The sequence below is a fragment of the Canis aureus genome, chromosome 1, assembly GCF_053574225.1.
Source record: "Canis aureus isolate CA01 chromosome 1, VMU_Caureus_v.1.0, whole genome shotgun sequence".
Taxonomy (NCBI): domain Eukaryota; kingdom Metazoa; phylum Chordata; class Mammalia; order Carnivora; family Canidae; genus Canis; species Canis aureus.
In genome coordinates, this window is record NC_135611.1 from 70,007,019 (window position 1) to 70,151,197 (window position 144,179).

Here is a 144,179-nt window from a genome sequence, read left to right on the forward strand (position 1 = left end):
TGACTGATGTTATCTTCAAGCTGACTAGGGTAAGGGACAGCCTAGAGAAATGCATTCTTTGGCCTAGGCGCACAGCACAAGTAGGGTGGCAGGTGCAGTCATCTCCAGTGTTTTGGAGGGTACTTAAAGAGCATTCCTTTATTTGGAATTTGAGTTTTCCTTTTTTAATGTTTTTATGTTTGGGGGATTTTTTTTTTTTTTTTTTTTTTGAGAGAGAGAGAGCAAGCATGAGTATGAGTTGAAGGGTGGGCAGAGGGGGAGAGAGAGAGAATCTTAAGCAGACTCCCTGCTGAGCATGGAGGAGCCCCATGCGGGTCTTGATCTCACCACCCAGAGATCATGACCTGAGCTGAAATCAAGAGTCAGATGCTCAACCAACTAAGCCACCCAGGCACAACCTCCCTTTTAAATTTGAAGGGCCATTATACAGATAGTTCCAGATGGGTAACATATTTGGAGGTATTAGCTACACAGTATAAACATCTTATAAGGTGTAATCCTTTAAGTATTACGCAATATATTCATTCATTCTTACTAATAAAAATAGTCCTAAATTGCCTTCACACGTGGTATTAGTAATGAATTTCTTTATCTTTCTTTTAATAATATCCTAACATATTTATGTTTAACGACTTCCACGTAGATATTATGGAGTTGAAGCTTACTGAATTCTGAGCATATTTTGCACCACAAATGTTCTTTCTAGAGCATCTGATCATGGGTTTGGGGTGCCATGTTGCCACTTTTGAGGAGAAAGCCATTGCTAAGGCCAAGGCCTCCCTCTTGTAGCAAGTCTAGATGGGTCTTCAACGTATCTCTCATTGGCTTGGATGTTGCTAGGATTGATGGTTATAAACAGAGCTGCTCCTGGATGTGGGTTGAGTAGACGTGGTGGGCTCCGAAGGAGGGTTGGAGACCTTTAGCATATGTGCTTTTGAATTTCAATCCCTGTTATATGTAAGGATAGAAAATAAGTGTCCATCTTCCTGCTCAACACCCTTAGTAACTACCTGCCCCAGACCTAAGAATGCAAGCTCAACACTGGGTTTTTACCTTCTGGAGGCCACGGATGACATTCCAAAACTGAGCTGACCTTCACGTGCAAGCACTCTAGTTACCTCTTGTTCTTCCCCAGCTTTTTGGAGATGTAATTGACATATAACATTGTGTAAGTTTCATGTATAGAATGTGATGGTTTGGTACATATGTAGATTACAGAAATGTTTGCCACAAAAATATTAAATAACACATCTTTACCTCATAGAATTATATTTTGTTGTTGTTATAGTGAGAACATTAAGGCTCTACTCTCATAGCAACAGTGCAGGTACACGACGCAGTGTTGTTAGCTCTAGTTACCTGGGGCCCCTTAGATCTTGGAGTATTCATCTTATAACTGAAAGTTTGTGTCCTTTAACCATCATGCCCTCAAGTTCCATCCATGTTGTCACAAATGTCAGGATTTCCTCCTTCTTATGGCTGAATATTTCATTTTATATAAATACCTCATTTTCTTTATCCATTCATCACTACGCTGATATCTTAGCTGTTGTGAAATATATTGCGATAAACATGGGAGCCCAGATGTCTTGTTGGGATTGTGATTTTGTCTTCTAAAGATATATACTTGGAAGTGGGATTGCTGCATCCCATGGTAATTCTATTTTTAATTTTTTGAGGAACCTCCATACTGTTTTCCATAATAGCTGCACCAATTTACATTTTCATCAACAGTGCACAAGGGCTCCCTTTTTTCCACATTCTTGTCAGTATTTGCTATCTCTTGCTTTTTGATAACTTTAATGGGTGTGGGGAGATATCTCACTGTGGTTGTGATTTGCATTTCCCTGATGATTGGTAATATTGAAGCACCTTTTACCTTTTCATGTACTTGTTAACTATTTGCATGTCATGGAAAAAATGTTTATTCAAGTCCTCGGCCCATTTTTAAACTGGATTGTTTATGTCTTTGCTATTGAGTTGTAGGAGTTCCTCATATATTTTGAATATCAAAATATATGATATTTTATCAGATATATGATTTACAAATATATCCTCCTATTCTGTAGATTGCCCTTTCATTTTGTTGATTATTTCTTTTGCTCTGAAGAAGATTTTTAGTTTGATACAGTCTGACTCGCTGATTTTTACTTTCATTGCTTGCTCTTTAGGGTCATCCAAAAAAATCATTGCAAGACCGATGTAAAGCAGCTTTTTTCCCTTTGTTTTCTTCTAGATGTTTTCTGGTTTTAGGTCTTAGGTTTAAGCCTTTAATCCACTTTGAGTTAATTTTTGTGTATGTGCATAAGCTAGAGGTCCAGTTTCATTCTTTTGCATGTGGATGTCCAGTTTTCCCAGCATCATTTATCAAAGAGACTGTCTTTTCACCATTTTCTTCATTTCATTTGTTTTCTTGGCTCCGTTGTCAAATATTATGCATGAGTTTATCTCTGGGCTCTAGATTCTGCTCCCTTGGTCTATGTGTCTGTTTTTATGCTAATACCATACTATTTTGACTACCATTAGACGTTCTGTATATGTCTGTTAGGTCCATTTAGTTTAAAGTATCGTTCAGGGGATCCCTGGGTATCGTTCAAGTCCAGTTGGTTTTCTGGCCAGATGATCCTCTCATTGTTGAAAGTAGAATATTGAAATCCCCAACTATTATTTTACTGCTCTCTGTCACTTACTTGGGATCTGTTGATATTTGTTTATCATATTTGGGTGCTTGAATGTCTTTGCCTCCAGTCATCTGCCTTTCTGGGTTAGCAGCTTGGTGGAAGGAGATGAGGGACTGAATGGGCATGAGCCATGAGTCCCGTGTGTTTTTTCCCCAGTTAATGGAGACAAGGAAGAGAGTGAGTGGGAAATGTCTAGCATAGGAATAGATGAGAACCAGACCTTTTACAGTAAAATGAAAGATGGAATAGTCAAACCTTGATCATCACTAGCTGGGAAATAAAATGGCTATGAAGTATTAACATCTGGTAATTTACTGTCATCATCCTAACTCTTGAAGAGTTTTTTATTTCTTCAATTGCAGTGATAGCACTGAGATTTAAAAAAAAGAATATTAGTTTTACAAGGTTAAACCAGTTCGTAGCAGTAGTAATCGTCTTCACGGAAGTTCTGCAAGTTTATTAGCAACTAACCTGTGGGCCAGCAGGTTGATTGGGAAAAACAAGTTGATTGGGAAATCCTAATCACCTGACATTTGGCAGTGGCGAAGGAAAAGCAGATGCAGATGTAGTAGGTGCAGTCCACGTGCCAGAGGCTCCCGGTGTGGGCACATGGACTTTCATAGTAGCAAACAGCCATGGATGAAAGAAGAACAAAAATTCTAGAAATGGGAAGCTTCTAGCATGAGGAGGTGGAGTATTCTTAGACTGGGGTTACTGAACTACTTTTCAATCTGAAATCTCCAGGAATAGGCAATTTCCTGTTTCTGCAAATACCGAATGAAAAGCCAAACCTGTGTTCTCGGATGTAAAGGTCCAATTTGCCAGATTGAAGGACACTTGCACTTTTTAGCTAAGTGAGCTAGCCGGCCGTGCGTGCGAGTCCCGGTGGCAGTATGACCTCTGTGACCTCTCTTCTCTGTCGCGGAATGTAGGTGCTAAGAACGGAGGGGAGCCCGACGATGCTGAGCTGCTAAGGCTCAGCAAGAGGCTGGTGGAGAACGCAGTGCTCAAGGCCGTGCAGCAGTACCTGGAGGAGACGCAGAGCAGAGGCAAGCCCGCGGATGGGAGCTCCGGGAAGGCCCGAGCGGCTGACCGGGGTGGTGCTGACGGCGACCAGAGCGGGAGGTGAGGCCCGGGCAGGCCCCCGCCCCGGGAGGCACCTGCTCCCCTCTGCCGGGCCCACGGGCCCGCGGGCCCACCGACCGCCCGCACCGCCTGCACCGCCGGCTCTCGTCCAGTCTGTGGAGACGGCCTCCTACGTCCGTGGCCAATGTGCTTGCGTTTCTGAAGCACCACGGGGGACAAACGGCGCCACGGGCAGCGGGTGCACTGTGGGAGAAGAGGGGCCCAGGTCCCACCTGCCCTCCGCACAGCCCAGGCGGGCGGCTCTGGGCTGTGCCTCCTGGACACAGACGGAAGGCCACCGAGGGCCTGGGCTGGAGGGAGCCCTGCCATCCCTGCTGCCTGGCTGGCAGCTGCAAGTGCTAAACCGAAGACCCTGCCCGTCGGGATCGTCCTCCACCCTGTTGGTCCACAGTGTCTCACGTCTGTCCTCCGTCTGCTGTTGCCACGCGGGGACTTTTATTTACAGCAAATTCGTTTCGTGCAAATGATATATTTTTTGGCAAAATGCAACCACCTTTTCTATAAAACGTGGGCAACAACATAAAGGTTTCTTTTAACCTCCTTTGGTAAGTCGGTGTGCCCTATGTAATGCTTTTCACTGGCATTTGAATGTAAAATGTGTCATATAATTTTTTCTCCCCGCAGGCAAGAGGCCCATTGGACTCCAGGACTTAATTCGTGAAGCTCTACGGCGAGAAAGGATGGGTCTGAAGTCCAAGGTGAAGCAGATAAAGGAACTCTTGTTAAAACCGGAGACTCAGGCCAGGATAAGGAGGGAGCTTCTGGAAGGAAGACCTGCTAGCAGCCGGCCCGACAGCGACCCGGGTGACCGGGTGCTCCAGGCGCCCCCCCGCACCCCAGGCCCTGAGCGCGGCCACGCAACAGGCCACGACTGCTCCGCCAGGAGCTGACGATTTCTTGCCAAAGAAAACTGGTTCTGCCCTGTTGTGTTTAGAGCTGACCCTGTGCTTTCGCATGTTTGTTTCTGTAATATCAAGAATCATTTTACAGAAAGGACTTCATTAGCTGTCGCGACATGGTCCTTGGGTTCCCGCAGGTGATGTGCACAGACTGTGAAAAATCATTTACAGACAAAAAAAAAAATACAGTATTTTAACGGTCACTTGCCTTCTGTTGAAGTGATTTTTTTTGTTGCTATTAAATCAGAAGTAGTATTGTCCACACAAGTCTCTATCTAGTGTTACTTTTAATGGGAATCTGAATGTTTATTGAACACTAGTACTTGAATGAGCATTTCTAAGTGTAATTATTATAATTACTGGTTAAGAATGTTTTATAACATCTATATGTATTATTTTTTAATGATCAAAATGTAGTTTGCTTTTTCATTTCTTAATAAATGAATGTTTGGGATTTTTATTTTCTACTTTTCTGAAGATAAGCCCTAGGTCTTACTGTATTCCTTATAACCTGAATTTGTTTGCACTGGTTCATTTTTAAAGAAAATCCTTGAAAAACTCCCCCCACCCCCCCTTGATACTCATTGGTAACGGCTTTTTCTATAAGTCATTGCAAAATTGCTGCTACTAAGAGATCATGATGGAGGGGAAATTATTGGAGATCAAATATGTAATCATTTCAAATGTAAAATCCAGTTTACTCATGGATTTTAGCTATTTTTTCACTGGGCAAATCCTACATTTATTTATAAATGAGTTTATGCATTTTCATGCGTTTTAATAAATGTATCGTTTTCCCTTGTTGCCTCTCCTCACTTTTTTCCTCATTCATGGAAGTGGGTGCTGTGTTGGTGTAAGGAAGTCCTAAGCAGGAGCTCTGGTAGTTTCAGTGTGTTTTCACCATTACTTACACGTCCTTATTCTTCATGCTCGGACAACACCATTGCCAGAGCACCGTCAACTTCAGAATTTTAAATCACCTCAAATCACTTAGCTTCACAGAGAATTAACAAAACAACGCCAAACACAAAGAAAACCCAAATAGCACCCCACAAACTGCTAATTATGTGCCAGGGAAGTGACAGCGGGAGCAAAGATGAAAGGAGTGAGGCCTTCCAGCTGGAAGGCAGGGAGCTGCCTACCATGAAGTCCCTTGATGGTGGAGGGCTTTCCTGCTCTGAGACAGCTTCCTTACATAAACCTTTAAGATAGGAAGCAAAGATATTTTGGGGCTTGCCTTGATTTTCAAATGAAGAAATGGCCTTTAGGAGACTGAGTGCCTAATGCAAGGCCTCTGCTGTTAGGGAGCTGGCCATGAGCTGCAACCCCGGGGCCCCATCTCAACTTTCTGGGGCAATTTTCACTGTCTCATAATCCAGGTTAACAGGATTTCAGGAGAAAGAGCTCTTCTCAGCCTGTATCCATAAATAACCTTTATTCCCAAGGAACTCCTCCAGTCTTCCCAAACTAAGTGAAAGGCTGAGGGAGTGTCCTGTTTGCAATCTGGGGTTACAGGTCTCTTAGGTAAGAATCATTGCTTCCATTGGTTAGATGCCTGCGTGCCAGGTGATTTAGGCAGGTCCTTACTTTTCTTCCCTTCATTGACCCTGCTAGGAAGCTACTAGGATTGTTTTACAGATTAGGAAGCTAGGAAACAGGGTGGGGGGCTGGGGTGTAAATGGTTAAGTGGCTGTAAAGCTAAATGGCTATTTATAGAGCTAATAAAAGGTGGGGCTAAATTTAGACTTGGATCTTCAAAGCCACCAACTTTCCACAATGCAACACTTCCTCTCTACCACATTAAGGACTAACGGGCAACCAAGGGGGTCACTTTCTTATGACTCAGCCAGCTCCCTGAAGCCCTGAAGTTCTATAACATCAGAGTTGTCAGCTGATAGGATGGAACTGGAGAGGACGGATCCCCAGATATTTAATTTAGGGTTTAAAAATTCTAATTCTTACCAATAAAATCTTCCTTTAAAGAAGGTTTCTGAAAATAATGGAAAATATACGGCAAAACATGTTGTTTTCTTCATGGATCCATTCTAAAAACCAAAGAAGAAATTGTAAAAATCTAAGTTTGGGATCTGAAATATTCAAAATGACCTTCCCCACTAATCAGAGTCATAGAGTAATTGCTTGTAGGGTTACATCACCAGAATATGTTGTCCTAAGATGGTATTAATTGGTCTTGGTTTGGTCCAGGACATGCATTGTGGCTTCTGGATCGTCCACCACTGAGAAGTGATTTTCTTTATTAATACAGACTCTGTGCCCAGCACGGATCCCAATGAAGGATCCCAATATGGGTTGAACCCACAACCCCGAGATCAAGACCTGAGCTGAAAATCAAGAGTTGGATGCTTCGCATTCTGTTCCATGCGTGTTAGTTCCCATCTTGAGGCAGGGAAACTGCGATGGTACCTATGTTTATAACAAAAGTCCAACATCTTTCAGTCACTGGAAAAATGGTAGGTCCTAGATAACTACTTTAAGGGGTGTTAAAAAGTTATATTTTCTTTTTTTTTTTTTTTTTTAAAGTTATATTTTCAACAGCAGGACAAGAGTCCGTCAGCTTTGCACTTGGCCTGTTTGCAGAACGTTCTCTCACCGTATCAATCCACTTCTCGGTCTAGGCTAACTACCGCCCTGTGAGACCTGCCAACTCGGGAGCGCGAGCATGCTTAGGATTCACACTGTTCTCTCCAAACCCCAGTGTGCCCCCACCCAGCTATTCCAAACACCAGGTGTTCTCCCAAGGAGGTAAATCAATCAGTGTTAACTGCATATTCTACACCTCATTTCAGATCTGTGACCAATAAGATACGTTTGCACTTCCGCACACACTCACAGATGCATAAACCGGCTACCATGTTATGTGACAAATTCAGATTTATTTCACTAAGTAATTAAAGACAATAAACCTATAGTATGTCCAAACGTAACTCGGATGATCGATTGTTATCCATTGTATTCATCATGTTCAAAAATTCTATTATAATAATTTGTTCTTTGGACAAATTGTAGATGCATTTCTGAATTCCAATCTTTCTCAGGTAAAGAGAACCCATATAAAAAATAAATAGATCCAGTGTACTTTAAAAAAAAATAGTTTCCAAGTCCCTACATGAATTTGATAGCAGCACGCAGGCTAACAACACAAAACCTTGTATTATTTCACTCATAGTAAACATGAATATTAAAGAAATTCACTTTGAGTCAGCGAATTTAAAATTCTGATACAGCTACAGAACTTTCCCCCTGGATTATGGTTCTGGGAATAAAAAGGAAGTTGAGTGCTGAAGGAGGGCGCTGGCATCACCAATGTGATACACCGGAAGCTGCTTATTTGCACCCGGTAAGGGCAGCTGATACCCTGAAGCGACTTGGGATGATTTTAAGATGCAAACTGCAGTAGTTGCTCCTCTGCAGAGTCTGCCTTGGTCGCTTATGGGAAGGTCATTAAGTCCTTAAGGTCAAAGCATCAAAGTTAGGAACAACACAACTGAGGAGTCACTTCATACTTTCCAGTAAACTTCCGTTCTTTCCCTTTAGTGGTTCAAACCATTTCTGAAAAGCCACTATCCCAGGGCGCTGCCCTATACCTGTGTGTGTTCGGCACAACTCCGACCCACCGGCCTGCAGGCCTGCCAGCCTGAGCAGCTGTACGGCGTTCGGGGCTCTCGTTCTTAACCTTAGAGCGAACTGGCACGACCCTTCAGATTGCTTCCCACGCTTCCCGCCAGAACCCGGGTGGGCACAAGGTCAGTGTCCTCTCCTGGCTTATTTTTAAAAACATATATGGTATCCATAATTTTTAAAAATCTTTTTTTTTTTTTTTTGGTAAATGCTTGTGTGGGATCTATAAAGCTGCAGGCGGAGAGAGGACAAAGAGTAAGTTTATACCTGGACAGGAATTATAGTTCTGACAAAGGAAACATTAGTGATATGTATGCACCAATCCAAAAAATACCTGATATGGTAATTGAGGCAGAAAAAATAGAATGAATATGGAACAGTGGGGAGAAGCTAAGTATACCCTTGTAAGACTCTAGAAAGCACATTTGGAAGCTATTTTTCTCCGGTTCCTGCTTGAGAAATGTCTGTATGAAGGAGCTGTGATAGGGGCTTCGGAGGATTTCATGGATATTTGCCAACTCTGACTTCCCAGCATCTTTGAACACCTTCCTCTTGGGAGAGAACTTGCTACCGCAAGTGCAGGGTAGAGGGCCTGAGGTAGGGGCTGGAGCTCACTCTGTCAGCCTTCTTTGTCACTGGGGTTCAGGCACATGACCTGGGGTACCCCAGGCGAGGACTGACTGCATGGACTCAACCCGTTCCAGTGAGGGTGGTGGAGGGGTGGCCGGCCCTTGGGAATGGTAGTGGCCGGGGGGGGGGGGTCCCCTGGAGCAGCTGGCCATGTAGTGGGGCCTTCCTGCTGCTGTTGGGTCTCCAGCCTGATGCTCTGCACCTCCTGGGGATTCTAGGAGCTCCTGGTACCTTACCCTAAAGTTCCTCATGCACTTACAGCCGACACGCTGCCTGCGACTAAAACTCCCGATCGACACCAGCTACACTCCCCTGAGTCGGTGTTTGCACACCAAGCACAACTGGCATTTTGAACGGGACACGTCTCCGCAGAGCAGGATGCTCCTGGCTGAAGTGACCATTCCTGGCTTCCGGCCGTAATGTCAGCAGCCCACTTCGGCCCTTGTGACAACTGAACACACACCTTACACCCCAAATCCCCTCCGATTGGGGGCAACGTAAGCCCCAGTGGGGTGCGTACTACTGAGCTGTGTGCCCCTGGCAGCACAGAAGAGCCCGGGCTCCTTCTCATGCCCTCTCTTAACAAGTAATTTAGGCCTCAAAGAGGATGTGCTCACGGGGGCTCTGTCCACGCTTTACCGGATACCCAGGTCGACACAGAAGAACAAAACCCACCTGCACATTGTATGTGACATGGATCAGAAGACCTGGTTGCTGTCCCTGGAAAATGATTGACAGGATCAATTGTGATGGTAGTGGTATCACCATTGAAAGGATTTTAAAGGTTTATATAATTTGAGGGGCAGACTTAGAATCCTAAAGCAATATCATATGATGGGTAATATAATAATAGGGCTATTTCCTACTTATTTCATAAAAACAAATATTTTACATTATGTGCTTAAGAGCGAAAGTCTGTAAGAAGCAGATGTAGGGATATTTTAAGATGATAATTTGGAGAGAAGTTAGAAGTACAGAAATGCCTTAATATATGAACAATCCTGGTTTTCCCTGAGAGGCATGCTAGAAAGATTTCAGACATAAAAATGGGAAAGAGCTATTACTATGGGCTCCACTGAAACCCGAAGGTTGGATTCCTGAGACAAATGACATGCATGGAAATACAGAGAAGAGCTCAGTGGCACATTTACACCAATGGGATGTACTAAAGAGCCAGAAGGAAATGAGTCCATCACATTAAGTATAGATCGTGGAAGATTCAGACTTTCCGTGATAAATGACCAGTGTTCAGTGCATTCACAATGCCTGCCTTTTATGCTTATGATAAATAAACCTCATAGTTTGTTGCTTTCCATAATGAATTATTAAAAAAAGAAATCTGACTATTCTAGATCTAGCTAGAAGAAAATGAGATAAATTAGTATGGTTAGGCCAGAGTAGGTTGGATTATTGGCACCAATTCTTCACCCCTCCCTATACCCTTTTCCATGTGATTGCCTGTTTCCTGTGATTTAACAGTTAATCCCATTAAAGGCAGATTGTATTTTTCTGCCCTCTTGATGGTGGGCATGGCCACGTGCCTTGCTTTGACCAATGGGATGTATCTGGATGTGAAGCAAGCAAGGCTTGAAATTTTGAGATCTGGGGAGCAAACCTGAAACATCCCTGCAGCCTGGAGCCAAGCCCAGCCCCGAGCAGGTGTGCCCGTGCAGATATGGGAGCCAGAAATAGATGCTTACTGTTCTCTGTCACCTGGTTTTTTGTTATGCAGCATTCTTGCAGCAAGAGCTGACTAGGTCGGACCTACAAGCCAAACTGAAACACAATAGAAAACTTGAGCAAAATTGTGCCAAAAAAAAAAAAAAAAAGGATGCAGCACTTGGAGGCTATATGAATTCTGTACCATATAACCTAGCTTACTCTTTTATCATTTAGTAGTTTTGCTTTTAAATAATTTATACAATATGTTGATATATGACTATAAAATATTAACAGTGATGAATTCTGAGTGATGGGATTACAAGTGAGCTTAATTCCTATTTTGTGCATTTGAGCATTTTAAAAATGTCATGTAATTAACATTTATTCCTATAAAAATCTTAAAGCCTACATTAAAATAAAAATAATCTGTTCAGCTATCAGTTGATTTCTTCAGAGCCATAAGTGCTGCATAAACATTGCACTACTCAGAAATCATTCATTCATTCATTCATTCAGTGTTCCCGTGGGCCAGATACTGGGCTGGGTGCTTAGTACATGAAAGACCCATTTGTTGGAACGATGTGTTTATTCCTTTCTTTATAATCCCTGTTTCTCCTCATCGCCCACCTCATTTCAAATAAGACCTTATCTTTGGGGGGAGGGCTAACCAAAATAAGAAGAGAAAGAAAGAAGGCTGATTTTCGTAGTGGCCCAATTCTTTTTTTTTTTTTTTTTTTTTAAGATTTATTTATTAGAGGGGAGAGGGGAGAGGGAGAGAGTCTCATGCAGACTCCCTGCCAAGCACGGAGACCGAGGTGGGGCTCCATCCTAAACCCCTGAGATGATGACCTGAGCCAAAATCTGGAGTCAACAGGTAACCAAGTGAACCTCCTGGTGCCCCTGCAGTGGAGGAGGAGGAGGAGGGGGAGGAGGACGAGGGCCGGGGTGTAGGCCTGCCCTCCGGCAGAGGGGAGCTCCCCAGAAGAGTCCAGGGGAACCCGTGCCCCAGACCCGCCCAGCTTGGGGCCCTGACCCTGATGGCCCTTCCTGGAGCTCCCCGGGCGGGGGGGTGGGGACCTGAGGGCGCCCTGGGTTCCAGCCGACCCTCGACCTCCCTTGGTCTGAGTGCGAATCCCTCCCTCATCCCTTTGGGAACTAAATGCATCTCCTTCCGCCCAGAGGACCCGAGGGCCACTCCTGGGGGACGGAAGCCTCCGGAGGAACCGGGCGCCTGCGGCCTCCTCCCGCAGGGCCGGGAGCCTAAGTGGCCCCAAGGCCAGGGGCAGCCGCGCCCGCCGCCCGCAGTCCTTCCCTGTGACTCCCCTCCGCCCGCTTTCTCCACGCACCGCCTCGCTCCACGCCCGGGCGCGGGGTCCCTCCTTCAAACCTGGTGCCTCGACGGCCGGCCCCGCGGGGGCTCCGACCTCGGGCTGCGGGGAGGCCTCCTCCTCCCGCCTCTCCCCCCGCGGGGCTCCGACCTCGGGCTGCGGGGAGGCCTCCTCCTCCCGCCTCTCCCCCCCGCGGGCTCCTCGTCCCAGGGGCTGAGCCTGGGCAGAGGCACCGCGGGGGGCAAGGGGGGCGGGGGCAGGGGCTCCCCTGGGGGGGGTGGGGGCCCCCTGTCCGCCGCCCTCTCTGGTGGAAGTGCCAGGGAGGCTGCCGGCTTAGGATAGAAGGACCCCTTGGCTGCTGTCCCGAGTCACCCTAAGAGCCGAAGGGGTGCGGGGCTCGTCTGGCCAGTGGAGGCGTGAGAGCAGCTGCCTTCACCGCCTGATGGGTTTGCAGAGGCCTCAGGGCTGGGGAGATCGGCTTCTACCCCACAATGGGCAAAACCTGCAGTAAATGGAAAGATATAAATTGGCAAAAGCATGTTATCATATGCAAAGATACAGACCTCCCTAATAATTAAATAAAACAAGTTAAGACAGTAATGAGGTACCTTTTTAAAACCGTTCAGAACATAAAGAGTCAAGCAAAGATTTAGAAGTTTGATAATATATGAGGCTGGTGAAATTGTGTGAATCGGGAATTTTTTTATCATTTTGGTAAGAATATGTATAGATATAACATTTTGGAAGGACAATTTAGTGAAATTTATGAAGACGCATAAACTGAAAATGTTAACCTAGAATTTAGTTCCACTGCAAAAATTTTTCTATAATTATATTTGCATGTGCTTGCAAAAATGCAAGTGCAGGGATGTTCATTGCACCACAGCTTATGCTGGCAACCACAGCAAAAAAAAAAAAAAAGATAACTAAAATTCAATCAAAATAGGTCTGATTAATACATTGTGGTGTATGCCACTGTTACAAAGAAAAAAATGGATAGAGATGTTTTGAAATGTAAAGGTCAGTAAGTACATTAAGCAAAGTGGAAAGCACAAGACAATACCAATAATATGCTTCTATTTGGGAAAGTTCTGGAAGGATACCCAAGAAGTTTCTGAAGATGCTTCCTTTGGAGACTGTGACTGAGGGTCTGGAAGGTGCTGGGATCCCCTCTCCGTCGGTGCCCTGGGAGTCTTAAGCAACCCTCAGCCCAGGGACTCCGTGGGGGTCCGGGCTGGGGAACTGGAGGATGGAGTTCAGAGCAGCAGAGGCTTCAGGAGAAGCTCAGTCTCACGTGGGGAATGAGTGGAGTGACCCGGTGGACAAGGACAGGGGACCAGGAAATGGGGGGCAAGTGGGGAGGGAGGGGGGGTGCAGGTTCGCAAGGCTGGTGAGGCAGGAAGCCCCGAGGAGTGAGTGTCCAGGACCCCTAGTGACAGGCCCTGCAACATACCCAGAGGAGAGGGTCGCCCCCAAAGGTCACCTCGGGGATTTGCTGCTAGTGCAGGACTTGAAGGGCCGGGCGGTTGGTGGAACGCATGGTGTGGACACGCATGTCCCCAGGAGCACAGCAAGACAGAAAATGCCCCCCGGGGAGGGGGTGGGGAGGCGCCAGAGGGAGGGTGGCCGTGGGCCCGTCCTCTCCTATGAGCGGGTCCTCGCTCTGCTTCTGCTGCTGGGGTTGGAGACAACACCCTGCAGCAACTGTGTGGTTCGAGCCTGAGGTTAGAGACCAGGTTTCGTGAGCAACTTGGACGACAGGGGAGGGGACAAAGGGGGGTACGGAGCCACACACGAGGGCTTCTCTGAAAGCTGGGTTCCCAGCATCAGGGTTTTTTTGAACTTGGAAGGCTGAGTTCATTTTCCCCAACTTTTTTGAGGAGTAATGGACAAATATGATTGTTCATACTTAAAGTGACCAATCTGGTGACTTGCTGCCCGTACACACTGTGGAGCGATTACCAAGGTCGGGAATTAGGGCGTCCACCCAGCACCCCACTAACTACTCGGTGAGTTTCAGGCACAGGCCTCTGTGTGGTTCTGCGTAGTCACGGCCCGGCCCGCACGTGGGACCCTGGAGGGTCTCCCTGCGGTCGCTGCAGGTGTCACCTCTGGCCCCTTCACCCCACCCCCCAAACTTGGCTCCTAAAACCCGTGGATCCGCGTGTACGTGATAACACACAGTGTTTGCCTTTCTCATTTCCCCGGGATGAGCCTCCAGGTGCACCTCCCACGGCACCGTGGCTCCCCAGTTACAGAGCAAACTGCTTTTCAAAAACGTGCAACTGACAAAAATTTCTTGCAATTTCTGTTTTTTCTTTTAAAGAAAGAAGGGAGTGAGGGAAACATTAAGAGAATTTGCGGCGAGCCCCACCTTGGTGGGATATCAAAATCCTGTTCTTATTGATCTCGTCAGGCACGTATCTTGCTGCTTGTGCATCTAAACGTAGTGCCCAGAGCTGGGGGCACGAAGGGAAAGTGAGGGGAATGGGAGAAGTGGGTGCTTCACATCCGCTATTAATTACTTCAGTCTCAGGTGACTTAGGCGACCGCTTCGAATGCTTAGGCGACAGGGAATAGCCACTTTGTCACGATGCTGGAGGCAGCATTTTAACGATGCTCTAAGAAGGCTCTATGGGTGCCAAGTAAGACTGTAGGTGAGAAGCTGAAAAATCCAACAGTATTATAACAGGGAGAGTCTCGTTGCTGCGTGGCACAAAATAGGCACTCAAGTAATTTCTAAGCCGTTTCAAACATTTCTATGCAGCAAAATTCCTTTTTCTGGCCTACAGTCTTATGAGTTTTTATGCATGCGTGAGTTCTTGTAAGCACCACCACAGACAAGACCCAGAAAAAATTTCATATCCTGCAGAGTAATGAAAGCTGCCCCTTTGTCTTGAGACCCTCCCTCCGCCCTGAGCCCCTGCTAACCACTTACCTGTTCCCTGTGCCTACATTTTCGCCTTTTCCGCCAGGGCAATCATCAGGAATCTATCTGAGGCTACGTTCTTTCACTTAACATAATACATACACATTTTTTTTTAAAAGAATGTTTATTTTTGCTGAATACAAGATCAAGGAGTACAGGAAAGCCTCAGTTACTGTAGGCCTTACATGGGTTGTGCCCTGATACCCTAAAAGAGGCGGAGAAGTCCCGCAGACACTGCTGAGACACCGTTTCCCTTCATCTGTAACGAGTGCCTAGTCTTTAAAGCGTGTGCATCCGGATTTGCCTCTTCTGTTCCGGGCTGTCCATGTCCTCCCGAGGCTTGATGGAAGGAAGCAAACTGGCCGCCCTGCAGACCTCCTCGGTCTCTGCATGCGGACACCTAATTACTCAGTTTTTAATTAAATCTGTTAGTTAGATGGGCACTTGAACCTATTCCGTGGCTGGCGAGATAATCCTCAGCAGCAGATTTCCTTGTTCCCTGGAAAACTGCTGACCTCCCCAGCTGTCAGGGTTCACTCGGCTTGGGCTGTGCTGAGGAGCACAACTCTGCGCGGACAGCATTAGTTGGATCCGTGAGAGGCGGGAAGCGCCAAGGCTTGCACTTTATGGCCTGAGGGGCACTTGCAGCTTCCATCAATAGGCTCCCACTTCCACCATAAGCAGCACATTCCTCCCGCGCTGGAGCTGCTCTCTGTAGACCGAGCCCTTACTTGGGAGGGAAGGAATACTGTGCTCGGAACTCCCCTCGGACGAGCATGGTGAGCGGATGCAGAGTTCCGTGCCTGCTGAGTAAACAGAACCAGCAACCTGCACTTCCAGCTCTCCTCACACACGCACAGGTGCACACAGGCACACACATTCACTCTCGTGTGCTGTGGGGGATGCGGAACTGTGGCCCTCAGGGAGCAGTCTACGTTGCAAACTGGTTTGCTCTGGCGTTCCTAATGATACAGAGCCCTAAGGAAGCAGATGTGCTGTGGGTTGTTTAGGGTGGAGAAGACCCTAGAGAATGGCTGCATGCAAACTCACTCCATTTCTTCCAATGGTTAATATCAGGCAATTTGAGTTGATCTTTTCCAATGAGCTCAGCTCTGTACTTCCTAGGGCTTCCTTTTAAACATGTTATAATTTACAAATGGATTTTTCCCCCATTTTAATTTTTTAATGCATTTCTGTTGAGGTTCTCTGTTTATTTAAAATTTTGTGTTTTAAATTATGGAAAGTCTGTGATCAAGAAATGGAGTAGTTCGATCACCAAGCACAGCATTTAGATATTTCTACTTAGATCACCACCATCGTGCTGATCAGACCGGGGGACTCTTCACTGGTATGTCTTCCCCGCTGGAGAAGGGTAAAGAACTGTGCTAAAGACTAAAAAATGAGTAGGCCATTGTTTATACGTACCTCACTGGGAAAATGCAATTAACTCCACTTCTTCTGGCTGGGTTGCTCTCTTTTGAATTCAGGAATGTTATAATGGAAGGTCTGTCTGGAACTGTCTGTCTGGCTGTCACCCAAACGGCAGTAAATACTTCTTCTTTGTGTGCTCGTTACACCGTGAACACGCTCACACTCTTAGAACTCTTGGCCTTAATGCAGTTGTCCTTCCTTCAGGTGTCTTGGACGCCTCCCGTGACAGGAACTTTTTCTTTGTACATGTAAGGTCTCAATAAATATTTTTGACTAAATATAATTTTTGAGAATTATAATTTTTTTCCCATTTTTTCTAGACCTAAAAAAACAGTATACTATGGCTTTGGAAATGCAGGTTTAGACAATTTTCTGTAAAAAATGTCATTTTCCAGGTCATTCTTCCCTATATTTCAAGAACACCTAAGAGGACTCAAGTACTTTGTGCCCTAGGTGCTGTTCACCGCCATTCTCTTGCCCGGAGTGGCCAGTCTCAGCTGCCGGAGCTTCGCCATGCACTCCCCATGCTCGCTATGTACGCCTCTGGTGCCTCTCAGAACGGTCTCCAGGGCAGAGCCGTGTTCTCTGCTGCATCTCAAAGGCCAAAACACAGACGACAAAGTGCTGCTGCCTTCCCATCAGTACTTACGGGGTAAAGGCATGATTATTTCTCACAGAAATGGAGAGTTCTCCCCCTCACTTCAATATTGTGGCACAATATCATCTGGGCTTTTAAACACATTGCCTAGTCTTACAATGTCACTCATGAAAAATGACTTCAAAAGTCCATTCTTGGCTATAATGAAATATCAATGACCAGAGATAATTTTTCCCCACAAACAACTTGAAAACTGGACAAAATATATAACACAATTGTGTTTAGACATTAGAAAACAAGCAAGATAAGGGATGCCTGGGTGGCTCAGGAGTTGAGCACCTGCCTTCAGCCCAGGGCGTGATCCTGGAGTCCCGGGATCTAGTCCCGCATCCGGCTCCCTGCATGGAGCCTGCTTTTCCCCCCTCCCTGTGTCTCTGCCTCTCTCTCTCTCTCTCTGTCTCTCATGATTAAATAAATAAAATCTTAAAAAAAAAAAAAACAAGCAGAATAATGTTGTGATCATTGAGAGGAAAGAAACAAGCCCTACATGCCTCAGCTTTCACCCAAAGGCAAATTTCCAGACTGGAAAGGGAGCCTTCCCAAAACATGGGTAACCTTAGAGAGTTGAGAGTGGAGATCAATGTTCAGAGAAGCTGTGATGGCTGGAAGTTGTGGGTCAGAGTTCTGGAAAAGGGGAGCTACACAGAAGACCAGCACCCTTCTCACATAGCTTAAAACAAAGCTTGTTTTAAAGCAGGCTAAAGATAGCCTACTATCTTGAAGACAAAAGCCACTGATCTTCCATGGAAGGCAGCAAACTCCAGATACTCAACACTTCATAATGACAAAGTCCAGCATCTAATAAAAAAAATTACTAGATATTCAAAGAAGCAGGAAATGTGATCCATGAAAAGAAAAACTGTCAAGAGAAATAGACCTCAAAATGATGAAATTAGCAGAGAATATTGGTAGAACGAGAATGAAAAGTATATAAAGTACATAGAGGAAAACATAACAATGAGAAGAGAAGGGAAAGACCAAAAGTGGAACTTCCAGAGATCAAAAATAAAATATCTGAAATGAAAATTTCACTGGATAGGATTAAGAGCAGATTAGATCCTAAAAAAGAAAAAATTAGTGGGATTGAACACCTAGTAATAAAATTGGCCAAAATGAAATAGAGAAAAACAGTTGGAAAAAAATAGAGCCTTTAGTGGTCTGTGAGATGGTATCAAAGAGAGTCTGGCATTACTTATAACTGGGGTTTAAGAAGATATTACAGTTGAGTGTGGGATAGAAAAAATGGTTGAAGACATAATGCCGGAAAAAATCCAAATTTGATAAAAACTATAAATCCCCAAATTCAAGAAGCTCAATAAATTTAATTAAGGATAAACACCCACATATCCATGCTTTCATATACCCAAGCCCACACCAAGGCAAATCAGACATTTCTAAAAACCAGTTACAAGGTAAGAATGGCATGGGATGCCTGGGTGGCTGAGTGGTTAAGCATCTGCCTTTGGCCCAGGGTGTAATCCTGAGACCCAGGATCGAGTCCCACATCAGGCTCCCTGCATGGAGCCTGCTTCTCCCTCTGCCTGTGTCTCTGCCTCTCTCTCTCTCTATGTCTCTCATGAGTAAATAAATAAAATCTTAAAAAAAAAAAGAAATCTGGCGTGGATATGTTAATATTAGTCAAAGTTGACTTCAGAAGGAAGATTATCAGGGGTAAAGTGTGTCATTTCATAACAATAAAGGAAAATTCATCCAGAAGGCAAAGCAGTAATAGATATGTATAAACTAGTAACACAGTTCCAAAATACATAAATCAAAAGCAAAGAGGACTAAAGTAACACTGTCAACCAACTTGACCTAATTGATGTTTATAGAATATTCCACTCAAACATTCTTTTCACAGAGGAATTAAGAAAGAAGAGAAAGGTTTCTGGAAAATGCTTAACATTTGGAAACTAAACAACAAATGTGCAAATAGACCAAAGAAAGAATTACAAGGGCAATTATAAATTCTTTCAAACTGGATGAAAATAAAAACAAAGAATATGAAAAGTTATGAATACAGTTCAAGTAGTGGTTAGAAGAAAATTTATAGTTTTAAGTGTAGTAGAAAAATGAAAGTTCTCAAGTCAATGATCTAAGCTTCCACCTTAGGAAGCCAGAAGAAGTTAAATCCAAAGTAAGTGAAGAAAATAATAAAACAAGAGCAGATCAATGGAATAGAAAATAGAGAAATAATTGAGAACATTTAGCAAACCCCAACAAATCCTTATTCTATGAAAAAGAAATTAAATAAACAAGGCTCTTGCCAGACCAATGAAGATAATAGAATGAAGATGCAAAATTGCCAACACCAGGAGTGAAAAAGGTGACATTGACAGATTTTATTGATATTAAAAGGATAGTAAAGGAATATGGAAAACTGTATGCCAATAAAGTAAAAAACTTAGATGAAATGGACAAATTCCTTGAAAGATATACATAACCATCATTGACCCAAGAAAAAAATAGAAAATTGAATAGTTGGTATACCTAGAAAACTTCAGGCTCAGACTGCTTCAGTATCAAATTCCAACAAATATTTATGGAACAAGTCATGTAAATTTTACACAAATTCTTCCAAATAATGGGAAAGGGAACATTTTAAAACTCATTTTATGAAGCCAGAATAAGTTTGATTCCAAAACCAAAGAAAATACAAGGAAAAATATACTACAGATCAATAATACTCATAAACAGAGTAGTAAGTAAAAACAAAACAAAATAAAAAAACTTAACAAACAAAATCTAACTCTGAGAGTGTGTACCAAGTATGGTCAAGTATGGTTCACCTTATGATTGAAAGGTTAATTTAATATTTGAAAATCAATGTAATTTACCACATTAATAAAATAAAGGAGGAAGCGATATAATTATTTCAAGAGATGCAGAAAAAGTACTTGACAAAACGTGACATCATCTCATTATATGGAAAAAAGACTCTCAGTAAACGAGGGAAAGAAAATACTTTCTGATAAAGGGCATTTATTCAAAACTATCAGTGATGAGCAGCAGATGTTGTATGTGAGTCACTAAGTTCTACACCTGAAACTAATATTACACTGTATGGTAACTAACTGGAATTTATTAAATAAAAACTTAAAAAAAAAAGCTAGGGCAGCCAGGGTGGCCCAGGGGTTTGGTGCCGCCTTCAGCCCAGGGCGTGATCCTGGAGCCCCAGGATTGAGTCCCACGTCGGGCTCCCTGCATGGAGCCTGCTTCTCCCTCTGCCTGTGTCTCTGCCTCTCTCTCTGTCTGTGTCTCTCATGATTAAATAATTAAAATCTTAAAAAAAAAAAAAAAAAGATCCCAAACTTACTTTAAAAAAAAAAAGCTATCACTAACATCATACTTAGTGGTGAAAGACTGAATGCTTTCCCGATAAGATCAGAAATAAGGAAAGGATGCCTCCTCTCACGATAATTTCTATTCATTGTTGTATTAGGGGTTCTAGCCTATGCAATAAAGCAAAGAAAAAAAATGAAAGGAATAATTAAAACAGTTTTAATTCACATATGAAATACTTATATACATAGAAATTTCCATGGACTGTATTAAAAAGCTAGAAGAATTCGTAAATGAGCTTAGCAAGGTCATAGGATACAAGGCCAATACAAAACTTAGCTGTATTTGACAGATTAGCTATGACAATTAAATACTAAAATTTTTTTTATTATATTTTTTGGTTTTTTGTTTGTTTTTTGATACTAAAATTTTAAAAAGTCATTTACCATCGCTTCCCCAGACATGAAATACTCAGCAATAACTTTCATAAAATACATGTAAGATCAGTATAGTGCAAACTACAAAACTGCAAGAAACCAAGGTGACCTTGAAAAATGGAGAGATATACCGTGTTGATGAATCAGAAGACTCGCTCAGATGTCAGTACCCCGCACACTGACCGATGAGTTCAATACACTCTTTGTTAGTAGGGTCTGCGTCGCGTTAGGCAGGGGGAGCTTTGCCTTCTGGATGGTTCACCCGTGTGTTCTGAGCTGGATGGCCAGTGTCGGGCTCAGCCTCTGGAGTTTGTGCTGCACGTAGAACATGATACATTTTTTTACTTGTTCTTCCTTTAAATTTGATATCTTGGAAATACATATGAGTGGATGGAATGTTTTCTCTGGCAGCAAAGGTGATAATATCTCAGAATTAAATTTTGTAAGATTTTCTGGTTTTAAATTAGTTCTCCATAGAAACCATTCAAGAAATAAAAAGGGTGAGTGAACTGATAATAAGTATTCTCCTTCTCATAAAACAAGTTCAATAACTGGGGTCTGAATAGGCAGTGGTTAAGTTCATAGTGATTTAAGACTTGAGATATTGTCACTGGAAATGAAGTTGACAGCAATTACCTTTTCTTATTCTTCATTGCCTTACTTTTCAAAGGGCAGGCCATGGACCAAGAAAATGGACAACCCCAGGATACATTTCAGAAATGCAGAAATTTAGACCCTACCAGGATAGATTTAATCAGAATCTGTATTTTAACATGATTCATAGGGGATTCTGTATAAATTAAAATTTTAGAAGTGCTGCACATTCATTCTCCATTACCAAACCCTCAGCTCATCTGAGCCGGCGTAGCTCATCCTGGAGAGGAATGAAGGAGCAGCGATCTTACCAGTGCACAGCATCATCCCACTGATTCTCAAACTTCACACATGAGATCTCTAGCAACTTTGATTCACTATATTCTCTGACAAGACTTTGAATAAAAAAAGCTAAACATGAATATTGAGACGGGTTCATGGAACAGAACCTCAGAATTACAAAATGCTTTAATCTGTCAAGTACTGTAGGAATTAACATGAGAAACACTTCAGTAGATTCCTCAAGATTGTCAGTGGGGGTGGGGTTTGCAAAAACACACGAGGAAATATAGTGAAAGGATAATGTCAGTGGCTTCAGAAATCACTTGCAAATTTTTCCAAAAAAAAAAATTGTGCTTAGTAACTGGACAAATGCAAGGACTATTAGAGAAGACTTCTTTTTTTTTTTTTTTTTTATTTTTTTTTTTAATTTATTTATGATAGTCACAGAGAGAGAGAGAGGCAGAGACACAGGCAGAGGGAGAAGCAGGCTCCATGCACCGGGAGCCCGACGTGGGATTCGATCCCGGGTCCCCAGGATCGCGCCCTGGGCCAAAGGCAGGTGCCAAACCGCTGCGCCACCCAGGGATCCCATTAGAGAAGACTTCTAATTAGCAATCAGTCTGCCTTATCTCAGTGTTTTAGTCCATTTCAGTTGCTACTTAATCAACTGAAGGGGGCTGCTGCTTTATACAAATAACACAGGTTCCAAGCACCTCTAAAAGTGTTTACCTTCACTCATCAATCAAATATTTATTGAGTATCTACAGTGTGCCAGGTGTGCTAGGCTCGGATACAAGGCTAGTTACAATACCCTTCCTCTCTTTGCTGAGTTAGGAAGGTAATACGTGTTAATATAACCCTTAAATATATTAATATATTTATTTAATATATTAAATTATTTAAATATATTATTAAATATAAGCTTTAAGTACAGAGAGGAAGGAGAGATTCATCCTGCCTTGGGATTTAGGGAATACTTTGCAGAGGAGGTGACATTTGAGACAGACTTTCAAGGGTTGACTAAATCATGTTGGCTTCATAATTTCTCCTGATTCACCTGTGCACTTTAGATTTCTTTTTAATTTTAAGCTTCTTTATGGATAAAAGTATACAAGGAGGTAAACAAAGGAAAATGGGATTAAAAAAGAAAATTTGCCTACTGTAGTTTAGCAGATTACTGAACACCAAAGGAAGTGATATAAGACTTTGAGTAAATGGAATAACCTAATTATATATTAGGTAGTGACAGCTCCTATTTTTATGTTTTATTGTAGTAAGAACACTTAACGTGAGATCTATCCTCTTAACACATTTTTAAGTGTACAATACAGCATTGTTAATTGGAGGCACAATATCTCTAGAATTAATTCATTTTGCAAAACTAAAACCTTATACTCTTTCTGCAGCAACTCTCCATCTTTCTTTCCCTCCAGACCCTGGCAACCATTATTCCACTGTTTGTTTCTATAAGTTTAACTACATTAGAGACCTCATATAAATGGAATCATGTGGGGCACCTGAGTGTCAGTGGCAGAGCGGCTGCCTTTGGCTCAGGATGTGACCCCGGGGTCCTGGGATCGAGTCCTGCATTGGGGTCCCCGCAGGGAGCCTGCTTCTCCCTCTGCCTGTGTCTCTGCCTCTCTCTCTCTCTGTCTCTCATGAATAAATAAATAAAATCTTTAAAAAATAAAAATAAGTGGAATCATGCAAAAAGCACAAAGATTTTGAATTATAAAAATTATTCTCAAGGTATCATTGAACTTTTATGAGCATTATATTTTGGATATGACTATATATGTAATTTAAAATTATATATGCCTTAATGAGGTGTGCACATATAATTGGGACACACATAATGAAAACGATTTTATGATTTGCCTCCTAATTTAGAAAGAGGCTGTTTAAAATTGTTTTGTTCATGCATCTTAGGTAGCAGTTCACTCATTCATTCATTCATCTATTTGTTCTTTCATTCATTCCTTGATTATCTCTTCAGTGCCTATAGTGTACCAGGTACTGTACTAGATGCCAGTGATATGAAGTGAGGTTAAAACACAGTCTTTGCTTTTATAGAGGTAACAATAGCTGAGAGAGAAAGAAATGCCATAAAGCACTGGGTATTGTAACTGAGGCATTTATGGGGTTCAGGGGTTTAGGAGAAATTGCACCTTGTGGAGGCAGTATTTAAGGAGGGGTTCAAAAAAGGAGATGTAGCTCGAGTTGACTATTCCCAAATGCTTTCGCAAGGGGTCAAAGATGAAGGAATGCGACTGTGTTTTTTAAATACCAAATACTGTTAAAAAACAAATACAAACAAATCATATGTTGTGAAATTCTATTCAAGTGAAATACTACGTATGTGTGAGGAAGGGGTGTGTGAGGAGCTTTACGGGCATAAAGAGATTCAAGAAAGGATAGCCACCAAAATGTTAATAGTGCTATTTCATGGGGTTGGCTTTCCAAGGGAAAATGAGTAGACCGAGGAGTAAAACATTTCTCCTTTTAAGGGCAAATGAATTTCTTTTTTGTTCCTTAATACTTAACAGTTATAGCCCCTTTTAAAGCATTCCAAACATTACTTTTCTTGATTTTCATGTCAACCCTATGAGTCTGTTAGCATAAGCGTGATTATTACTTTCATTTTGCAGATGGGAGGACAGAGGCGCACAGACTCATAGATAATAAATGAAAAACGAATGCATAGGTTCCTGAAACTCAACCTAGATTATCCCATAAGCATGGTCCCTGACTTGTAGTTGCAGAGCCTCCGGAGGCTGGGTCTAAGAGCACCCTGCGGGAAAGCGGGACATAGCGCGACATCACACACGCAGGTACTGTTAGACTGCACGGACACATGGCAGTCCTGTAAACTTGTTCATTATTACTCCTGTTTTACAGAAGAGGTTATAGCCTGAACGATGCAAGCGTGGGGCTCGGTCTCCTGCTCTGGTAGGCCATAAAGATTTCATGGATCGCATTCAGGTACAGCCCCACCACGATGAATAGTTAAGGATGAATACATCTTGGGGTGCAGTTTGTCCTCCTTTCTCAGGGTTGCCTCTCCTGTGCGCTTCACTCTCCTGCAGATGCTTGGATTACATGCTCATTTACACTCTAAAGTGTGCACTTCGCCTCTTCTCTCTCGTGTCTTTTACCAGTTTGTGGACAATCAGATGGCATCTCACTCATTGTTGTACGCGACGCGACGTCCTGCAAACACAAAGTGCTCAGAAAGAGGGCTATTAGTGAAAGCCAAGTGGAAGAATGACTGGGAGAATGGAAACGTGGTCATATGCCTAAGGCCACTGGAGAGGAACGAAGGCAGGGTGCAAGCTGTCGGCTGCAGATCTGGGGACAACCGATGCCGCTCCGCATAACAGCAAAATCTTGAGATGAAAAAGTTCCAACAAATGGCATCAGAGAACCGAATTTAGACCTTCTGCTTGGCTCTTGTCTTGTGGGTGGCACCTGGCTGAGTCCATATTAGGAATTCCATTTCCATAGTGAATTGAAGTTTGATGAAGTTTTAAATCCAAGCAGTCGGAGAAGATACTCAGTAACTGCAAATGCAATGTCTGTGAGCTTCTCCAGCCCCAGAGGTCATCCCCGAAGGTCGCTGTCAGGCCCAGAGGTCACCGTCAGGCCCAGAGGTCGCCCTGAGGTCGCTGTCAGGCCCAGACGTTGTCCCCGAGGTCACCGTCACCCCAGAGTTCGTCCCCAAGGTTGCCGGCAGGCGCAGAGGTCATCCCCGAGGTCGCCATCAGGCCCCGAGGTCACCGTCAGGCCCAGAGGTCGTCCCCAAGATCACCATCAGACCCAGAGGTCTCCCCAAGGTCACCGTCAGGCCCAGAGGTCGCCCCGAGGTCGCCGTCACCCCAGAAGTCGTCCCTGACGTTGCTGTCAGGCCCAGAGGTCACCCCAAGGTTGCTGTCACCCCAGAGGTCGTCCCCAAAATTGCCGTCAGGCCCAGACGTCGTCCCCAAGGTCGCCGTCAGGCCCAGAGGTCGTCCCCGAGGTCAGGCCCGTGCAGGTGGCAAGGGCCCGGGTTGCCGTTGGGGCTGCAGCGTGGGCTCCACAGCGGGGCCTGCACCTTGGGGCCTCAGGCAGTGCCGCGGGCCTCTGGTCGCCGCACCACCCCCCGCCGTCTGCCCCAGAATCACCCAGAACCACCATCCCGAGTCCTTTGCTCTGAGGCCGCCCTCTCTTGGGCGAGTTTGTGGAGCCCCAGGCGCCGAGGAGGAACACGGGCACGGCGCTGGGCTGGAGGCCTTGCTCCCCGACCTGCTGAGTGTACCCCGCGCCCTGGGCAGGTGAGGTCGTCATCGATGGGTGATGAGCCCCCGCAGGGCCCGTGGGCAGGGGCAGCCAGTGGGCAGCCCAGAGCCCGGGCCCCGAGGGGCGGGTGACACGGCTGGGCCTGGGGCCGAGGCCTCTGGGGTGGCCGGCCAGGTCTCAGCAGTAGGCCAAGCAGCTGCTCTGAAGCTGCCCTTGGGAGCTTGGGCCAGTGTCACTGGAAGAAGTGGTGCCACAGCTGCCGCAGCACAGACAGTGCAAGACTGTCCGGAAAATGAGACCAGATGTGAGAACAGGCCCCACTTTAAGAAATCGGGTTACAGAAGGGAGGAGAGAGAGAACTAGCTGGCTTGGGTGGGAGCTTTTTAGTTTGTTTGTTTCTAGTAAGAGAAGATGCACTGGAGAGGCAGAGGTAGGAGACGCAGGAAGGAGAAGGGACGGGTCACTCATTAGTAGGTGCCCGTTGAAATGAGGATAGAAAGTGTAGACTTTGCCTTTGGTGAAGGGGAACGCTCTTCTACTATAAACCCTGACCAGGTCATGGAAGGGACGGGATTGTGAGGTTTTCCCCAAATACCCCAGAACAATGGGTTCCCTAGATGCCGGTGATGAACAGCGTGGTCTGTGCCACTCACCAAACCAACCAAAAACTGTGAGATTAGGCCAGAGATCCTTCGAGTCCACACTGCCAAGAATTTGGGGAAATATCCTTGTGATACTCTGAGGAGCTGGAACCTCGGTTGACGTAGTTTTTCTTCTGCAGAACATATAATGTTTTGTTAGTTGCCAGTCCCCACCAGTCTGGAGACTAATACACTGTGGGCAAAGAATCTGCAGTAGATGCTACAGTAAGATGGAGTTTTTGATTATCCAGCCGTAAGCCAACGGGACTGCCAGGACTCAGCTCTGTATCCTGGGATGAGCTGAAGAAGGTGTACTGAGTTTCAAAGATCGTCCTTCTGCCAACTTCCCCATTTGTATTGGATGCTCCCAATACCCCCAACCCCCACCTCACCCCTGATTTTCCTTTTCTCAGGGATGTTCTTCCCTGCTCCCTTTGGATACAGCCATCTGTTGGGTCCTACTTGCCCATATGCTTGGGCTAATAAATTTGATCTCAGTTCATCTTCTGCTTGGGTCTGACCCAGTGAATGCCAAGGTATTGAAAGACTTTTCAGTGAACAGAGGAATCCTGTCTACCATCGCTATTCGTTATAAACTGTTAGGGAGGCAACGTTTTCATTGTCATCAGAAACCTTCCAAAAGTTCCAAAGCTTTGGCAACGTCTACACCTCTTATAGGTGTATGTTTTCTACAGTGATTCAGTTACCAAGAGCGGATTGGCAGTAGGAGTGAGGAGTGTGACTGAGGAGTGGCTGGACGATGCTGAAGGTCATCCCTGACCAGTCCTTGGAAGGCTTCAGGGGTCTTCCAAATGTTTTCTTAACTCTGTCCACTGACTCCTTTAATCACGGGTGAGGCCTGGGTTTTATTAGATTTATCAGGGGCTGGATATGAAATCCTGTACCAGGCACACGGTTAATATGATTTCTTAGAGTTCTGCTGTCTGTCCTATCTGGTTACCAATTCTCTTTTTTAAGATGGAGTATTAACAATGGAAAGAACAAGCTCAGATGTTCCTTTTCTCTGAGTGATTCACACTGTGCTTATGAAGGAAACCATTAGTTTTTCCCTTTCCTTTGATAAACCAAATGTTTTGACAACAGGTTCCTCAATAGGATACCAGAATTACATGAATAAACGAATACAATTCACAATCACTGAACATATCCCAGGTACCATAGATTTTAATATAATATACTTTAGCACATACTCAAAAAGATTAGTACTAGGACTGAGCATCAAATTTAGGTTTCTTGGGATCCCTGGGTGGCGCAGCGGTTTAGTGCCTGCCTTTGGCCCAGGGCGCGATCCTGGAGACCCGGGATCGAATCCCACATCGGGCTTCCGGCGCATGGAGCCTGCTTCTCCCTCTGCCTATGTCTCTGCCTCTCTCTCTCTCTCTGTGTGTGACTATCATAAAAAAAAAAAAAATTTAGGTTTCTTCTGTGCTGCAGTAATTAACACATGACAATGAAAGTTGGTCACCAGTACCTCCCAGTCTATGCTGCTTTCATTTTCAATAGTACAAGACAGCATCGGCTTGTTACAATGAAGTTTTAGAACTATTTCAAACAATAGTTTTTCCAGTTTTTATTGTTCCAGAAAAAGAATAGTTTTTCTCATAATCATAGAAGAAAAATGAAATATCTGTGAAATATCAGACTATCAGACTGCACTTAAATGTAAAGGCTTAAATTTTTTTTTAAGCATTAGGAAATCCAAAAGAGTTCAGATTTTTCCTATGCTTCCGACCTTCTCTGATTTACTTTTTAAATCTCTTTGTACTCTGATTTACTTTTTAAATCTCTTTGTACTCTGATTTACTTTTTAAATCAGAGTATAATTTACATATTGTACAATTCACCCATTTTAAGGGCATAGTTTAGGTCTTTATATTTCAACAAAAATAAAAATAAGTGAAAAAGTAAAACCACTTATGAACATTTTTTTTAAAAAATTGCACAAAACATGAATATGGAATAAAATGAAAAAGTTGTCCATATTCCTCCAAAGACTCTAAACTTGGATCGATTTATAGGTGTACTGCTTTCTACTTTCCAGGATCAATTTATTCTCAGGTTATAGAAATGAATTCAGAATGGAGAAAAATATTGATTATTTCTTACTTCATTTTATGAAATAAACACAATCCCAATATCAAATAGATATAGACAAGAGGCCATAGTGAATCTTACTTAATGATTTATATGTGAACATTCATAAACAAAAGATCTAGTAGAATCTAGTAGTATGTAAGATAATAACCTATCATGTACAATGGAGTTTATCTTAGGAATACAATGGCAGTTAAATCTAATATTAGGAAACTTATTGAAATAACTTTAATTAGTAAGTTGAGAATGGAATATGTTCTTCTCAAAGGAGGTTATATAGTATTTGAGAGAATCCTCTCATTTTTTATTTAAATAAAATAACATAAACTCTTTGTGATGTAAGAATGGAAAGAACATTCATTAATGTGACAAAGCAAATCAGTTTGAAACCAACAACCTAGAGCCTATTTATTGCTGAAACTCATACTCAAACTTTAAACTCAGAAATACATTAGGTGATCCTATAGCATTATTTAATAACAGTCTAGAACTTCTGGTCAGTGTTATAGGATATAAAACTGGATTAATAGATATTTTAGAAAGAAAGTCTCAACATGATTATTTTTGGATGACATTATCCTATACCTATCATATATCATCATACATAGACGGCTCAAAAGACTTGACAGAAAATTTCTAGAAATTGATTGTAAAGTTCAATGAAATGGCAGGATACATGATAATGACACCGAAAGTATACCTTTAAGCCAGGAATGAGTTTAAATATAATGGAAAAAGAAGTGGTATTCACAATTGCAACCAATATTTAAACCATACACCAAAAACTTTAATAGAAAATGATCAGTTATAGGATGCATAATATTCATAAAATAATTTCAGAGAAATAGCTCAGGAGAAATATATACTGTCCTAGTACTGAGCTCTAGGAGAGGAATGGTGTGTAAGGAGTGCATGACTTCCTGAGCATGGATTTATAAGAAGGGCAAAAGCAGTTTTTTTCTAGGAGTCTCATGAAGTATTCATCAAAGCATTCCAAAGTTACAACCATGGCTAAATGTAATTTGGTGAAAGCAGTCCAGAGGCTAATAATATAACTCAGATGTCTGGTCATCTGATTGTCTGGCTTGATTTAAAGCCAGATTAAGATGAAAGCCGCACAGAATTGTCCTGGGACTAATGGCTGTTGGGATTGGGTGATGCATACGTGTAGGTTCATTATGTCATACTGCTTATTCTGGTCTGTTCTTGTGTGTTCGAGATTCTCTGTAAGAAAAGGTTAAACAAACAAACTCAAAATAGCAGCTCTTAATACAGGCTTATCTGACCCAGAGAGGGATCTCCTAGACTTATATACAAAATATTGTCTATATAGATGTATGCCCTTTTTTTTTTCTAGGGAGGAGGTCTAAAACTCTGATCACATTCTTAGTAATTGGAATAAATAGCTTCTCTGGTCAAAACTCCATGAGGATTATTTCTTGCAACTATTGTTTTTACTAGAAATTAAGAAACAGAGATTGAGAGCACCTGGATGGCTCAGTTGGTTAAGCATCCAACTCTTGGTTTTGGCTCAGGTTGTGATCTCAGGGTCGTTAGATTGAGACCCATGTTGGGCTCTGTGCTGAGCACAGAGTCTGCTTGTTCCTCTCCCTCTGCATCGCCCCCCCGCCTCTCTCAAATAACTTTTAAAAAACATTAAAAAAATAAAGAAATAGAGATTGTAAGGCTATGATGTCTCGCACAGACTCTAAGCTACAAATGGGACTTGCTAAACTGTGAGGGTTCTTGGAATCTTTGTGAAAGAAGAATTTGTGATTAAGGAATCCAAGCCTTGAGGTGGAAACGGTTATGGGGGGCAGGATTGAGGATCCAAGTGAAGCCCTGAAAGGTGTTATAATAGTCTGTAAACCTATTAAAACAATGTAAATGGGGAAACGTGTTCAATAAGTAAGCAAAAGTGACATTTCATAAATACTACAAGAGTTAATTATGGGCATTATAAAATTAATTTCCATTTACCATTTCTAACTCTGCAGAACTTATTCATCATCCCCTATTGAGCTGCTTTCAAATTCATTTTGCTTTGCTGCTGATAATATGTATTCTAAGAAGGCCTCCTCCTCCCTGCCTCCTACTGCCTACTTAGTTTCATTCTTGGTTCCAATGTTCAAGACCTTTTAAGTTTTGTCACTAGAAGATTTTGATTCCCACCTCCCAGGCCCACGGTGTTCTAGAGACAAATAGAGTGAAATAGCACCTCTTAAGAATGTTCCAGTACCCTCTTTTAGAAAAGACTCAGTCCTGTGATGATTTTTTCCCCTCAACTTTCAGTATATCACATATGGTTTCATTAGAAAACTCCTACTCTGTCATCTACTTTATCTCCTTTCCTTTTTATAAGTGAATGGTCTTTAATTAATTAATAAAATCTAAAAGCCCAGGTGTGATGATGATGATCATGATGATGGTAACTGATGACAATTCTGTGCCAGGCACTTTTCTCTGTGCTTCGCATGTATTAACACATGCAATTCTCATTCAACCCTACAAGAGAGTGTCAGAAACTATTTGAAGCCTAAAAAGCAAGGAAAAGAGATGAGTGGGTGACTTTTGAGGGCATGGCTGGGCTTGCAACTTATCTTGATTTTCTATTGCCTGAATGGATTATTTTGCAACTCCACAGAGGCAGAGGTCAGCTTGTAGATTTGTGTTGAGACACAGAGAATTTCTCTTGAGTTGGTGGGCCAGTGCAGGGGGGATTTGGTAATCCCAAAGGTTATGGTTCATTGCCCTCTTGGACATTAACTAATTTTGTTTCTTATCCTGCAACCTTTTCTGAACATTTGTTTATTACCTTGTCTATAAATGCCTATCTTCTCAGATGCTCTTTGGACCAGTTTTATCATAATAATGTTTCCTTACTAACTAAGGATTTAAACAAAACTCATGATTGTTTGTCAACACTTTTTTAACCTTTTGAAAACCATACCCTCAACACTAGATGTGATTGTGTTCTACTCTATTGTGTGGACTTCAATCAATTTACTCAACTGTTTGACCCATTGTAGGGTACTGAGGTTGCTTCTGATATTTTTCCTTTTAAGAAAAAAAAATGCTATATAAAATACTTAATGGCTAGAAATTTATGTTTGTTCAATTATAACCATATAAACAAAATTTCTGGGCCAAATCTATTCACATTTTAAAGATTTTTGGTACACATTGTTCAATTGCCCCCCAGAATGTTTGTTCCAATTTATATTTCAACAGAATATGGGAATACCCACTTTCACTTTTCACATTTCTTTTCCCTTGAAGATTCTCAACAAGAGTGACTTATACAAGTAAATAAAAAAAGGAGAGATTGATGAAAGTGCGTAACTAAGATTTTGAGGAAAGACAACTTAGAATTGGGGACAACTTACTGCATTATGTATTAAGGGGAATTCTATGATAGGAGAATCAATTGTGTAGGTTTGACAACAAAGCTATTTTCTAACTAATCTAACATTTGTGCTTGGATGGCTGCCTGAAGATAGGGCAGTGGATTATTCATAGAAAGAGTCAACTTTTTTTCCTCCCTCATTTTCTTTCCGTTTCTTCTTTCTTTTCCTCCCTTTTTTTTTCCCTAACAGAACATCTAGATGCTCTACAAAACAATGGGTAATAAAAGTCACACATTTTTATGTTATCAAGTAGGACAACAGTAATTTCAGTGTGGGAAATATATTTATTATGAATGCCTAACTAAGTATGGCCTTGCACAAGAGAATACCTAATTTTAAAAAAGATTTTACTTATTTATTTTGAGAGAGAGAGCAAGGGGAATGGCAGAAAGAGAGAACCTCCAGAAGACTCCCCACTGAGCATGGAGCCAGCCAAAAGGCTGGATCTCACAATCCTGAGATCATGACCTGAGTCAAAATTAAGAGTCAGATGCTTAACTACTTGACCCACCTGGTGCCCTGAGAATATCTAATTGTAAGCCATGTTGTTTTGTTCACATAACCATAATCTAGTCTAGTAGTGGAAGCTAAAACTTGTTTCCTAAAGTTAGAAATAAAAAAAAGCTAAGTGAATTTAAAAAGATTTTAGTAAATACATGTTTAGAAGTACATAGAACATTGCAATTTCCACTCTTATCTATCTAGATAGATAAATCTAGGTAGGTCCTCCTTCTATTTTTAAGGCATCAGAAACGTAAATTCTCTAAGCTTGTGGTTTCTTAAAGTCAACTGTGAGAGCAAGTCGCATAACATTGCTATCACTACTACTCACTTTACAAAGTTTTAGTGCTTTATGAATATTTGTTTTAATATTTAGTGAGCCATGTCACCAAGCCCAGGCAAAGAGTGGGTTACCAGAAATCTATTTCGGCTCAAAGAACTAAGAAGAGGAGGAGCGGCAGATGCAAGGAAGAGAATCCGGTGCTTCCACAAAGAAGCTACATGCGTTGTCTTCTTGCTCCTGAAGAAGGTCTGATACAGTGAAAGCATTGGCAGTTTGTCTTGAATACCTCCCACTTCCCTTTTAGTTCCAGTGTGATATGGGGTTGGGAGGGAAATATATGTATATTAACTAATTTAAACTCATTGATAGACTTAGTCTTGAACTTGAACAGACCTAAGGGTCTGAAGGTAAATCAGGCAGCCTTTGCCCTGTCTCTGAGATTCCCCAGGGAGGCAAGAACCTGTGGAGAGAGGAGGAGAAGTCAAGCAGGTGACCACTGAAGAATCAGAGATTACTAAGCTGGTATTGGACTTGAGTTTGGAAAAATAAAATAAAATTTAAAAAAACCACTCTTGGCATGCTCTGCCAGGAACTGCGTCTGATTCTTTTGTGTGTTCACTGAATTTCCGCTAAAAGCACTTAGCTCCTTCTGGTCCTTCAACAGGGTCTGGGTTTTCATAACCATTAAGGTGAACAACAACAGAAGTGATGCCAAAGTCGTTAGCCTCAGTGATCCACTATCCAGATGTTGGGGGATGTTTACCAGACATTTTCCCTAATGAGCCAGACCATTTGGCACAGGTTATGGGTGTTGCTAGAAGGCTTTCTTGGAAATTAGTTCAAGAATATCCTCTTTGACAAAGGAGCCGGACCTCAGGCCTGATTGAGAAATAAAAGATTTATTTCTAATGGAGACATGTTCAAGATAAAAAGACAAACTAAAATGGAGTCCAGAGCAAGGGTAGAGTTTGGAGGGTTGAGTTTTTCTGCCAGCTGTAAAATATAGTTTTAGGGCATGTAAGCGTAGTTTTAATGCACTGAACAGACGAGGTCGGTGAATAATATGCGTTGATTTCTAGAATTCGCACTTTCCCCAGCACACTGATTGCAAGTGCTCTGCCTACCTATAGCCCCATGAAAAATATTTTTACTGAAGAGAGGGGGATGTGGTATAATGATTTTCCCAAGCTTCTTGGTTTGATTTTCTTGAGGAAATCTGTGTTCTTTGAGGTTCCACGTTGGCCAGAATCTGCCCGGTGTGACCCTCCTCCCTCCTGCAGGACTGAAGGGCGACCCGGACCCCAGTCCATCTGTGACAGGCCCGGACCTGCCCACAGAAACACTGGGGCCGCCACAGTCTGGGTCTCCGGGGTCCCTGCAGGAGTCCGGGCCGAGGGAGAATTGGAGGCTGGGCCCAGGAGAGAGACGTCCGGAGACACTGGGCCCGTCCAGACGCCTGAAGCCTTTTCTCTGAGCCGAATCATACAGAATGTGTCGGTCCCCAGTAGGGATTGGAAAGTGGCTGCTGGTCCTCGGGTTGGGTGAGTGGGGCTTGCCTCTGTGACACAGGTGTGACACAGGTGGCCAGGGTCCAGACGCTGCCGTCCTGGCTGGACGCCGGCCTTACCGCAGCCTGGCTGGTGGACCGCCCTGGGCTCAGGGTTGTACTGGGGGCACAGGGCGGTGCGAGGGCTGGGAGTTGGGCAGGAGCTACTTAGGGACTTCTTCGGCAAACCCTAATACTAAAAACGTCTGAGACCCACTGTGTCAAATCTTGTCAGATCCTGCAGGTTGTGTTCTGGAACAAGGCCCAGGCAGGAACGGCTTTCTAAATGGAAGTACCTTGCCTTCGGAGACGTTCTTAACCAAACCTAATTTGATTTTTCTGCATGTTCCCTGTGTTCTTTTCATTTCTCAGAAACCAATTTCGGAGATAAATAACTGCCTGTCAACTTCACAAATTAAACAAATGTCATATAATTGTATAATTCTTCACTATTTCCTGATTCTTCTTCTGCTGCGGATTGCTGAAGGAGCACATTTATCCATGACATTAGCTTGTTGATATAAATCCTAGGCAACCTAATTTCCAAAGAAGTTGACATTTACATTCTTTTAATATGATGTTGCAAATGTAAGGTTAGTATTTATTGTGGAAATAAGTATTTCAAGCACATGGGTTTATTTCCAATTTCCTTTCTCATTATTTCTCATTATTTCTTATTTTTATTCTGCTATGTCCAGATTATTGCAGACTTTCTTTAAAAACTCTTTTCAGATTCAAGTATTTTCTGTGATGAATTCTAGTCCTGGTCAGAAACGCCAGATGAAATACATAGATTTCAGGCCTTGTTTGGCATCATATGTAAATATGGAGACCAACGGACATATCTTTTTATGCCAGTTCCAAACAAACACTAATAAAGTTAGCTTTAAAATGTATACTATGATTAGTTATAAACACCCAAGGTTTGAAAAAAGCTGTTGAAATTGTTAGGTGGGTTGCACAGCTGAATGCCAACAGTAACCATCAAAGTTCTGAGTTGAAATAAGCTTTTTGCATGTGTTCTTTCATTTAATCCTCACAATGCATCATGAAGTGGATGTTACAAATAAGGAAACTGATGTTTAGAAATTAAGCAATTTACCTCTATCACTCACTAATATGGAGCAGATTCCAGGTTTGAATTCAGGTTTTTGGTACCAATGCTTTCTACTCCTAGAAAGTCTCCTTAGTCAGAGTTAGAATAATTCATATAGAAATATAGTCATAACTTTCCTTAAGATTCACTAGATCTCCTTCTTTGGTTTTCAAAATATTTTGATTTCTTAATTTAAAATTTTGTCTACATGAATCACCATATATGGTGATATTTAGCATCAAGGAAATAGGCTGATGGATGATGTGATACCACCTGGTATCCGTAATTGTTTAAAGAAGTTCAAAAAGGGGTGCCTTGGCTGGGCCAGTTGGAAGAGCACGCAGCTCTTGATTTTGGGGTCATGAGTTTGAGCCCCATGTTAGGTGTAGAGATTGCTAAAAAAATTAAATACTAAAAAAAAGATTTTTTTTTTTTTACTTTAAAAAAGGAGATTTTTAAAGAAGTTCATAAAATTTGTCTTTGCAATATACCCAAATTCTAATGTGTGGTTGTAACAGGAGGATTAGAAATGGAAACTACACTGTGTCTATCTACCATCCAATTCTTTTTTCTAGTTCCATATTTCCTGGTGGTGTAAATTTCTCTTCTTGTGCTTGGCTTCTTCCTGGGTGATTTTATGCAAAACCGCAGGCATTTTTCTTGTCTTTGAAATCAAATTTAGTCCAAAGTTCCTCTGACCTTAATGGCTCATTCAGTGAATGACACTTACCTACCACTTGCAGAAACATGCTCTCTAGGTTACATGCCTCCTGAATTCATTGTTGGCACAAACAGATGATGATAACACAGCTTTCTTACTCTTTTCTTTTCACCCCATTGTATTATTCCATTCTGGATATGTATATATCTTTTTGGGGATTAAAATTTTGATTGTGCCATTATTTAGTTTGATTTATCAGCAGCCATTTGGATTCTGAATGATCTCATTTATGACGAATCAGGATTCTAATCAGTTAATGAGATAGGATGAGATTCCAAGTGTATGTATTTTTATTCCTAATTCTGGCACAGAGATAGAATTTAATGTTCAGAAGAATAAAATTACCTCAACCAATGTTCAGTACACAACACATTAACCATTATAGTTTCTTTGGCTGCTTTGAAGTTCTTTGGATTTGTACATATTTGATTTTGCTTTCACATCTGCCACCAAGATCTGTTCTCATAGTGTTGAGTCAAATAACCATTGTAGAAATTTAAAAGATGACCCTTTGACTTTTTCTTTTATTTTATATTATTGTTGTGCAATAAAGTTTATTTAAAATAAAAGCTAATATAGAAAAGAATCCATGGGGGAGTATATCAGAATTAAATCTCATGTTCTTTGCAACTTCCCCAAGGCTAGTTTCCAACCTACATTGTTTTCACAATAAAGCAGCTGATTTCACATAACATCTGTCGCTATGGTGACAATAGGACAATGATAGCTGGAAAAGCTAATAGTGTTTTTCTACCTTGCCTTCTGGAATGTGTAGCAGATACGAAAGCAGCAGCAGAGCAATTCCTGAAGGGCGAGGTCAGTGATGAGCCCTCCAGTGAGGCATTGTCTGTTCTCCCAATCAAGAAGGACAAGAGACTTTGCCAAGCAATCCTCTGAGTTTCTGCTTAAATGTCCAGCTTTCACTTGTTTGCCCCAGTTCCTTGAGAAGAAATCAAAAGAATAACAATAAGCATTGCTAGGAAGAGCATGATGGAAGGATGGAAAGAGGGATGGAAAGATGAATACCTAAATAGCAATGTCATGGCTCCAAATGATCTGAATTGAAGTAAGCCCCAGGAGAGGGAGAAAAGGGGGCTGGGATTGCATCAAAGGGTAAATGGGGAGGAAGAGAAGGCATGGAGGTGTGGCTTGCCTTCAGCAGTGGCAGTTACAGTCTGTGTGACTAACGAGTTTAAAAGCATTAGCTTTTTATATGGTAATGTACGCGTGCTTCTGGCTGTGTAGAGTTATTTGGGCACAGATGGAAATACGGAAGGGTACATGGATGCATGTAAGCAGTTAACATGAGTTACCTTGGAGATGGGTTGTGTGTGGGGGACCGCGAGGAGAGAGGCAAGTGAGTGCCAAGAAAAAATAAGGTGAAGCCTGTATGTGATCGCAGTGTTGCACATCTCTAAGATCATAGAAAGATGTAGAAAGTAATTAACTCTCCTTTAGACTTTGGAGGGGCTTGTGTAGCGCAGACAATTCTGGGGCACTTGCTGAAAGGTGTGTTGCCTGGACATGTCAAGCGGGGGCTGATATGGACCAGAAGACAGGATGTAGGCTGCTCTAAGGCTGCCCTGGCACTCCGTTGTAGATTATTTTCTCATATTTTTCTTATGCTTTTTCTGGGAGGTTGCAGGGTGGGGCATGATGGTAAGATGGGAACATCTTGGTGAGGTAATTTTCCGGAAAGGTAGCAGAGCCAGCATGATACCTAAAGGTGAAAATAAATAAACAAACACCACTGAGTGATTTGAAGAATGTATAAAGGTTATCTATTTAAAAATATCTTACTTGTACATGCCTAAAATTTCACTTACAGTTGGGCAAGGGATGGTAAATGGGTTTCAGTTCATGGGCATCTCCATTCCATTGGCGGTCTCCATCAAGTGCACCATTATAATTATATGTTACCATCCCAGGACCTAGTGGCTTAAAACAACAGTAAACATTTTATCATTACTTGGCTTCTGTAGGTTGGGAATTCAGAAAGCGCTCATGTGAATGTCTCCCATGAAGGCTGGTCAGACAGTGATTAGGGCAGTGGGGGTCTGGAGCAGCTGGGGACTGACAGGGGCGTCTCTCTCCCTTTTTATTTATTTATCTATGTCTATCGATTGAGCAACTGATTTACCATAGATAGTCTTTCCTCAAGACTTCCTCATAGGCCTCAGGGTAATTGAATGGCTGAAGACTTCAAGGAAGCATGTATTCCACCTTTAAGAGTGAGCATTTCTGCTAAGAAGGCAGAAGCTACATCATCTTTGATGACTTACCTCGGAAGGCCACCAGAGTTGCTTCTGCTACATTCCGCTGGTTATAGGTGAGCCACAAATCTATCTGCCCCGACTTACGAGGAGGAGAATTGGACTCCGTCTCTTGGTTGGGGAGCAACAAAGTGTTGGAAAGCTCATGGGAAGAAAGACACAGCTTGGCCATCTTTGAGCAACACCATCTGCTAAAGGTGCTTTTTGAGAAGGGTTTCAGGCCACATCCATGGCGCACGGGAGTGCTGGAGTGTGGTGACCTGCAGCGGTTGGTATGTGTGGCAGGAGATGATGTCATATATTTGCTCTCCCTGCATTAGGCACTTTCTTCTCTCTAGTCTTTTTGTATAACAAAAATGTCCTTGCTAATAATATTCCCATATTATTTTCTCCTTTGACAAAACAGATAAAGTCTGCAAACAAAAAAGACAAACAAACTCTCCCCATGAAATCCAGGATGACTTAAGAGAAAGCAGCATGGCCAGAGAATAGGTAGAAAGAGTTTGGGAAAAAATAAGCAAAGGCTTGCTCTGAAAAGTGTCATGGAACCTACAGTTGTAAGACTACAGAATGCAGAGAATCTCTGTATATCTTTCAGGTGCAGATTGCAGTGGGGTAAACTTCTTAGGAAAAAAGAATAAATGAGAAAATCTGAGAGAACTTTACACAGAAATTAAAACTTTCAATATGACAAAAGAAAACATTAAAAAGCCAGAAGACAGGCTGTAGAAAAATGTTTGCAATACACATAACAAAGGATTATATTTCAAAGAGCTTCTAGCAAATGTGCAGGCAAATTATAAACAACCCAATAAAAATATGGCTTAAGGATATCAACAGGCAATTCACAAAAAAGAAAGGGGAAATGTCCAACAAAATATATGAAACTGTGTCATCTGGAAATACAAATTAAAACAAAAATGAGCTACCATTTTTAACCATTAGGTTCCAATATTGAAAACAATAACAATATTGGGGCAGCTGGGTGGCTCAGTTGGTTGCATGTCCAACTCTTGATTTCAGCCCAGGTCAGGGTCTTGAGGTCATGGGATGGACCCCTGCATCTGGCTCAGCTTGAAGTCTGCTTGGTATTCTCTCTCCCCATCTCCCTCCCTCCATGTCCCTTCTCTCCTGCTCACTCTCTCTCTTAAATAAATAAATAAATAAATAAATAAATAAATAAATAAATAAATATCTTAAGAAAATAATGACAATATCAAGTGCCAGCTAGGGTCTGAGGAATTCACATGCATCATTGGTGTGATTGTAAATTGCCAGAACTTACACAAAAGTCATCTGGCATTTTTATTAAAATTGAAAATGCATATGTCTTTAACACAGCAGTGCAAACCTTTGAGAATATATTCAGCAGCAAAAAATTATTTGTCTTATAAATTTAATGTATACATTAACAAGTGTGTGACAAAAAAAAAGAATAAAAACAAGTGTATGACGATTTTCTTATTTACGAAAAGTAGAAAAAAAATAAAGGCTTGTCAATAAGGTAGTGATTGAATATTTTAGATTATGAGCTTTAGTTTACAGAACACTATGCAGCCAAATAAAATATTGAAATATATCTCTACACATGTCTTTATATCGATATAGAATAAAGTAAAAAAAGTTACAAAGTAATATGTATGTATATATTCTATAGTTTATAATATGCATAGTGTAAAAATGATAAATATATGTGCATATCATTAGTTAAATAAAGGAAGTGTAGAGTGATTCGCTTGAAATTTTTAGTGGGATTTAACGAAGGGCTGTTAATGCCCATTCGGGGAGACAGGAAAGGAAACAACCTTCCTTTATAAACATCTTTATCTTTGGAAATGTTTCCTGATGCATGTATCGCTGTTTCATCCAAAAGACTAAAGAAATGGAATGGCCATTACTGTGTAGGCTAGCTTGGCTCTGGTGCAAATAGATATCTGTTAAATGAATAAATGAATTCCTTGGATCTATCCCTTCATTTATGTGAGTCTGCTTTCTGCTTAGAGGGAGCCTGGGATTTCTACATTGAAATCTCCTTCCCCCATGTTTCTTTCTTTTAAAAGTCATAGTGATAATACTTTTTGTTCTTCCCATGAGGAAAGTTATTCCAGTAAATCAGGTTTCCATTTTAATAATTCAGGCCTACATAGTATTGTCAAAATAATTCTAGCAAAACAAAAAACACACAAAACAAATGTAAATGGCTCTGCTGCTCCTGTAGTTAGAGGATCAAAGATTGGTGGCATAGATTTTCCAAATGGATTCAGTTCTCTGCCCAAATTAACAAGAAAATGCTCATTTCATGCAATTATAGATCTTTATTGCTTTTCATTATAGAATGTCTTCCTTAAGGAATAGGTTATTTTTGAGAAAGCCTAATTTTCTGCAGTGATTTAAAAAATTATAACACCTCATCTTTTTGAAAATTGAAATTGAACAAAATCCAAGAACAGTTTAAAATTCAATTTCCTGCTTTGGAGGATCCATCAATACCTACCATGTACCCAGGAAAAGTCTATGTTTCTACTCATTGTGTTTTTGTCATCTGATTACAACAATGGCTTAGTTTTTGACGAAAAATCTAGTTTTTTTTCCAACCCTCTGATTATGTCTATGTGAACCTGGTGGTCACTAACTACATTCATGCTTTAAGGGAGGAAGGGCAGGTGGCTCCTTCAATATTATTGCCTCTTCCTTATCCATCCAAAGTTCTATTACTAATGTCCCCGGGTTGTGCGTGATCACTCATCAAGCGAGGAGCAGGATCTTCCCTGCAGATACCCTGTGAACCTGCCCCAGCTCCTGGGCTGCTCTGTGAAGGCAGAGCACCCACCTGACAGAAGCGTCCCATAAACACTTGCTTTCCCCATTTCTAGGTACCTGATCTGGATGCACTGCAGAAAGACTTTGCCGCCTCAGGGAGAGAGAGTTCACCTTATTGTCCCACCTGCAGACAGGTTGGGAGGGCCATACAGGCCATGGTAGTGTGACTCAGGTGGCTTTGAGGGTGTTTGGTGACAGGAAATATAATAAAAACGCAAGGGGTGTGTGTGTTGTGTGCGTGTAGCTAGTGAATTTTTCCAGGAAGACGGGCTTAATTTAGAAGGCCTTCACACCTGCCAGATTGAGGAGACAGGCAGTCTTCCTGTGACAGTGACAGGCAGCCCGTAGGAGGCTGGGAGCCAAGGGGCAGACTGCAAACTGCACATTTTTCTCTAGGGACAGACATTTTTCGGAGAGATCGCGACTCAGAGGGAACGACTCTAATTCTGTGTAATTAGGGAGTGAGATGGAGCACAGAAATCCAATTGATGCAGTTTCAGCGTCTAAGATACAGACTCAGAGCAACTCCAGGAGGCCTGAAAATGTTGGGATGCTGGTATCAAGTGTCATATAATGAGGAAATGGCCATTCCAGTGAGATCAGCCTAAAATAGGAGATGAATAGGGCACAATACAGGGGCCAGGTAAGGAAAAACAATCCAGATGAGACCAGGAAGAGGATAATTTCTTGAACCATACCTGGCTAAGGATTTTCCTGATTCCAAATGAGAAGGGATTGAACGTTAATAGAAACACCACAGGATATTTAAACGGTAGTTTTAGTGTCTTAGCATATATCCTCACACTTGAATTACTTTTTAGAATAAGGTTTATGTAATTCTCCATTTTTTGGGGGGAATTATGTAACTCCCTCCTTGGGTGTAGATCGAACGGAGGCTGTCTCAACTGGGAATGTCCTGCAGATACTGAACTCATCGTGGAGAAATCCTAGAATCATGCACATTGGCACTACCTCACAGTGCTGGCCTCTCCCTGGCTGGGTCCTCAGGGGTGCCCAGTGTGCTTTAGGCTGTGGTGCCTGGGAAGCTCACTCCTGTGTTCCTTACCTAGGTACGTGGGCCAGAGAAGGTGGGGAAGTGAAGAAATCACAAGCAATTATTAGCTAGACCACACTGGCTGATCAATTGAAGAAATAAGTCATAAAATTCAATTCAAATCACATTTATACATTCTCTGGGGCCAGATCTTAAAGACCCACATGTATTAATTACAGATTCCGAGTCAAGTACTAGGTCTGCGTGGGAGCCAGAAGTTAGCCTTTTACAGAAGAATCTCACGTGACTCCAATACAGGTGGTCCATGACCCATAATTTGAGAAATGTTGATTTAAAGAAACTCTCATTCGTGAGCTAAGCAATTTGCAGATTTATTAGATAATAAACCATTGGAATCTCCTGACAGGTATTTCCAGTGCACGCGTGTAGAAGTGAGCTGAGATACAGGCATTGTCGGGAAGCAGAGATGTTTCCCCTGGGGGACCACTCCTTCCCATGCTCCGTCCTGGCTTCCTTCTCGGAGGTGCTAAGTCAGACTGCTTAGCAACATGGAAAGGAAAAAAGGAGAATTTTGAAGGCATATTAAAAATCATGCCCCAAGTTTAGTCTCTCCACCAAACCCAAAACCATTATTTATTAGCAAATAAAAACAATGCCCCGAGGTCCAAGAGGTGCCTCGGTGGCCCAATTGGTTAGTCACCTGGCTCTTGGCTTCCTTTCAGGTCTTGATCTCAGGGTCGTGAGATTGAGCCCTGCTTCAGGTCCATGCTCAGTGGGGAGTCTGTTGGAGATTGTCTCTCCTCTGCCCCTCCTCTCCCTAAAATCAATAAATAAATCTTAAAAAAAATAATACTAGTATTAGTATGCCCAATGCAATAGTTGGTAGGCTAATACACTGGCAATGTGTGAGCCACTAAGTTTGTGGTAATATTTACAGCAGCAAAGAAAACTAATATAAAAGTATCATTTTAGGGTACTGTTTTTTACATTTTAATGTGGTAGCCCCATCATCCTCAGTTGGCCCAAGTAATTAAGTAGAATATTTCACTTTGTAATGATTGTGCTAATCAAGGATTCTTTGTATTGTTCAGTTGAAGAGGTTTGGTTCACAGTTCCTCAGATAATGAATTCCCACCCATTTCTAGGACTCAATTCCTGCATTATTGACTTGCTTGGAAGGGGAATCAGGCAAAGAGGAAACCCTAGAATGGAAGAGGGAAAGGTTCTTAAAATGTTGAATCAGGAAAGACAGTGGAGTAAGGGAATTAGGAGCGCAGGTTCTCAGCTTGAGTCTAGCTTTATTATTTTTTTTAATTTATTTTTTATTGGTGTTCAATTTGCCAACATATAGCATAACACCCAGTGCTCATCCCATCAAGTGCCTCCCTCAGTGCCCGTCACCCAGTCACCCCCACCCCCCCGCCCACCTCCCCTTCCACCACCCCTTGTTCATTTCCCAGAGTTAGGAGTCTCTCAAGTTCTGTCTCTCTTTCTGATATTTCCCACTCATTTTCTCTCCTTTCCCCTTTATTCCCTTTCACTATTTTTTATACTCCCCAAATGAATGGGTATGGTGCTGAGTGAAATAAGTCAATAGGAGAAGGACAAACATTATATGGTCCCATTCATTTGGGGAATATAAAAAATTGAGTCTAACTTTAAACTCAGGCTCGATTACCTGCCAGCAACGTGACTTTGAGAAAATTTACTTAATATCTCTGTGTTTTGGTTTATCTTTAAAATGTGGGTGACAAGAATAGTAGCTAGGGTTGCTGTCATGATTTAATAAGTTAATATAGAGAGAGTGTTCTTGCAATATGGCCTCAGAATATGCACAAATGATCTAGGGTTAGCTGTATCATTAATCTTTGCTGCAGAGGCCAGGTGGGGGTAGAAATACACCAGATAAACAAAGCTCACAAAGATTTGTAACCAGAGAACTGGAAATTAAAATAACAATGAGATAGCATTTTAAACAAATTAAATAAGCATAAATGAGAGAGTTGGATAATGCCAGTGTTGGGGAGACTGTGGAACAATGGGTACCACCCTCACCGCAGGTGGTGGGAGTGACATCTATGCAGTCATTCTGGTGAGCAACCAGTTACTATAGTCAAGGTAAGTAAACACCCCGTGTCTCAGCTTGGGTTCTTCCAGAAACAGACCCCAAGATAGGGATTTAAGGGAAGTGATTTATTTGGGAGATGAGCCCAGGAAACCCTGGTAGGGGAGTGGAGAAGCAAGATAGAAAAGGAAAGGCGCTCAATAAAGAGTATATTTTCAAGCAGGTTACCACTGTGGGTTAATGGAGCTTGACTGAGGATTCCAGGCACCAGTGGAGAACAGGAACTGCATAGTTTGTCCACTGGAGGGATTTCACTTGGTTGGGGGCTGCTGAGAAAGCCCAGAGGCAAGGAGATGCAGATGCTGGCAGGAGGCAGTTGAGGAAGCCTGTGTGTGTGTGTGTGTGTGTTCAGTGCAGAGGCCAAGGAGATATGGGTATGATACTCCTAGACATTGCCATGAGGATGGCTCAGAATTCCACTCCTGAGTATAAGCTTAAAGGAATGATCACAAAGTCCCATATAGGATATGTATAAGGGTGTTCTTTCCAGCATCATTCGTGGTGTCAGAAAATTGTAGGCAAGCTGAGTAATCATCCCTGGGGATGTAAATAGACACGGCGTGGAGAATGGGCATAGGGCATAGCATTATGCAGTGGTTAAAAGTAACAGATTGGGTTATACATAGCTGCATAATGAATCTCAAAAATAATCTGAGGTGAGGCCATAAATAGAACAGTATCTGTAACACGTACACATATCAATGAGCATTTTGCAGCAACACACTTAATCAAAAAATATATACAAACATATCTGAATAGTTTTCTACAGGGGCGTCAAGGAAATAGAATTGGCTATGAGAACAAGATAGTAAATAAATAATTGATTTAATTATTGTTTTTTACAACACAAAAAGCGAACCTTGTGTAGATGGCTGATGGTAATGTGCTACGGACCAAGGAATGGGAGTAACTCCACAACCTGCCCCTGACACCTGAGAGACAGAATGCACCTCAGTGATTTCTGACCACTTCCATTTCTCTAATCCCAAGTGCTTGTGTGCCGGTCTCCAGACTAGTTTCTCCTCAGTTGTGAGTCCATGGCATGAGGAGGGCGAGCTGGGAAAGGGCAGCAGAGGCCACAGCACCAAGGGGAAGGGCTGCAGTGCAGTCGGGGTGCAGGGGTTGCCTGCATGCTCCTCCGAGGGCCAGAAGGATGTGAGCCAGGCTAAGGCCAGAGCACCTGGGGATGGGCGGGGGTAGAGGGTGGGGGGTACGGACGAGGTTGGGCCGAAGGTGGTATGTAGGCGCTCTGCTCCCCAAGCGGAGTCCTAAGGCAGCGCCAGGTGGAAGCCCTCTCAAAGGTAACCTTTCCCTGTTTGTACCTGCCCCTGCCAGGGAAGGTGTTAGAGGAGCAATGAAAGTTGCATAAAATACTAAATACAATTTGAAGGTGTTTATCCTCAAGATGGTTCTGATTTTGATTTTTATACGGTCTGTATGCCAGCTGTAGGCTTGAGTTCCAAAAAGGGGATATTTTTTTTTCACATTAAAAATCTGTTTGTGCCAGTCAAGAACAGCTACCTTGCCTCTTGTGATTTCCAGCAATCACGGTGCAAATATTTAATGGTAAGCACTATGGAGTAGACTGTTTTGCACAGGATGCATGAGACATTTGTGGACTTTATTTTGAAACCATAATGAATTTTAGGTATCATTCCCAATACAGTTGTGTAGATAAAGATGAGAAAGTCACGGACTATAAATTTCATCTGTCTCAAAGGTATATCATACTGTTGTAAGTCAGTGTTCTAGAAGAAGACTAGGGAAATTTCCAAGAAGTTGGGCATTTTCTTATATCACACTTCGGAAGAAATTTGGAAAAAGGGCTTTTGCTCTAAGACAGTACCTAGAAAAAATTATTTGACCAAGGACTTGGAAAAAGTAAGTGTTTTCAGTTGGTAGAAACTGAAACTAGCACCCTGGAGGTGTATCCATACGTGTTCTGGCCGGTTTACGGAGCCACTGGGGCAGTTAGATTATTTCTGCCTTCTTAGCCACGTGACAGTGGCTCTGATTGATTGAAATGGTCCGCTGTTGGTGGGATGCCTTCTTGTTGCCAATACAAGGAATCCCATTTAATGGCAAATTATAAAATCTCTGAGTAACTCCCGGCTGAAATAGTTTGCTTGTATTGTCCATAATAAGTGCTTCCTTTGAAGCAACTGCTATTTCAGAGGAGGTTGTAGGCATTTAAAAAATCTGGGTCACTCCTCATGCATTACAGGAAGGAATATGTGGCAGACTAAGGCCCAAGGACCCATCTGTAGTTATGTGGGAACTGGGTGAGGTTGTAAATAAAGCTGGTGGGGGGCCCAGGGCAGCTTTCAAACCTTGACCCTCAGCACTGAGATTGCCAAATACTGAAAACTGTGGCTGAGAAAAAATAAAGGAGAGATGGAGTCTCTGTGTAAACACATAATTAGAATACTGGTCATATTCACATTAATGATGAGAATTTTCATACTGAAGAAAGGATGACAAAGGAATAGGGTTACATGGGAGGGTCACCAAAACTTCACACATGATGATTTCTCTTCCTGACCATCAACCACTTTTTTTTTTTAAGATTTTATTTATTTATTCATGAGAGACACAGAGAGAGAGGCAGAGACACAGGCAGAGGGAGAAGCAGGCTCCATGCAGGGAGCCCAAAGTGGAACTCGATCCCAGGTCTCCAGGATCACGCCCTGGGCTGAAGGCGGCGCTAAACCGCTGAGCCACCCGGGCTGCCCATCCAATTGACCACTCTTAAAAGAAATGGTCACGTTAACCTCTTTTTGCTTTTTTAAAAAAAGGTCACATTGACATTTGTTAGGGCAAAAGAAGGACTTCTGATTGGTAAAGAATTCAAGTGACAGAAGGTAAGAGGTTTACTTTCCAGTTTGCCACGGTCACACAAGCACACACACAAACTCAGATACTCTCTTAGTACTTTTCACTTTTTAAAATGGGTTTTCAAAATTTTCTAAATATATTGTGATGAACAAATTCCATAATGGGGAAAAGGAAGAATGGGTAAGAGTGCAGATGTTGGAGCTAGACTATAGTTTTTAAATCTACCAATTACTGGCTGTGTGACCTTGGGAAAATTATCTTGCCTTTCTGTGATTCATCTATTTATCTGTGCAAGGGATTTTATGTTAGGGATATAATTAGAATGCTGTTTACATTCACATTAACAATGCATACATTAATATTGTAATATTAATAGGGTTGTTGTGAGCAGTAAATGAGTTTATTTTATTTTTTTAAAGATTTTATCCATCTATTCATGAGAGATACACAGAGAGCGGCAGAGACACAGGCAGAGGGAGAAGCAGGCTCTCTGCGGGGAGCCTGATGCGGGACTCAATCCCAGGACCTCAGGGTCATGCCCTGAGCTGAAGGCAAATGCTCCACACTGAGCCACCGGGGTGCCCCTAAATGAGCTGAACATAGCAAATAACATAGTTACAGCATCTAGCATGTTAAAACCTTCAGTAATTATTGGATATTGTGAATTCTTGCTTAATGACTTAGAAAAGAAAGATGTATTCTCTACGTCGGAAATTTGTATTAATTGGTGATTATGATTACCAGTGAGCGTTGCCAAACTCATTTCTATCATTTAAGTTTCTAGAAGATTATTTCCTTACCAACATGGGTAATACCTCCAGGGTTTACTGACCTCTTATGCTTTGCCTCATAAACTCACAGGCCAGGCACAACTGGGGCAGGCCGATGATGCTCTGAACTTTGATGTTGCTAATTCAGACGTGTGCTAGTTTGGTAGGGCTACCCTAACAAAGTACCCAGACTGGTGATTCAAGCAACAGAAACTCCTTAGCTCATGGTTCTGGAGGCCAGAAGCCCAAGGTCAAGGTGTCGAGAAGGTTGGTTTCTCCTGAGGGAGGAAACCTCTTTTTCCCTTGGCTTATAGATGCCTTTGCATGGTTTTCTCTCTATACATCTCTATGTTTGTCCTAATTTCTTCTTTCAATTCTGTTGGATTAGGGCTTACCTTTTATACCACCGGGATTTCATTTTACCTTAATTACCCCTTTGAAGGCTCTATCTCCAAATACAGTGACATTCTGAGGAGGTGGGGGTTAGGTCTTCAACGTATGAATTTCCAGAGTAGGGAGACGGTTCAGCTCGTAACAAGGAGTTCTGCTTTCTAGCTGGGAGGTAGAAGAATTGCAGTTGCCAGGCTGAGCTCAACCTTGCCTCAGGATTTGGCATCAATCCTGTTCTCCCTCGGAGGCTGGTATGAAGTTCTAGTTCAATAGCTCAAGTGATTACTGGCTGATATCACTCCTGCTATGAGTCATCCTCTGGCTTTCTGATCTGGTGCTCACAACAATAGCAGCTAACACGTATATGGTACTTGCTGAGGGCCAGGGACTTTGCCAACTCTTTTACTTGTATTTTCATTTCCTTCTCGATGAGTCCATGATCCACCAGAGCCAGTCCTAAGGAAGTGTTACATATATATTTTCTACAATATGTGTGTACAAGATTTGACATTACATTCCAACAGTGTGCTCAGGGCTCTGACATTGGCTCCCTCAGTGGGCCTCCCCATTTGCCACAGCTAAGTAGTTGTCTGTGTATCATTCCAGACTAATATCCTACCTGCTTAACAACAAAAGTACAGCATTCCCCCCCTCCCCACTCTGAAATAGCCCATTCTGGGAAGGATTCTGTTGAGCTAGCCCATAGTGGACAGGTTCACCGGGCCATACACTAAGTCCGGCATGGGAATCTCACAAGGATGTAGGATACTGCTACCAGAACAAAGAAGAAGGGAAACTGACAGTCAAAACCAGGACGTGTCTACAAGAAGATTTTGCATTGACTAACATAGATGTTTTAAAGAAAGGTCTACACTGGCAAACCAGGTGGAACCCTGCTGTCCCCAGTGTACAAACGTTTGCTTTAAGCCCCAGGTTCATATCTCCATCCTCCTTTGCTTCAACTCTCAGCATCTTTCAGAACATGGGAATTTCACTCATTCTTGACAAGCTGTTTTTTCATGGGTCATGTCGTCATTTTGGTCTGGTTTCCCCCACCACTCTTTCCCTCCTTCCATTTCTTCTTTGCCAGCTTTTTCTCTTCTAAAGTGTTGAAGTCCTCTCAGTTCCGAGCCTTCATCTTTATTCACATTCTCAAATGAATGATCTAGGAAATCTTTTTTTTTTTTAATTTTTATTTATTTATGATAGTCACAGAGAGAGAGAGAGAGAGAGAGGCAGAGACATAGGCAGAGGGAGAAGCAGGCTCCATGCACCGGGAGCCCGACGTGGGATTCGATCCCCGGTCTCCAGGATCGTGCCCTGGGCCAAAGGCAGGCGCCAAACCGCTGCGCCACCCAGGGATCCCTGATCTAGGAAATCTTAATCTAGCCCCAGATGATACATAATGTAATAGTAATTGTGATGATGATGATGATGATGATGGTAATAATGATAGAAGATACTTTTCTACCACCATATGCTATGTACTATTGTAAGCACTCTGCATATATTCCATAATTTAATCTACTACAGCCCCTTTGAGATTGGGAGTTTCATCCCTGTGAGGATTAATTTTGTGTCAGCTGACTGGCCATTGGATGCCCCGATTAAACATTATTTCTGGGAGTATCTATGAGGTTATTTCTGGACAATATTAACACTTGGATTGATGGGCTCAGTAAAGCAGATGGCCCTCCTCTGCGGGTGGGCATCATCCTATTTGTTGAGGTCTTGAATAGAACAAAAGGCAAGGGAAGGAAGAATTTGCCCCACTTTTTCTTTCTGCCCGCTTGCTTGAGCTGGGACATTGGTCTTTGTCTAACCTTGCACTAGGATTTGCACTATCAGAAACCCTGGTTCTCAGGCCTTCACACTTGGACTTTGTTATACCACTAGCTTTTCTGGTCTCCGGCTCGCAGCTGGCATGTTGTGGGACTTTTTGGCCTCTATAACCATGTGAGCCAATTCCTCTCTGTCTGTCTGTCTCTCATCTATCAATCTATGTGTATGTCTATGTATCTATCTATCTTTCTGTCTATCTGTCTTATTGATTCTGTTTCTGTGAGCCAATTCCTCTCTGTCTCTCATCTATCAATCTATGTGTATGTCTATGTATCTATCTATCTTTCTGTCTATCTGTCTTATTGATTCTGTTTCTCTGGAGAACCGTGGCTAATACAATCTAGATTTGACAGATGAGGAAGCTCAGAGAGATTCAGTTACACGTGACCCAAGGTCACATGGGTGGCAAATGGTAGAGCTGGGATTCATGTGCAATGCTCCAGCTTTCATGGTCTTAAAAGGGCATCGTAGACATTGGCAGTGGCTCTCCTGCTTCTCTTGGGTCTTCTAGTGACGCTTGGCCAACTTCCACTGCCAGTACCTGCAACTGTGGGTCTTATACCATGAAGTTTGTTCTACTTAGGCATGTAGCAGGCCAGGAGGATATCCTTGACCAATGGTTTTTCAGAAATCAGCTTTTAGATGGGGGAGTTCTGGGTACTGTGTTTTGTACTTTTACCCAGACTTTCCGGTCACCCCTGCTTGTGTAACTAGCTTTCTACTATCTCTTCAAATGTTTACCTTCCCTTGCTTGAACTCCTTCCCACTTTCCCTACTACTGTTTTCTGCACTTCCCAAATAATATATTTGTATCCAAATGCCTGACTTGGGGTCTATGTCTGGCAGAACTGACACTAGGGCAAGTGCCAACTGTACATGCCAGTCACTAATCTGCCTCTCCCGCCCAGACTCTCTCCTGGGCTCCTGATTCATATTTCGAACCTCCTGGCTAAGTATGCATTTCAATATTGACAAACAGTTCGGCCTGAACGGAGGATACCAGAGTGCTCAGGATCTCTTTAACCTGTTTCTTTCAAGTTCTCCCCAGCGTGCTCTACTGATACGGAGTATGACGTACAAAGTCCTTGCTGCGGTTCGAAGTCATAGTGACGGTATCAGCTGCTCACCTCTCTGGGCCATCTTGTTTGACTCCCATCGTGTTCACTGGGCTATAGGGCACTGGTATCATTCAGGTTCCCAAACAGGTCGTGTCTGTTTCCCCTCTAGAGGCTCTGCTCCTGCTCCTCCCTCTGCCTGGAAGTGTCCTCCCACCCTTCAGGCACCAGCTTAGAAGCTGCCTTCTCTAAGAGACTTTCCCTGGTGTCCCCTCCCTGGAAGTGCTTCTCTTCTTCTAGTTGTGCTCCAAAACATCACTCTTTTATTTTCTTAATTTCTAAGCACCCCCTGATATGATCCACCTTATTTATTTATATGTGTATCTTCAGTCTTCCCCATTAGCAGAGCAGCTGTCTTTCCTGTCTCCACAGTACTTCCCAGCTGGGACACTGGGCTGGCGCAGAGTAGACCGACTGTCCAGAAATACCTGTTTGCACTTGTTGGAATGAGATTTTTAAAAAGATAACATCCAGAATTTCTGCAAGTATATTTCACTTCTTAGTATGTTTGTGTTACTTTCAAAATCGACTATCTTGGGAATATTTAATTGAAATGCTTTACATTTTTACCTCAATTGTTCTTAAAGAGTATTTAACCACCTGTTTTAAAAATTATTTATTTATTTAAAAATATTTTATTTATTTATTCATGAGAGACACACAGAGAGAGGCAGAGACACAGGCAGAGGGAGATGCAGGCTCCTTACAGAGAACCCGATATGGGACTTTATCCCCAGCCCCCGGGGATCATGCCCTGAGCTGAAGACAGATGCTCAACTGCCTGCTCACCCAGGCATCCCTAACCACCTGTTTTTCTTTTTTAAACCTTCATTTGATATTTTCATATAAGAATTCCAAAGTGAGGACTTGACTATAGATTTCTGAGTTTCACCAAACATGTCTTTTTGAATTTGCTATTTTTAAAATAAGCTAACCATTGTGGTACATGAGAAATGATTTAGAATTATTATATAATTTATATATATGCATATATATATGATTCAGAAGATGAGATTATATATTTATTTAATCACTGTTATGCTGGATTCTTTACTTATTTTAGAGGAAAACTTAAATATGTTCCAAATAGATTAAAAGGCACTAATAGCCATTATTTTCAGCAGCAAGATGCACTGTTGAAGATTTCAAAGTTTAATTCATTAATTAAATTATAGCACTTAAGCAAAGAAGGCACTAAGCACAAATCTGAAGCCCTTTATCTCGTTCTGTTGCTACTTTTCTAAAGATGACTTTGAGTGGCTGATCTTTTAAAGCATATTGTAGCTTCTAAACTGGACCCGATTTAAAAGATAATGTGAAATGAGTCTGAAATAATCATCATCTATGATTTAGCTTTGAAACAAGTCAGGGTCACTTAATAAACAGCAGCACAATAATGTTTCAGCAACCTTCTCTCTGCTCAGGGTAAAGGAAGGTTTTGACTGGATACAATCTGCAGAACTGGGCACATGGCAGACACACAACAGACTACAGAGATTTTGGGGAAGGGATGGGCAAGATTTTGTTGGGTTTGCTCTACATCAAAAGGGAAAAGGGCAGGAGAGATCCAAAAAGATGGTGTTAGGCTGAGACTAGATTCTGTGAAAACATTTTTAAGACTTGTAGTGACTACCCTTCAACTTAAGGTTATTTATAAAATGGTTTTACAAATTGTCTTTGCAAATGCTCAAAATGGGTCAAATCTTTTATTTCTAAGAGGGTGGAGTACACATATTCCCCCCTATTCCTCCTGCTAAGTGCAAGTAAAAGTTCTGGACATTATGTATGAAACAAACATAAGCAGGCCCTGAGAGGTGGGGAGAAGAAAGCAGACTTTCTAGAGACCTCAGAACATAAGGAATGATAGATACAGTGGTGAGTTCTTTGAGTTTTCCTTTAGCTTAATACACCCCAGACTAGGAGCCGAAGAAGCCATCATCCCAGAATGTCCATGAATGTAGACCAAAACCAAAACCAAAACAAAACCCTGACAAAAGCCTGTCTTCTCTAGCTAAAGAACCAGGAAAACAGCAGCCTAGCAAAACAGAAAACTTTTAGGCAATAATTATTGTGCTACAGCCTCATCCCACCTATCCAGCAGTGGGGAGTCTAGACTCCCACCCTTGTTAGGCTATAACACTCCAATCCCCCCACCAAGATGGTGTCAGAAAATGGTGATTAGGGCATCAGAGCTTTTCCCCACACTGGGTAGTAATAAGAGCCACTACCCCCTGGTATCTGTGAAGACTGTGTGGAGAGCCCAGTCTTCCACCCCAAACTAGCAGTGAAGAGGTGTTCCATGCTCTCCCCACTAGAGTAGGGGCAGAAGAGACCTAATGGAGAGGTAGGCCTTTACTACTGCCCAGTGATAACAAGCCCACCCCTTTCTGTAGTATAGAAGGCCACCTGGGGAGCAATAACAAGGTGCTCTGACCCTGCCAACTAGGGAAATACTAGTGGAGACTTAATGGGCAGCTGGATCTCCCAGCCTGGCTGATAGTAGTGAAGAGACCTCTCAGGTGTCAAAGGAGGACAAATGGAAAAGTTGAACTTATTCCCCCACCTGGCAGTAATGAGGTGATACCTCCCCTTTCCATGCTGGAGTAGTGTCCCATGAAGCCCAGCTAAAACAGAAAGTTTAAATAGGCCCTAGAATCTTATAACATAACATCTAAAATGTATACATTTTAATTGATATTCACTCATTATACTAAGAACTAGGAAGATCTCAAGCTTAATGAATAAAGACAATAGATGTTGTATTAGTTTGGTTGTGCTGTCATGACAAAATACCAGAGGGTGGGTGGCTCACACAACCAAAATTTATTTCTCAAAGTTCTGGAGACTGATAGTCCATGATCAAGGTGTTGGCAGGCTTGGTTTTTCCTGAGGCCTCTCTCCTTGGCTTGCGGGTAGATACCTTCTCACCATGCCCTCATATAACAGCAAAACCCTGCTATCTCTTCCTTTTCTTATAAGGACACAATATATTGGATTAGGACCCCATTCCATCAGTCTTATTTTGACTTAATCGCTGCTTTCAAGGCTCCATGTCTAAATAGTCATATAATTTAGGGCTCACTCATATGACCACATTTCACCTTAATTACCTCCTGAAAAGTCATTTTTCCAAATACAGTTACATTCTGAGGTTTGAAAAGTTGGGACTTCAACAAATGAGCTTGAGGAGGACATAATTCACCCCATAATAAATGCCAACATTAAGATGTCAGAAATTTAAAATTATTGACAAAAATTGCATTGTAGCATCATAAAAATGCTTCAGTGAGAAACCATCAACACACTTGAAACAAATGAAGAAAACAAAAAAGTCCCAGCAAAGAAATAAAAGGCTCAGCAAAGCATTAGGAAATATAAAGAAGAACCAGCTAGAAAGTATAGAATTGAAATATATAATCAACAAGATAAAAAAAAACTCAGCAGATGAGTTCATCAGCAGAATGGAGGGGACAGAAGAAAGAATCTTATGAACTGGAAGACAGAACAATAGAAATTATCTAATCTGAACAATAGAGAAAAATAGCCTGCAAAAAACAAATAAAATATTCCTCCAGGACCTGTGGAACTATAACAAAAGATTTAACATTTGTTTTCTTGAAAGTCTGGAAGAAGAGGAGAAAGAGTGGGGTCAGAAAAATACTCAAAGAACTAATGGCTGAAAAGTCCTCAAATTCGGCAAAAGACATAAATCCATAGGTTCTAGAAGCTGAGTAAACTTCAAGCAGGCTGCAGAAATCCACACCAAATCATAGACTTCTGAATCCTAACTACAACTAATAAATGGTGACCTGTGCCCTTTTGCACACTTTGTTTATAGGAGAGTGGCAATTAGTGTTTAGAAAATGTGTAAACAAAGATCAGAGGGACTTGGGCTTGAACCTGGAATCTGCTAGTTCAATATGCTCATTCCAGAGGAAATTACTGAATCTCTTTGAGTTTCAGATTTTTCATCTGAAAAGTGGGATAATATGCCTCCCCCAGCCCCAGGAACTATGGTCAGGATTTAACAAGAAAATATATGTAAAGTGCTTAGCACACAGCAAGTGCTCAGTACTGTGTTTCTCTTTCTTCTTCCATACCCTTGACCTCTCTCAACTGATAAGAAGCCCATGAGCACTGAAGCCTGGAATACAAAGGCCTTTGGATAAGATTAGTGGAGTTTGGCCCCAAATACCACAAGATCCATTACATTCTCTAATTTCTTTGCACTTAAAATATTTATTATCCCTTCCATTGATTTTTCAGCAGACACTGTTTCTTTCTAGGGAGACAGTTTTAGGATCATGATTAAGAGTCAGGAAAAAAAAAAAAAAGAGTCAGGCAAGTATAGGTATAGATTCTGGGTTCACAAGTTAGTGGCAATTTACTTGGGTTCCTTGAGGATCACTCTCCTCTTCTGTGTTATAGGATAAATTTATTATTTATCTCCATTAGGGTTGCTGTTCTGATGGATGGTTTATTACATGTAAAGAGCTTAGAACAGTGTCTGGCCTTGGGAAAGTGCTCAGCAAGGACCACAGCTGTTTGTTGGACATGGATGCATAGATTATCTTGTTGTCTGGGGGCTACATTTAGGAGCTACCTCTTCTCAAGAAAAATCATCTTGATCCCTGATCTCAAATAGAGCTGCTGCTTTCAAATCTTGCTTTACCCACTCTGTAGCCCTCATTCCTCCACTGGTACAGGGTTTTCCTTAATGCCCTTGCCGGCAGGCATTCTTTGAGTTCAACTGGTTCAAGTTGAATTTGGTAGAGTTAGAGTGTATTTAGGGCTCTCCAGAGAAACAGAACCAATAGGATGCACACATACACCGTGTATGTGTGTGTATGTGTATGTATCTCAATATATATATATATATATATATATATATATATATATATATATCTCACAGCACTTCACATATATACATTATATATATCTTTTTTCACATATATATACATTATATATATATACACATTTTCCATATATATATATATATATATATATATATATATATATATATGGGAGAGAGAGCTCAGAAGGAGAGAGATTTATTTTCAGGAATTGGCTCACACTAATGTGGGAGCTGACAAGTCTGAAATCTGTAAAGCAAGCCAGTAGGTTGGAAATTCAGAGTTGGGATTGCAGACTGGAGTCTAAAATCTGCAGGGATTCTAAACTCAGTCAGGGTTTCTGAGCAATTCTTCCAAACCAGGCCACTACTTGGGGGCATAGTAAATTGTCCAAAATTGGAATATTAAAATAAGTGGTTCATTTCCATGAACAGTGCAACATCGCATACTATTATCTTTTGAAGGTTCAGCAGCTAGCTCTGCCGCCCTCACCTAGGTGTCGACTGGTGATATGACTGTGACGATGGGCCCTCCAGCACATCTCCCATACGGTGCAAAAATACCTGGTGTGTGGTTTTCTTTTTCCTCGCATAAATGCATTGTGCATTTCAGTTCTGATGGAGCCAATTTTCATTTCTTCAGAGTATTCAGGGAGGGATGTATGAGGCTGAGGTGACTGGCGCTGCATATTTAAATGAGTTTTGTGATGATTTAATGACATTTATAGATCAGTGTCCTTGGCGGCTCCCAAACTAACACAGCCGGCAGCTGCCTCTGATGGAATGTACTAGGTTGGCAAGTCCGGCTAAAACCCGGGGGAAGGTGCCCACTGCCTGAGGGGTTGCTGGTGCTTCCTCTGAGGAGGAGCTCCTCTGATCCTGAGCCGCATCTCTCGGATCCATCTCACATGCATCTAAGCTCCTGGCTCAGGAAGAGGGAAAGGCTTTACAGAATTCAGAAGGAGACTTTATGTTTTCCTCTCAGTTACAGAAAAACCTTTAACAGATATGAATTAGGTAATTTTAGTGAAAATTGACAGGGACAGGGATCCCTGGGTGGCGCAGCAGTTTGGCGCCTGCCTTTGGCCCAGGGCGCGATCCTGGAGACCTGGGATCGAATCCCACGTCGGGCTCCCTGCATGGAGCCTGCTTCTCCCTCTGCCTATGTCTCTGCCTCTCTCTCTCTCTCTCTCTCTCTGTGACTATCATAAATAAATAAAAAAAAATAAATAAAAATAAATAAATAAAAAAAGAAAATTGACAGGGACAAAAAAATTAGGAGAAAACCAAATGATAAAATAATATAAAGGAATCGATTTTATGTGGAACACATCAGAGTGTTTTCATAGTTAATTAATAGAATTGGTAGCGTGTTAGAGTCACCTAACCTGGTCTCTTTGTTCCTGGAGGATGAAGCCAGGCCTAGAAAGGTACTGTGTTTGCCAATTAATTCATTAATTGCTAGACAGTGGCCTAATCAAGACAAAAAACAAGCATCATGGCTTCCTGCCCGGGATTCTTTCTGCCACATGCCACGTGAAATTATTCTTTAATGCTTTTAGCTTTTTTTCTTTATTCCTTTAAGAATTCACTTTATAAAAAATCAGCTTTGCTTCCAATTATAAGACTTTTGATGGAGGGCAGGAACATACCGACTAGAACTCAGATGCTTGTGTTTGTACACCACTGCTTTTCTCCAAATGTTTTTATTCTAATGGTGGTTTGGGAGCTTCCGTTAGATTCCTAGAGCATGTCAGTGCACACTGAGCATTTGAGACCCAGTCCCCAAACTAATTCAGTCAACAAAGCACCCACCCTGTGCCAGGCAGTATGCCAGGTACTAGGATTATAGAGATAAATAAGAAATGATTTTTTTTCCTAAAGGGGTTTCATTTAGTTGGAGAAAAGGATATATAATCAGACACAATACAAAGATGAGGCAGTAAGTTCTGTAATACAGGGCCCTGGACTCTACATGAAAAACCTATATCTTTAAGAATTCAAAATAGTTTCTGGAAAAAAGTACCATTTGAAATAGTCTACAAGGATGACAGTAGTTTATCAGGCAATGGAGGGAGAGGCCCCAAAGGATGGGGGAAGGGCCCGGAGGGAGGTGTGCAGGGCCTGCTGGGTAGGGAGACTGAGAAGATGAGGCAGAAGAAGGGGATGGAGGAGAGGGAGGTTTGGGTCGTCTCAGGAGGGTCTTAGGCCACATGCTGAGGAATGCTTTTAACATGGAGGATTTTACCGTGAAGGTCAAAGTCCATGGAATACAATCTTCCGTCACAGAGACTTTCAGAAAGAGAGAATGGGGTTTGACATAGATTTATTTTTTTGAGAGAGAATGCTGATCCTCATTTACTTCACCTAGGAACGAGATAAAATATTCCTGGTAGGAGGTGTGTTGGGGGAATCACATGGTGCCTATGAAAGTGCCTGGTAAATTGTACAGCGAGATGTAGAGGTGACATGCTTATTAATATCACAGAATAGCATCAGACGGTGAAACTCTTGTGAGGATGAATGCTGAGTGGACAGCACACTTCTGAGCATTGGGGGCGTCCTGAGATTTAATCCTGAGGATACTTCTATCAGATTCTGCAGCATGGACTTCATCACCGAGGCCTCTCTCAAAATCACCTTTGCTAAATTGCATATTAAAATTCTATATTTGGCTTTAAATTAGGATCCCTACAGGAAGCAGCATAGAAACTGCTTCTGTATTTGCTGAGAAACCTCTTTCAAGAACTTTGGTCATTAAATATCTCAAGGTTTTCCATATGAGTAAATTAATTAATTCATTACCATGAATATACCATGATCATAATTATTAAATTATGAGTTAATTAACTAATTAATCCAACTAAGGAAATAAGAGGGGGTGCACACAAATATTTATATACTAGAATGTTCACTGAAATGTTATTTATAATAAAAAATATCAGAAATGACTTTGAATGTCTCTTGAAGGTAGGGAAAATAAAATAAACTATGGTCTGCCTCCAGGGTGGAATATTTTGTAACCATCAAAAATGATTTCAAAGCTAATGATATGAAAAAGTGTTTATAATATTAAGTGAAAAGAAATAGGACATACCATTTGCTCCCTATTTGGGTATGAAAAAAAATAGTAGTCCCTCCCAAAAAGATTGAAAAGATAGATCAGATTGTAATATTAATTTTTTTCTGCATGAAATTATTACAAAAGATTTTTCTTTCCTTTTGAAAAAATATTTTCAGAACTTAAAAGAATTGTTACTAACTCTATAATGAGGAAAAACTAATGTTTAGAAAAAGATTTATATGAGTAATCTTGTGCTAAGAAGTTATTATCCTTGATTATCCTTCTGTGGTGTATGCTTTTATATTTTTGATGAAATCTTAGTTCCAACTATTGGTGCCAGTCAGGGAGATTTTATTCTAATGCTTGGAACTTTCTGGGTTTCTCAACCCCCTTTTCACTGAGAGCAGTGAAAGACTGCTCTACTTTCTCACCACTCTATTTTCAATTGCTTTGTTAATTAAAAAAAAAAAGGAATTTTATTTCAAAAACATTTCCATTTGGCCAGCCAAAATATTTTGAGTGATATAAACCAACCATGGTAAGGACACAAAAGAAGTTTAAAGTCTTATTTCTGTACAGAAAGAGCTTATGATTTCTGTGGGAGAGTAAGACAAATGGAGAAAACAACTAAAACCCAAGTATCATAGTGATTTCATAAGAGTACTAGTGATTTTCCAAGATTAACCCATCACTTTGATTCGATATATGAAGATAAGGAAGTTAAGAGAGAAATGGGTTTTCTGATATCACACAAGGATCCAGGAATCTTGGTTCTACTGCACTCTAAAAATTCAGGATAGTACTTGAAATCCAAGAGGAAACCAAGATAAACAGCCTCCATGAAAGAGATAAAGAAAGAATGAGTGAGGGAGCAAGTGAATAACCATCCCCTGGGCTTTGACTCTTCTTCCACAGGCATTGAGCGGGGGGACTCTCAATCACTGAGACTACCTCACTGATAATATCCTGTTGAGTGTAGGGTTAGATGTCTCCCCTTATCCGGGAGGATATATTCCAAGACCCCCAGCGGATGCCTGAAACTGTGGATAATACCAAACCCTCTATGTACTATGTTTTTTTTTTCTGATATATGCATACCTAGGATAAATTTTAATTTGTAAATTAGGCACAGTAAAATATTAACAACAATAACTCACAATAAATAGAACAACTATAGCAATATACTATAATAAAAGTTATGTGAATGTGGTCTCTCTCAAAATATCTTATGGTACTGTACTCACTCTTCCTCTTTTTGTGTTGATGTAAGATGATAAAATGCTCCATGAGGAGATGAAGTGACGTGATGATGTAGGCACTGTGAAGCCGTGTAAGGCTACTGCCGACCTTATGACAGTAAGTCAGAAGGAAGCTCCTATACTTTCAGACTTTGGTTGACCAGGGTACCTGGAAGTAGAAGAGAAATCATGGTTGGAAGGAACTATTGTATGTCTGTGGCATCAGACACTAGACTTAGGATGTGCTTCACTTTCACAGAGATAAAAATCAAATGTTCAGTTGGGCTGCGAATTGGGGTGCTTTTAATTGCAAGTGACAGACCCCCAACTCAAGCCATAACAAAATAAATAAATTGGAAGTAGAGGAGGAATTTATTGAAACACAACTGGGATGTAGCAGGCTTTTAGGTTGGCCAGTTTCTAGGAGCTCAGATATTGTCAGGGCTTCACTCTTTCTATTTTACTTTATCTCTGCTCAGATTCATTCCGTGGGCAGGTGTTTCCCAGATCGTTGGCAAGATGGCTGTCATAAATCAAAGCTCACACCCACAGTTTAGGAACCCCCTGGAGAAGCTGGGGGCTTTCTGGGCTTTCTCCCTGGAAAGCTCCAGCAGAAAAGTCCTTGGGAAGACCCTTATTCCCCAGGCCCTGCTCTGTGCCTGTCCCTGAGCTGGTCACTGTTAGAAGGTGATCTGGTTTGCTGGAGATTCAGTCCCATCCTAACCATTTGAACAACACTGCCCTTAGTGAAGAGGTGCCCCAGAAGGGGAGGTGGTGTTCACTGGGGGAGGTGGTGCCAACCACCTGAGTATTAACCATGTAACATAGAGGATAAATGCAGAAGGAGACAAAAGAATAATAATGGGACTACAGCACAGGTTTCCCAGAGATGACAGGTGATGACACACGCTAAGGTAATATACAATTCTGTTAATAACAAACTAAATCAAGTTTAATTGGAAAGTAAATCTCCTTTTAAGAAAACTCACACTATGCTCACAGAGACAAATACACTTTTATGACTTATGCTTTTAGAAGCAATTGCAGGGACTAGACCAGTCCAACCTGTAAACTCTCAAGAATGAGATTATGCTTTTGAGTAAACACTGACTCTGGAGCCTAAGAGGTAGAATGGTAATAGCAATATCTCTTTAGATAATGACTTCAGAGATTAATCACTCATACAGTCAATGGAGCTGTTAATTAGGCAGCCTAATTCCTGAAAACAATGGAGGAACAGAACCTCAGCATTACCTATATGCAAGAGTGAACTCTCTTATCACCACCGTGGTGGGTGCAGCATTTATCACAACGATAATTCCTCCTGACATTTGCCTCCTGCTTTATACTGTCATATATTAACTCAGTTGATCTTTGTAACATTCCCAGGAGACGGGTGCTATTATAATCACCAGCATTTTATGGATAAGAAGACTGAGGCGTAAAGAGATCACAGAGCTAATGAGAAGTGGACTCTGATTCTCCCACTGTGCTTTTCCATAGCTCTTACCAGAGGAGCACATGTTGATGAACGAGAACTGAGTTTGAATCCTGCCTCCACCACCCACTAACTCTGTAACCATGTCCTTTTGACCCTCTTTTTCTCAGAGGTAAAGAACTCTAATCGTGTCTAATATAATGATATAATGCTGAAGGTTGTCTCTCTTCTTAGGTTCTCTCATGGGTTCCCTCTCCTGCTCCCCAGACATCATTCAGTTTAGCCTCAAGGTTGGAGCAGGGAAGAAGGAGGAAGGGCCACAGCCTGTTGTCTGGGCCATGAGCCTAGTAAAGGAAGAACCTACCACAGGACGGGGAAGTAAATGTGCAGCTGGAAACTTCTGGCCCGACGGGTAAAAACTGGGATTGAAAGGGGAGAGAAAGGGTGGAAGCAGAGTTTTACTTTCTTCTTTCACCTTCTCAGGCATAAATACAAGGGGAAGGGATGTGGGTAGGCCCAACCATAGAAGGCCTTCTGCTTCCATTTGTATTCAGATGGGAAGGCAGCTCCCCTTCCTTCCCATAGCTCACCCAGCTCTGTCCTAAGTAGTTCTATCAAAACCTTGGTGCACAGCGGCGCATGATTAGGCAGAGGGAGGGACCTAACTGAGCAGCCCTGAGCACCTGGGGTTGCCCTTGGCAGGGTGAGACCTGGCTGGGAATTTGCTAGTGTCCTTAAAACTGAGGGCTCCAGATGGACAGAAGTGTCCAGAAGATACATCAGGGGTCAGAGTTGGAGAGTTAGTAAGCTTAACTGAATGCTTTGGCTTTTCCTTGTGAAAATACATTTCTGTTCTTATCAGTGAATTTAGCACTAAGGGTTTTCTTTTACAAGTTTATTTTGAGGCCATTATCTCTTCGCTCTGAAAGCAAGGCATTTCGTAATGTCCTTCAGAAGTATTAACTAGCATTGAACAAGTTCCAGGTTATAAGCCAGAATAAAGGATAAATATTCTTAAGACAAATACTGTATTATCTCATTTATATGTGAAATCTAAAAAACCAAACCCACGGGACAGAGAACAGATTGGTGTTTGCCAGATGCGGGAGGGCAGGCAGGTGTAGGTGGTTGGTGAGATGGGTGGAGGTGGTCAAAAGGTACCAACTTCCAGTTTTAAGTAAGTCCTGGAGATGTATTGTACAACAGAGACTAGAGTTAGCAACACGGTGTTGTACATTCAAAAGTTGTTAAGAGAGCAGATTTCATCGCAGTTCTCATCCCAAGGGAAACAAGTGTGTAACTATGTGTGGCGGTGGATGTCAGCTAGACTTATTTATCATGGTGGTCATTCCGCAGCATATATAATTATCAAATCATTATATTCTATATCTTCAATGAACACAATATGTCAGTTACATCTCCATAAAGCTGGAAAAACAGAATGCATGCTTTTTAAAACCAGCTTTAGTGTTTGTTTGCCTGTGAAATGGGAAGTGCTGCTGTTTCTTTTTTTTTTTAAGATTAATTTATTTATTAATGAGAGACACAGAGAGAGGCAGAGACACAGGCAGAGGGAGAAGCAGACTCCCTGCAGGGACCCCGATGTGGACTCGATCCCGGGACCCCGGGGTCACACCCTGGGCCCAAGGGAGATGCTCAACCACTGAGTCACCCAGGCGTCCCAGTGCTGCTATTTCAAACAAAACCCAAACTCCATCATTCATTCTGTCACTACCGCTTGCTCCCGTGGCTCTGCTGTTGGCTCAAAGGGCTGACGTGCCCAGGCCCTGCTGGGAACGGTCTGTGGATCCTGCCAGAGTCACCGGCCTACGGGTCCAAACAACTGCCAGCAGCATCGTGCTTTACCCACCGTGTAAGCCCCGGTTTGCACACAGCGTCATGCGTGTGCATTCCCTTGCAGACTCTTCATCTTAACGAAGCACAGCTTCTGACCAGACAGAAACAGAACATTCTCCTCCTGTTGGACATCTCTCTCCTCTCACCACGTATTTGGGGGGTGGGGGTGGAAGGGTAGAGTTTCTCAACCTTTTACAATGGCTATTTGTACCAGATGATTTTTGCTTGTGGGGAGCTTGTCCATACGTGGCAGGATGTTTAATAGCATCTCTGGCCTTTACTCACTAGACACTTATTGGCAACAATCAAAATATCTCCCAACATTGTCAGATGTCCCCTAGCCTGGGTTGGGAGTGGGGAACAAAATCACTTCTGGCTGAGAATCATGACATACAGTGACATCTGCGGGCTCTTGGTCTACATATAGTTCACTGGCTATGGTTTCTGCCGGGGAACACACCCCAGCCCACCCCAGGCCCAGCCTCAAGCCCTAGTAACAACTTTGTATGGGGACAGATGGTGATGACACTTCTTGTGGGGAGATCTGAGTATGCACAGAATTGTCAAATCACTAAGCCGTAGCCCTGAAACTACTGTAACATTGTGTGTTGACTGTACTTCAATAATATCAAAGAAAAGGGGTTTCTGATGGGACTCACGGTGGGTCCATGAAAGGCATTAAAATGGTCATTACACATATGAAGGCACCTCTGAAGAGGGGAAAAAGATGCTCACATGTCTTGATGTTAATTTTCAGAAGATTTTCTTGAGAGAGGGTGCAGTGGGGAGGGGTGGAGGGAGAGGGGGAATCTGGAGCAGACTCCTCACATACCAGTCACCAGGTCTGGGTGAGGACCACGTGAGGACCACAGTCACCAGGTACAGGTGAGACCCATGTGGGACCCAGAGCCACCAGGACCAGATGAGGCTCAGGTGGGGACCAAAAAGACCAGGTCCAGGTTGAGGCCCAGGTGGAGCCCAGAGGCACAAGGTCCAGATGAGGCCCAGATGGCAACCAGATTCACCAGGTCCAGGTGAATCCCAGGTGGGGACCAGATTCACCAACTCCAGGTAAGGCCCAGGTGGGGACCAAAGTCACAAGGTCTGGGTGAGGCCCAGGTGGGGACACAGTCTCCAGGTCCAGGTGAGGCAAAACTGAAGACCAGAGTCAACAGGTCCAGCTGAGGCACAAGAGGGGACCAGAGTCACCAGGTACAGGTGAGGCCCAGATGAGGATCAGAGTCACCAGGTCCAGGTGAGGCCTAGAAGGAGATCACAGGACCCAGGTCCAGGTGAGTCCCATGTGGGAACCAGAGCCATCAGGTCCATTTGCGGCCCATGTGGGGACCACAGTCACCAGGTCCAGGTGAAGCCCAGGTGGGGACCAGATTCACCAAGACCAGGTGAGGCCCAGGTGGGGACCAGAGTCACCAAGTCCAGGTGAGACCCAGGTGACAACCACACTCAGCAGGTCCAGGTGAGGCCAAGCTGAGGACCAGTGTCACCAGGGCCAGGTGAGGCCCAGATGGGGACCAGAGTCACCATGTCCAGGTGAGGCCAGAAGGACAGCACAGGTACCAGCTCCAGGTGAGGTCCATGTGCAAACCAGAGTCACCCGGTCCAGATGAGGCCCAGGAGGGGACCAGAGTCACCAGGTCAAGGAGTGTCCCAGAAGGGGACCAGAATCCCCTGGTCCAGGTGAGGCCCAGGTGTGGAACAGATTAACCAGGTCCCAATGACACCCAGGTGAGGACCAGAGTGACCAAGTCAAGATGTGGCCCAGATGGTGATCAGAGTCACCAGGTTCAGGTGAGGCCAAGAAAGGGACCACAGTCACCATGTCCAGGTGAACCTGATGTGGGAACTAGAGCCACCAGATCTAGGTGAGTCCCAGGTGGGGAACAGAGTAACCATGTCCCAATGATGCCCAGGTGGGACCAGAGTCACAAGGTCCAGACGAGGCCCAAGTGAGGAGTAGATTCACCAGGTCCAGTTGAGGCCCAGTTGAGGCCCAGTTGAGGCCCAGAGTCCCCAGCTCCGGGGGAGGCCCAGAGGGGGACCAGAGTCACCCGGTCCAGATGACATCCAGGTGGGAACCAGAGTCACCAAGACAGGATGAGGCCCAGAGGGGGACCAGAGTCACCTGGTCCAGGTGAGACCCCGATGTGGAACTGAGTAACCAGGTCCCATGATGCCCATGTGAGGACCAGATTCACCAGGTCCAGGTGAGGTCCATGTGGGAACCAGTCACCTGTCCCAGGTGAGGCCCAGGTGGGACCACAGTCACAAGGTCAGGGTGAGGTCCAGAGGGAGACCAGAGTCACCAGGTCCAGGTGAGGCCCAGGTGTAGAAGAGAGTAACCAGGTCCCAATGATGCCCAGGTAAGGTCCAGAGTCACCAGGTCCAGGTGAGGCTCAAATATGGATCAGAGTCACGAGTTCCAGGTGAGGCCAAGAAGGAGACCACAGGAACCAGGTCCAGGAGAGCCCCATATGGGAACCAGAGCCACCAGATCCAGGTGAGGCCTAGGTGGGGACCACGGTCACAAGGTCCAGGTGAGGCTCAGGTGGCGACAAGATTCACCAAATCCAGGTGAGACCCAGGTGATGACCAGAGTCACCAGGTCCGGGTGAGGACCAGGTAAGGACCAGATTCACCAGGTCCAAGTGAAGCCCAGGTGGGGACCAGAGTCACCAGGTAAGGGTGAGGCCCAAGGGGGACCAGAGTCCCGGGCCAGGTGACGCCCACGGGGGACCAGAGTAACCAGTTAAGGGTGAGGCCCAGAGTGGGACCAGAGGTCCCCGGTCAAAGTGAGGCCCAGGTGTGGAATAGAGGATCCAGGTCCCAATGATGCCTAGGTGAGGACCAGAGTCACTAAGGCCATGCGAGGCCCAGATGGGGATCAGAATCACCAGGTCCCGGTGAGGCATAGAAGGAGAACACAGTCACCAGTATCAGGTGAGCCCCATGTGGGAACCAGAGCCATTATACCCAGCTGAGTCCCAGGTCCATGTGAGGCCACATGAGGACCAGATTCATCAGGTCGAGTTGAGGCATAGCTGGGGACAAGAGTCACCAGGTCTGGGTGAGGCCTAGGTGGGGACGAGATTCACCAGGTCTGAGTTAGGTCAAAGTGGGGATGAGAGTCACCAGGTCCAGGTGAGGCCAAACTGAGGACCAGAGTCACCAGATCCAGGTGAGGTCCATGTTGCAAAGAGAGTCACCAGGTCCAGGAGAGGTCCAGGTGGGGACCAGAGTCACCAGATCCAGGTGAGGCCCAAGTGGGGACCAGAGTCACCAGGTCCAGATGAGGCCCAGGTGAGGACCAGAGTTACCAGGTACACGTGAGGCCCAGGTGTGGAACACAGTCACCATGTCCAGGTGAGGCCCAGGTGGGGACCAGAATCACCAGGTACAGGGGAGGCCCTTGAAAGAACCAGAGTCAACAGTTCGAGGTGAGGCGCAGGTGGCAACCAGAGTCAGCAGGTACAAATAAGGCCAATGTGGGGTTCACAGTCACCAGGTCAGGGTGAGACCCAGAGGGGGGCCAGAGTCACCTGGTTCAGGTGAAGCCCAGTTGTGGAACACAGTAACCGGGTCCCAATTATGCCCAGTTGAGGACCAGAGTCAAGGCCAGGTGAGGCCCAGATGGGGATCAGAGTCACCAGGTCCAAGTGAGGCCCAGGTGAGGACCACAGTCACCAGATCCAGGTGAGTTTCAGGTGCAGACCAGAATCACCAGGTCCAGGGGAGGCCCAGGTGGGGAACACAATAACCATGTCCCAATGATGCCCACCTCGGGACCAGAGTCACCAGCTCCACTTGAGGACCAAGTGGGGACCAGATTCACCAGGTCCAGTTGAGGCCCAGGTGGAGACCAGAGTTACCAGTGAAAGGTGAGTCTAGAAGGACAACACAGTCACCAGGTCTAGGTGTGGTCCATGTGAGAACCAGATCACCAGGTACAGGTGAGGCCCAGGTGGGAACCAGAGTCAGCAGGTCCAGGTGAGGCCAAGGTGGGGACCACACTCACAAGGTCCAGGTGAAACCAAGCTGAGGACCAGAGTCACCAAATCCAGGTGAGGCCCGGGGTGGGGGGGACTGGAGTCACCAGGGACAGGTGAGGCTAGAAGAACAGCAGAGACACCAGGTCCAGGTGAGGTTCATGTGGGAACCAGAGTCACCACGTCCAGGTGAGGCCCAGGTGAGGACCAAAGTTAAATGTTCCAGAGTCTCACTTGGGAAACAGAGTAACCATATCCCGATGATGCCCAGGTGGGTACAAGAGTCACCAGGTCCAGGTGAGGCGCACGTGAGGACCAGAGTCACCAGGTCCAGGTCATACCCAGGAGGGGACCAGATTCACCAGGCACAGGTGAGGCCCAGGTGGAACACAGTCACCTGGTCTGGGTGAGGCCCAGGTGGGGACAAAAGTCATAAGACCAGTTGACGCCCAGGTGGGAACACAGTCACCCGGTCCAGGTGTGGCCAAGCTAAGTACCAGAGGCACCAGGTCCAGCTGAGGCCCAATTGGGGACTTGAGTGACCAAGTATAGGAGGACACCACAGTCATAAAAACGCAGCTAGTTGAAAGCTGGATTCTAGGGATGCCTCCTTGTGAGAGCTGAGCTCAGGGCAGGACCCTCCCGCATCCTGACTGCCTGTAGACATAGCTCCTATCATCCTTAAGTGAGGTGCTGGAAGAGGTTGTGTGCAAAGCATGTGGAAGTGTCAGGCCTGTACTCATGTGTATCTGAGTTCAATACAGGGATTTCCAACAGCCTTGTTCAATTAGAGTCGTGCTAGGTTCTAACTCCCATAAATGAGTAGCAAGCAGACATCTGCCTGCAAGGGATACACACTTCTGAGAGTTGAGCTTATGGCCTGTACCTTCCACATCCTGCCTGCAGGTACACTTCACTCCTAACAGGCCTAGGTTTGATGCGTGACAGAAGTGTTGTGAGAGGTAAGTGGAAGGTGCAGGCTCACAAGACGACTGTCTCTAAGCTCAATCCAGCGATTTCCGAGGAATTCCTGTCTTAGATTGGTGCTACATACTAACTTCCATACATGACAAGCGAGTGGAACGCAGTGTCTAAAGGGAACTTGCTTCTGAGAGGTGAGCTCACATCCAGTCCTTCACAGTTCCACACTGCCTGCAGATGGAGTTTCGAACATCCTCACCAAAGATGTTTGTCAGAGGCTCGTGCGATGCAAGTGGAAAAACACAGGCTTGAAAGGTGTCTCCAGGTACAATAGAGAGGTATTCAAAGAACCTCCCGATGTAGAATGCTGCTAGTTTCTCACTGCCATAAGAACGCAGCTAGTTGAAAGCTGGCTTCTAGGCATGCCTCCTTGTGAGAGCTGAGCTCAGGGCAGGACCCTCCCGCATCCGGACTGTCTGTAGACATAGCTCCTAACATCCTTATGTAACATGCTGGATGAGGTTGTGTGAAAAGCATGTGGAAGTGTCAGGCCTGTACTCACGTGTATCTGCGTTCAATGCAACGATTGCCAATGGCTTTGTTCAATTAGAGTGGTGCTAGGTTCTAACTCCTGTAAATGAGTTTCTAGCGGACATCAGCCTCCAAGATATACACACTTCTGAGAGTTGAGCTTTTGGCCAGTGGCTCCCCCATCCTGACTGCCTGTACGGTTCGCTTCCACGGGATTTCGTTCGATGTGGGACACAAGTTTTGTGAGAGGCAAGTGTCTCTTAGCTCAGTCCAGCGACTTCTGAGGAATTCCTTCCTCCCGTAGATTGGAGCTACATACTAACTTCCATAGCTGAGAACTTAGTTGAAAGCAGTCTCCCTGGGGAACATCCTTCTGCGAGTTGAGCTCACATGCGGTCCCTCCCAGTTCCACACTGCCTGCAGATGGAGTTTTATTTTTTTTTAATAATAAATTTATTTTTTGGTGTTCAATTTGCCAACATACAGAATAACACCCAGTGCTCATCCCATCAAGTGTCCCCCTGAGTGCCCATCACCCATTTACCCCCACCCCCGCCCTCCTCCCCTTCCACCACCCCTAGTTTGTTTCCCAGAGTTAGCAGTCTTTACGTTCTGTCTCCCTTTCTGATATTTCCTACCCATTTCTTCTCCCTTCCCTTCTATTCCCTTTCACTATTTATATTCCCCAAATGAACGAGAACATATAATGTTTGTCCTTCTCCGATTGACTCATTTCACTCAGCATAATACCCTCCAGTTCCATCCACGTTGAAGCAAATGGTGGGTATTTGTCATTTCTAATGACTGAGTAATATTCCATTGTATACATAAACCACATCTTTATCCATTCATCTTTTGATGGACACCGAGGTACCTTCCACAGTTTGGCTATTGTGGATATTGCTGCTATAAATATCGGGGTACAGGTGTCTCGGCGTTTCATTGCATCTGTATCTTTGGGATATATCCCCAGCAGTGCAATTGCTGGGTCGTAGGGCAGGTCTATTTTTTACTCTTTGAGGAACCTCAACACAGTTTTCCAGAGTGGCTGCACCAGTTCACATTCCCACCAACAGTGCAGGAGGGTTCCCTTTTCACCGCATCCTCTCCAACATTCGTGGTTTCCTGCCTTGTTAATTTTCCCCATTCTCACTGGTGTGAGGTGGTATCTCATTGTGGTTTGGATTTGTATTTCCCTGATGGCAAGTGATGCGGAGCATTTTCTCATGTGCGTGTTGGCCATGTCTATGTCTCCTCTGTGAGATTTCTGTTCATGTCTTTTGCCCATTTCATGATTGGATTGTTTGTTTCTTTGGTGTTGAGTTTAATAAGTTCTTTACAGATCTGGGAAACTAGCCCTTTGTCTGATAGGTCATTTGCAAATATCTTCTCCCATTCTGTAGGTTGTCTTTTAGTTTTGTTGACTGTATCCTTTGCTGTGCAAAAGCTTCTTATCTGGATGAAGTCCCAATAGTTCATTTTTGCTTTTGTTTCTTTTGCCTTCGTGGATGTATCTTGCAAGAAGTTACTGTGGCCAAGTTCAAAAAGGGTGTTGCCTGTGTTCTACTCTAGGATTTTGATGGAATCTTGTCTCACATTTAGATCTTTCATCCATTTTGAGTTTATCTTTGTGTCTGGTGCAAGAGAGTGGTCTAGTTTCATTCTTCTGCATGTGGATGTCCAATTTTCCCAGCACCATTTATGGAAGAGACTGTCTTTCTTCCAGTGGATAGTCTTTCCTCCTTTATCGAATATTAGTTGACCATCAAGTTGAGGTTCCACTTATGGATTCTCTATTCTGTTCCATTGATCTATGTGTCTGTTTTTGTGCCAGTACCACACTGTCTTGATGACCACAGCTTTGTAGTACAACCTGAAATCTGGCATTGTGAGGCCCCAGCTATGGTTTTCTTTTTTAAAATTCCCCTGGCTATTCAGGGTCTTTTCTGATTCCACACAAATCTTAAAATAACTTGTTCTAACTCTCTGAAGAAAGTCCATGGGATTTTGATAGGGATTACATTAAACATGTACATTGCCCTGGGTAACATTGACATTTTCACAATATTAATTCTGCCAATCCACAAGCATGGAATATTTTTCCATCTTCTTGTGTCTTCCTCAATTGCTTTCAGAAGTGTTCTATAGTTTTTAGGGTATAGATCCTTTACCTCTTTGGTTAGGCTTATTCCTAGGTATCTTATGCTTTTGGATGCAACTGTAAATGGGATTGACTCCTTAATTTCTCTTTCTTCAGTCTCAGTGTATAGAAATGCCACTGACTTCTGGGCATTGATTTTGTATCCTGCCATGCTGCCAAATTGTTGTTTGAGTTCTAGAAATCTTGGGGTGGAGGCTTTTGGGTTTTCTATGTAGAGTATCATGTCATCGGCGAAGAGGGAGAGTTTGACTTCTTCTTTGCCAATTTGAATGCCCTTAATGTCTTTTTGTTGTCTGATTGCTGAGGCTAGGACTTCCAGTACTATGTTGAATAGCAGTGGTGAGAGTGGACATCCCTGTCTTGTTCCTGATCTTAGGGGAAAGGTTCCCAGTGCTTCCCCATTGAGAATGATATTTGCTGTGGGATGTTTGTAGATGGTTTTTAAGATGTGGAGGAATGTTCCCTCTATCCCTACACTCTGAAGAATTTTGATCAGGAATGGATGCTGTATTTTGTCAAATGCTTTCTCTGCATCTAATGAGAGGATCATATGGTTCTTGGTTTTTCTCTTGCTGATATGATGAATCACATTGATTGATTTTCAAGTGTTGAGCCAGCCTTGTGTCCCGGGGATAAATCCTACTTGGTCATGATGAATAATTTTCTTAATGTATTGTTGGATCCTATTGGCTAGTATGTTGTTGAGAAATTTGCATCCATGTTCATCAGGGATATTGGTCTATAATTCTCCTTCTTGGTGGGGTCTTTGTCTGGTTTTGGATGTAGCTGATGCTGGCCTCATAGAACGAATTTTGAAGTACTCCATATCCTTCTATCTTTCCAAACAGCTTTAGTAGAATAGGTATGGTTTCTTCTTTAAACGTTAGATAGAATTCCCCAGGGAAGCCATCCGGCCCTGGACTTTTGTGTCTTGGGAGGTTTTTGATGACTGCTTCAATTTCCTCCCTGGTTATTGGCCTGTTCAGGTTTTCTATTTCTTCCTGTTCCAGTTTTGGTAGCTTGTGGCTTTCCAGAAATACGTCCATTTCTTCTAGATTGCCTAATTTATTGGTGTATAGCTGTTCATAATATATTTTTAAAATCATTTGTATTTCCTTGGTGTTGGTAGTGATCTCTCCTTTCTCATTCATGATTTTATTAATTTGAGTCTTCTCTCTCTTCTTTTTAATAAGGCTGGCTAATGGTTTATCTATCTTATTAATTCTTTCAAAGAACCAACTCCTAGTTATGTTGATCTGTTCCACACTTCTTTTGGTCTCGATTGCGTTGAGTTCTGCTTGAATCTTTATTAACTCTCTTCTTCTGCTGGGTGTAGGATCAATTTGCTGTTTTTTCTCTAGCTCCTTCAGGTGTAAGGTTAGCTTTTATATTTCAGTTCTTTCCAGTTTTTGAATGGATGCTTGTATTGTGATGTATTTCCCCCCAGGACTGCTTTTGCTGAGTTCCAGATTTTGAACGGTTGTATCTTCATTCTCATTAGTTTCCATGATTTTGAACGGTTGTATCTTCATTCTCATTAGTTTCCATGAATCTTTTTAATTCTTCCTTAATTTCCTGGTTGACCCTTTCATCTTTTAGCAGGATGGTCCTTTTTTTTTTTTTTTTTTTTTTTTTTTTAGCAGGATGGTCCTTAACCGCCACGTTTTTGAAGTCCTTCCAAACTTCTTGTTGTGATTTAGTTCTAATTTCAAGGCATTATGGTCTGAGAATATGCAGGGGATGATCCCAATCTTTTGGCATCGGTTCAGACCCGATTTGTGACCCAGTATGTGGTCTATTCTGGAGAAAGTTCCATGTGCACTTGAGAAGAAAGTCTATTCAGTTGAGTTTGGATGTAAAGTTCTGTAAGTATCTGTGAAATCCATCTGGTCCAGTGTATCATTTAAAGCTCTCGTTTATTTGGAGATGTTGTGCTTAGAAGACCTATCTAGTATAGAAAGAGCTAGATTGAAGTCACCAAGTATAAGTGTATTATTATCTAAGTATTTCTTCACTTTGGTTATTAATTGATTTAAATATTTGGGAGCTCCCACATTCTGGGCATATATATTGAGGATTGTTAAGTCCTCTTGTTGGATAGATCCTTTAAGTATGATATAGTGTCCCTCTTCATCTCTCACTAGAGTCTTTGGGGTAAATTTTAGTTTATCTGATATAAGGATGGCTACCCCTGCTTTCTTTTGAGGACCATTTGAATGGTAAATGGTTCTCCAACCTTTTATTTGCAGGCTGTAGGTGTCCTTCTGTCTAAAATGAGTCTCTTGTAGACAGCAAATAGATGGGTCCTGCTTTTTTATCCAGTCTGACACCCTGCGCCTTTTGATGGGGTCATTAAACCCATTCACATTCAGAGTTACTATTGAAAGATATGAGCTTAGTGTCATCATGATAACTATTCAGTCCTTGTTTTTGTGGATTGTTCCACTGAACTTCTTCTTAAAGGGGAATTTTAAGAGTCCCCCTTAAAATTTCTTGCAGAGCTGGTTTGGAGGTCACATATTCTTTCAGTTCCTGCCTGTCTTGGAAGCTCTTTATCTCTCCTTCCATTTTGAATGAAAGCCTTGCTGGATAAAGTATTCTTGGTTGCATGTTCTTCTCATGTAGGACCCTGAATATATCCTGCCAGCCCTTTCTGGCCTGCCAGGTCTCTGTGGAGAGGTCTGCTGTTACCCTAATACCCCTCCCCATAAAAGTCCGGGATTTCTTGTCTCTTGCTGCTTTAAGGATCTTCTCTTTATCTTTGGAATTTGCAAGCTTAATTATTAGATGTCGAGGTGTTCAACGGTTTTTATTGATTTTTGGGGGGGATTTCCCTATTTCTTGGATCTGAATGCCTGTTTCCCTTCCCAGATTAGGAAAGTTTTCAGCTATGATTTGTTCAAATACATATTCTGGCCCTCTGGCCCTTTCGGCACCCTCAGGAACCCCAATTAAATGTAGGTTTTTCTTCCTCAGGCTGTCGTTTATTTCCCTTAATCTATATTCATGGTCTTTTAATTGTTTGTCTCTTTTTTCCTCAGTTTCCCTCTTTGACATCAACTTGTCTTCTATGTCACTCACTCGTTCTTCCACCTCATTAACCCTCGTCATTAGGACTTCTAGTTTGGATTGCATCTCATTCAATTGATTTTTAATTTCTGCTTGATTAGATCAAAATTCTGTAGTCATGAAGTCTCTTGAGTCCTTTATGCTCTTTTCTAGAGCGATCAGTAGCTTTATAATAGTGCTTCTGAATTGGCTTTCTGACATTGAATTGTAATCCAGATTTTGTAACTCTGTGGGAGAGAGGACTGTTTCTGATTCTTTCTTTTGAGGTGAGGTTTTCCTTCTAGTCATTTTGCTCAGTGCAGAGTGGCCAAAAACAAGTTGTATTGGGAAAAGGAGAAAAAGAGAGGAGAGAAAGAAGGAAAGAAAAGAGAAAATGAAAAAAGGAAGAAAAAAAGAAAAAAAAAGAAGAAAAAGAGAAAGAAAAAGAGGGAAAGGGAAAAAAGGGTGGGGGAAGCATACAGAAATCAAAAAGCAAAAACAAAAAGAAAAAAATAAAATAAAACACCGGGGAATATCTTCTGATTCTGTATACTTTATGTCCCTTGACTTCCCCTGGAACTTGTCCGTCTAGCTGGTCTTCTGGGGGAGTGGCCTGTTGTGCTGATTTTCAGGTGTCTGCACTTGGGGGAGCTGCTCAGCTCCCTGCCTGGTGCAGGGCTCAGTGTGGGTTGTTGTTTACCCTGTGAGGCCCCAGGAGGAACAACCACAGTGGCGGCGGCCAGCTCTGGAGCCCTGGATTCAGCTCCCACAGTAACTACAGAGCTCTCCATCTACAGGGGTCCGGATGCTCCAGGGCAGGGCCGCTGATCTGCTCAGCTCGGGGCAGGAGCGTCCTTGATGTCCTGGGCTCTCCTGGCCTCTGCCTGTCCCAGGGGGAGATCAGATCCTGGGCTGTGTCCCCCCACGGCCTGGGCTCCAGGGCCTGCGCTGTTGGATTCACGCTCCCGGCCGTGCAGCCTCCTCTGCGGAGCTGCCACCCGAGCCCCTCCAAGCTGCTCCCAGGTCCAGTTGTGTGCGTGCTGCAGCCTGTTAGGGACCTCAGCCGCAGGATGTGGCACACTCTCCCCAGGGCACAGGTGTCTGTTAGTGTCCCAGGGAGCCTGAGGGCATCCCCACCCATCTGGGATCCTGCTCTAACTCCCTGCCAGTGCCTTTCCACCCGGGAAGATTGGTGAAGCTTCTGCTTCTCTGGGATGGAGCTTTCCTGTCCTGGGGGCACTCGCCCCTGCCTTAGCCCAGCTCCTCTCAGGACCCCTTGGTTGGATGCCTTGGATGCCTTTTGTTTCCTTATTTCTATTTTTCCCGTCTTCCTACCTTGATAGAAGTGCGAACTCTTCTCACTGTAGCATTCCAGGTGTTCTCTCTTTAAATCTCAGGCCGAATTCATAGATTTTCAGGATGATTTGAAGGCTATCTCGGTAATTTGGTGGGGACAGGTGATTTGGGGACCCTTCTCTTCCCCAAAGTTGCCCCTATTCTGCAGATGGAGTTTTGAACATACTCACTAGAGATGTTTGTCAGAAGCTCATGCAATGCAACTGGAAAAATGCAGGCTTGGAAGGTATGTCTTCAGGTGCAGGAGAGCAGCATTCATGGAACCTCCTGACTTAGAATGCTCCTAAATTCTCACACCAATAAGTACACAGCTAGTTGAAAGATAGCTTAACCCCTAACCCTAACCCTAACCCTAAGCCATAACCCTAACCCTAACATCTAACCCTAACACATAACCCTAACACCTAACCCTAACCTTAACCCCTAACCCTAACCCCTAACTCCTAACCCTAACCCTAAAACTACCCTAACCCCTAACCCTAACACAAAATCTTAACTCTAACACTAACCCTAACCCGTAACCCTAACACCTAACACTACCTTAACCCCTAAACCTAACCCTAACCCTTAATGCTGACACTAATCCCTAACCCTAACCCTATCCCTAACCACTTACCCTAGCCCTAACTCCTAACCCTAACCCCTAGCCCTAACCCTAACACCTAACCCTATCCCTAAACCAAACGCTACCCCTAACCCCTAACCCTAACCCCTAGCCCTAGCCCTAACCCTAACACCTCAGCCAAACCCTAACCCTAAACACCCTAAACCTAACAACCCTAACAGTAATGCTAACAACCCTAACCCTAAACCTAACCCTAACCATAACCCTAACCCCTAACCCTACCCCTCCCGCTACCCCTACCCCTACCCCTAACGCTCCCCCCTAACACTTACACTAACACTAAACCCTAAACCCTACCCTAACCAATAAACCAAACCACCTAACACTAATCCTACCCCTAACTCCTAACCCTAACCTTAACCCAAACCTAACCCTAACCTTAAACCTAAACCCTAACCCTAACCATAACCCTTAACTCTCACCCTAACCCTCACCCTAAACCTAACTCCTAACCCTAACACCTAACCCTACCCTAACCCCTACCCCAACCCGAAAACCTAACCCTAAACCTAATAAATAACCTTAACAACCCTAACCCCAAACCTAACCCTAACAATCATACCCCTAACCCTAACAACCATAAGCCTAACCTTAACAAACCTACCCTAAACCTAACCCTAACCCCCTAACCCTAACCCTAATCTCCTAACCCTAACCCTAACACCCTAACCCTAACAACCCTAACCCAAACAACCCTAACCTTAACCCTGACCCTAACCCAAACCATAACCCCTAACCCTAACCCCTAACCCTAGCACTAAACCTCAAACACTAACCCTACCCCTAAACCAAAACCCTAACACTAACCCTAACCCAAATCATAACCCCTAACACTAACCCTAAATCTAACCCCTCACCCTAACACTAACCTTAACCTAACCCTAACCATAACCCCTAAATGTAACCCTAAACCCTAAACCTAACCCCTAACCCTAACCATAATACCTAAACCTAACCCTAACCCTAACAAACCTAACCCTAAACCTGTAACCCTTATACTAACCCTCTAACACTAGTCCTAACCCTAACCCCCAAACTCTAACCCTCAACCATAACCCTAACATTAACCCAAACACCTAGCCCTAACCCTAACCCCAACCCCTACCCCTAACACCTAACCCTAACCCTAAAAACTAACACTAACCCCAAACCCTAACCCTAACTCCTAACCCTAACTCTCACCCTAACCCCTTACCCTAAACCTAACCCTAACCCTAAACCCTAAACCGAACCCTAACCCATAACCCTAACCCTAAACACTAACCCTAGCCTTAACCCCTACACCTAGCCCTAAACCAAACCCATATCCCTAACCCTAACCCTAGCACCTAATCCTAACACTAAAACTAACCCTAACGCCTTACCATAACTGTAACCCTAAACCTAACCCTTAACCCTAACATCTAACTCTAACCCTAACGCTAATGCCTAACCCTAACCCTAACAACCCTACCCCTAACCCTAAACCTAATAACCCTAAGCCTAACCTTAACAACCCTAACCCGAACCCAAACCCTACCCCTAACCCTAACCCAACCCTAACCTCTAACCATAACCCTAACACCTAGCCCTAAACCTAAACCTAACCCGTAACCCTAACCCTAACCCAAACCCTACCCAATACCCTAACCGTAACCCTAACACTAACCCTAACCCAAACCTAACCCTAAACCCTAAACCTAACCACAACCCTCACCCTTAACTCCTACCCTCACCCTAACCCTATACCTAATGTTAACCCCTAACCCTAAACCTAACGCCTAACCCTAACAACTAACCTTAACCCCTAACACAACCATAACACCTAACCCTAACACTAACCAGCTAAGCCTAAGCCTAAGCCTAACCCTATCCCTAACCCTAACCGAAACACTAACCCCTAACACTAACACTAACCCTATCCCCTAACGCTAACCCTAAACCTAACCCCTAACCCTAAGCCAAACCCTAACCCCTAACACTAAACCTAAAACTAACCCCTAACCCTAACCCTAACACTAACACCTAAACCTAACTGTAACCCCTAACCAAAACCCTAACTCTAACCCCTAATCTTAACACTAACCCTAACCCTAACCCCTAAAGGTAATCCTAAACCCTAATGCTAACCATAACACCTAACCCTAACCATAACCCTAACCCTAACCATAATCCTCTAACACTAACTCTAACCCTCTAACAATAACCCTAACCCTCACACTAAACCCTAACCCTAAACCCCAAACACTAACCCTAAACACGAACTCTAACGCTATCCCAAACACCTAACCCTAGCCCTAACCATTAACCCTAACCCTAACACCTAACCCTAACACCTAACAAAACCCTACCAACTACCCCTAAACCTAACCCTAACCCTACCCTAACCCTAACCCTAAACACCCTAACCCTAACAACCCTAACCCTAACCCTAACAACCCTAAACCTAACCCTATTACCTAACCCCTAAAACTAACCCTACTGCTAAGCCTAACCCCTAACCCTACCTCTCCCTCTACCCCTAACCCTCACTCTAACCCTAACACCTAACCCTACCCTAACCCCTATCCCTAACCCAAAAACCTAACCCTAAACCTAACATATAACCCTAACAACCCAAACCCTAACAACCCTAAACCTAACCCTAACCCTAAACCCTAACCCTAAAACTAACCCTAAAGCTAATACTAAGCCCTAACCCTAACCCTACGCCTCCCTCTACCCCTATCCCAAAGCCTAATGCTCACCCCTAACCATTACGCTAACACTAAACCCTAAACCTAACCCTAACCCTTAAACCACCTAACACTAATCCTACACCTAAGCCCTAACCCTAATGCTAACCCAACCCTAACCCTAAACCTAAACCCTAACCCTACCCTAACCATAACCCTTCACTCTCACCCTAACCCTCACCCTAACCCTAACAGCTAACCCTACCCTAACCCCTACCCCTAACCCAAAAACCTAACCCTAAACCTAACAAATAACCCTAACAACCCTAACCCTAAACCTAACCGTAACAACCCTACCCCTAACCCTAACAACCCTAAGCCTAACCTTAACAACCCTACCCTAAACCTAACCTGAAATCTAACACCATAACCGTAATCCTAATCTCCTAACGCTAACCACCTAATTCTAAGAATCCTAACCCTAACCACCCTACCTCTAACACTAAACTTAACAACCCTAAGCCTAACCTTAACAACCCTACCCTAAACCTAACGCTAACCCCCTAACCCTAACCCTAATTTCCTAACCCTAACCCTAACACCCTAATCATAACAACCCTAACCCTAACCCTAATCCTAACAACCCTACCGCTAACCCTAACAACCCTAACGCTAACCATAGACCCTAACCCTAACAACCCTAACCCTAACAACCCTAACCCGAACAACCCTAACCCTAACCCTGACCCACACCCAAAAAATAACCCCTAACCCTAAACATAACACCTAACCCTAACCATAACCCTAACACTAACCCTAATAAGTCTAACACTAAACCTACCCCTAACCCTGTAACCCTTATACTAACCCTCTAACACTAGTACTAACCCTAACCCTAAACCCTAACCCTAACCACCAAACTCTAACCCTAAACCCTAACCCTAACATTAACCCAAACACCTACCCCTAACCCTAACCCCTACCCCTAACACCTAATCCTAACCCTAAAACTAACCCTAAAACTAACCCTAATGCCTTACCGTTACCGTAACCCTAAACCTAACCCTTAACCCTAACATCTAATTCTAACCCTAACCCTAATGCCTAACCCTAACCCTAACCCTAACAACTCTACCCCTAACCCTAAACCTAATAACCCTAAGCCTAACCTTAACAACCCTAACCCTAACTCAAACCCTACCCCTAACCCTAACACCTAGCCCTAACCCTAACCCCTAACCCCTAACCCTAACCCTAACCCTACCCAATACCCTAAACGTAACCCTAACACTAACCCTAACCCAACCCTAACCCTAAACCCTAAACCTAACCACAACCCTCACCCTTAACTCCTACCCTCACCCTAACCCTAAACCTAACGTTAACCCCTAACCCTAAACCTAATGCCTAAATCTAACAAACCCTAACCCCTAACAAACCATAACACCTAACCCTAACACTAACCAGCTAAGCCTAAGCCTAAGCCTAACCCTATCCCTAACCCTAACCGAAACACTAACCCCTAACACTAACACTAACCCTATCCCCTAACGCTAACCCTAAACCTAACCCCTAACCCTAAGCCAAACCCTAACCCCTAACACTAAACCTAAAACTAACCCCTAACCCTAACACTAACGCCTAAACCTAATCGTAACCCCTAACCATAACCCTAACTCTAACCCCTATCCTTAACCCTAACCTTAACCCCTAAAGGTAATCCTAAACCCTAATGCTAACCATAACACCTAACCCTAACCATAATCCTAACCCTAAACCTCTAACCCTAACACTAACCCTCTAACACTAACCCTAACCCTCACAATAAACACTAACCCTAAACCCCAAACTCTAACCCTAAACACGAACCCTAACGCTATCCCAAACACCTAACCCTAACCCTAACCATTAACCCTAACACCTAACCCTAACACCTAACAAACCCTACCAACTACCCCTAACACCTAACCCTAACCCTACCCTAACCCTAACCCTAAACACCCTAACCCTAACAACCCTAACCCTAACCCTAACAACCCTAAACCTAGCCGTATTACCTAACCCCTAAATCTAACCCTACCGCTAACCCTAACCCTTAACCCTAACCCTACCCACACTCTACCCCTAACCCACACCCTAACCCTAACACCTAACCCTACCCTAACCCCTATCCCTAACCCGAAAACCTAACCCTAAACCTAACAAATAACCCTAACAACCCAAACCCTAACAATCCTAAACTTAACCTTAACCCTAAAACTAACCCTAATGCTAATCCTAAGCCCTAACCCTACCCCTCCCTCTACCCCTATCACTAACCCTAACACTCACCCCTAACCATTACTATAACACTAAACCCTAAACCTAACCCTAACCCTTAAACCACCTAACACTAATCCTACACCTAAGCCCTAACCCTAATGCTAACCCAACCCTAACCCTAACCCTAAACCTAAACCCTAACCCTACCCTAACCATAACCCTTCACTCTCACCCTAACCCTCACCCTAACCCTAACCCCTAACCCTAACAGCTAACCCTACCCTAACCCCTACCCCTACCTCGAAAACCTAACCCTAAACCTAACAAATAACCCTAACAACCCTAACCCTAAACCTAACCGTAACAACCCTACCCCTAACCCTAACAACCCTAAGCCTAACCTTAACAACCCTACCCTAAACCTAATCTGAAATCTAACACCCTAACCCTAACCCTAATCTCCTAATGCTAACCACCTAATTCTAACAATCCTAACCCTAACCACCATACCCCTAACCCTAAACCTAACAACCCTAAGCCTAACCTTAACAACCCTACCCTAAACCTAACTCTAGCCCCCTAACCCTAACCCTAAACTCCTAATCCTAACTTTAACACCCTAACCATAACAACCCTAACCCTAATCCTAACAACCCTACCCCTAACCTTAACCCTAACAACCCTAACGCTAACCCTAAACCCTAACCCTAACACCCTAACCCTAACAACCCTAACCCTGACCCTAACCCAAACCATAACCCTTAACCCTGACCCTAACCCCTAACCCCTAAACCTCAAACACTAACCCTGACCCTAACCCAAACTATAACCCCTAACCCTAACCCTAACCCCTAACACTAAACCTCAAACACTAACCCTAACCCTAAACCCTAACCCTAACCCAAACCCTAACCCCTAACACTAACCCTATATCAAACCTCTAACTCTAACCCTAATCTTAACCTACCCGTAACCATAAGCCCTAAATATAACCCGAATCCCTAAAAATAACCCTATCGCTAACCATAACACCTAACCCTAACCATAACTCTAACACTAACCCTAACAAACCTAACCCTAAACCTAACCCTAACCCTGTAACCCTTATACTAACCCTCCAATACTAGTCCTAACCCTAACCCTAAACCCTAAGCCTAACCTCCAAACTCTAACCCTAAACCCTAACCCTAACCTCTAACCCTAACTCTAACCCATACCCTAACCCGTACCCTAACCCATACCCTAACCCTAACCCTAATCCCCTAACCCTAATCCTAACTCTAACCCCTAACCCTAATCCCCTAACCCTAACCGCTAACCCTAAGCCTAACCCTAACCCAACCCTAACCCTAACCCCCTAACCCTAACTCCCTAACCCTAACACTAACCCCTAACCCGTACCCGTACCCGTACCCTAAACCTAACCCGTACCCTAACCCTAACCGTAAACCTAACCGAACATGTACCCTAACCCTAACCTGTACCGTAACACTAACCCTAACCCTAACACTAACCCGTACCCTAACCCTAACCGGTACCCTAACTCCAAACCTAAGACTAACCCTAACCCTAACCCTAACCCCTAACCCTAACCAAAACCTACCCATACCCTAACCCGTACCCTAACTCCTACCCTAACCCGTACCCTAACCCTAACCCTAAACCTAACCCATACCCTAACCCTAACCCATACCCTAACCCCTAACCCTAACCCTAACCTAACCCAAACCCATACCCTAACCCGTACCCTAAACCTAAACCTAACCCATACCCTAACCCTAACCCGTACCCTAACCTGTACCCTAAACCTAACTCTAACCCATACCCTAACCCTAACCAGTACCCTAACCCTAATCCGTACCCTAACCCTAACCCGTACCCTAAACCCAACCCATACCCTAAACCTAACCTGTACCCTAACCCGTACCCGTACCCTAACCCATACCCTAACCCGTACCCTAACAGTAACCCTATGTCTAACCCTAACCCATACCCTAACCCGTACCCTAACCCGTACCCTAACCTGTACCGTAACCCATACCCTAACCTTAACCTTAACCCCTAACCCTAACCCCTAACCCGTACCCTAACCCGTACCCTAACCCATACCCTAAACCTAACCCATACCTTAACCCATACCTTAACCCGTACCCTAACTCATACCCTAACCCGTACCCTAACCCTAACACGTACCCTAACCCCTAACCCGTACGCTAACCCATACCCTAACCCTAACCCGTGCCCTAACCCCTAACCCATACGCTAACCCATACCCTAACCCGTACCCTAACCGTAATCCTATGTCTAACCCTAACCCATACCCTAACCTGTACCCTAATCCCTAACCCTAAACCTAGCCCAAGCCCCTTGCCCTAACCCTAACCCTGCCTTAACCCCTAACCCTAAACTCTAACCCCATCTCCCACTCTAACTCTAACCCTATTCGCTCCCCCATCCCCTAACCCTCAACCCTATAACCTGTAACATCACCCTAATCCAGACCCTAACTCAGTTTCCTAATCCCTAATACCGTACCTTAACTCCTAACTCTTGACCCTTACTCCATCCCTCATCCTAATCACTAACTCGTACGCATAACCATGATCACTAATCCATAACATCTAACCTAACTCTAACCACCTACGGCTCACCCTAAACCCTAACCCTACTCTCAATTCTCCCCATTCACTTACCTTGTCGTTCTGAGTAGCCCCTGCTGAGGTGGATGTGACTCCCAACAGCGCCTCCAGGGTCCTCCAGCGGGTCCTGTGGAAGCCGGGCTCCTGTCATGGCGGACGCGGCTCCATGTCTTCCTGAGTCACAGACGGAAGGTCCTGAGGACGAGGGGCTCCTGTCACTGTGGACTAGGCCTCACGTCCTCCGGAAGCCTCCCCGCGGGTCCTGAGGAGGCCGGGGCTCCCGTCAGCGACGAGGCGGCTCCAAGTCCTCCTCAGGCCTCCAGAGCGCAGACGGGCTCCTGTTAGTGCAGGCGGACGAGGCCTACTGCGCACACGCGCTCCCTGATCCGAGCCTGGGCTCGGGCGCCCCCTGCGGGACGCTCAGGCGCTGCAGGAGGCCGTGCAGGAGGCGGCGTCCCCGCGCCCAGGGCCGACCGGACCTGCCTCCTTCCAGGCGCCCCCTGAGACCTATGAGCTTCGGAAACGTCGCGCTGAAATGAAGCCCAACACCCGGCTTCCCCAGAAATACTTAAGAACAATGAATTGGAGCCCACAGGACGCGAAATGAAATGTGGACCAAACTTTTACCACGTCCGCCAAGACTCCCTCAACCCTCTTCCACTGTGGGCGGGACCGCGGGCTGGTGCAGCCGCCTTGGAAACAGTGTGGAGGCTCCTCAGGAAGTTACCGATAGAGCCGCCCTGCGACCGGCAGGTGCACGGCCTGGAGCTCACTCCGAAAATACAGATGCAGTGAGACTCGGGGACACCTGCACCCCAATGTCCACAGCAGCCGGGTCCACAGTAGCCACACTTGGGAGGAGCCTCGGTGTCCTCCCGCAGATGATGGATAAAGAGGATGGGAGATAGATGATGGTCATAGAGAGAGGAATGTTACTCAGCTATCAAAGAGAAGGAAATCTTGCCATTTGCAATGACGCGGATAGAACTAGAGGGATCCTGTTAAGTGAAATAAGTCAGTCAGGAAAGAAAATGACCGTGTGGTGTCATTCATAGGAGACATTAAAGAAGCAAAGCAGATGGACATCTGTGAAGGGAAGGAAAAACAAATAAGATGAAAACAGATGCAGGAAATACAGACTCTTAATCATAGGAAACAAACAGGGTCGCTGGACGGGAGGGGAGGGGGGAGGGGATAACGGTGGACGGGCACGAAGGAGGGCAGGTGACGTCACGAGCACTGCTGTTATCTCCAACTGGTGAATCCCTGAATTCTTCCTCTGAAAGTATAATATACTATACGTTAATTAATTGGGTTTAAATTTAATTAAGTTAAAAAAATCCGTTGTATCAGAGCACATTTCCTTCTGGACTCTCTGTTCTGCTCCTTCAGCTTATGCTGGAACCACCCCCTGTGAGTCTGGTTTAAGTAGGCGCCACGCCTCGTCCATGGCCCAGCCCAGGGCTAGAACTCACGACTCCGAGATCAGGACCGGAGGTGAGGTCAGGAGTCGGATGCTTAACCGACGGAGCCAGCCAGGGGCCCGGGAACCACACTGCTTTATCCTGTGTCTCTGTGACATCGTTTGAAATAGGAAAGTGCTGCGTCCCGCTCTGTCTTGCTTCTCCAATACTGATTTGCTGTCCGGGGTCATTTGTGGGGGCGGACGAATGTTATGGTTTTTTTTTTTTTTTTTTCCTATTTCTAGGATCTGCCACCATGATTTTGATAGGAATGACCCTGAAACTGAGGGTGGCTTCAGGAACTGCGGACATTTTCACAAGATGAGGCTCCCACCCCACGAGCCCAGGACTTCCTCCCAGAGCCTGGTGTGGCTCAGTGCACAAGTCTTGTGCTCCTTTGGTTCAGTCTCATTAATATTCTCTGTGATGCTCCTGAGAAGGGAGTCACGTCCTTAATTTCCTTCCTGAGTGCTCATTGTCGGGACACAGCAAGGCTACTGAGCTCTGTAGGTTCAGTTTGTGTCCCGTGAATTTACCGAATTCAATCATTAGTTCTAACAGGTTTTGGCGGGGCTCTCGGGTTTCCTGTTTCTAGTACCGCGTCTTCAGCAAATAGCGACAGTGTGACGTCCCCTTCCAGGTGTGGAACCTTTGCTGTTTCCTGTCTGTTGACTACATTAGGACTTCCAGCGCTGAGAGGGGACCTCCTTGGCTTGTTCCTGCTCAGGGGAGACGATTTCAGGTTTTCACCCTTGAGGATGACGTCAGCTGCGGGCCTTCCTAGCGGCCTTTATTCTGTTGATAGACATTTCCTCAAAACCCACTATGCTTTTGATGTTGTATTTTGTCAAATTCTTTTTCTGCAACTCTTGAGAGGATCGTATGCTTTTTGTCCTTTCTCTTGTTTTTCTGTTTTAAAAAGATTTTATTTATATATCCTTGAGAGACAGAGGCAGAAACACAGGCAGAGGGAGAAGGTGGCTCCATGTAGGGAACCTGACATGGGACTCGATCCCGGGACTCCAGGATCACGCCCTGGGCCAAAGGCAGGCGCTAAACTACTGAACCACCCGGGCTGCCCCATGTCCTTTCTCTGGTTAATGTGATGGATCCTGCTGACCGATGGACAGAGGGGCCGTGGGTAGGACATGGGCAACATAGATGAACAATAGTAACAGCTATAAGTGTCTGGTTTTAAATAAGTCACAGAAATTTAGAAAGTACACCCTAGGGAATAGAGTCAGTACTGTTGTGACACCTTTGTACGGGGACAGACGGTGACACCGCTTCTCGTGGGGGGAGCTGAGTAAGGCACAGAATTGTCAAGTCACTAGTTGTAGCCCTGAAACTACTGTCACATTGTGTGTTGACTGTACTTCAATAAATATCAAGGAAAAGGGGTTTCTGAGGACTCCCGGTGGGTCCATGAAAGGCATTTACACGGTCGTTACACACATGAAGGCACCTTTGCAGAGGGGATAAAGATGCTCACATGTCTTCATGTTAATTTTTAGAAGATTTACTTGAGAGAGGGTACAGTAGGGAGGGGCAGAGGGAGAGGGGGAACCTGGAGCGGACTCCTCACCCAACAGAGCCCGAGCCCCTCGTGAGGCTCCACGCCACAACCTCAAGATCCTGAACCTGAGCCAAACTAAAGAGTCGACGTGGAACCGACTGAACCACCCAGGAGCCCCTCAAATGTTAAGTGCAACCACATGCTGTGAACTCTGGAGGTCAGGGGGACATCTGTGACCCCCAGTCTGCCTAGAATGGTGGGAGGCCTGCAGGGCCCGAGGATGGGAACTGAGGATGTGGGTGGGTGCCTGCATCCCCTTCCTGCCTGGTGTGGGGACAGGACCCTCCCCCGGGACCCTTGGCCTTCAGGGTGATTGCTGATTGGACACCGCCTGCCCACAGTCATGATGCGGGACCCCACTGTGGGCAGAACTGTGCCGCCTCTGGGTTCCACCGCTGCCTGGTGCTCACTGTGCGTCCGCAGACCTTCGGAAGCACTCGTGCTCTGGATCTGGCTCACAGCGACCCGACTCCCGCTCTCCCCAATAGCTCAGTACTCCCACTCTCCTCAGTACCCCAACTCTCCCGTTCTCCCCAGTACCCCAACTCTCCCACTCTCCCCAGTTCCCCAACTCTCCCACTCTCCCCAGTACCCCAGAACTCCCACTCTCTCCAGTTCCCCAACTCTCCCACTCTCCCCAGTACCCGGTGCATAAAGAGGAGGCGCTCACACAGCGACAGGTCACAGGTGAGTGGCCGCTGATGCCTGCTCCCCGGGGGCCACTCTGGAGCCTGTGGGTCCGGGTGGGGGTGCTGGCCTCTCGGGGTTGGGGTCCAAAACACCCCGACCCCAATGCGATGACTGTGAGCAGCTCCTGCAGCCCTTCCACAGCCCCACAGGGTGAGGGCGGCCCCCTAAGGCCCTGTCCAGGGAAGGAGGCTGCAGTTGGAGTTCGGCAGCTCCCCCGGGACCCCCGCTCCCCTGTAAGGCCTGTGCTATCTATGCAGGGAGACCCAATACATGACCTTTCCAGCCCGTCCTAGACGCATGGACCCCAACAGGGGTGACACACCCCCCCGCCCCACCCTGTGGTGAGGGGAGGACAGTCAGGGCCTGCTGGGTCCCCCTGGCCGGTGAGCAGGCTTGTTCTTCACGCACTGGAACGCGGAGTCCCTCGTGCTCCCCCCAGACCCCCCTCAGGCTATTCACGCATCGTTGCCCTCAGGGTGGGGAGTTTGGTCGCACTCTTGCTGGCATCAGGTTTTAATTTTGATGAAGTCCAGTCCGTTGCTTTCTCCCCTTGGTCGTTGTGCTTGTGGAATCTAAGAGAAACCTTTGATCTCCCCTGGGCTGGGAGACATCACCCCGAGCATCAGATCGGCAGTTCCCCAGAGCCTCCTGGGTCCCCCGCCCGTGTGCTCCTGATACCGTGGTGGGAGCGCTCTGTGATCCCAGCGTGATGGCGTGTCCTGGGACAGTGGCTGGGAAGGTGGACTGTAGTTGGGCGAGCGACAGACAGGCAGTGAGGGCCCGTGTGTGATGTTCCAGCCCAGCCTGTGCCCCTCAGGGCTATGGGGTTGTCTCCGGCTCCAGTCAGACGGAGGGGGACCTGTCCACGGGGAGCACCGGACGCATGTGTCCTTGGAAGGTTTTCATGCGCCGTCATTCTTGGATGTGTTTGGATTGCAGCACCATGCAGGAGGACTCAGAGAACCTACTGGCCTTGCAAAGGGCCAATATCGTGGCCCAGTACCATCAGGTGAGGTCCAGAAGGGACCATAGACACTACACACCCACAAGAGGGGGGACCATACCTGCAAGAGCAGGGGAGGCCCAGGAGAGGATCAGAGCCAAGGATGAGCCAGGTCAGCCCAAACAAGGACCACAGTCACCAGGAACAAGTGAGACCCTGGGGATGGTCCCGGTGTCAGTAGCAACTAAGGGTCCATCCTGGATCCTAGTCATTGGCAGCTGAGGAGCCCAGTCACCAGGTACGGTGAGGCCCAGGCGGGGACCACAGTCACCAGGTCCAGATGAAGTCCATAGCTACCATGTCCAGGTGAGGCCCAGGTGGGGACCACAGTCACCAGGTCCAGGTGAGGTCAAGGTGGAGACCACAGTCACCAGGTCCAGGTGAAGCCAAGGTGGGGACTACAGTCACCAGGTCCACATGAGGCCCAGATGGGGACCAGAGTCACTAGGCCCAGGTGAGGCCCAGTTGGGGACTAGAGTCACCAGGTCTGGGTGAGGCCCAGGTGGGAATCACAGTCACCAGGTCCAAGTGAGGCCCAGGTGGGAACAGCCTTGATAGAAATGTGAACTCTAGCTATTCTCTCTTTAAATCTCAGGCCGAATTCATAGGTTTTCAGGATGACTTGAAAGTTAACTAGGCAATTTGGTGGAGACAGGTGACTTGGGGACCCTACTCTTTGGCCATCTTGCCCCTCTGACAGGAATATTTTTAGCAGTGAACAGTAAAGTCCGTTTATTAAAAGTTGTTATTAATTTGTGCAAACAAATTTCTGTAGACTTAAAGCAACTGTGAATCACACATATCCACACTGGCTAGAAAATTTTGTTAACCTGAGTTTCTAGATCATTTTCATTATGTGAGTGATTTCTTTCCAAAACTAATTACCAAAGGAAGTAGGGCAATGTGACAAGAGAAATAGCCAAGCAACATGAGAAAAAAGAAACAAACAAAAAAACGCTAAGCATTTTTCTTGGGATGAGAGAAATCCATTAGTGTAAGGTTTTTTTCACCCTGCCCTGAGAAAAACCAATTCCCTGACTCAGATGCTTCAGGAGAGAACTGGGTTTCTGATCCAGTAAATCGTGACTGCCTCTGGCACTTGGTTCCCACAGCTGTGGATGTGTCCTCAGACCAGCTCGGTGGTTTCCAGGCTGCACTTGGAGGAGTTGGAAGGGCTCTGAACATGCACCTTACGGGCAGTCTGGGATCCATACCCTAAAGCTTTTAATTGATAGGTACACCAACTCACATAAAACTTTGCTAGAAAGAAGTCGAATTGTGTGTTTTAAGAAGAATTGAAAAGGGGCAGCCTGGGTGGCTCAGCCATTTAGCACTGCCTTCTGCCCAGGGTGTGATCCTGGAGACCCAGGATGGAGTCCCACTTCGGGCTCCCTGCATGGAGCCTGCCTCTCCCTCTGCCTGTGTCTCTGCCTCTCTCTCTCTCTCTCATGAATAAATAAATAAAATATATTTTTAAAAAGTATATTGCAGGGCAGCCCCAGTGGCTCAGCGATTTAACGCCGCCTTCATAAATAAATAAAAATTAAAAAAAAAAAAAAATAACGCCGCCTTCAGCCCAGTGTGAGATACTGGAGACCCAGGATCAAGTCCCACGTCAGGCTCCCTGCGTGGAGCCTGTTTCTCCCTCTGTCTGTGTCTCTGCCTCTCTCTCTCTCTCTCTCTCCATAAATAAATAAATAAATAAATAAATTAATTAATTAATTAATTAAAAAGTATATTGCAGCTATATTGGTAGCTATATTAATAAAGTGTGTTGTTTTTACATTTTATGGTGACTGGACCTAGCAAGTCTTTACATCAGCAGCCATTGCTTCTAGTCCTCACAACAGTGTTGCGGGACAGGCGGTATTATTTCCTTTTTATAGATGAAATTGATGACCTCAAGCACATGCAGTTCCTTCCCTTTCTTTTTTTCTGTTCAGAATATACAAGCTGTAAGTGAATAAATTGCAAGAAACCCACTTCCGTGATCAACACCTCTACTTTCCTCAGACGATTTTAATATTTTTCTCAATTCTGAACTCCTTATCTATCTTACTACTCCTTTTCAAATAACTTAGGATACATTTTCCCAAGACTTGTTCAGAGAACCAGTCCCTGGATTAATGTCTCTCCCTAAGTATGAATCAGTGACCTGAAACAGACCCAGCATACACAGATTCTCCTATTTATTCAACACCCACTTATTCCAAAAAGAAGTCTATTCGGCCTTCTATATGGCAGGTACAGAGACAGGCTCCATCCCAACCGGATTTCGATCTATGTCCCAGAGTACTACCTGCAGTCTTTTGAACTTTATATCAGGAGCCTTAATGCTGATTTCTGAAGGCAAAACAAGCAAGTCCACAGTTCTCCTTCATACTTCCCCAGCAGACCCTTGGGTTCTCTCCACAGAGTTGAACTGTTGTGATACTTACTGAGTCATTGATTGTGTAGGTCAGTCACAGAGCAGCATTGCCATCCAAAACAAAAAGGAGGAAAAAGGAGTTTGGAAGTAATTGGGTCTCACAAATCGTGGGGAGGGAATATTGAAACTGTGACAATGTTTCTTAGTGCACCTTTTCTCAGAGCCACATCTCTCCTGTTCTTGACTGAGGGACAGGAGAGTCTAGGTAGGGAGAAATAGGTAGGGGGCTACAGATTCAGGCTCACAAAGATCCTAAAGATGCTGAGATGTAAGGAAACCAGAAATAAAGAAACAAACGAGACCACCCTGCCCTAGGTATGGGTAGAGAGGATCTTTTTTATGACAGTCCTCTGTGCCCAACAAAGAACAACCAGACTCTAAAAAGAAGTAAACCATTAAAGATGTTATCACTAGTCCTTACTCAAACCAAGACATCCCAAGAATGAGAAGGCCACAAGCTCCCTGATCAGTTCTAAATGAAAAACTGTCAGTGGAGGCCCATGTGGGCAACCCAGCCTGGGCCCCTCTCACTCCTGAGAGCTTTCTCGGTATCCTTGCTTAATAAACTCCCGTCGCTTTATTCACTCTTCTTTGTCCACCAGATTCATTCTTCGACTCCATGAGACAAGAACTTGACTTTCTCACTTCATTCCACCTGCTGCACTTCTCTTACCCAAGCTCCCTGGGAAATTACTTCATTGGCTTAATCCCATCTCACTCTCCTCCTGCCTCATATCCTTTGGATTCTTCACCACCAAAGGCCAACAAACCAAGAGATGCAGGGAGGGAGAGAAGACCCAGGTGATAGGGGGAACTAAGGCCAAAGAAATATAGATTAAAATTACATCTGCTTTTTTTAAAAAAAGATTTTGTTTATTTACTCATAAGAGACACACAGAGAGAGAGAGAGAAAGAGAGAGAGGCAGAGACAGAGACAAAGGGAGAAGCAGGCTCCCTGCAGGAAGCCCAATGTGGGACCCCATCCTAGGACCCCAGGATCATGCCCTGAGCCAAAGGCAGATGCTCAACCACTGAGCCACCCAGGCATCCCTACAATTACATTTCCTAACAAACTTGCAGTCCATAAACAAATACTTGAAACTGACAGAGTGGGACATTCTTCAAAGAATTCACAGCTGCCTGAATGTTAATGCTTTGCTAGAGGCCAAAAGCAACATTTGTTTGCTAATAGCCAGACCTCCAGGATCCTGTAAATCTTGCATGTGTGAAAATCCTTTTGGAAACTTCTTTTATCTCTAGAGTCCCCACCCCACACAGCAACTTCAAAGTTTATAACCAAGGCTCCTGATAATCCTGGTGAAGCTCTTCATGCCCAGGGGTCCTGTCCCCATACTTTAATAAAAACACCTTTTTGCATGGAAAATGTCTCAAGGATTCTCTCTTGACCACTGGCTCCTGGCCCACAGTACATCACAGGTACATCTCTGAGTTAATTGCATCAGCACATCAGGAAAGTACAGAAGATTTTTGCCTATCTTCTTGTATGACACATTCTGGAGGGGGACACTCCCATCTGTTCGATCTGGATTTTTCTCTTCCTGGGATATATAGCTAGCTAGCTAGGTAGATGATAGAGTGATAGATCTACTGGTAGATCAATCCCAGGAACATAAATAGATGTTTATATAAACAAACATATAAACATAAATCTATGTTTCCACTTAATATATTTATTATTAAATGTATTACTGATAATATAATAATTATTATCTATAAACAGAACTATATATTTATATTTAAATATGCAAAATAAATATTTCTATATCTAATCTCTATACGTCCATATATAGATCTCCCTATAGAGATAGAGACAAAATGCTTAGAAATAGATGTGTGCAGAAAGAGAGAGAAATAGATATAGACCTATAAATATGGAGAGGATCTGCTTTCAAATTCTATCCGACCTCTCCTCACAGGCACAGGCAAACGCACACACACATACTCAAGAGCCTTCTGGTATGTGGCCATGACAGGAAATAACACCCCTTGAGATGCCATCTCCAACTTAAAGGTACCAGCCGTTTTTCCAAAGAAGACCTACACAGAGTGAGCAAGCACATGAAAAAAAAATGCTCCATGTCACTTTTCATCAGGGAGATAGAAATCAAAACCACAATGAGATACCACCTCACACCAATGAGAATGGGGAAAATTAACAAGACGGGAAACAACAAATGTTGGAGAGGATGTGGAGAAAGTGGAACACTCTTGCATTGTTGGTGGGAATGTGAACCGGTGCAGCCACTCTGGAAAACAGTGTGGAGGTTCCTCAAAAAGCTGGAAATGGAGCTATACTACAACCCATCAATTGAACTACTGGGTATTTACCCCAAAGACACAGATGTAATGAAATGACTGGACACTTGCACCCCAATGTTCACAACGGCAATATTAATAACCAAACTGTGGAAGGAGCCTTGATGTCCTTCAACAGATGAATGGATAAGGAAGATGTGGTCTATATATACAATGGATTATTATTTAGCCATCTGCAAGATGAATACCTACCATTTTCATGGACATGGAACTGGAGGGTATTATGCTGAATAAAATAAGCCACGTGGAGAAAGAATTATCATATGGTTTCACTCTTCTGTCGAATGTAAGAAACAGTGAAGAGGATCATAAGGGAGGGGAGGGAAACTGAGTGGAGAAAAATTAGAGAGGCAGTGTTGTGCCCAAGATTGCGAATCTGAGAAACCACCCAGGAGCCGACACCGATGCAAATACACGAGGGTTTATTTACAAGCTCAAGCTTGGGTCCAAGTGTACCCAACACAGCGGAGCAGGGACTTGGACCCCGAGACTAAGAGGCGTAGCAGCTTTATAGGGGCCAGTGGCCCATGGGATACACAGAAAGTTGCACAGTCATGTCAGTCCACACGCAGGTGGCCAATTGAATTACATCTTACCCTATAGTATCCATTTGAGCTGGCCTATTACTTTGGTCAGAATTGGCGCGCAGTTTTGGCAGGCACAAAGCAGGGTTACATGGTTATGAGCTGATTTCCCATTAGGGTGTGCCCAGTGGCTTGACTAGGGTGGGGCAGCGCCTTAAGGAATAAGCAGGTTATGTGGGGGTCATACAGGAGGTGGCAGGTGTTTCCGATTAGGGTGTGCTCAGTGGCTTGACTAGGGTGGGGCAGCGCCTTAAGCAATAAGCAGGTTATGTGGGGGTCATACAGGAGGTGGCAGGTGTAGCACAAAATGGAATCAGTCCTGCTCTGCTTGTCCAGGGGTAGGGGATTTTTGTTAAATTTCCTGGGTCTCACAGAAGATAAACTATGAGAGACTCCTAACTTGGGGAAACAAACAAAGGATTGTGGAAGGGGAGGTGGGTGGGAGGATAGTGTAACTGGGGGACAGGCATTAAGGAGGGCATGTGATGTGATGTGCACTGGGTATTATACTACATGTTGACAAATTGAATTTAAATAAAAAAAATTTTTAAATTTAAATTTAAATTAAAAAAAGGTACTGGACGGCTCAGCCATCCTCAGCAATTCATTTATGAAATGGCCTTCAGTAGATCATAAAAAAGTTACGAATGTGAATGGAAAATGACCTGAAACTCTTTCCCAGTTCAAATAAATAAGTATTCTGAAAAGCAAATCAAAGTTCCAGAATGGAGAAATGCAAAAAAAGAGGGAGAGGGAGAAAGAGAAATGAATTCACTTTTTGTGATATTTATTAGTGATGGTCCAATAATGACAAATCCATGATTGTCATTAAAAACAAAGAGTTAATGAACGGTATGGAAACCGATCCCCTCAACTAACAGATAAGGAAACTGAGAAGACAAGAGAAGTAATGCACACTGCTCAGGATCACACGGGTGGCAAGGGGCAAAGCCAAGACTTGATTCTGGTCCAGAGTTCTTTAAATGACCACAAAACGTTAACATCATAGCTTCAGGCTCATCTAGAATTAATGTCGCTTTAGCTCAATAAAACATTCAACCAAAGTAGTCTTTCTTCTGCCAGCTAGTTACATTTCATGAAGCACCCGAAAAGGGATTCGAATTATGTCTCCATGTGCATCATCAGAATACTGCCTGATGAATTAATTAAACAAAGGTATTCCCTGGAAACACCTCAGCCTTGAGGCCTTGCCTACCCTTTCACTTTCCAAGTCTTCATGCTTCTATATCTAATTGCCTATATTGTCATAGAAGCCAACCTTACTCAGATTAAGTTTGTCCAAGCCAAGAACTAAGTGCCAGTTTTAATATTTTTAAAACTCAATTTAAAAATAGTTAAACAGGGGATCCCTGGGTGGCGCAGCGGTTTAGTGCCTGCCTTTGGCCCAGGGCGCGATCCTGGAGACCCGGGATCGAATCCCACATCAGGCTCCCGGTGCATGGAGCCTGCTTCTCCCTCTGCCTATGTCTCTGCCTCTCTCTCTCTCTCTGTGACTATCATAAATAAATAAAAATTAAAAAAAAAAGAAAAAAAAATAGTTAAACAGAGAATTTCAAATGGCAAACACTGATATTTACATCATCTACTCTTATAACTTAACAGAAGGGGTAATCCTGAAACCTAGATGCAGTCGTACCTTTATATGAAAGTATAAAAGCAGAAAGAGTAACCCAAAATTGTCTATTTCACAAAAGCCTATCTAAACTAGTTATGTTCAATGGTGTCTGTCTTGATGGAATAATCTCTAGGAAGACCTTTTTCAGACCTTGCTCCACCACCAATAAGCATGTGAACTTGGACAATCCAATCCTCCGGAACTCTCAGTTTCTTTCCTGTGCCTCAGAAGAGAGGACCAGAGCTGATGATCCCTCAGTTCCCTCTCAGACCTAAAATGCTGCTGTGGGGTCCTAAATACTCTATACTGAGTACAAAAAGACATGGGATCTTATATATACTCAAATGCTAAAATATAAACTAATTCTGAGCATAGATCCTGAGTATTTTAGGGTTCTTTCCTATGGCAATAGAAAATACCCAAATCTATATCCCTTTTTATCACAAGCAGTTGGTATATAGGTCTAAGCCACTAGAAATAATAAATATGTGTATCAGAACAGCCATCTGCCCTCATGCTCACTGCTTTTCAAAGCAAAGCCGTCAAAGAACTCCATTATTATTTTCTGAGGGTACCTGTTAACATGTAGAATCCTAACCTGCCCTTTCCTTTAACTTAAAAAGAATTAAAATGTTAGCTGGCCATATTAACAAGCTCTCCTGGTTATTCTTTTGCACACTAACATTTGAGAACCACTGGCTAGGCACCAAGGAGAATTGATTTACCTTAACATAGCAAAATTTGAAATCCTATGTCCTTTCCTATTTTCAGATCATAATAAAGAAAGAAATGAAACAGTGAAGAGAGAGGGAAGGAGGCAAAGATAGGGATGGGGACAGAAACAAAGTGCCAATCAAAAGTGAGATTTACATAAAGTTTGTCTTTCAAAAATTTATGAACAGACAAAAGACTCCATACTGATGGAAATATGTTAAAGGGACACAGGTGTCAACTGAAAGAGTTCCCGTGGCCAGAGCAGAGACAATATAAGCAACAAAATAAGTAGTGTTGGATTATAACCCAAAGTGTAAAATAAATATCTATGGATCTATACTAATATTAAAAATTGTAAAAGAAAGAAAGAGGGGCACCTGGGTGGCTCAGTCAGTTAAGCTTCTGGCTTAGGCTCAGATCATGATCCAGGTCCCAAGGCAGGCTCCCTGTTCAGCAGGGAACCTGCTTCTCCCTCTCCCTCTGCCCCTCTCACTCATGCTTTTTCTCTGCTCTCTCTCTCAAATAAATAAATAACATCTTTGAAAAAGAAACAAACACAGAAGAAAGAGAAATCTCCCATGTAGAAGAATTTCAAACAATTTGTGCAGACATTCCACCCTCAAGTTGATGAGCATAGCTTCCCACTCTTATGTGTGGAATACACATAGTAACTTCCTTCTACAAAGTATATAATGAAAAAGTTAAAATAATATAATAATAATAATAATAATAATAATAATAATAATAATAATAAAGAATCACTTTACTATGGAGAAAGCTGACAAACACTACCTCAGCAAGATGATCAGGTCGATACCAAGACTGATAAATCATGTTGATAGTATCTATCCTTTATATGATATAATAAAAATGGCAGTATATCTCTGTATATAATCCACAATCATAGTTCAATCATGAGATAAACAACAGACATGTCCAAACTGAGGGAAATTTTACAAAATACTCTACTTCTCAAAGTGTTCCAGTTCAACAACAACAAGGAAAGCCTGAAAAACTGTCACAATCCAGAGGAGCCTAAGAAAACATGAGGACAAGTGTAATGTGATGTGAGGGATGGTAACTTAGCAAAAACTAAGGAAATCTGAATAAAGTATGGTCTTTGGTTAATGCGAATATTTTAATATTGATTCATTAAGTAATATTTGTTCCGTACTAATATAAGATATCGATAATTGGAGAAATTGAGTGCAAGTGCATGAGAATTCTCTGTACTATCTTCTCAATTTCCCTATAAATCTTTGTGTTTTTTTCTAATAAATAAGATTTATTTTGAAAATTGACTTAAATGAATCAGGCTCCAAGTGTGAAGACATTTTAAGAATAGTTTAATTAATTTTTGCCTTATTCTTAAAGAGTTCCTTCGATGGGAACAAAGTAAGAATTTTATATCAGAAGGAAAGAAAAACACTCATGAACACGTATAATGCCTCCTCAACCTGAAAAGCAGGAAAGGATAATAAATAGCAAAAATCACATAAAAATACTTCTTTTATATTAGACACCATATTGCAAGTGCATTTAAAATTAGCAATGCATAACATTTATTTCCTTGACATTTGTCTTCCAAAGAGTTCACAGTGCTTCAGTGTCAGTTAAAAAATGATTCATGTGAAATTTTTATTAAACCAAATTTACTGGGAAATTACTGCCCAGATAATACTTTATTTTGATTTTATTGAGTTCCTTCCTAATCACCGAGCCTTTTAGTTAGAGCTTTCAACTATAGCAAATGCCTTAGAAGGCCAATTTTTAAGTTGCTATTATAATACCCTAATGGAATCACGTGTCGTTTTCCTTCACTCAGATATGGCACACAGTAGGCACCTGATAACATACTGAATGAGTGAATGGATAAAATTGCTTTTTATCATTTCATTCAGCAATTTCATTCTTATCTTTGTCCATTTCATGTTCTAATGTTTATCAACATCAACTCAAGAAGGTTAGGGATCCATTAATTTATTAAGTATTTGGTGCATACCTACTATGTGCAAGGTGCTAGGAATACCAAGTTAACCAGACATAGATGCAGTCCCTATCTCCCTCCAGGCCATGCTGGTTGGAGAGACGGATACTAACCAAAAAGTGACAGAAAGACAACTAAACAAGATTATAGTAGCCAATATAAAGGTAAATATACAGCTTACTACAAGTACATATAAGAAGGCTTAGTCTAACTGGGGCCTCAGAGAAGATGACCAGAAGAAGCAACATTTATATTAAGACTTAGAGAAAGGAGAAGGTAAGTGGTGGAAGGAGAATATTATGAGGAAAAGGAAGGTTTCTGCCTCTGAATTGTAGGGCTCTGGGCAAGTCCCTTGAGCTTAGGCTCTGAACCTACTTCTTTCTCTGCAAAACTGTGACAGTAATAATGCCTGTGCCATAGAGTTCAAATGAGTAAAGAGTTGGACTTCATTTGTACAATACCTAGGACGTTAGTAAGTACTTAATAAATATTTTCTGGTGGCCATAACAGCCTGGAGCCACGCTTCCTGAGTTCGAATCCACTTAACTAGCTGTTTGACCTTGGACAAGATGTTTTCTTCCTATCCTTTAGTTGGCCCATCAAGATGACAGTATCTGCCCATAGGGTTGTTGGAGGATCCCATGAGTTCTTTTATGTGAAGCATGACACAATTCTTGGCACATAATATGTGCCATATGAATGTTAACTTATATTAGCAATAAAGAAATCCTACAACAGTCCAATGAGGTGTTTAGAAATTATTCTATAGCTTTTAAGGGAATTGAAATTCAAAAAGAACCTAAGTGCCTGTCCGTGTTTACTTAGCTAACCAGTTCCATTATCTGAAACCCAAACACACAATTTCTGATTCTAACCTCACTCCAAGAGGCCTCCGCAAGCCCGAGGAAAAACTGCCTTCTTGGGATTTTAGGGAAGAATCCTTAACATAATAATATGACCATTGGTAATAATGTCTCTCAGTTCTTTCCAAATCCATAAAGATGCATTTCCTGATGAGTGACTGAGCTGTGAAGAAAGAGATGAGAAACTCTCATCCCTCTGAATTACTTGTGTCAGAATATTTTAACCATAGTACTACGGATAGTAAATTATCCTTATTAACAGGAAATACGTCTCAGATTGGAATCTGAGCAATCAGATGGGCAGAGAAAAAAATGCTTTGACTGGCTCTTCGTCTTTTAAAGACAAAGGAGAGCTTTTCTATGTACAAAGTCAGTTGTCAAGATAGCCTTAGGGAATAAGAGTCTGCAGCATCTAATCCCGCTGCACAGCCAGGACGCCCGCGCTCCAGGTCTTCCTGATTCCAAATCCCTGGGCCTGTCTCCCAACACATGCTGCCACCAGAGGTCATTTGCAATTGCTCTCTTAAGAGCTCCAGGGAAGGGGAAAGGAGCTAGATAGGACGGGACGTGGAGGCCGAGAAAATTAAGGCCACTCCACTTTAAGTTCAGCGTTAGCACAAGTCCAGCCATCCCAGGCCCCTGTGAATAAGAGCTGAAATTTACATTACTTCAGTTACAGGGAAAAAAAAAAAAACCGTTTACAGCTTATCGTCCTAGAAAGCCCCATATTAGAATAAAAACTGAGCCCAAGCCAAGGGCAGGAAGCCCCTATTAGAATGAAAACAGAGCTCAATACCCTTGAAGGCACCATATCAAAATGTAAACAGAACTTGAGGAATTGCTCCAGCCCTTCTGGAGGTCCCCAAGACCAGCCCTTAAAACTAAGCTAAAACCCACCTCGGGGTCCAAGTCCCTGCTCCGCTGTGTCGGGTATACTTGGACACAAGCTCCAGCTTGTAAATAAACCCTCGTGTGTTTGCATCGGTGTCGGCTTCTCTCATCGGTGTGGTTTCTCGGATTCGCAATCTTGGGCACAACAGTCTGAGATAAAAAAGCAAAACCAAAAGAAGCTCGGACGCAGGCAGAGTGAATGCAGGGTTCTGAGAGAAGCGGCGGAGACCCGGGGGCTTGGTGGCTCTTCTGTGGAGGCCCCTGCAGACTGGGGGGCGGGATGCTCAGCCCCAGAGCCAGAGGACTCAGCGTCCCCACCCGCATCCCGCCCATCAGCGCCCAGTCTCAGGGAGCAGCACAGCGCCGCCCGCTGGAGGCCAGAGGCGCTGACGCCCACCCGGCCTCTGACCCCGCAGGTGCATCTCCCAGGCAGATATGCACCTGACAATCAGCTCCACGGCCCATCCCCAGACCAGGCACAGACCACTTGCTGCCACCAAGTGGTCGGACCACAGAGGCTGCAGAGCTTCAGCTCAGCCGGGAAAGTAGAGTCTAGCTTCCTTTGTACTTTGTGCTTTATTTCCATTTATTTTCTTTGATTCTTTTTTATTAATTGCTTTATTTTAATTTTTATGTATGTACCTTATATATTTCTTTCTTTTTTTTTTTTTTACTTTCATGGTCCTTTAATTGTGTTTCTTATTTTGGGATTTAGAATCTTTTAACAAGCAGGCCAAAATAAACACAGAATCTGGTGTTTTTTTGGGAGGGCAGTTGTTATTGTTTTTCTTGGTTTTTCTTTTTATTCCTTCTTTCTTTTCTGGAAAAAATAATGAGATGGAGAAATTCACCTCCATAAAATAACATGAGGTAGTACTCACAGCCAGGAAGTTCATCAATACACATATATGATGTCTAACTAGAGTTTAAAACAATGATTCTAAAGATAGCAGCTGGGCTGGAAAAAGAGCACTGGGGGGCGGGAAAACTCTAGAAGAAAACTAGAGAATCCCTTACTGTAGAAATAAAAGAACTAAAATCTAGTCAGGCCAACGTTAAAAATGCTATAACTGAGATGCAGTCCCAAGTGGAAGCCTTAAAAACAAGAAAGGTTATGGAACACAGAGGCAGACTGAGGGAACTCAGCCACTTATTAAAACAATAACATTCATATCATAGGAAACTCAGAAGATGAAGAGAGAGAAAAGGGGGCAGAAGTTTTATTTGAACAAACTATGTAAACTTCTCTAACCTGAGGAAGGACACAGACACTGAAATCGAGAGCACAGAGAACTAATAAATTCAACAGAAGCTGACCATCACCCAGGCACATCAGAGTCAAAGTCACAAAATACGCAGACAAGAAAAGAATCCTGAAAGCAGCAGAGGTGGGGCTTTGGGGGGCGGGGTAGTGCTTAACCTACAAGGGAGGATAAATCGGTTTGCAGCAGATGTGTCCACAAACTTGGCAAGCCAGAAGGAAGTGGAAGGAAATATTCAATATGCTGAATGGGAAAAGTATGCAGCCAAGAATTCTTTCTTTTGCTTTTTTAAGAATACTCATCAAAATTTATTTAATCTCCCTAGGAAGAAATTAAAAATTTCTGAACATAAAATGCCATTTTCCTCAATCATAATAGCAAAAATTTATTTTATGTTTTTAAATTTTTTTTATTGGAGTCCAATTTGTATGAATTCTTTCTTCAGCAAGGGTGTCATTTAGGATAGAAGGAGAGATAAAGAGTTTCCCAGACAGGCAAAAAATAAAGGAGTTCATGACCACTAAACCAGTCCAGAAAGGAATTTTAAGAGGGACTCTTCTAGTGGAGGAAAAAAGGAGACCAAAAGCAACAAAGACTAGAAAGGACCAGAGAACGTCACTAGAAACACCAACTCTACCGGTAACACAAAGGCACTAAGTTCATATCTTTCAATAATCACTCAGAATGCTGATAGACTAAATGCTCCAATCAAAAGATATAGGGTATCAGAGTGGCTTAAAACATGATCCGGGATGCCTGGGTGGCTCAGGGGTTGAGCCTCTGTCTTTGACTCAGGGTGTGATCCTGGAATCTGGGATCGAGTCCCATATTGGGCTCCTGGTGGGGAGCCTGCTTCTCTCTCTGCCTAATTTTCTGCCTCTCTCTCTCTCTCTCTCTCATAAATAAAAACGTTATTAAAAAAACAAGATCCATCTGTATGCTGCCTACAAGATGCTCACCTTAGACCTATAGACACCAGCAGATTGAAAGTCAGGGGATGGAAAATCATCTATCATGCTAATGGACATCAAAAGAAAGCTGGAGGACTCATACTTATATCAGACAAACTAGATTTGAAACCAAACCCTGGGGGACACCTGGTGGCTCAGTGGTTGAGCATCTGCCTTCGGCTCAGGGTGTGATCCTGGGATCCCAGGATCGAGTCCCACATTGGCCTCCCTTTGGGGAGCCTGCTTCTCCCTCTGCCTATGTTTCTGCCTCTGCTTCTCTGTGTATCTCTCATGAATAAATAAATAAAATATTTAAATTTTAAAAAAGAAAGAACAAATACTGTAAGAAGAGATGAAGAAGGGCATTATTTCATAATTAAAAAGACTCTCTATCAAGATCAAACAACTAAATATTTATGCTGCCAACGTGGAAGTACCTAAATATAGAAACCAATTAACAACAAACATACAGGAACTCACTGATAATAATACAATGACAGGGGATTTTAACACCCACTTATGGCAATGGACCGATCATCTATGCAGAAAATCAACAGGGGAACAATAGCCTTGACACACTGGACCACAGGGACTAAACAGATATAGTCAGAACATTGCATCCTAAAGCAGAATACACATTCATTTCAAGTGCACATGGGACATTCTCCAGAACAGATCATATCGTGGGCCACAAATCAGCCCTCAACAGGTACAACAGGTACAAGAAGGTTGATATCGTACCCTGTACATTTTCGGACCACGACGCTATGAGACTTGAAGTCAACAGCAAGAAAAAATTTGGACAGACCAAAAATACATGGAGATTATGAACATCCTACTAGAGAATGAATGGAGCAACCAGGAAATTAAAGAGGAAATTTATTTATTTATTTATTTATTTTTAAAGAGGAAATTTAAAACAAATGAAAATGAAAACATGTTTCTCCAAACCTCTAGGATGTAGCAAAGGCAGTCCTAAGAGGGAAGTACATAGCAATACAGGCCTACCTCAAGAAACAAGAAGTCTCCAATACACAACCTAACCCTACACCTAAAGGAGCTGGAAAAGGAATAGCAAACAAAGCCTAAAGCCTACAGAAGAAGGGGGAAAAAAAAAGGTGAGAGCAGAAATAAACAATACAGAAACAACAAAACAGTAGAATGGAATAACGAAACTAAGAGCTGGTTCTTCAAAATAATTAATAAAATGGATCAAGCCCTAGCCAGCCTTATCAATGAGAAAAGAGAAAAGACCTAAAGAAATAAAATAAAAAAAAAAACAAAAAAAAAAAGGAAATAAAATCACAAATGAGAGAAGAGAGATCACAATCAACACCAGAAAAATAAGACAATTATAAGGGAATACCATGAAAGATTATACGCTAACAAACTGGGAGACCTGGAAGAAATGGACAAATCCCTAGAAATGTGCAAACGAGCAAAACTGAAATAGGAAGAAATAGAAAATGTGAACAGACCCATAACTACCAAAGGAATTGAATCAGCAAGGCACCTGGGTGCCTCAGTGGTTGAGCATCTGCTTTGGCTCAGGTCATGATCCCGGGGTCCTGGGGGATCAAGTCCCACATCAGGCTCCCCGCATGAAGCCTCATTTTCCCTCTGCCTATACCTCTGCCTCTCTGTGTCTCTCATGAATACATAAATAAAATCTTTAAAAAAGAAAAAAGATAAAAAGATGAGAAAGGACCCAGATAAAATCACAAATGAGAAAAGAGAAATAACAACCAACACAAGAGAAATACAAACGATTATAAGAGAACATTATGAAAAATTATATGCCAGCAACCTAGAACCTGGAAGAAATAGATCAATTCCTAGAAATATATAACATAGCAAAAATGAAAAAGAAAGAAATAAGAAACTTGAACAGACAGATAACCAGCAAAGAAATTGAATCAGCAATCAAAAATCTCCCAACAGGAGACGCTTAGATCAATAGAACAGAATCGAAAGCCGAAAGAAGATACAAACCTGTAACTCTATGATCTACAACAAAGCAGGAAAGAATATCCAATGGCAAAAAGACAGTCTCTTCAACAAACCCTAACCCTGACCCCAGGATAAGAACAAATGGTGTTGGGAAAACCAGGCAGCCACATGCAGAAGAATGAAATTGGACCACTTTCTTACACCACATATATATAAAAAATAAATACAAAACGGATTAAAGACCTAAATGTGAGACCTGAAACCAGAAAAAGAAGAAAAGATAGGCAGCAACGTCTTTGACATTGGCCATTGGATCTTCTTTCTAGATATGCCTCTGAGGCGAGGGAAACAAAAGCAAAAATACTATTGGGACTTCATCAAATTGAAAAGCTTCCGCAAAGTGAAGGAAACAACCAAAGCTAAAAGGCAACATACAACATGAGAGGAGATATTTGTAAACAACGCATCCAATAAAGAGTTAGTATCCAAAATACATAAAGCAAATATAAATCTCAGCATCCTAAACACAAATTATCCAACTGCAGATGGGCAGAAGACATGAATGGGCTTTGTCTCTGACAAGACATCCAGATGGCCACCAGACACATGGAAAGACACTCAGCTTCACCCATCATCAGGGAAATGCAAACCAAAACCACAATGGGATGTCACCTGACAGCCATCAGAATGGCTAAAATTAACAACAGAAGAAACAACAGGTGTTGGTGAGGCTATCGAGAAGGGGGAGCCCCCTTACACTCCTGGTGGGCATGCGAACAGTTGCAGCCACTGTGAAAAACAGTGTGGAGGGTCCTCAAGAAGTTAAAAGTAGAGCTACCCTCCGATTCCAAAATTGCACAGCTAGGTATTTACCCCGAGGATACAAAAGTAGTTTAGTAGATTCGAAGAGGGACACGCAGCCCAGTGTTTGTAGCAGCGTTATCAACAACAGCCAAACTGTGCATACAGCCCAGATGTCCATCGACAGATGAATGGGCAGAGACAATGTGGTAAATATACACACTGTGACATCACTCGGTCATCAGAAGGGATGAAATGAAGCCATTTACAATGACATGGGAGAAGTGGAAAGGACTTATGCTAAATGAACTCAGTCAGAGAAAGACAGATACCAAATACCATACAATTGCATTCACATGTGAATTTTAAGAAACCAAACAAACTGGCAAAGGGGCGGAGGGGGGCGATGAGAGAAGCAAACCAAGAAACACACTCTTAACCACAGAGAATAAACTAATAAATACCAGAGGAAGGTGGGGGTGGGGATGGGGAATCAGGGGATGGGGATAGTGGAGGGCACCTGTGACCAGTACCAGGCGTTGTATCCAAGGGTTGAATCACTATGTGGTAAACCTGAAACTATATCATACTGTGTTTACAAACAGGAATTCAAGTAAAACTTTAAAATAATAATTGGTAGGATTGATGAAACATGTGCGCACAAGAGATAAAAACAAAAAGGCAACTGAAAATCCAAATAAAGAGTATTTAGAGCCACAAATCCCCTCCTTAGCTCAGCTCAGGAGAAGCCTGCCATGTCTATTCTCACCCCAGCTTCAGAAGCCTGGATTTTGATTCTCTGGGGAGGCCACTGACTTGGTGGAGTCAGGCTATCTTTGAATCCAAAACCTAAATATAGTGCATAAAACTAAACTGCTGAAGATACTAGGAGGCCCAGTGCAGGCACATGCCAAGACCCAAACTCTAACCATACACAGACATAACCCTAAGCCTACACTTAATCCTAATGTTAACCTAACCCTTAAACAAGACTTATCACTAATCGAAAACCAAACACAAACCCCAAGACCGAAACACATTCACTGAACCTTCCTGACAACCCTCACCCTAACTCCTAAACCCCTATTCAAAACCCTTAACCCTGACCCCTACCTTAAATCTAACCCTAACCTCTAACTCTAACCTTAATTTAATGTACTCAAATCCTATTCCTAACCCTAAACTGTACCCTAACCCTAACCCTCTAATACTAACCCTATCTCATACCCCAAACTGTACCCTAACCTGTACCCTAAAACTAACCCCTAACCCACTCCATAACCCTATCTCTTACCCTTTTCCAAAACCGTACCCTGACCCTGACCTGACCCTAACCCTAACCCCTAACCAAACACTAACCCTAACCCTAGCCCTAGCCCCTATCCTAACCCTAACCCTCGCCCTAACCCTAAACCTAGCCCTAAATTTAACCCTAACCCCTAACCCTAACTCACACCCTAACCCCTAACCCTAACTGCAAACCTAAGCCCAACCCTAACTCTAACCATAACCCTAACCCCAACTCCTAACCTCCAGCCCTAATCCCTAGCCTAAACCCTAACCCTAACTCTAAATCCTGTCCCTAACCCTAACCCCTTTCCCTAATCCCTAACCCCCATCCTAACTCCTAACCACTGACCCTTACCCTTATCCCTCACCCTAACCTCTAATCCATAACCATAATCATAAACACTAACCCCTACCATCTAACCTAACCCTAACCACCAACTGCCTCCCCTCCTCTAACCCTACCATTAATTCTACCCATTCACTTACCCTGTGGTTCTGAGTAGTCCCTTCTGATGTGGATGTGGCCCCCAACGGTGCCTCCAGAGTCCTCCAGGGGGTCCTGAGGAAGCCGGGCTCCTGTGAGTGCGGACGTGGCCCCATGTGTTCCTGAGTCATAGTCAGTGGGTCCTGAGGACGACAGGGGCTCCTGTCACTGTGGACTATGCCTCACATCCTCTGGAAGCTTCACAGCAGGTCCTCAGGAGGCCGGGGAGTCCTGTCAGCCTGGACATGGCCTCACGTCCCCCCGAAAACTCACCGCGGGTCCTGAGGAGGCTGTGGGCACCTGTCAGCATAGACGTAGCCCCATATGTCCCAAAGCCAAAGTGCAGGTCCTGAGGTGGACGGGGGTCCTGTCAGTGTGGACGTGGCCCCACATTTTCCTCAAGCCTCACCATAAGACCTGAGGAGGCTGGAGGCTCCTCTCAGCATGGACATGGCCCCAAATCTTCCCAAAACTTCACAGTGGGTCCTGAGGAGGCCGGAGACCCGTCAGTGTGGATGTGGTCCCCACATCTTTCTTAGGCCTCATCACGGGCCCTGACAAGGCTGGGGTCTTCTGTCTGCATGGAGGCATCCCCATATTTCCTCAAGTCTATGCAGGGGGTCCTGAGGATGTCAGCGTCCTGTCAGTGTGGACGTGGCCCCACGTCCTCCCAAAGCCTCACCGTGGGTCCTGAGGAGGCCCAGGGGCTCCTGTCAACGTGGATGCGGGCCCACATCTTCCTGAAGCCTCCCCGCGGGTCTTGAGGAGGCTGGGGCTCATCAGCGTGGACGCGACCCCACGTCCTCCTCAGGCCTCCCAAGCACAGGCCGGCTCCTGTTAGTGCAGGTGGACGAGGGCTACTGTGCACGCGCGCTCCTTGGGCGGGGCCTGGGCTCAGGCGCCCCCTGCGGGACGCTCAGGCATTGCAGGAGGCCGTGCAGGAGGCGGCGTCCGTGCCAGGGCCCGCACCTGCCTCCTTCCAGACTCCAGCTGAGGCCTGTGAGCTTCGGAAACGTCTCACTGAAACGGAGCCCAACACCCGGCTTCCTCAGAAATACTTAAGGACAATGAATTGGAGCCCACAGGACGTGAAATGAAATGTGGACCAAACTTTTACCACGTCCCGCAAAATTCCCTCAACCCTCTTCCACTGTGGGCGGGACCGCGGGCTGGTGCAGCCGCCTTGGAAACAGTGTGGAGGCTCCTCAGGAAGTTACCGATAGAGCCGCCCTGCGACCAGCAGGTGCACGGCCTGGAGCTCACTCCGAAAATACAGATGCAGTGAGACTCGGGGACACCTGCACCCCAATGTCCACAGCAGCCGGGTCCACAGTAGCCACACTTGGGAGGAGCCTCGGTGTCCTCCCGCAGATGATGGATAAAGAGGATGGGAGATAGATGATGGTCATAGAGAGAGGAATGTTACTCAGCTATCAAAGAGAAGGAAATCTTGCCATTTGCAATGACGCGGATAGAACTAGAGGGATCCTGTTAAGTGAAATAAGTCAGTCAGGAAAGAAAATGACCGTGTGGTGTCATTCATAGGAGACATTAAAGAAGCAAAGCAGATGGACATCTGTGAAGGGAAGGAAAACCAAATAAGATGAAAACAGAGATGGAGGAAAAAGAGACTCAATCACAGGAAAAAAACTGAGGGTCGCTGGAGGGGAGGAGGGTGGAGGGACAGGGTAACTGGTAGAGGGGCATGAAGGAGGGCACGTGATGTCATGAGCACTGGTGTTATCTCCAACTGGTGAATCCCTGAATTCTACCTCTGAAAGTATAATACACTATACTGTTAATTAATTGGGTTTAAATTAAATTAACTTTAAAAAATCAGTTTACTGTATCAGTGCATTTTCTCCAGGCTCTCTATTCTGCTCCTTCAGCTTATGCCAGAACCACACCCCTATGGGTTTGGTTTGTTTAAGTAGGCTCCATGCCTCGTCCACAGCCCAGCACAGGCCTAGAACTTATGACCCCGAGATCAAGACCAGGGGTGAGGTCAGGAGTCGGATGCTTAACCAACGGAGCCAGCCAGGGGCCTGAGAACCACACGGCTTTATCCTGTGTCTCTGTGACATCGTTTGAAATAGGAAAGTGCTGCGTCCAGCTCTGTCCTGCTTCTCCAACACTGATTTGCTGTCCAGGGTCATTTGTGGGGGCGGACAAATGTTATGAGTGCTTTTTCTATTTCTAAAATCGGCCACCATGATTTTGATAGGAATGACATTGGAACTGCGAGTGGCTTCTGGAACTGTGGACATTTTAACAAGATGAAGGCTCTGACCCCACGAGCCCAGGATGTCCTCCCAAAGTCTTGTAATTTTCAGTGTACAAGTCTTGCACTCCCTTGGTTCAGTCTAATTATTTTGTTCTTTTGGATGCTCCTGATAAGGAGTCATGTCCTGAATTTCCTTTCTGAGTGCTCATTGTCGGGACACAGCAAGGCTACTGATCTCTGTTCATTTTGTGTCCCACAACTTTACTGAATTCACTCATTAGTTCTAACAGTTTTTGGTGGAGTCTCTCGGGTTTCCTGTTTCTAATGCCACGTCTTCAGCAAATAGGGACAGTTTGACGTCCCCCTTACAGGTGTGGAACCTTTTCTGTTTCCTGTCTGTTGACTACGGTAGGACTTTCAGTGCTGAGAGGGGACTTCCTTGGCTTGTTCCTGCTTTTAGGGGAGACGATTTCAAGTTTTCACCCTTGAGGATGATGTCAGCTGCGGGCCTTCCTACACGGCCTTTAGTCTGTTGATATACATTTTCTCAAAACCCACTATGCCAAAAAAAATAAAAATAAAAAACCCACTATGCCTTTTTTTTAAACAATAAATTTATTTTTTATTGGTGTTCACTTTGCCAACATACAAAATAACACCCAGTGCTCATCCCATCAAGTGCCCCCCCTCAGTGCCCATCACCCATTCACCCCCACCCCCCACCCTCCTCCCCTTCCACCACCCCTAGTTCATTTCCCAGAGTTAGGAGTCTTTATGTTCTGTCTCCCTTTCTGATATTTCCCATACATTTCTTCTCCCTTCCCTTATATTTCCTTTCACTACCCACTATGCTTTTTATGTTGTATTTTGTCAAATGCTTTTTCTGCAACTCTTGAGAGGATCGTATGCCTTTGTCCTTTCTCTTGTTTTTGTTTTTAAGATTTTATTTATTTACCCATGAGAGACAGAGAGCGAGAGAGCAAGAGAGAGAGAGAGAGAGAGGCAGAGACAGTCAGAGACATAGACAGAGGGAGAAGCAGGCTCCATGTAGGGAACCATACCTGGGACTCAATCCTAGGAATGCAGGATCATGCCCTGGGCCAAAGGCAGGCACTAAACCACTGAGCACTCCCCCCACCCCCCGGGCTTCTCCATGTCCTTTCTCTTGTTAATGTGATGGATCATGGTGACTGATAGCCAGAGGGGACACAGGTGGGAGATGGGCAAAATAGATGAAGCATATTAAGAGCTATAAGTATCTGGTTCTCAAATAAATAAGTCACAGATATTTAGAAAGTACAGCCTAGGCAATCGAGTCAGTACTATTGTGACAACTTTGTATGGGGACAGATGGTGATGACACTTCTTGTGGGGAGATCTGAGTATGCACAGAATTGTCAAATCACTAAGTCATAGCCCTGAAACTACTGTAACATTGTGTGTTGACTGTACTTCAACAATATCAAAGAAAAGGGGTTTCTGATGGGACTCACGGTGGGTCCATGAAAGGCATTAAAATGGTCATTACACATATGAAGGCACCTCTGAAGAGGGGATAAAGATGCTCACATGTCTTGATGTTAATTTTCAGATTTACTTGAGAGAGGGTGCAGTGGGGAGGGGTGGAGGGAGAGGGGGAATCTGGAGCAGACTCCTCACATACCAGTCACCAGGTCTGGGTGAGGACCACGTGAGGACCACAGTCACCAGGTACAGGTGAGACCCATGTGGGACCCAGAGCCACCACCAGATGAGGCTCAGGTGGGGACCAAAAAGGCCAGGTCCAGGTTGAGGCCCAGGTGGAGCCCAGAGGCACCAGGTCCAGGTGAGGCCCAGGAGGGGACCAGAGTCACCAGGTCAAGGAGCGGCCCAGAAGGGGACCAGAATCCCCTGGTCCAGGTGAGGCCCAGGTGTGGAACAGATTAACCAGGTCCCAATGACACCCAGGTGAGGACCAGAGCGACCAAGTCAAGGTGTGGCCCAGATGGTGATCAGAGTCACCAGGTTCAGGTGAGGCCAAGAAGGGGACCACAGTCACCATGTCCAGGTGAACCTGATGTGGGAACTAGAGCCACCAGATCCAGGTGAGGCCCATGTGGGGACCACAGAAACCAAATCCAGATAAGGCCCAGGACGGGACCAGAGTCACCAGGACCAGGTGAGCCCAGGTGGGAAACAGATTCACCAGGTCAGGGTGAGGCCCAGGTGGGGAACACAGTCACCAGATCCAGGTGAGGCACAGGTGGGGAACACAGTCACCAGGTACAGATGAGGCTAGAAGGAAATGAGAGACACAAGGTCCAGGTGAGGTCCATGTGGGAACCAGAGTCACCAGGTACAGGTGAGGCCAGGTGAGGACCAAAGTTAAGAGATCCAGGTGTGTCCCAGGTGGAGAACAGAGAAACCCTGTCCTGATGATGCCTAGATAGGTACCAGAGACACCAGGTCCAGGTGAGGCCCAGGTGGGGACCAGTTACCAGATCCAGGTGAGGCCAAGCTGAGGAACAGAGTCACCAGGTCCTGGTAAGACTCAGGTGAGGCCCAGGTGGGGATCAGAGTCATCAGGTCCAGGTGAGGCCCAGATGGGGACCACAGTCACTGGGTCCAGGTGGGGACCAGAGTCACCGGGGCCAGGTGAGGCACAGATGGTGACCAGAGTCACCAGGTCCGGGTGAGGACCAGGTAAGGACCAGATTCACCAGGTCCAAGTGAGGCCCATGGGAGGACCTAAGTCACCAGGTATGGGTGAGGCTCTGATGGGGACCAGAATCACCAGGTCCAGGTGAGGTGCAGGTGGGGACCAGAGTCACCAGGTCCAGGTGAAGTCCAGGTGGGGACCAGAGTCACCAGGTCCAGATGAGGCCCAGGTGAGGACCAGAGTTACCAGGTACACGTGAGGCCCAGGTGGGGACCAGAGGCAACAGGTCCGTGTGAGTCCGGGTGGGGACCATGGTCACCAGGTCTACATGAGGCCCAGGTGTGGAACACAGTAACCAGGTCCAGGTGAGTCCCAGGTAGGGACAACAGCCACCACGTCCAGGTGAGGCCCAGGTGGGGACCAGAATCACCAGGTACAGGGGAGGCCCTTGAAAGAACCAGAGTCAACAGTTCGAGGTGAGGCGCAGGTGGCAACCAGAGTCAGCAGGTACAAATAAGGCCAATGTGGGGTTCACAGTCACCAGGTCAGGGTGAGACCCAGAGGGGGACCAGAGTCACCTGGTCCAGGTGAGACCCAGTTGTGGAACACAGTAACCGGGTCCCAATTATGCCCAGTTGAGGACCAGAGTCAACAGGGCCAGGTGAGGCCCAGATGGGGATCAGAGTCACCAGGTCCAAGTGAGGCCCAGGTGGGGACCACAGTCACCAGATCCAGGTGAGTTTCAGGTGCAGACCAGAATCACCAGGTCCAGGGGAGGCCCAGGTGGGGAACACAATAACCATGTCCCAATGATGCCCACCTCGGGACCAGAGTCACCAGCTCCACTTGAGGACCAAGTGGGGACCAGATTCACCAGGTCCAGTTGAGGCCCAGGTGGAGACCAGAGTTACCAGTGAAAGGTGAGTCTAGAAGGACAACACAGTCACCAGGTCTAGGTGTGGTCCATGTGAGAACCAGATCACCAGGTACAGGTGAGGCCCAGGTGGGAACCAGAGTCAGCAGGTCCGGGTGAGGCCAAGGTGGGGACCACACTCACAAGGTCCAGGTGAAACCAAGCTGAGGACCAGAGTCACCAAATCCAGGTGAGGCCCGGGGTGGGGGGGACTGGAGTCACCAGGGACAGGTGAGGCTAGAAGAACAGCAGAGACACCAGGTCCAGGTGAGGTTCATGTGGGAACCAGAGTCACCACGTCCAGGTGAGGCCCAGGTGAGGACCAAAGTTAAATGTTCCAGAGTCTCACTTGGGAAACAGAGTAACCATATCCCGATGATGCCCAGGTGGGTACAAGAGTCACCAGGTCCAGGTGAGGCACACGTGAGGACCAGAGTCACCAGGTCCAGGTCATACCCAGGAGGGGACCAGATTCACCAGGCACAGGTGAGGCCCAGGTGGAACAGAGTCACCTGGTCTGGGTGAGGCCCAGGTGGGGACAAAAGTCATAAGACCAGTTGAGGCCCAGGTGGGAACACAGTCACCCAGTCCAGGTGAGGCCAAGGTATGTACCAGAGGCACCAGGTCCAGCTGAGGCCCAGTTGGGGACTGGAGTGACCAAGTATAGGTTAGGTTAGAAGGACACCACAGTCATAAAAACGCAGCTAGTTGAAAGCTGGATTCTAGGCATGCTTCCTTGTGAGAGCTGAGCTCAGGGCAGGACCCTCCCGCATCCTGACTGCCTGTAGACATAGCTCCTATCATCCTTAAGTGAGGTGCTGAAAGAGGTTGTGTGCAAAGCATGTGGAAGTGTCAGGCCTGTATTCACGTGTATCTGAGTTCAATACAGGGATTTCCAACAGCCTTGTTCAATTAGAGTCGTGCTAGGTTTTAACTCCCATAAATGAGTGGCAAGCAGACATCTGCCTGCAAGGGATACACATTTCTGAGAGCTGAGCTTATGGCCTGTACCTCCCACATCCTGCCTGCAGGTACACTTCACTCCTAACAGGCCTAAGTTCGATGCGTGACAGAAGTGTTGTGAGAGGTAAGTGGAAGGTGCAGGCCCAAAAGACTAGTCTCTCCAAGCTCAATCCAGCGATTTCCGAGGAATTCTTGTCATAGATTGGTGCTACATATTAAGTTCCATACATGAGAAGCTAGTTGAACGCAGTGTCCAAAGGGATCTTGCTTCTGAGAATGAGCTCACACCCAGTCCTTCACAGTTCCACACTGCCTGCAGATGGAGTTTGAACATCCTCACTAGAGATGTTTGCCAGAAGCTCATGGGACACAAGGGGCAAGCTGCAGGCTTCAATGGTTGTGTCTCCAGGTGCAGTAGGGTGATATTCATGGAACCTCCTGACTTACAATGCTGCTACGATCTCATGGCCATAAGAACGCAGCTAGTTGAAAGCTGGCTTCTAGGCATGCTTCCTTGCGAGAGCTGAGCTCAGGGCAGGACCCTCCTGCATCCTGACTGCCTGTAGACATAGCTCCTATCATCCTTAAGTTAGGTGCTGGAAGAGGTTGTGTGCAAAGCATGTGGAAGTGTCAGGCCTGTACTCACCCGTATCTGAGTTCAATACAGCGATTTCCAACAGCCTTCTTCAATTAGAGTGTAGCTAGGTTCTAACTCCCATGTATGAGTGGATAGCAGACATCTGCCTCTCAAGACTGATGAATCATGTTGATAGTATCTATCCTTTATATGATATAATAAAAATGGCAGTATATCTCTGTATATAATCCACAATCACAGTTCAATCATGAGATAAACAACAGACATGTCCAAACTGAGGGAAATTTTACAAAATACTCTACTTCTCAAAGTGTTCCAGTTCAACAACAACAAGGAAAGCCTGAAAAACTGTCACAATCCAGAGGAGCCTAAGAAAACATGAGGACAAGTGTAATGTGATGTGAGGGATGGTAACTTAGCAAAAACTAAGGATGTCTGAATAAAGTATGGTCTTTGGTTAATGCGAATATTTTAATATTGATTCATTAAGTGATATTTGTACCATACTAATATAAGATATCGATAATTGGAGAAATTGAGTGCAAGTGCATGAGAATTCTCTGTACTATCTTCTCAATTTCCCTATAAATCTTTGTGTTTTTTTCTAATAAATAAGATTTATTTTGAAAATTGACTTAAATGAATCAGGCTCCAAGTGTGAAGACATTTTAAGAATAGTTTAATTAATTTTTGCCTTATTCTTAAAGAGTTCCTTCGATGGGAACAAAGTAAGAATTTTATATCAGAAGGAAAGAAAAACACTCATGAACACGTATAATGCCTCCTCAACCTGAAAAGCAGGAAAGAATAATAAATAGCAAAAATCACATAAAAATACTTCTATTATAATAGACACCATATTGCAAGTGCATTTAAAATTAGCAATGCATAACATTTATTTCCTTGACATTTGTCTTCCAAAGAGTTCACAGTGTTTCAGTGTCAGTTAAAACAGGGGAAGAATCTCAGGGAGGAATCCTTAACATAATAATATGATCATTGGTAATAATGTTTCTCAGTTCTTTCCAAATTCATAAAGATGCATTTCCTTTTTTTTAATAATGAATTTATTTTTTATTGGTGTTCAGTTTACCAACATACAGATTAATACACAGTGCTCATCCCGTCAAGTGCCCCCCTCAGTGCCCGTCACCCAGTCACCCCCACCCCCCACCACCCCTAGTTCATTTCCCAGAGTTAGGAGTCTTTATGTTCTGTCTCCCTTTCTGATATTTCCCACACATTTCTTCTCCCTTCCCTTCTATTCCCTTTCACTATTATATATATTCCCCCAATGAATGAGAACATACAATGTTTGTCCTTCTCCGATTGACTTACTTCACTCAGCATAATACCTTCCAGTTCCATCCACGTTGAAGCAAATGGTGGGTATTTGTTGTTTCTAATGGCTCAGTAATATTCCATTGTATACATAAACCACATCTTCTATAAAGATGCATTTCCTGATGAGTGACTGAGCTGTGAAGAAATAGATGAGAAACCCTCATCCCTCTGAATTACTTGTGTCAGAATATTTTAACCATAGTACTACAGATAGTAAATTATCCTTATTAACAGGAAATATGTCTCAGATTGGAATCTGAGCAATCAGATGGGCAGAGAAAAAATGCTTTGACTAGTTCTTCATCTTTTAAAGACAAAGGAGAGCTTTTCTACGTACAAAGTCAGTTGTCAAGATAGCCTTAGGGAATAAGAGTCTGCAGCATTGAATCACAAATCCCTGGGCCTGTCCCCCAACACAAGCTGCCACCAGAGGTCATTTGCAATTGCTCTCTTAGGAGCTCCGGGGAAGGGGGAAGGAGCTAGATAGGATGGGACGTGTGGAGGCCACGAAAATTAAGGCCATTCCACTTTAAGTTCAGCGTTAGCACATGTCCAGCCATTCCAGACCCCTGTGAATAAGAGCTGAAATTTACCTTATTTCAGTTACAGGAAAAAAAACAAAAGTTTACAGCTTAATGTCCTAGAAAACCCCACATTAGAATAAAAACTGAGCCCAAGCCAAAGGCAGGAAGCCCCTATTAAAAGAAGAACAGAGCTCAATGCCCTTGAAGGCCCCATATCAGAATGTAAACAGAACTTGAGGAATTGCTCCAGCCCTTTTGGAGGTCCATAAGACCAGCCCTTAAAACTAAGCCAAAAAAAAAAAAAAAAAACTAAGCTAAAACCCACCTCGGGGTCCAAGTCCCTGCTCCGCAGTGTCGGGTATACTTGGATGCAAGCTTGAGTTTGTAAATCAACCCTCCGTGTGTTTGCATCGGTGTCGGCTCCTTAGTGGTTTCTTGGATTCACAATCTTGAGCACAACACCCCCGTGTCCCCTCCCCACCTGGGCTGACCCCCCTTCCCCTCCCACCTAGGCTGACCCTCAGTCACGTCCCCGCCCACAACAGCTCGGCACAGGCCCTCACACAGGTCCCACAGGCACGGTGGGCACTCCCGCTGTCCCGGCCTCCCAGGGGAAGGAAGGAGGTTTAGGCAGGAGACACTCCCATGGTGGCCCCAGGGCTCCCTGCCCAGGATGGCAGCTGGTGACAGGTCGGGGTCTGTGTCCCAGTTTTCCCCGCAGGAAATGAAGGAGGAGGCCCTGGTCTCCTCCAGGGACATCACGCAGATAGACCTGGACGTCAACAGGACGTTCGGCAGCCACACCATGTTTTGGGACTGCTACGGGGTCAGGTGAGGCTGCTGGGCCAGGGGGGTTCGGGGCCACGGGGAAGGTCCATGGGCTTCTGGGTAGGGAACACGGGGCTTCTGAGGCCGGGGGGAGCAACAGCAGCAAACAACACACCGCTGCATGGTAGGGTGCTGGGGATGACCCCCGTGCCTCCACCCCCGGGGTCTTGGGGATGAGGAAGCCACTAGGATGGGTCCTCCAGGGGTTGCCACGTGAGCAAAGGGGTGAGGGACGGCCCCCTGAAAAGCAGGGGGCTGGGGTGGGGGCCGTGGGGGGCAGTAAGGGGACCAGGGGCCAGGCGGCATGGCTGTGGCTGGAGCAGGCCACACATTGATCCGATGAGGGTTGGACGGGTCAGGGTGACACCCACCCTCAGTGCTTTATATATTTCTAAAGTCTATGCATTTTATTTGAGACAATTTGCAATTTGTAAACATACATAGTATGATGACCCCCAGATAATGCCCCCGGTCCAGCCAGGGCCCTGCACTGACCACATGGGGCCCCAGGGGCAGGTGTCACAGCAAACCCCAGACTGGGGTTGCCTTTATCTGTAGACGTCTCCGTGTGCATCTTAGAGAAAGGGTTGCCCTGTGTCCACAGGCCCCCCACACCATCCCCCTCATTCCCTACCCCCACACCATCCCCCTACGTCATCACCCCCCATGGCATCGCCCCCATACCATCCCCCCTACACCATCCCCCTCACACCCCCACACAATCCCCACCCACACTATACCCCAACACATCCCCCCTACACCATCCCCCACACTCCACCACCATCATACCCTTGCCCCCACACCATCCGCCCCACCCCCCCACTCCCATCCCATCGGCCCCCAGCAAGGATCTGGTGCAGCTGCCCCCTGTGGGACATGCTCATCCTCCCCGGGGCTCTCTGGACAGCTTGCTTCCATCAGAAGCCCCGGTGTCCCATAGAGTACCCAGAGGTTGCAGGGAGGAGGGAAGGCAGGGAGTCCCCAACAGGGTGGGTGCAGGTGAGTGGAACAGAGGATGCACTGTGCCCTGCCTCCTCCCAGTGTCCCTCCTGGAGGGCGGCACACCCTGCACAGGACACCAGCCCCTAACCCAGAGGGACCTGGGCTGGCTTGGCCCCGGGCTCTGTGGGGGCTGGGGTAATTTGAGTCCCCCCCCAGGCCCAACACAAAGAGTAATGGGATCCAGCCCCCCATGGCCCTGGATGTGGCCTCCTGGGCCCTGGGCGTGCCCCACAGATCCAGGTCGCTGACCTAGGGCAGCCCTGGGGATCCCAAGACACCCCAGGGTGGGGAGAGCAGGGGTAGGCCAGTGGGCCCCACCAACACCCACAGCAGGAGGCAGGCTCCTCCAGGTGCTGGGGCCCCTGGGGGTCCAGCTGCCCTGTGGGGACCCAGCGCAGGAGCCCATGAGCTGCAGGTCCAGGTCAGCTCTGTTGTCCTCAGAATCGTCTCTCAGGCTAGAACCTCAGGACACACGCCCCCACCCGGAGTCCACACATGCTCCCAGGTGGGGGACTCCAGCACCTGCCCCCCCCACCCCCGTGTGATTCTTGCCCTCCCCTAAAGGACAGAAAGGTCTCCCTCCCCAGGGGAAGGCGTGCACCCTCGGCTCTGAGCCCGTTTGCTGTAGAAAGTCAATAAAGTGTTGTGGTGCGAAAATGCACAGCCAGCCCATTTCTGTGTCTCCCAGAACTCTGTGCATGGGGCATGGAGAGACCTCCAGAGAGGAGGAAGGGGCACCACCCAGGCCCCAACCAGCCCCTGCAGGGGCACCGCCAGGCACACACAGCTGACGTCCCCACGTGCCTTCCAGGGGCAGCCAGACGCCAAGGTCAGGACCCCACAGACTTTACTGGGACTCAGCCTGTGCCCCGTGGGCCAGGAGGGTCTGGGACAGAGTGACAGCCAGGGAGCCTCAGGTCACCAGGGTCTGTGCAAAGCGACCTGGGAGGTCTGTGCTCCCTCTGTCCAGGGGGCCTGGGCTTGGTTCTGGGGCACTTTCTCCCCTCCCCACATCCCCGTGCCTGTGTGCCTGGGGCACAGAGGGCCTGCGGGGCGGTCAGCGTGACCCTGGAAGGGATGTCAGGGCAGCAGGCCCTTGTCTTGTGCCCAAGATTGCAAATCCAAGAAACCACCAAGGAGCCAACACCGATGCAAACACACGAGAGTTTATTTACAAGCTCGAGCTTGGGTCCAAGTATACTTGACACTGCGGAGCAGGGACTTGGACCCCGAGACTAAGAGGCGTAGCAGCTTTATAGGGGCCAGTGGCCCATAGAATACACAGAAAGTTGCACAGTCATGTCTGTCCACACGCAGGTGGCCGATTGAATTACATCTTACCCTATAGTATCCATTTGAGCTGGCCTATTACTTTGGTCAGAATTGGCACGCAGTTTTGGTGGGCACAAAGCAGGGTTACATTGTTATGAGCCGATTTCCGATTGGGGTGTGCCCAGCGGCTTGACTAGGGTGGGGCAGTGCCTTAAACAATAAGCAGGTCATGTGGGGGTCATAGGGGAGGTGGCGGGTGTAGCACAAAATGGAATCAGTCCTGCTCTGCTTGTGCAGGGGTAGGGGATTTTTGTTAAATTTCCTGGGTCCCACCTTCCCCCCTTTTTCAGGGGATCCTATACAGGATCCAATCAAGGGTTCAGGTTGCTCTTAGAGTGAGCCAGGTGGAATGATTAAACCAGGATTTTAACCAACCTTGTTGCTGTTCTCGCTCCCATTTATATTCCAGCGAAGAAGCAACATTCTACGTTTAAGGCAGCACATAACCCCGCCCCCCCACACCCTTTGTTGTAAGAAGACTAAGTCTAATCCCCTTCTATTTTGAAGGACAACCTCAGACTAGGGAGTCTTGGAGGTGCGAAATTAGTGAGAACGGCGCAGTCTTAGCTTTAGGGGATTGTCCTTGTCCGGTTGGCTTTTCCATTCTGGAACAAAGTTCTTGAGAATGGTGTGTGAGTCAGCTGGCCGGACATGGGTGTAGTGGACCCAGGGAGTAATCCCGTCGACCTTGAGAGCGGTGGGAGTGGTCAGAATCACGGTGTGAGGTCCCTTCCAGCGAGGTTGAAGTGTCCGGTGTTGGTATCTTCACACGTACACCCAGTCACCTGGCCGATATCGATGGGGATCCGGGGGTGGCCCAGTCTCATAGAGGGCCCTCAGCTTAGGCCACACCTGTTCATGGGTTCATGACATTTAGAGGGAGAAAAGAAGTTGGTGATCATCAAATTCAGCAAGCACCTCAGGTTTTAAATTGGGAATAACAGGTGAAGGAAGATCGAACATGATCTCGTAGGGAGTCAGTCCCATCTTATATGGGGAGTTCCTCACCCTATATAGGGCGAAGGGGAGGAGAGTCACCCAGTCCCTGCCAGTCTCCAGGGCTAATTTAGTTAAGGTCTCTTTTAATGTTCTGTTCATCCTCTCTACCTGTCCTGAGCTCTGGGGCCTATATGCACAATCTAATTTCCAATCTGCCCCAAGTACGAGTGCCACTCCCTGTGTTACCTTAGAGAAGAATCCTGGGCCATTGTCTGACCCAATCTTAACAGGAAAACCATACCTCGGTGAGATATCTTCCAGCAGTTTCTTGGTCACGGTCTGTGCCGTTTCATGTTTGGTGGGAAATGCCTCTGTCCATCCTGAAAAAGTATCTACAAACACTAATAAATACCTGTATCCGTATTTTCCAGGTTTTACTTCAGTGAAGTCCACTTCCCAGTAGGCTCCTGGGCGGTTCCCCCAGAGCCGGGTGTCCAGGTTAGATCCATGGGCGGTGGCATTAGTTAACTGGCATGAGTGGCAGCTTGCCACAATCTGCTCGATCTTTGCTCGAGAGTCTTTAATAGTGATCTTTGCATGTCGTATGAGGTCTTCCATCTTCCTTGTTCCCATGTGAGTACTCCGATGCATTTTGGATAGGACTCGCCGTCCCAGTTCCTCTGGCAAGATGATGCTGGAGTCTGCGGCCCTCCACCAGCCACACAATCACTGGGTCATAGGCAAGTGTTTGATCCAGTGTAAGTCAGCATCACTATAGTTGGGGGTGTCCGGCAGGGTCCGTTCCCCCGGATCGGGTAGCGTGGTTGCTAAGACCTGGGTCACCAAAAGGGCTGCCTCCTTTGCTTTTAAATCAGCTAGCCGGTTTCCCCTGGCTACTGGCGTGTCTGCCTTTTGGTGCCCCGGACAGTGGATGATGGCTAGGGCCTTGGGCAGCCAGAGGGCCCTCAGGGGTTCAAGAATCTCCGTTTTGTTTTTAACAGTCTTTCCCTCTGCTGTCAGAAGCTCTCTCTCTTTCTGTAAAGGGCTCCGTGGATGTGAGCGGTGGCGAAGGCGTACCTGCTGTCGGTGTAGATGTTTATTCGTTTACCTTCCCCCATGGTCAGCTCCTTGGCCAGTGGGATCAGTTCTGCCCATTGAGCCAACATTCAGGCTGTCAATGGCTCCACCCAGATGGTCTCTGTCTCCGTGGTTACGGCTGCCCCCACATATCAGACTCCTTCTTGGACAAAACGCTGCCGTCCATGTACCAGGTGGCATCGGCATTCGGCAGTGGCTGGTCCTGGAGATCAGCTCTGGTTCCGTACACCTGTGCCAAAATTTCTTGACAGTCATGCAGAGGGGGGTCCCAGTCTGGGTTAAGGAGTAGCATTGCCGGATTCAGGGTTGTCGGTGGCTTAAATAAAATTCTGGTGGGGTTTAGCAGTAGGCTCTGATAATGGGTCAGATGGGCATTGCTGATCCAGCTGTCTGGGGGCTGTTTGAGTACCCCTTTAGCGTGTGGGGTGGTAACATGCAGTTCTTCCAGGCTTTTTCTATTATAGACTCGTTCTGCTATTATTACTAAGTCCTGCAAGCTCTTCTCTCCCAGTCTCTCTTTGCAATTTCTTTTTAATGTTCGGAGCAGCCTGGTTAACAAAAGCCATGATAATTGCAGCCTTTGTTTCCAGGGCTTCTGGGTTCATAGGGGTGTACTGCCTAAAAGCCTCTATGACTCTCTTTAAGAAGGCTGCTGGACTCTCATCCTTACCCTGTCTCACATCATAGACCTTGGCCAGATTGGTAGTCTTGCACGCGGCAGCCTGGAGACCTGCCGTTAGAGTCTGGCGGTGGACCCAGAGTCTCTCCTTACCTTCAGGCGAGTTGTGCGCTTTGGGGAGTAAAAAGGGTTTTAGCCAAGGAGGGGAATTCTCGATCATGTCCTGCCAGGCCAGGATGTTGGGCATCTGGTCAGGGTGGCCATCTGGTTTGTCCCTGAAGTTCACGGCCTTAACCTGTAAGATAATAGGTAGGTGAAAAGTTCCTTCTCGGGGCCATCCCACGTCAAAGGTTGGCCATTCTGATATGCAATAAATTTGGAATCTCTCTCTCCATATGTCTATGCTCAGAATACGAGCTCTTTCCCTAACATCCGAGAAGTGGGAGAGCATTAGAGACAAGGGTATGGTTTGCATCTGCCCCATTATGTCCCCAGTCCACACCAAGGCACAGACAGTTATGACAGTTAACAAATAACACACACAGTTAACAAGAACATAGTAACACAGACCAGCACACAAACAAGTAACACAGACCAGCGCACAAACAGGTAACAAGAACACAGTAACAGACAAACGTTCTAGTGCGGCCGCGGAGACAAGACAGAAAGTAATCCGAAGGGCTGGCAGCCAGCCCTCCTTGCAGACGAGGACCCCCGTCCTCCTTACAGATGAGGACCCCCGTCCTCCTTACAGACGAGGACCCCCGTCCTCCTTACAGATGAGGACCCCTGTCCTCCATACAGATGAGGACCTCATCCTCCTTACAGATGAGGACCTCCGTCCTCCAGGCAGGGGCAAGGGACGACTCCTCAAGACCCCCGGTCGACGGCCCGCCAGCGCGTCCACCTAAGCCAATGCCGACCTAATACAGATTGGAATTCCTACAGGTTAGAGCTCTCAGAGAATATGCGCGCAAAAGGTGGAAAAAGTTGAGTGCACTCACCACGCGTGAAACCCTCCGGATAGGGTCCTGGAGGTCTCTCAGATCCCGGACGAACCCCAAATGTTGTGCCCAAGATTGCGAATCCGAGAAACCACCGAGGAGCCGACACCAATGCAAACACATGAGGGTTTATTTACAAGCTCGAGCTTGGGTCCAAGTATACTCGACACTGCGGAGCAGGGACTTGGACCCTGAAACTAAGAGGCGTAGCAGCTTTATAAGGGCCAATGGCCCATGGGATACACAGAAAGTTGCACAATCATGTCGGTCCACACGCAGGTGGCCGATTGAATTACATCTTACCCTATAGTATCCATTTGAGCTGGCCTATTACTTTGGTCAGAATTGGCACGCAGTTTTGGTGGGCACAAAGCAGGATTACATTGTTATGAGCCGATTTCCGATTAGGGTGTGCCCAGCGGCTTGACTAGGGTGGGGAAGTGCCTTAAGCAATAAGCAGGTTATGTAGGGGTCATACAGGAGGTGGCAGGTGTAGCACAAAATGGAATCAGTCCTGCTCTGCTTGTCCAGGAGTAGAGGATTTTTGTTAAATTTCCTGGGTCCCGGGATCCCTGGGTGGCACAGCGGTTTAGTGCCTGCCTTTGGCCAGGGACCCGATCCTGGAGACCTGGGATATAATCTCACGTCAGGCTCCCGGTGCATGGAGCCTGCGTCTCCCTCTGCCTATGTCTCTGCTTCTCTCTCTCTCTCTCTCTCTCTCTGTGTGACTATCATAAATAAATTAAAAAATTTCCTGGGTCCCACACTGCATGTACACTTCGCTTCTAACAGGCCTAGGTTTGTTGCGTGACAGAAGTGGTGTGAGAGGTAATTGGAAGGTGCAGGCCAGGAGACAAGTGTCTTGAAGCTCAATCCAGCGACTTCCAAGGAATTCCTCTCATACATTGGCGCTACATACTAACTTCCATACAAGAGAAGATAGTTGAATGCAGTGTCCAGGGGAACTTGATTCTGAGAGGTGACCCCACACGCAGTCCCTCACAGTTCCACACTGCCTGCAGATGGAGTTTCGAACATCCTCACTAGAGATGTTTGCCAGAAGCTCACGGGACGCAGGGGGCAAGTGGCAGGCTTCAATGCTTGTGTCTCCAGGCAGTAGAGCGGTATTCATTGAACCTCCTGACTTACAGCTTCGAGGCATGCTTCCTTTTGAGAGCTGACCTCAGGGCAGGACCCTCCCGCATCCTGCCTGCCTGTTGACTTAGCGGCTAACATCCTTATGTTAGGTGCTGGGAGAGGTTGTGAGAAAAGCATGTGGAAGCATCAGGCCTGTACTCACATGTATCTGAGTTGAATACAGCGATTTCCAACGGCCTTCTTCATTAGAGTGTAGCTAGGTTCTAACTCCCATGTATGAGTGGGTAGCAGACAACTGCCTCCCGGGCATACACACTACTGAGAGATGAACTTATGGCCTGTACGTCCCACATCCTGCCTGCAGGTACACTTCGCTCCTAACAGGCCGAGGCTCGATATGTGGCAGAAGTGTTTTGAGAGGTAAGTGGAAGGTGCCGGCCCACAAGACTAGTGTCTCCAAGCTGAATTCAGTGATTTCTGAGTAATTCCTGTCTTAGACTGGTGCTACATACTACATTCCATACGTGAGAAACTAGCTGAACACAGTGTCCAAAGGGAACTTGGTTCTGAGAGTTGAGCTCACCCCCAGTCCCTCACAGTTCCACATGGCCTGCAGATGGAATTTCGAACATCCTCACTCGACATGTTTGTCAGAAGCTCATGGGACACAGGGGGCAAGTGGCAGGCTTCAATGGTTGTGTCTCCAGGTGCAGTAGAGTGGTATTCATGGAACCTCCTGACTTACAATGCTGCTACGATCTCATGGCCATAAGAACGCAGCTAGTTGAAAGCTGGCTTCTAGGCATGCTTCTGTGTGAGAGCTGAGCTCAGGGCAGGACCCTCCCGCTTCCTGACTGCCTGTAGACATAGCTCCTATCATCCTTAAGTTAGGTGCTGGAAGAGGTTGTGTGAAAAGCATGTAGAACTTTCAGGCCTGTACTCACCTGTATCTGAATTCAATACAGCAATTTCCAACAGCCTTGTTCAATTAAAGTATAGCTAGGTTCTAACTCCCATAAATGAGTGGCTAGGAGACATCTGCCTGCAAAGCATACACACTTGTGAGAGTTGAGCTAATGGCCTGTACCTCCCACATCCTGACTGGCTGTACGGTTCGCTTCCACAGGATTTCGTTCTATGAGGGACAGTAGTGGAGTGAGAACCAAGTATGTGCATTGTCAATTTCGCGCCTAGTGGACAGCTGACACCAAGGCATGCACACCCCTTTGGATTGAGCTTATGGCTTGTACCTCCCACATGCTGACCACCTGTATGCTTTGCTTCCAAAGGATTTCTTTCGATCAGCACACAAGTTTTGTGAGAGGCAAGTGTCTCTTAGCTCAATCCAGTGACTTCTGAGGAATTCCTCCCTCAGATGGGAGCTCATACTAACTTAAACCTGAGTACCTAGTTGAAAGCTGTCTCTCTGGGGAACTTCCTTCTGCGAGATGAGCTGACACGCGGTTCCACACTACCTCCAGATGGACTTACGAACATCCTCACTAGACATGTTTGTCAGAAGCTCATGGGACACAAGGGGCAAGCTACAGGCTTCAATGGTTGTGTCTCCAGGTCCAGTAGAGCGGTATTCATGGAACCTCCAGACTTACAATGCTGCTACTATCTCACAGCCATAGGAACGCAGCAGGTAGAAAGCTGGCTTTGAGGCATGCTTCCTTTTGAGAGCTGAGCTCAGGACAGGACCTTCCCGCATTCTGCCTGCCTGTAGACGTAGCTGCTAATATCCTTATGTTAGGTGCTGGGAGAGGTTGTGTGAAAAGCATGTGGAAGTGACATGTCTGTACTCACGTATATCTGAGTTGAATACAGCGATTGCCAATGTCCTTGTTAGAATGTAGAATGTAGCTCTGTTCTAGCTCCCATCAATAAGTGTCTAGCAGACATCTTCCTGCAAAGCATACACACTTCTGAGAGTTGAACTTATGCCCTGTACCTCCCAATGCTGACTGCAGGTACACATCGCTCCTAACAGGCCTAGGTTAGATGCGTGACAAAAGTGGTGTGAGAGGTAAGTGGAAGGTGCCGGTCCACAAGACTAGTGTCTCCAAGCCCAATCCAGAGATATGTGAGGATCTGCTCTCTTAGATTGGTGCTACATACAGAGTTCCATACATGAGAACCTAGCTGAACCCAGTGTTCGAAGGGAACTTGCTTCTGAGAGCTGAGCTCCCACCCAGTCCCTCACAGCTCCACACTGCCTACAGATTGAGTTTCGAACATCCTCACCAGAGATGACTGTCAGAAGCTCGTGGGACACAAATGGACAAATGCAGGCTTGGAAGGTGTCTCCGGGTGCAGTAGAGTGGTATTCATGGAACCTCCTGACTTACAGCTTCGAGGCATGCTTCCTTTTGAGCTGAGCTCAGGGCAGGACCCTCCCGCATCCTGCCTGCCTGTAGACATAGTTGCTAACATCCTTATGTTAGGTGCCGGGAGAGGTTGTGAGAAAAGCATGTGGAAGCATCAGGCCTGTACTCACATGTATCTGAGTTGAATACAGCGATTTCCAACGGCCTTCTTCAATTAGAGTGTAGCTAGGTTCTAACTCCCATGTATGACTGAGTAGCAGACATCTGCCTCCCAGGCATATACATTTCTGAGAGTTGAGCTTATGGCCTGTATTTCCCACATCCTGCCTGCAGGTACACTTCGCTCCTAACAGGCCTAGGCTCGATGCGTGACAGAAGTGGTGTGAGAGGTAAGTTTAAGGTACAGGCCCACAAGACTTGTGTCTCAAAGCCCAATCCAGAGATATGTGAGGATCTGCTCTCTTAGATTGGTGCTACATACTAAGTTCCATACATGAGAAGCTAGTTGAACACAGCGTCCAAAGGGAACTTGCTTCTGAGAGTTGAGCAGACATGCTGTCCCTCACAGTTCCACAGGGCCTGCAGATGGATTTTCGAACATCCTCACTCGACATGTTTGTCAGAAGCTCATGGGAAGCAAGGGGCAAGCTGCAGGTTTCAATGGTTGTTTCTCCAGATGCAGCAGAGCTCTATTCATGCAACGTCTGACTTACAATGCTGCTACGTTCTCATGGCCATAGGAACGCAGCCAGTAGAAAGCTGGCTTTGAGGCATGCTTCCTTTTGAGAGCTGAGCTCAGGGCAGGACCCTCCCGCATCCTGCCTGCCTGTAGACGTAGCTGCTAACATCCTTGTTTTAGGTGCCAGGAGAGGTTGTGAGAAAAGCATGTGGAAGCGTTAGGCCTGTACTCACGGTATCTGAGTTTAATACAGCAATTTCCAACGGCTTTCTTCATTAGAGTGTAGCTAGGTTCTAACTCCCATGTATGAGTGGGTAGCAGACATCTGCCTCCCAGGCTTACAGACTTCTGAGAGTTGAGCTTATGGCCTGTATCTCCCACATCCTTCCTGCAGGTACACTTCTCTCCTAACAGGCCTAGGCTCTATGCATGACAGAAGTGTTGTGAGAGGTAAGTGGAAGGTGCTGGCCCACAAGACTAGTGTCTCCAAGCTCAATCCAGAGATTCCCGAGTAATTCCTCTGTTAGACAGGTGCTACATACTAAGTTCCATATGTGAGAAGCTAGCTGAACACCATGTCCAAAGGGAACTTGCTTCTGAGAGTTGAGCTCACACCCAGTCTCTCACAGTTCCACATGGCCTGCAGATGGAATTTCGAACATCCTCACTCGACATGTTGGCCAGAAGCTCATGGGACGCAGGGGACAATTGGCAGGCTTCAATGGTTGTGTCTCCAGGTGCAGTAGAGCGGTATTCATTGAACCTCCTGACTTACAGCTTCGAGGCATGCTTCCTTTTGAGAGCTGACCTCAGGGCAGGACCCTCCCACATCCTGCCTGCCTGTAGACGTAGCTGCTAACATCCTTATGTTAGGTGCTGGGAGAGGTTGTGAGAAAAGCATGTGGAAGCGTTAGGCCTGTACCTACGGTATCTGAGTTTAATACAGCAATTTCCAACGGCTTTCTTCATTAGAGTGTAGCTAGGTTCTAGCTCCCATGTATGAGTAGGTAGCAGACATCTACCTCCCAGGCATACGCACTTCTGAAAGTTGAGCTTATGACCTGTACATCCCACATACTGCCTGCAGGTACACTTCACTCCTAAAAGGCCTAGGCTCGATGCGTGACAGAAGTGGTGTGAGAGGTAAGTGGAAGGTGCTGGCCCACAAGACTAGTGTCTCCAAGCCCAATCCAGAGATATGTGAGGATCTGCTCTCTTAGATTGGTGCTACATACTAAGTTCCATACATGAGAAGCTGGTGAACACAGTGTCCAAAGGGTACTTGCTTCTGAGAGTTGAGGTCACCCCCAGTCCCTCACAGTTCCACACAGCCTGCAGATGGAATTTCAAACATCCTCACTCGACATGTTTGTCAGAAGCTCATGGGAACGCAAGGGGCAAGCTGCAGGCTTCAATGGTTGTTTCTCCAGGTGCAGTAGAGTGGTATTCATGGAACGTCCTGACTTAAAATGCTGCTACGTTCTCATGGCCATAGGAACGCAGCCAGTAGAAAGCTGGCTTCGAGGCATGCTTCCTTTTGAGAGCTGAGCTCAGGGCGGGACTCTCCTGCATCCTGCCTGCCTGTAGACGTAGCTGCTAACATCCATATGTTAGGTGCTGGTAGAGGTTGTGAGAAAAGCATGTGAAAGCATTAGGCCTGTACTCACGGTATCTGAGTTCAATACAGCGATTTCCAACGGCCTTCTTTAATTAGAGTGTAGCTAGGTTACATACATACATACTCCCATGTATGAGTGGATAGCAGACAACTGCCTCCCAGACATACAGACTTCTGCGTGTTGCGCTTATGGCCTGTGTCTCCCACATCCTTCCTGCAGGTACACTTCTCTCCTAACAGGCCTAGGCTCGATGCGTGACAGAAGTGTTGTGAGAGGTAAGTGGAAGGTGCTGGCCCACAAGACTAGTGTCTCCAAGCCCAATCCAGCAATTTCCGAGGAATTCCTGACCTAGATTACTGTACAAACTAAGTTTCATAGAGAGAAGCTAGCTGAACCTAGTGTTCGAATGGAACTTGCTTCTGAGAGCTGATCTCACACCCAGTTCATCACAGCTCCACACTGCCTACAGATTGAATTTCGAACATCCTCACCAGAGATGACTGTCAGAGGCTCATGGGACGCAAATGGCTAGAAGGTGTCTCTGGGTGCAGTAGAGTGGTAGTCATGGAACCTCCTGACTTAGAATACTGCTGCGTTCTCACTGCCATAAGAATGCAGCTAGTTCAAAGCTGGCTTCTAGGCATGCTTCCTTGTGAGAGCTGAGCTCAGGGCAAGACCCTCCCGCATCCTGACTGCCTGTAGACATAGCTCCTATCATCCTGATGTTAGGTGCTGGAAGAGGTTGTGTGCAAAGCATGTGGAAGTGTCAGGCCTGTACTCACGCGTCCCTGAGTTCAATACAGCGATTTCCAATGGCCTTCTTCAATTAGAGTGTAGCTAGGTTCTAACTTCCATACATGAGTGGCTAGCAGACATCTGCCTGCAAAGCATACTCACTTCTGAGAGTTGAGCTAATGGCCTGTACCTCCCACATCCTGACTGGCTGTACGGTTTGCTTCCACAGGATTTCGTTCTATGTGGGACAGTAGCAGAGTGAGAACCAAGTGTCTGCATTGTCAATTTCGTGCCTAGTGGACAGCTGACACCAAGGCATGCACACTCCTTTGGATTGAGCTTATGGCTTGTACCTCCCACATGCTGACCGCCTGTATGCTTCGCTTCCAAAGGATTTCGTTCAATACGGCACACAAGTTTTGTGAGAGGCAAGTGTCTCTTAGCTCAATCCACCGACTTCTGAGGAATTCCTCCCTTAGATGGGAGCTACATACTAACTTCCAAACCTGAGTACCTAGTTGAAAGCTGTCTCTCGGGATCCCTGGGTGGCGCAGCGGTTTACACCTGTCTTTGACCAGGGGCACGATCCTGGAGACTCGGGATCGAATCCCAGGTCGGGCTCCCTGCGTGGAGCCTGCTTCTCTCTCTGCTGTGTCTCTGCCCTCTCTCTCTGTGACTATCATGAATAAATAAATAAAATCTTAAAAAAAAAAAGAAAAAAGAAAGCTAACTCTCTGGGGAACTTCCTTCTGCAAGATGAGCTGACACGCGGTCCTTCCCAGTTCCACACTGCCTCCAGATGGACTTACTTACGAACATCCTCACTAGACATGTTTGTCAGAAGCTCATGGGAGGCAAAGGGCAAGCTGCAGGCTTCAATGGTTGTGTCTCCAGGTGCAGTAGAGCGGTATTCATTGAACCTCCAGACTTACAATGCTGCTACGTTCTCACGGCCATAGGAACGCAGCCAGTAGAAAGCTGGCTTTGAGGCATGCTTCCTTTTGAGAGCTGAGCTCAGCGCAGGACTCTCCCGCATCCTGCCTGCCTGTCTACGTAGCTGCTAACATCCATATGTTAGGTGCTGGTAGAGGTTGTGAGAAAAGCATGTGAAAGCATTAGGCCTGTACTCACGGTATCTGAGTTCAATACAGCGATTTCCAACGGCTTTCTTTAATTAGAGTGTAGCTAGGTTCTAACTCCCATGTATGAGAGGGTAGCAGAAATCTGCCTCCCAGGCTTACAGACTTCTGAGAGTTGAGCTTATGGCCTGTATCTCCCACATGCTGACTGCAGGTGCACTTCGCTCCTAACAGGCCTAGGCTCGATGCGTGACAGAAGTGTTGTGAGAGGTAAGTGGAAGGTGCCGGCCCACAAGACTAGTGTCTCCAAGCTCAATCCAGAGATATCTGAGGATCTGCTCTCTTAGACTGGTGCTGCATACTAAGTTCCATATGTGAGAAGCTAGGTGAACGCCGTGTCCAAAGGCAACTTACTTCTTTTTTTTTTTAAATTTTTATTTATTTATGATAGTCACACAGAGAGAGAGAGAGGCAGAGACATAGGCAGAGGGAGAAGCAGGCTTCATGCACTAGGAGCCTGCCGTGGGATTTGATCCCAGGTCTCCAGGATCGCGCCTTGGGCCAAAGGCAGGCGCCAAACTGCTGCGCCACCCATGGATCCCAAGGCAACTTACTTCTGAGAGTTGAGCTCACACCCAGTCCCTCACAGTACCACACTGCCTGCAGAATGAGTTTCGAATATCTTCACCACAGACATTTGTTAGAAGATTGTGAGATGCAAGTGGAAAAATACAGGCTTGGAAGGTATCTCCAGGTGCAATAGAGTAGTATTCATGGAACCCCCTGAGTTAGAATACTGCTATGATCTCACTGCCATAAGAACGCAGCTAGTTGAAACCTGGCTTCTAGACATGCTTCCTTGTGAGAGCTGAGCTCAGGGCAGGACCCTCCCGCATCCTGACTGCCTGTAGTCATAGGTCCTAACATCCTTATGTTAGGTGCGGGAAGAGGTTGTGTGAAAAGCATGTGGAAGTGACAGGCCTGTACTCATGTGTATCTGAGTTGAATACAGCGATTGCCAACGTCCTTGTTCAATTAGAGTGTAGTTCAGTTCTAACTCCCATCAATAAGTGTCTAGCAGATTTCTGCCTGCAAAGCATACACACTTCTGAGAGTAGAACTGATGGCCTGTTCCTCTCACATGCTGACTGCAGGTACATTTCGCTCCTAACAGGCCTAGGTTCGATGCATCTAACGCTGGATGTCGCAAGTGAGATCCACAGGCAGTCAGGATGCGGGAAGCTCCGGCAATTAGCACAACTCTCAGGAGACAGTATGTCTCAAAGCCGGGTTTCCAGTAGCTTCATTATAATTGCAGTGAGAACTTAGCCATTTCTCAGTGAGGGGCTTCCATTAAACTGCTCTACCATACGAAGAGACACACACCTTCCAGGCTTCCAACCTTCTTGCTTAGTTTCACCAAACCTCTGACAATCCTCATAGAACAGATGTTACATATTCCAAAAGGCAGGGTGACTGGGCCAGGGACGGCACTTGTGTTCAACTCCCTGATGTCAGTAAGTCTCGTAGCCAACTCAAAGCATTCTTGATCCTAGGGGACTTACAAGCAAACACCAGTTGACGGTGAGATGTTTCCATTGCAAATGGAGCATTAGACTCCGAGACACCAGCCCTCCATGCCTACACTCTGCCACTTGCTTCACAGGCTGCTTATGACCAGCATCTAAAATGAAGGAAGGTATTAGAAACTATATCCACAGGTAGTGTGGATCTGCATAGGACAGCACGTGTGCTCAGCTCGCAGAAGTGAGTATGCCTTCAAGACAGTTTTCACGGAGCTGCTCAGTTTGGCAGTTAGAATCTAGGTCCACTCTGAGTGACGATGTTCCTAGGAAATCGCTCAATGCAACATGGGCTCACCAGACATCTGGGCTTACGAGGTTCACTTGCCCCGAAACACAACTGCAGTCAGGCATCGAACATAAGGATGTTGGGAGCTGAGTGTACAGGCAACCAGCCGCGTGGGATTTATAGGTCAGGAGCTCAACTCTCCGAAGGTATTATGCGTCGAATCTCACAGCTTCACTTGCTCCAATGGGTGTTAGTAGCCATCGTCCTTGTGAGGTAGGATTTCCTAAGGCAAAAGCTGTCTTGTACTTGGAGACACAAGCCTCTCATGCCTGCAGCTTGATATTTGTCTCTCATACCCTTCCTTCTGTCAGGCATGTAACTGAGGATGTTTGAAATGGAATCCGCGGGCAGTGTGGCAGTGGGAGCGACATCACATAGTCTCAACACGCAGAGGTAAATATGCCTTCAAGCCACATTTCAGCTAGCTTCCCCTGTATGCCTGTTAGAACCAAGATCCACTCAAATTCAGCATATTACTAGGAAATCCCACACACCGGGCCTCTGGTTCTGCAACGTTCACAGGCTTTTTACTTCTGCCAGCATCTAACGCTGGATGTCGCGAGTGAGATCCACAGGCAGTCAGGATGCGGGAAGCTCCGGCAAATAACGCAACTCTCAGAAGACAGTATGTCTCAAAGCCAGGTTTCCAGTAGTTTCGTTCTTATTGCCAGTAGAATTTAGCACTTTCTCCGTGAGGGTCTTCCATTAAACTGTTCTACCGTACGAAGAGACACACACCTTCCAGGCTTCCAACCTTCTTGCTTAGTTTCACCAAACCTCTGACAATCCTCATAGAACAGATGTTACATATTCCAAAAGGCAGGGTGACTGGGCCAGGGACGGCACTTGTGTTCAACTCCCTGATGTCACTAAGTCTTGTAGCCAGCTCAAAGCATTCTTGATCCTAGGGGAGTTACAAGCAAACACCAGTTGACGGTGAGATGTTTCCATTGCAAATGGAGCATTAGACTCCGAGACACCAGCCCTCCATGCCTACACTCTGCCACTTGCTTCACAGGCTGCTTATGACCAGCATCTAAAATGAAGGTATTAGAAACTATATCCACATGTAGTGTGGAGCTGCAAGGAGAGCAGGTGTGCTCAGTTCGCAGAAGTGAGTATGCCTTGAAGCCAGTGTTCATGAGGCCACTCATTTACGGCAGTTAGAATCTAGGTCCACTCTGAGTGACGATGTTCCTAGGGAATCGCTCAATGCCACATGGACTCACCAGACATCTGGGCTTACGAGGTTCACTTGCCCTGAAACACAACCGCAATCAGGCATCGAACAGAAAGATGTTAGGGCCTGAGTGTACAGGCAGCCCGGGGGATTTACAGGTCAGGAGCTGAAATCTCCAAAGGAGTATGTGTCGAATCCAACTTACACATACACTCGCTCCAATGTGTATTAGTGGCCCATTTCCTTGTGAGGTAGGATTTCCTAAGGCAAAAGCTGTCTTGTACTCGGAGACACAAGCCTCTCATGCCTGCAGCTTGATATTTGTCTCCATATCCTTCTGTCAGGCATCTAACTGAGGATGTTTGAAATGGAATCCGCAGGCAGGGTGGCAGTGGGAGCGACATCACCTAGGCTCAACTCTTAGATGTAAGTATGCCTTCAAACCAGATTTCAGCTAGCTTCTCCTGTATGCCTATTAGAACCAAGATCCACTCAAATTCAGCATGTTACTAGGAAATCGCTGTATTGAATAGCGCACACCTGGCCTCTGGGTCTGCAACATCCACAGACTTTTTACCCAAATTGTGCCAGCATGTAACAAGGATGTTGCGAGTTAGATCCACAGGCAGTCAGGACTCTCAGAAGTCAGTATGTCTTGAAGCCGGCTTTCCAGTAGCTTTGTTCTTATTCCAGTTAAAACTTAGCACTTTCTCGGTGAGGGGCTTCCATTAAACCGCTCTACTGTATATGGAGACACACACCTTCCAGGGTTCTAACCTTGTTGCTTAGTTTCACAGAGCCTCTGTGCCTGCAGTCAGGCATCGAACATAAGGATGTTGGGACCTGAGAGAACTGGAATCAGCCCGGGGTATTTACAGGTCAGGAGCTCAACTCTCCGAAGGAAGTATGCCTCGAATCCCCCTTACAGCTTCACTTGCTCCAATGGGTGTTAGTGGCTAACTTCCCCGTGAGGTAGGATTTCCCAAGGTAAAATCTGTCTTGAACTTGGAGACACAAGCTTCCCATGCCTGCACCTTGCCATTTGTCTCTCTTACTCTTCTGTCAGGCATCTAATTGAGGATATTTGAAATGAAATCTGCAGGCAATGTGGCAGTGGGAGCGACATCACCTTGGCTCAACTCTCAGAAATAAGTATGTCTTTAAGCCAGATTTCAGCTAGCTTCCCCTCTATGCCTGTTAGAACCAAGATCCACTCAAATTCAGCATGGTACTGGGAAATCACTGTATTGAATCACACATGCCAGGCCTCTGGGCATGCACGGTCCAGAACCTTTTTACCCAATCTGTGCCAGCATCTAACACAGGATGTAGTGAGTGGGTTCCACAGGCAATCAGGATGCGGGAGGGCCCTGCAAACAGTGCAACTCTCAGATGTCAGTATGTCTTGAATCCTGCTTTCCCATAGCTTCGTTCTTATTGCAGTTAGAATTTAGCACCTTTCTCGGTGAGGGGTTTCCAATAAACCAATCTACTGTAATAGGAGACACACACCATCCAAGCTTGCAACCTTGTTGCTTAGTTTCTCACTGCCTCTGACAATCCTCTTAGATAGGATGTTACATAGGATACCAAGAGGCAGTGTGAAATGGGCCAGGGTCGCGCCTGTGTTCAACTGCCTGAAGTCAGTAAGTCTTGTAAGCCAGCTAACATCATACATGCTCCTAGGGGAGTTACAAGCGAACACCGTCTCTCAGTGGGATTTTTCCATTGCAAAAGGTGCATTAGACTCCGAGACACCAGCCCTCCATGCCTGCACTGTGCCACTTGCCTCACTCGCTGCTTTTGACCAACATCTAAAATGAGGGTGTTCTAAACTATATCCACAGGTACTGTGGATCTGCAAAGGACAGCATGTGTCCTCTGCTAGCAGAAGTGAGTATGCCTTGAAGCCTATTTTCATGAGGCCTTTCATTTACAGCAGTTAGAATTTAGGTCCACTCTAAGTGACGACGCTCCTAGGAAATCGCTGTTTGCAACATGGACTCACCAGACATCTGAGCTTACAAGGTTCACTTGCCCCTAAACACAATCTCAGTCAGGCATCGAACATAAGGATGTGGGAGCTGAGAGAATAGGCAATCAGCCTGGGGGATTAACACTTCAGGAGCTCAACTCTGAAGGAAGTAGGCCTCGAATCCCACTTACAGCTTCACTTGCTCCAATGGGTGTTAGTGGCCAGCTTCCTTGCGAGGTAGGATTTCCCAAGGCAAAGGCTGTTTTAAACTCGGAGACACAAGCCTACCATGCCTACAGCTTGCCATTTGTCTCTCATACTCTTCTGTCCGGCATCTAATTGAGGATGTTTGAAATGAAATCTGCAGGCAGTGTGGCAGTGGGTTTGACAGCAGCTAGGCTCAACTCTCAGAAGTAAATATGCCTTCAAGCCGGATTTCAGCTGGCTTCCCGTGTATGGCTGTTAGAACCAAGATCCACTCAAATTGAGCATGTTACTCGGAAATCGCTGTATTGAATCACACACACCGTGCCTCCTCTGGCCCTGCAACGTCCACAAGCTTTTTTTTTTTTTTTTTTTTTTTTACGTCCACAAGCTTTTAAGCAACTGTGCCATCATCTAACACAGGAAGTTGTGAATGAGATCCACAGGCAGTCAGCATGTGGGAGGGTCCTGAAAACAGCACAACTTTCAGATGTCAGTATGTCTTGAAGCCAGCTTTTCTGTAGCTTCGTTCTTATTGCGGTTCAATTTTAGCAACTTTCTCGGTGAGTGGCTTCCATTAAACCGATCTACCACAATAGGAGACACCCAGCATCCAGTCTTGCAACCTGGTTGCTTAGTTTCACAGAGCCTCTGACAATCCTCCAAGGTAGGATGTTATATATGATACCAGCAGGCAGTGTGAAAGGGCCAGGGACGGCACCTGTGTTCAACTCCCTGAAGTCAGTATGTCTTGTAAGCCAGCTAACATCATACATGCTCCTAGGGGAGTTACAAGCAAACACTCTTTTATAGTGGGATTTTCCATTGCAAATGGTGCATTAGACTCCGAGACACCAGCCCTCCATGCCTGCACTGTGCCACTTGCCTCACTCGCTGCTTATGATCAGTATCTAAAATGAGGGTATTCAAAACTATATCCACGGGTAGTGTGGAACTGCGAAGGGCAGCCCGTGTGCTCAGCTTGCAGAACTGTATGTTCCTTGAAGTCAGTTTTCTTGAGGCCTCTCATTTACAGCAGTTAGAATCTAGGTCCACTCTAAGTGACAATGTTCCTAAGAAATCGCTGTAGGCAACATGGACTCACCAGACATCTGGGCATACGAGGTTCACTTGCCCCTAAACACAACTTCAGTCAAGCATCGAACATAAGGATGTTGTGAGCTGAGAGAACAGGCAATCAGCCCGGGGGAGTGACATATCAGGAGCTCAAGTCTCAGAAGGATGTATGCCTCAAATGCCACTTACAGCTTCACTCGCTCCAATGGGTGTTGGTGTCCAACTTCCTTGTGAAGTAGGATTTCCCAAGGCAAAAGCTGTCTTGAACTCGGAGACACAAGCCTCCCATGCCTGCAGCTTGCCATTTGTCTCTCATAGTCTTCTGTCAGGCATCTAATTGAGGATGTTTGAAATGAAATCTGCAGGCAGTGTGGCAGGGGGAGCGACATCACCTAGGCTCAACTCTCAGAGGTAAGTATGCCTTCAAGCCAGATTTCAGCTAGCTTCCCCTGTATGCCTGTTAGAACCAAGATCCACTCAAATTCAGCATGTTACTAGGAAATCGCTGTATTGAATCGCACACACTGGGCCTCTGGGCCTGCAACATCCACAGGCTTTTTTGCAACTTGGGATAGCATCTAACACAGGATGTTGAGAGTGAGATTCACAGGCAGTCATGATGCGGGAGGGTCCTGCAAACAGCACAACTCTCAGAAGTCAGTATGTCTTGAAGCCAGCTTTCCACAAGCTTTGTTCTTATTGCAGTTAGAACTTAGCACTTTTCTTGGTGAGGGGCTTCCATTAAACCTCTTTACCGTTCTAGGAGACACACACTTTCCAGGCTTCCAACCTTGTTGCTTCGTTTTACACAGCCTCTGACAATCGTAGATAGGATGTTATATATGATACCAACAGGCAGTGTGAATGGGCCAGGAATGGCACCTTTGTTCAACTCCCTGAAGTCAGTAAGTCTTGTAGCCAGCTCACAAGCATCCTTGCTCCTATGGAAGTTACAAGCAAACACCCTTTTTTGGTGGGATTTTTCCATTGCAAAAGGTGCATTAGACTCGGAGATACCAGCCCTCCATGCCTGCACTCTGCCACTTGCCTCACACGCTGCTTATGAACAGCATCTAAAATGAGGGTGTTCGAAACTATATCCACAGGTAGTGTGGAACTGCGAAGGGCAGCACGTGTGCTAAACTCGCAGAACCGAGTATGTCTTTAAGCCAGTTTTCATGAGGCCTCTCATTTACGGCAGTTAGAATCTAGGTCCACTCTAGGTGATGATATTCCTAGGAAATCACTGTATGCAACATGGACTCACCAGACATCTGGGCTTATGAGGTTCACTTGCCCCTAAACACAACTTCAGTCGGCATCAAACATAAAGCATGTTGGGAGCTGAGAAAACAGGCAATCAGTCCAGGGGATTTACACAGGAGCTCAACTCTCCGAAGGAAGTATGCCTCGAATCCCACTTACAGCTTCACTCACTCCAATGGGTGTTGGTGTCCAACTTCCTTGTGAGGTCGGAATTCCCAAGGCAAAGCTGTCTTCAATTCGGAGACACAAGCCTCCCATGCCTGCAGCCAGCCATTTGTCTCTCATGCTCTACTGTCAGCCATCTAACTGAGGATATTTGAAGTGAAATCCACAGGCAGTGTGGAGGTGGGAATATCACCTCGGCTCAACTCTCAGAAGTAAGTATGCCTTCAAGCCAGATTTCAGCTAGCTTCCCATGTATGCCTGTTAGAACCAAGATCCACTCAAATTCAGCATGTTACTAGGAAATCGCTGTATTGAATTGGATACACTGGGCATCTGGCCTGCAACTTCCACCTGCTTTTCACCCAACTTGTGCCAGCATCTAACACAGGATGTAGTGAGTGAGTTCCACAGGCAGTCAGGATGTGGGAGGGTCCTGCAAATAGCTCAACTCTCAGAATTCAGTATGTCTTGAAGGCAGCTTTCAACTCGCTTCATTCTATTGGAGTTAGAACTTAGCACCTTTCTCTGTGAGGGGGTTCCATTAAAGCGCTGTAGTTGCCAGGAAACGCAAACTTCTAGGCATTTTACTTGCTGCCCAGATTTCTCGCAGCTTCTGACAATCATCTAAAATAGAATGTAAGAATTTATACAGCTGGCAGTGAAATTACAATGGTCAAAACGTGTGTTCAAGTCTCTGAAGTAAATATATCTTGCAGCCAGCATACAATAGTACTTGCTCCTAGGAGAGTTACAAGCAAACACCATTCTTTTATAGGATTTTCCACTTGAGAAGGTGTATTGTACTCGGAAACACAAGTCTCCAGGCCTGCACTTGACAGTTGCCTCTTAGGCTCTTCTGTCTGGCATCTAATTGAGGATGGTGGAAACTAAATCCCCAGGCAGTGTGGAACTGGGAGCGACAGCACTTAGGCTCAACTCTCAGAAGTAAGTATGCTTTCAAGCCTGATTTCAGCTAGCCTCTCATGTATGCCAGTTAGAACCAAGCTCCATTCAAATTCAGCATGTTACTAAGAAATCGCTCTTTTGAATCAGATACTCCAGGTGTCTGTTCCTGCAATTTCCACATGCTTTTCACACAACTTCTGTCAGCATCAAACATAAGGATGTTGCAACCTAAGTTGACAGGCAGTAAGGATGCGAGAGTGTTCTGCAATAAGCTCAACTCTCAGAAGTAAGTATGTCTTGAAGCCAACTTTCACTTTGCTTCATTCTTATTGGAGTTACAAGTTAGCACCTATCTCAGTGAAGAGGTTCCATTAAAGCGCAGTAGTGTACGGGGAGACCAAAACTTCTAGGCCTGTTACTTGCCTCCCAGCTCTCTCACAGCTTCTGACAATCATCTAATATAGGATTTAAGATTTTACACAGCAGGCAGTGAAATTACAAGGGACAGAATGTGTGTTCAACTCTCTGAAATAAGTATATCTTGCAGCCAGCACACAAGTATACTTGCTCCTACGGGAGTTAGGAAACACCAAGCAAACACCATTCTTTTGTGGAATTTTCCATTTGAAAAGGTGTATTGATCTCGGAGACACAAGCCTTCCAGGCCTGCACTTGACATTTGTCTCTCAGCTCTTCTGTCAGGTATCTAATTGAGGATGGTGGAAACTAAATCCCCAGGCAGTGCGGAACTGGGAGCAACAGCACCTTGGCTCAACTCTCAGAAGTAATATGCCTTCAAACCGGATTTCAGCTAAATTGTTATATATGCGAGTTAGAACCCCGCTCCATTCAAATTCAGCATGTTACAAGGAAATCTCTGTATTGAATCAGTTACTCTAGGTGTCTGGCCCTGCAACTTCCACGTGCACACAACTTCTGCCAGCATCAAACATAAGGATGTTGGAACCTAACTCGACAGGTAGTCAGGATGCGAGAGTGTTCTGCAATAAGCTCAACTCTCAGAAGTTCGTATGTCTTGAAGCTAGTTTTCAACTAGCTTCGTTCTTATTGGAGTTAGAACTTTGCACCTTTCTCGGTGAGGGGGCTTCATTAAACCGCTATACTGTACTAGGAGACACAAACCTTCCAGGCCTGCAACCTTGTTGCTCAGGTTCTCGCAGCCTCTGACAATCATCTTAGATAGGATGTCATAAATATTATCAACAAGCAGTGTGATAGGGCCAGGTACAGCATCTCTGTTCAACTCTCTGAAGTAAGTTTGTCTTGTAGCCGGCTTACAAGTATACTTGCTCCTATGGGAGTTACAAGAAAACACCATTCTACTGTAGGATTTTCCATTGTGAAAGGTGTATTGAACTCAGAGACATATGCCCTCCATGGCTGCAGTTTGCTAGTTTCCTCACATGCAGCTTTTCACCAGCATATAAATTGAGGTGGTTAGAAACTATATCCGCAGGTAGTGTGTAACTGCAAGGAACAGCACGTGTGCTCACCTCTCAGAAGTAAGTATGCCTTGAAGTCAGTTTTCCTCAGGTCTCTCATTATGGCAGTTAGTGTCTGGCTCCATTCTACACGACGACGTTCCAGGGAAATCACTGTATTCAACATTGCCACACGAGATATCTGGGCCTGCAATGTTCATTGCCTCTCACACAAGTTCTGTTAGCCATCGAAAATAAGTATGTTATAAGCTAAGAGTACACGCTACCTGGAGGGGGAGATACAGGTCATGGGGTCAACTCTCAGAAATAAGTATGCCTTGAATCCAGCTTAGCTGGACTTGCTCCAATGGGAGTTAGTGGCTAACTTCATTGTGTGGTAGGATTTGCCAAACAAAAGCTGTCTTGAACTCAAAGACACAAGCCTTCCAGGACTGCAGCTTGCCATTTGCCTCTCAGGCTTTTCTGTCACACATCTAATGAGGATGTTGGAAACTAAATCCCCAGGTAGTGTGGGACTGTGAGCGACAGCTCCTAGGCTCAACTCTCAGAAGTCAGTATGCATTCGAGCCTGATTTCAGTTAGCTTCCTATTTATGCAGGTTAGAACTCAGCTCCATTTAAATTGATCATGTTACTAGGAAATCGCTGTATTGAATCGGATACACCAGGCCTCTGGGCCTGCAACTTCCACATGCTTTTCACACAAGTTCTCTGAGCATCAAACACAAGGATATTGGAACAAAGTCTATAGGCAGTCAGGATGTGAGGGTTTCCTGCAATAATCTCAACTCTCAGAATTAAGTATGTCTTGAAGCCAGCTTTCAACTAGCTTCGTTCTTATTGGAGTAAGAACTTAGCACCTGTGTCAGTGAGGGGCTTCCATTAAACCGCTGTAGTGTACAAGGGGACACAAACATTCTAGGCCTCCAACTTGCCGTCTAGATCTCTTGCAGTTTCTGACAATCATCTTAAATAGGATGTATAAATTGTATCAACAGGCGGTGTGAAAGGGCCAGGGACAGCACTGTTTTCAACTCTCTGAAGTAAGTACGTCTTGTAGCCAGCTTACAGGTATACTTGCGCCTACTGGAGTTACAAGCAAACATCATTCTACTGTAGGATTTTCCATTGCAAAAGGTGTATTGAACTCAGAGACATGAGCTCTCCATGCCTGCAGTTTGTCACTTGCCTCACACACAGCTTCTGAGCAGCATATAAAATGAGGAAGTTAGAAAGTATATCCACAGGCAGTGTACAACTGAGTGGGATAGCACATGTGCTCAACTCTCAGAAGTAAGTATGTTTTAAAGCTCGTTTTCATCAGGATTCTCGTTATTTGCAGTTAAAATCTATCTCCATTCTAAGTGACGATGTTCCTAAAAAATCTACTTATTCAACATGGACACACCAGACATCTGGGCCTACAAGGTTCACTTGCTTCTCACACAACTTCTGTCAGTCATCGAACATAAGGATGTTAGTAGTACGTGTACATGCAATCAGAATGGGGGAGATACAGGTCATGAGCTCAACTCTCAGAAGTAAGTATGCTTTGAATCTTGCTTACAGCTAGACTCGCTCCAATGGGTGTTAGTGGCTAACTTCATTGTGCGGTAGGATTTATCAAGGCAAAAGCTATCTTGAACTCGAAGAAACAAGGCTTCCAGGCCTGCAGCTTGCTTTTTGCCTCTGATGCTCTTCTGTCTGGCATCTAATTGAGAATGTTAGAACCTAAATCCCCAGGCAGTGAGGAAGTCAGAGGGACAGCTCCTAGGCTGAAACTGAGAAGTAAGTATGCCTTCAAGCAAGATTTCAGCTATCTTTTCATGTATGTGAGTTTGAACCCAGCTCCATTCTAATTGAGCATGTTACTAGCAATGCGCTGTATTGAGTTGGATACACTGACGTCTGGGCATGCAACTTCCACATGTTTTTCACAGAACCTCTGCCAGCATCTAACAAAGGAGGTTGTAAGTGAAGTCTACAGTCAGTCAGGGTGCAGGAGAGTTCTACAATATGCTCAACTCTCAGAAGTAAGTATGTCTTTAAGCCAGCTTTGAAATAGCCTCTCTCCTATGAGAATTACCAAGCAGGTCTTCAATAGGTGAGAAGTTTCAATGGAAAGTGCTGTATTGAAGTAGGAAAAAGAAGCCTTCTATTTCTAAAACTTGCCATTGCCTCTCAAACAGCTTTTGAGATGCATGTAACATAAGGGATTTCCAAGCTAATTACACATTCAGTTTGGACCTGTGAGGGATAGGCACATTGCTCAACACTCAGAAATAAGTATTTCTTGAAGGCAGCTTTCAACTAGCTTCTATCAAAATGCAGATAGACTGTACCACCACTCTAGGTGATCAGGTTCCATGCAAAGCACTCTACTGTACTTGGAGACACAAGCTTTCCAGGCCTGCAGCTTGCCGCTTGCCTCTCACGCAGCTTCAGACAATCATCTAATATGAGGATGTTGGAAACTAAATCCAGAGGCAGTGTGGAACTGTGAGGGACAACATGTGTGCTCAAGTCTCTGAAGTCAGTATGCCTTGTAGCCAGCTTTCAACTAGCCTCTCATTTATGGCAGTTAGACTCTAGCTCCATCTTAAGTTTGGATGTTCCTAGAGAATCGCTGTATTAGCTCAGATCCAGCTGACTTCTGGGCTTGCAACTTCTACATGTTTTTCACACAACTTCAGCCAGCATTTAACATAAGGGTATTGGAAGCTAAGTCTACAGGCAGTCAGGAGTGGGAGGGTCCCGCAATAAGCTCAACTCTTTGAAGTAAGTATACCTTGAAGCCAGCATTCAACTAGCTTCGTTTTTATTGGAGTTAGAACCTGTACTGTACTCAGAGAAAGAATCATTCCATGCCTGCAGCTTGCTGCTTGCCTCTCATGCAGCTTCTGACAGTCATGTAAGTTAGGATGTTAGAAACTCTATCCACAGGCAGTACCTGTGTTCAACTCTTAGAAGTAAGTATGTCTTGTAGCCAACTTACAAGTATACTTGCTCCTATGGGAGTTAAAAGCAAACAACATTCGACAGTAGGAATTTCCATTGCAAATGGTGTATTAAAGTCAGTGACACAAGCCTTCTAGGCCAGCAGCTTGCCACTTGCCTCACATGCAGCTTCTGAGAAGCATCTAAAATGAGGATGTTAGAAACTCAATCCACAGGCAGTGTGGAATTGTGAGGGACAGCACGTGTGCTCACCTCTCAGAAGTAAGTATGCCTTGTAGCCAGTTTTCAACTAGCCTCTCATTTATGGCAGTTAGACTTGTGCTCCATTCTAAGACAGGATGTTCCTAGGAAATCGCTGTGTTGCACACAGAGACACCAGAATTCTGGGTCTGCAACTTTCCCTTACCTCTCACGCAACTTCTGTCAGGCATCGGACATAAGGATGTTAGAGGCCTAGAGTACAGGCAATCAGAATGCGGGAGGTTCAGGCCATAAGGTCAACTCTCAGAAGTAGGCATGCATTGAAGCCAGCTTACAACTAGACTCGCTCCTATGGGAATTAGTGGCTGACTCCATTGTTCCATAGGATTTTCCTAGGCAAAGCTGTATTGTAATCAGAGA

General features: G+C 45.0%; 1 protein-coding gene and 2 long non-coding RNA genes across 11 annotated transcripts in view; 1 reads left to right on the top strand and 2 right to left on the bottom strand.

The window, feature by feature from the left end:
- Positions 1 to 5,527, top strand: part of AKAP7 (A-kinase anchoring protein 7) — a 128,094-nt gene extending 122,567 nt beyond the window's left edge. For 2 of the 5 annotated variants that reach the window (XM_077903069.1, XM_077903080.1), the window contains 2 exons: positions 3,614 to 3,730; positions 4,452 to 5,527. In XM_077903069.1, coding sequence (XP_077759195.1) covers positions 3,614 to 3,730; positions 4,452 to 4,717 — 383 coding nt within the window. In that variant the 3' untranslated portion in view covers positions 4,718 to 5,527. Of the gene's footprint in view, positions 1 to 3,613; positions 3,807 to 4,451 lie in introns of all 5 variants that reach the window. The other 3 variants (XM_077903087.1, XM_077903104.1, XM_077903094.1) reach the window with 2 other exon arrangements.
- Positions 5,528 to 20,387: 14,860 nt separating this feature from the next.
- Positions 20,388 to 84,409, bottom strand: LOC144317153 (uncharacterized). 5 transcript variants are annotated; one of them, XR_013383050.1, is made up of 8 exons: positions 84,073 to 84,409; positions 64,650 to 69,690; positions 60,520 to 60,691; positions 42,992 to 43,104; positions 38,010 to 38,121; positions 37,210 to 37,903; positions 36,938 to 37,123; positions 20,388 to 21,037 (listed from the first exon to the last, which is right to left on the bottom strand). It is a non-coding gene; the product is annotated as an uncharacterized LOC144317153 (long non-coding RNA). The 5 variants fall into 5 exon arrangements; XR_013383049.1 differs by having other exon boundaries at positions 36,938 to 37,903; XR_013383055.1 differs by having other exon boundaries at positions 20,392 to 21,037; positions 36,938 to 37,903; positions 64,650 to 67,243.
- A 34,702-nt stretch (positions 84,410 to 119,111) lies between these two features.
- Positions 119,112 to 122,330, bottom strand: LOC144287140 (uncharacterized). The gene is made up of 2 exons (XR_013355045.1): positions 120,645 to 122,330; positions 119,112 to 120,145 (listed from the first exon to the last, which is right to left on the bottom strand). It is a non-coding gene; the product is annotated as an uncharacterized LOC144287140 (long non-coding RNA).
- Between the last annotated feature and the right edge of the window lie 21,849 nt (positions 122,331 to 144,179).